This window comes from Strix aluco, chromosome 21, assembly GCF_031877795.1.
Source record: "Strix aluco isolate bStrAlu1 chromosome 21, bStrAlu1.hap1, whole genome shotgun sequence".
Lineage (NCBI taxonomy): Eukaryota > Metazoa > Chordata > Aves > Strigiformes > Strigidae > Strix > Strix aluco.
The window spans coordinates 11,871,057-11,998,299 of NC_133951.1; the positions used below are offsets into that span (position 1 = coordinate 11,871,057).

The 127,243-nt window shown below is 49.8% G+C and overlaps 5 protein-coding genes across 7 annotated transcripts; 2 read left to right on the plus strand and 3 right to left on the minus strand.

Moving 5' to 3' along the window:
* Positions 1-496: 496 nt before the first annotated feature.
* On the minus strand, positions 497-4,613 carry LOC141932999 (uncharacterized). Its single transcript, XM_074847246.1, has 4 exons — positions 4,418-4,613; positions 4,259-4,333; positions 3,629-4,112; positions 497-2,192 (listed from the first exon to the last, which is right to left on the minus strand). The coding sequence occupies exons 1-4, from the start codon at positions 4,611-4,613 to the stop codon at positions 2,036-2,038; spliced, it is 912 nt and encodes a 303-aa protein (XP_074703347.1). The 3' UTR covers positions 497-2,035.
* Positions 4,614-4,789: 176 nt separating this feature from the next.
* On the minus strand, positions 4,790-35,996 carry LOC141932787 (regulator of G-protein signaling 9-like). 2 transcript variants are annotated; one of them, XM_074846884.1, is made up of 17 exons: positions 35,844-35,996; positions 29,366-29,462; positions 26,673-26,723; positions 26,399-26,505; positions 25,593-25,644; positions 24,482-24,540; positions 24,012-24,088; positions 22,155-22,236; positions 21,684-21,746; positions 15,577-15,606; positions 14,855-14,916; positions 12,416-12,529; positions 11,301-11,416; positions 10,530-10,617; positions 9,877-10,015; positions 8,751-8,836; positions 4,790-7,353 (listed from the first exon to the last, which is right to left on the minus strand). In XM_074846884.1, exons 1-17 carry the CDS (start codon positions 35,904-35,906, stop codon positions 7,182-7,184), a joined length of 1,458 nt encoding a protein of 485 aa, XP_074702985.1. In that variant the 5' UTR covers positions 35,907-35,996; the 3' UTR covers positions 4,790-7,181. The 2 variants fall into 2 exon arrangements, with proteins under 2 accessions (XP_074702985.1, XP_074702984.1); XM_074846883.1 differs by having other exon boundaries at positions 21,675-21,746.
* Positions 35,997-42,491: 6,495 nt separating this feature from the next.
* GNA13 (G protein subunit alpha 13) lies at positions 42,492-72,132 on the plus strand. The gene is made up of 4 exons (XM_074847725.1): positions 42,492-42,860; positions 44,800-45,026; positions 62,461-62,511; positions 67,171-72,132. The coding sequence occupies exons 1-4, from the start codon at positions 42,578-42,580 to the stop codon at positions 67,741-67,743; spliced, it is 1,134 nt and encodes a 377-aa protein (XP_074703826.1). The 5' UTR covers positions 42,492-42,577; the 3' UTR covers positions 67,744-72,132.
* A 17,687-nt stretch (positions 72,133-89,819) lies between these two features.
* SLC16A6 (solute carrier family 16 member 6) lies at positions 89,820-99,107 on the minus strand. The gene is made up of 6 exons (XM_074847144.1): positions 98,737-99,107; positions 96,509-96,750; positions 95,750-95,893; positions 94,874-95,002; positions 93,052-93,873; positions 89,820-92,417 (listed from the first exon to the last, which is right to left on the minus strand). Exons 2-6 carry the CDS (start codon positions 96,741-96,743, stop codon positions 92,176-92,178), a joined length of 1,572 nt encoding a protein of 523 aa, XP_074703245.1. The 5' UTR covers positions 96,744-96,750; positions 98,737-99,107; the 3' UTR covers positions 89,820-92,175.
* ARSG (arylsulfatase G) lies at positions 97,613-125,710 on the plus strand. Of its 2 annotated transcripts, none has more exons than XM_074847142.1 (12): positions 97,613-97,910; positions 105,744-106,513; positions 106,807-106,994; positions 107,846-107,893; positions 107,973-108,084; positions 108,401-108,541; positions 112,186-112,382; positions 113,011-113,091; positions 116,442-116,550; positions 120,935-121,055; positions 124,947-125,037; positions 125,353-125,710. In XM_074847142.1, exons 2-12 carry the CDS (start codon positions 106,305-106,307, stop codon positions 125,682-125,684), a joined length of 1,629 nt encoding a protein of 542 aa, XP_074703243.1. In that variant the 5' UTR covers positions 97,613-97,910; positions 105,744-106,304; the 3' UTR covers positions 125,685-125,710. The 2 variants fall into 2 exon arrangements, with proteins under 2 accessions (XP_074703243.1, XP_074703244.1); XM_074847143.1 differs by having other exon boundaries at positions 108,404-108,541.
* Positions 125,711-127,243: the final 1,533 nt, after the last annotated feature.

Sequence of the window (127,243 nt, forward strand, 5' to 3'; positions counted from 1 at the left end):
CTTCTCTGTGGCCAGCGAACTGTACACCACTACAGAGAGGTTCTCATGGTAGCTGGGTATTACATAGCACCAGTTACGTTACTCTTGCTAAGCACGTAATAAAGAAGAGTAGTGCCCAAGTTCATCATGGAGATTGCACGTATTCATCAGCTTCTGAAACTGGGACAAGGCGTGCGTCATCTGGACAGCAGGAAAAAATGTGTCACAGAAAGAGTGGTGGGAGAGTGGAATAGGCTGCCCAGGGAGGGGGTGGAGTCCCCATCCCTGGATGTGTTTAAGGGTCGTTTAGATGAGATGTTGGGGATGTGGGGTGGGGGAGAACTTTGTAGAGTCGGGCTGATGGTTGGACTCGATGATCCCAAGGGGCTTTTCCAACCTGAATGAGTCTGTGATTCTGTGATCTGCGGCCGCTGTTTGCTTCTGGAGTGGAAGGCAAGGAGGTGCACAGGAGGAACCCCAAGCCAATGAGAGACATATTAAATGTAGAATAGCTCTTATAATATGTACATAATATTAAACATAATATTATTAACTCTTACACATCACAATGTCTTCCTGTTGTGTTTCCTGGATTGCACATTACCGGTGTCCCGTCAGGAGCCGCTCAGTAACAATATTAACAAAAACAATCGCAAAAGACACCACATTTGTCTCTCGTAAGTAATAGATGGCCATCGCTAGTGACTGTCACAGCAGAACCAGATCCTCCCGACAAAGCAAAGCCAGCAAGAGCAAACACGCACCGGTACAAGAGAAGCACCATGGGCAGCGTGGGGCAGCACCCTCCTGCTCGACCTTTGCTTTGGGCCACTGCATCTTTCTGCTCCCCTGGGAAAGAGCGTTTGGAAACAGAAACAGACTCTTGATTTTCCTAAACTGCCCTGTGATTAAAAGTGTCATCCCAGACCTGGAGGAAATGGGGACCACTGACCGTGTGTGAGGAGAGACTTTAAATCCCACAGTAGAAGTCAGCATCACGAACCACGTCAGCCACACAGGCAAAGCTCCATTTACAATTAGAAAGTACAGAACGGCAACATCAGAGGTCACAGGCCACATGGCCAAATTACAGAATAATGACTCACATGACACACGTCTAGGAAACCCCTCCACACTTGAACAAAAAAAAACATCTCCAAGCACTGACATGACATAAGGAGAGCAACGTTCTAACACTCTTGAGAACAACACAGTTAAAGACTGTGGCAATGCATCAACCTAAGTTTGGAGACACCCAGAACACCAACATGACTTTGTTTTGGGTCTTCCCAGGTGTTGTTGTTGTTCATGACACGGTTTCAAAACCCACCACAGCACTGAGAGGCCACAAAAGGGAAACTGGAGTTAATGCAGCAGCGCTCTGGAGCCTTTGCTCTTCTGCACTGCTTGCTCTTTGGGATCATTTTTGGTTTGGATTAAGGAATGATGCTATGCCATACAGTACACAGCTTCTCATGAGGGGTTTCGTTATTTCCCCTAGCAATCAGCTGTCTCTTAATGAACTTGCTTTAAAATTAATAATTGTTATTAATAGTAAGAGGTGGACCCAAGCTGGGGACACAAACATGCCCCAATCTTGGCACTGAAGTCTGAGTCCCACTCTGAAAATCGCCTGCAGGCTCTGCTCCAGCTGTGCTGTGTACAGTGTGCTGACACCTCATGGCCAAGCGAGTAATTCAGATAAGACACCATTTCCCAGGATATATATATATATATATATATACACACACACATAAATTCTCCATCTGCTATAAGGCAAGAAATGAGGCTCATTTATCAAGGAGTTTCTAATGATTAGATCTGAACATACCAAAAAAAGGAAAGAAAACCAGTCCAGAAATGCTTCAAATTCTTGAATTGCAAACAGAGGGGTACCCCAGGGTCCATTACTCATAGCTGGGTAGTCTGAGCTTCCTTGATGCTGCAGGATGGCTCTAATGCACCTCTTCAACAGCACGGCCCGAACACTGAACTACACGTGGCGAACCCTGGGGTCTCGGGCCTGGAAAGAGAGCGTCCGTGTCTGGGCTGTTCGTTACCCAGCTCGCCCCTCTTCCGTGGGCTTCTCCCAAGGACAGATCACCTCCTTCGCAGAGTCCTTACAAGCTTGGTGGCAGTTGTCCTCTCCCTCCTCAGAGTCTATAGGGTAGATTCGGCTCTCCAAAGGAGCATCCATTTTTATTTGGAAGAAGCTGTGTTGTGAAATAAAAACTCATCACGCACGCGGCACTTTTTGATGTGCTCTCTGAGACAGCAAACACGCAGTACGGAGTCTGGCTTTGAGTTTTCCACTGTTCAAACCCCAAATCCCAAAGCAAAACTCCGTGGCACAAGCCTGCAGAGATGGAAAACGAAGGAAATGTGCACTCCCACCCCTTTGAAGCAAAACTGCTGTGTGACACAGCTCCGACACAGCCAGAGAGCAGAGCCAGGTGGAGAAGGAGCCCTCAGACTTGTGCTCTTGAATTTATAATGCAGACTCATCCACTTGGTCAGCAGCAGAGGTGGATTAAAAGAGGTTGAGGACAGGTTGCTCTTAGTGAGGGACATGGCCAGGATTTGGTTTCAACAGTGACAGCCTCTCCAGGCAAAAAATCCCCAATCTTACACATCCTGCTCCGGAATAACGAACATTTCATAACTCTCCCTCAAGAATTCTCCTCCCTTGTTACCTCTGGGTCTCCTCTGACTTTCAAATCATTAAACCAAACTTGAACTAACGCTTGAGAACAAACACAAAGATACAAGCAGTTTTCCAAATTCAGGGATCAAAAGTAAAACCTGGGGGCCTTGTACCATGAACAGGAGGTGTAAGCGCAGCAGAGGGGAACCACCGGCACAGCCTCTTGCCCTTTTCTCATCAGAAAACACATCCAATACAGAAAACAAGTGCAAGGAGCCAAGGGGAAGGGGCGCTTTTATACCAGTGGTGGTTTTTAGATGCAATTGTAGGAAAGGCAGCCATCAGCCGGGCTCGCAGCATCGCCCAGCCTCGCAGGGAGAATTCTTGGGGGTATACAGGGTCCCTACCCCAGCATGGGAATGTCTCACCATCTTTGCTGGTGCAAAGGCCTCCAGCTTGTCTCCAAAGCCACCAAAATAACTGAATCGGACACACAACAACTGCTAAGATACACAGGGCCGCAGGGCTCCACGGCCCATGAAGCCGCTTGACGTGGGGGCAAACGCAAACGTATCTTCACGCTGAGCTGGGGCTGTCTCGTGCAAGGGGGCCGCCGCCTCCTCCGGCCTGCTCCAGCGCGTGGAGGCTCGGGGACATGGGGCAAAGGGTGACAGGGCTGCAGGGCACAGGCAGTGCCCGCTGTACCCAGGAGGGAGGAGAGCCCACATCCCCAGATGCTCCCTGGGGCCAGCGGGAAGGTGCAGCACCTCCATTTTCTTGCCCGACACCGGGGAGAAGCGGAGCCAGTGCCCGCTCCTGGCAGCCGCCATCACAGGCAGCCCCCAGCAGGGAGCCGTGGCGGGGACCCGGCGATGGCTGACTGGGATACAAAGCACAAGACCCGCTTTCATGGGCGCAGCTGATACTGTTCCAACCTCTGGCTGATCACAAACCGAAATGGTGCCGGGGGCGAGCCCCTCACGAGGGCGTCTGCGCGGTGCTTACCTGCTCACGGCCTTGGCGTCCGGCCGGAGCCGCCGCTCCCCCTCACCCAGCGGCTGCACCTTCCCGTGGGGCACGGCCGGGCGCTTGGGTGAGAGCGTGGCGAAGATGGGCGAGGTCCAGCAGCCCTTCTTCAGGAAGCGGCCCAAGGAGAGGGCGGCCGCCCGGGACCTCCCGCTGCTGGAGGGGAAGGGGCCAGGGCCAGCCCCCTCGCGCTCCCGCTCCCTCTTGGTGCTGTCTGGGGCCACGCTGGTGGGCGAGGGGCTGCGGGGCAGAGCCGGGGGGCCAGGGGCCAGGCTGCCAGGGCCAACGGGCAGCGATGGCGGGGTGCCGGTGCCAGCGTAGACACCCAGGCGAGGGGCCCGGCAGCATGGCTGTGGGGAGGAAAAGGAGAGAGGCTGGGTCAGGCCTGGGGAGAGGGCACACCGGTGGCTGGTCTCCCCAGCCTTGTTCTCCTTTGGAGGAGAAGGGCTGGGTGCTGCCGGTGCTGCCGGGAGAGGCAGAGCTCAGCTGGGAGGCAAGCCTGGGACTGTGCCCCCCTCTCCTGCAGCTCTGTCCCCTTCACTGCCCTCCCGCAGCGGGAGAGCGGAGGTGTCGCAATTTGCCCAAGGAAAGCAGCGGGGCCATCGCTACCAGCCTCAGCGGGTGCTGACAGCTCCGGCCCCACACCCGCTGCGGTGCTGTAGGAGACACCAGCTCGTCTCATTCCTTACAACGATTAGCTCCAGGCACGGAGCAGTCTGTTATCCCGAGAATGTGAGCTCGGTTATGAACGGCGTAACCATGTCACACCCAGAGCACCGATGTGCTGGCTGCTGCGGCGGCTGAGAAAGAGAAGAGTGAGCTCCAAACCCTGACGACTGGTAATACAAGAAGCCACATCTTGTGCTGAAGCCCCCAGTGTCCCTGGCTGGTGCTGTGAAGTCTCCAGCTCAGCTAATTCAGCCCTCAGGACAAGCCCAAGTACAGATTCATCAGCAGAGGACATGCTGCATGCTGGGGTCCGCCCCCCCGTTTCCCAAGGACTCACTCCCAGCAATGAAATGCAGCTTCAGTGTCCAAAGTGCTGAGAGCAGAGGCACAAACAGAAAACGCAGGCATGCACGGCAGAGAGATGACACGGTGAAGGATGAGCACACTGAGACAAGACAGAGAAGGATGAACTCGGTTCTTTTTTCATTTTCTACATTTATTTTTATTAGACAGATGAATGCATGGAAGCGATGGCCAAGAACTGAAACAGCATATGGCTCTGATTTCCAATGGAAACAAACAATTTCTTGGCTGGCACAAAGTGAAGTTCAGCTTGTACCGTGGTCACACTTTGTACCAAGCGACCTTCCTCTTCAGGGACCAAACAGCAGGGGCCGAGGAGCAGGGGCTGGGTCATGCCAGCTTATTCTGCCTATAAGCAGAACAGAGCCAGCTTCTGCCTGCAAGTGTAGGACTGGTGTTTCACAAGCACAGCGACTCCAGAGCATGCAGCTTTAACCCATGTCAGGGGGACAGCAATGCAAAGCTGAGATGATGAAAAATCAGAGAAAGGAATGGATAGAGAGAACATAAAAAGCAAAGCTGCAGACAGAATAGAAGTAGAATCAGAGGGACTGACTGGAACACACAGATTTGTTATTTATTATTTATACCCTGACTTGATCTTCCACATGTTACTACATACTGGCAATCCCAACATGCACCATGTTATACAAACTCTGAAGAGACGGTGGAGCTCATCATATCCAAGTAACTTCGGACCAACCCTGCCAAGTTCTTGAGCATCTGTCAGTGCTCTTATGTCAAGGTAGGTTGACAGTGCTCAGTACCTGACTTAAAGAACTTTGTGGTTTGAAGCAGAATTTAAAAAAAAATTACAGTTTGAGCCTGCTCACCCTTACAGCACTGCAAAATTTGCCATTGCTTCCACTGGGAGTAAGAGCAGAGACTTAGCAAGCAGACCCTGACATCAGAGCAAAGGGCTCACACAACTTGGTTTCAATTCCTCTAAGCAGGTTTATCACTGTTGGGTTAACGGAGGTCAGGAAAATCTCCCCAGCTCAGCTGCAAAGCGGCGGAGGCCAGTTCTGCAGAGATATCAGATCAGACTGTGTAGCCCCGATTCTGCCTCTGATAACACCCACAGGCAGGGCAAGAATCGCTCTTCAAAGCTGTTGGGGACCCAACTACCGCCTGACTATCACCCTGTTTGCACGGCGCTGGTCTGCCTGCACCCTGTACCCGAGGGCTCCCACTGACATCCAGCTTCCTCCATCTCCCATTTCCTGTAAAATCAGACCAGTAGTACAAATGGAACAACAATACAAACCGGAGTGAAGAAGCTTCCCGGAACTCAGCACTTCCCATGTGGTCCCTTCTGCCTCCCTTAAAAAACAGGGAAGCTTTTTCTGCCCTTCCAATTCCCTTTACTAGGCTTTCCAGGAATGTTCCCACTTCTGGTAATCATCAGCCTTGTCCAGACACGCTGGGGTTTCCCAGCAAAGCCTGGAATCTCCCTGAGCTCTTTAGCACTAAGGTAGTATTTTAGGTTGCCTCATTCTAAAGAGCAAAAGAAACAGAGCAAATGAAAAAAAAAAAAAAATCCACTACTTAAAGTTAAAACTAGCTCTTAACACCTCTACCCTGGTTCTTCCTTGCCTCTGGGCTACAAGCCAGTGACAACTGGAACTACCTCCTGTCCGTGGTTTTCTTTTTTTTAACGACAGAAAATAGAAGAGCAGGAAAAAGACAAGACAAGAGGTAGGAAGGATTTGATAAAAGAAACACAAAGCCATGGCTGCATCTCTCAAGCCCTCCTGCAGGCTCTGTACACCTGCACACCCAGCTCATCGTGTGGGGGAGTCTCAGGGGAGAGCAGAGCTCTCTGCTGAGCATCTCCAACGTGCCGGAGGGAATCGGGAGTGGCGTTAAAATTCAAACTAAACCTTTAGAAACACTCATCCTACCACCCTCACAAGAAGTGTACCCCGCTCTTCTGCCTGTGGCTCCGCTGCGCTGGCTAGGAGGTGCAGGATGCTCGAAGTGAGGGGTGTGCTCCTCCCAGGGGGTGCCCAGGATGCGCCCCTTGGGAGGGTGCACACCCCCCCAAGAGGACGAGCGCGCTCTGAGGGCCACCTCGCCCTGCTGCCTGCGGGGTCACCCACCTCTGCTCCGAGGAAGGCTGATTTGAACCCAAAGGACTGGGACTGCAGAGCTTTACTCTGCCTTGTGCCATCCCACCTCCTGGAGGAAGAGGCAGGGAGAGGCTGCCCAACCTCGGGAGGGGGCTCGGGGAAGCCAGAAGGCATTCCCCGGCTCCGGGGTGTGCAGGGAGGGAGGCGGGGCCCTGCACCCCGAGCCCGGCACAGCCAGCGGCCTGGCTCCAGCAGCACTCCCATGCCTGGGGAGTGACATCTGCTGCTGCAGCAGCCATGGCAACATGCAGGATGCGGGCTGCTGGCAGAGCCGGCCGGGGAAACCTAAAGCAGCACTGACATCTTCAGGAAGGGGAGACGAAGCTCAACGCAGCCTCGGCTTGTCTTTTCCCTGCGGGGCTCGGAGCCTATTTGGGAGGTTCTTTCTTGAGCTGGCTCCTGCGATCCAGCTTGCTCATGACCTGTGTGATGTCCACGGTCGCAGCGGCTTCTCTGGCTTTGGCCTCTTCCTCCTGCTGCCTCAGGATGATGGGGCTGGGGCTGGAGCGGAGCTGACGGCGGCCAAACAGGAAAGTGGAGCTGGGCAGAGAGTGAGAGGAAGAAGCAGGGCATTACTGAAACGTAGAAGGGCACCAAAAATTCCCCCCTGGTAAGCAAACTTACCAGGAGGGCAAGCTCAGACACAGAGATGGACATGCCACTGTCACCCGCACAACAAGAAGGAAGCACAAACACAGATGAGGTGGTTTAAAGCAGGACTCGATGACTCAGTGTCACACATCTCGAACTGCTAGAAGGGTAAAGTCAGCCCTGTTCCTGGTCCTTGTGAGGGACCCCAGAGCCAGGAGATGGCCAGGACATTGCTCCTTTTCTTGTAAGCATTTGCACGTAACTAACACTCAGTGTGAACCCAAACAACTGCCATCAGCGGAATGTTTTCTAGTGCCCTCAGTAAGATCGACAGGGACCAGCACGGGTGCTTCTAGTGTCTGTGATACCCCCAGAAAACACCTGCTACCTGCGTCAGCAAAGCCATGACCAGCAGCAGCGGAACCAAGTGTTAAGCCACCTCTGGATGAGGTACTAGCTCTCCAGTTTAAGCAGGATGCTGGGTATTGTGTCTCCAGAACGGGCACCGACAAACACGAAGGTAGTCACCAGGGGTCAACCAGCATCTGCCAGTGATCTTGTGATGTGTAGCTCAGGGAAAAACTAACCCAACACTAAGCAAGTCAGCAGGAGGGTTTTTTCCACTGACTTGAAAATAGGCTTTACATGAAACAATAGTGTGAAAGTCCATGATTCCTCTTTCTTGCTTGCTAGGTTGAGGAGTGGAAGAGGAACAGAGAAAGAAGCACCACCCAGTCTGGCTCTGACACCGCATGCTCAGCTTTAAGAAGCAACTGCAGTTCAAACGGCCTAAATTCACTACACAACCTTCATCTTGGCTGGGAAAAAGCCATTTCAGGAAAAAGCCTGCCTCTTCTAAGGCCACCAACCTCGTGCCAGCAGCCACCTGCAAGTAAGATGCTCTTTGTTCTGCTGCAGCTGCTGTCACCTTCACCTCGCAGGGGTTAAGTGGCTTTGTCTGGGCAGAGCTGAGCAGACCCCAGGGAGGACCCTGCAGTGGCAGCCAGTGTTTTGGAGGCGGGAGGTTTCCCCTGCCCAGTAGACTGTGCTCTCTCCTTCCAGGAAAGGAGCCATGATCAATTCAACAATCACAGCCTTTCCAAACAGACCCAACAGACGAGGCAGCCGAGCAATCATCAAGTCAATTCTGACTGCACACAAGCCACTTCCAAAAGGCTCATAAATAAACAGCATAATCAGTCTCAAAGCAAAGCATCTTTTTAGCGAAAAATTTTATTTAATTAAGTGAACATCTAAATCATAGTAATTTTGCTGCAACTCAAGCTTTTTCTACCCTTGCTACAACAAGAAAAACAAAACCCACAATTACATCCAGTTTCACTTGCCTTTTTTTGACAGTCTCTTGTGGCACAACAGCCTTGGCCAGCATTTCCTTGTATACTGGAGACTTTAAATAGCGGCCATAGGAGTCCTACTAGGAGAAAAAAAAGAGAAACTGGTAGTTATGGGCTGCAAACACCCTTATTAAAATCACCACCAAATACAGCTGCTCAGGAGCCACAGCGGCTGGGAACCAGATAATCTCCCCCAGCAGCCCAAGGGACTTTGCATCTTTCAGGCAAATGTAGCTATTTAAACCAATAGCCTTTCATCTTGGTGTAAAATTCCCAGGACTTCCATCTCACAGTCAAGCTTCCCAGGTAAGATGCAGACTAAAAGGTCTGAACTGAGCTTAGCCCAGGCCAGTGGTGTCTCACAGTCGTTGCAGGGTGAAGTGCTCATGTTTCAGGAGCCGAACTTTTCAACAACTGGCAAAAATCAGTATAGTTGTGCTGCTTTCAGTGTCAGTGTGCATTAGCTGCTGCTCTGTTCCACAATGCTCCTTCCTGCTAAGTGCATTTTGTACCGCTCACAAGGAGGAGTTACAGGTTATTTGTGGTCACCCTGATCTAATGAAAGCCATGACATACTGCATGCTGACATCAGCCTGCAGTCTGCTGCATCAGTCAGGCCTAAAAAAGGGTGCCCATCCACAAAACTGCAGAAAAATGTGTGAAAAAAGTCACTCAAACCTAAGACGGGCCATGTCTGGTTATGCTCTTGGTACAAAACTCACGCAGTTGTATCACAATTACTACTCCCTTTCCCATCCACTGCTGAAATCCAGCTGGATACAAGCATCCCACCACAGGGATACCTGATGTGGCACTGAGTGGTACTGAGTAAAGCTAAAAGATTTGTTCAAGCTCTGAATAAGCTGGTGACCAAGCTGGTATTAGAAAGTAGGACTTCCAGCAGACACTTGACTCCCACCTCCTTGGGGACATGGCTGCCTTAGAGGGAAGAAGAAGCAGCAAAATACAAAGACTTGAACCAGGGCTTGCTTAAGTCAGGAAATTTGAGGGATTTTCAAACAAAGGTCACTTGAAAGTGACAGCTGATAGCACACAAAAGCATGGAAAGGCCCAAAGAACTGGAATCCCCCTAAGGCTTTGGAAACAAATAACAAACCTTTTTCATCAGCATGTAAATGTGGGTCTGAGCAGCATCTAAAACATAACGATGAGGGTGCTGGAGGCCTTTGACCGTGATGCCCATTGTTGTGCCATCAATGTTAATCCAGCGCCTTGCTCCTGGAGCCAGGAAAAGCCTGCAAGGAGGAGGAATCAACAGTGCCATTAACAGCTGGAGAATTCCCAGAGATCCCTCTGTCTATGCATGAAAGGAAAAGTCCCTTCAGCTCCTCACTACAATTTGCTGTCCTGATCCTGGCCAGTCAATCTCCTCTTCAACAGCACAACATGCAGTCACTTCCTCTTGCACTGTTAGCACACGATATAAACCAAATTTTAGCCCACTGGAAGCAGAAAGGGTCTTTCCACTCTCCTTGTGGCAGCCCCAAGATCTTTACTATTCCACACCTCTATTTAAATTACATGCTAAGACTTAAATGTAATAGTGGAGAACAGAAAGGAAAAGTAACTATACAACAAAACAATACTTATGTTTTCATCTTCAAAAGCTCCTTTCCTACACGGGGACATAGGACAGCTACATTTGATGACAGTTACAAAGAAAAGGCTGGGGAATAAACCATTTCAAGAATGACAATTTGTGGAAGGTGATGTACAAAGAGTTTAAGAATGTAAAATTATCACACTCACTTGTAAATTTCTTCTGCTTTTTCTTTGACCTTGGACTGGTCTCCATACTTGAGATCCTCGCAGGCTTCCCAGAAACTCAGATTCTCTCCTGCGTAACAAGGACACAGTCAGCAGAGAGCAAGACTGAGGGATATGCAATCCCACTTATTAAATCCTAAACTGAATTTGTTTGACTCAATACACGTTGGCCCCAATTCAGTCTCTCCAATTCTTACAGCCACCTGGAAAATCTCTTTGAGGCTGAAGGAGGAAAACAGCCTTCCCCTGCTCTCTACTTGCTGACACCTGTAATATCTGCATATTACACCTGGCTATTAGGAAGTATTTCTGTCCAGAAGGGGTTGTTGGGCGTTGGAATGGGCTGCCCAGGGCAGGGGGGGAGTCCCCATCCCTGGAGGGGTTGAAGAGTCGGGTTGACCCAGCGCTGAGGGATCTTGTGGAGTTGGGAACGGTCAGTGTGAGGTTAATGGTTGGACTGGAGGAGCTTCAAGGTCTTTCCCAACCTTGATGATTCTGTAATTCTGTGAGCTTGTGAATCCAGCCAGCTTGTGAATCCAGCTTGCCTGGGAGCTGCCCCCCCCCGCACAGGGACTGCCCTGGCCTGTATTTTGTGTCCTGGGCCACTAGATGGTATTGCACGCTCTGGCTACACAGCCACTGCCTCCAGAGTCACTTCTACTGCTTTTACTTTGTGACTTTGTCATCCTCCCAGCTCCCAGCACCTGCTGTGCGGCCTAGGCAGGGACAAAGCCCGAGACACAGCAGACCCACCGCTGAACTCCTTCCTCAGGAAGAGCTGGAAGTTCTGCCGACCTTTCGGGTCCCGTATCAGCTCATTGAAATTGAAGGCCCATCGCTCCACACGCATTCTGGTGGGGACTTCCACCCTGCACAGGTTGAAAACAAACAGCACTGCCAGCTTCATGTGGCCCATCTAATTGGCAGATTAATTAAAACCAAAATGCCCTTTGCCGGAATGCCAAGAGACTTCTCAGCACTCTCCGTTTTCCAGAATGCTGTAATGAGCTCCTAAAGTCAGCCCACTAAGTAAGCCGTAATTAAACAACTTGGTACACAGTGGGATGAGGATTTATCTGGGATTTATACTGCTCTCACAGTGACAGCCCAGCTTTGCCGGAGGTTTGACTCAGCTCCGTTTTGGAGGAGGCACTGGTTGTTGCCCAGAGCTTTGCTTCTTATAAAAGCGTTCTCTGAAGGCATCCTTTGGGGCTGTCTAATGGGATATTATCACTCTAACAGGATTGCTGGTCTCAGATGAGAACCAGTAATATGTTGTATGCTTCAAGCCCAGAGATGTCACTGTATAATTAGCAAATACTATCTGAATGGAGAAGCAAGGGAAACCTCAGAGAAGAGATGGACTGACAGTTTGTGCCTTCAACCCAAACTCTCTCCTAAGAAAGCAGCCTGTGGTTTGTGCAAAGACCAAGGGCCAGTAGTTGAACCCTGAATTGTTACACCATTCGCAGCGCCTAATTTAGCGAAGTTAGCGCTAAACCAAGTGCTTTATCTGAGTGTAACTGGTCATATTCCATTCCTGTGCTGGTAAAAGTGGACTTCACTCATCCAAGGGGAAGACTGGGCCCGTTCAGCAGGGGTTGAGTGCATACTCCCATCATCAGTTTAGGAATTTCTGTAACGTTAAGGAAGGCTCTGCTTGAGGAAGATTATGCCGGAAGTTCAGCATGGAGTATTCCCAAGGGACAGTTTCTTTAGCATGGCCAAGCTGTGTCAGAAAGGGAACACTTCCCTGCTCATGATCAGAGACCAGCTATCATAACAAAATCAATGGTTCCCTTTTCTGATTTCTATCACCATAAACGTCAGTGTAAACCACAAGCTGGCAAGAGACTGTAAATACATACAGTTTTGCATTCAGATCCCAGAAGTCAGGGTCATCTGTTATCCAGGGGTTGCTGGGGAGACATCCAGACAGGATAGGATCGTTGGAGAGGAACTGCTCAGAGTACTTCACCAGCCTGCAAGTAAATCCAACAAGATCAAACTATTAATTTGCAGGCAGAATTGCAACCACTCCTATTACAATCAAATAAATGGTTGCACAGGCTATAGGTATCTTCAGAGGTGCAGCCCTACCAGCACAGGGACCTGGAACGTGGCCCTGCCTTACTAGAAAAATTGATTCATTAGCTCAGTTAATCTTTTCCATTTCCCAAGCAGTAATCTTCTGGTTGTCTTTCAAAGCAGCGATTTTGCCAGCTCAAGTGCTGGGAGATACCAGACCTTCTTCCATCACCTCCTTTTGCCTCTTCAAGGAAGTGGGACTAAGCCCCCAAATGTCTTCTGTCTCCTTCTCCAGCCAACTGGCAAAGGCCTGATCCTGCGCCGTTCTGTGCCACGCGCTACAGAGAGGGAAGTGCCAGAGAAGGGGAAAGCAAGCGCTGTGTTCACTCAGGGTGGGTTCTCCACAGCCTTCCCACAGGGTGTGGGAGAGCCCCGGGAGCTCCAGGAGAGGTGAGGGAATGCTGAGGGCACATCCCGGCTTCTCCTCTCCTCCGCTCACCTACCGCACGGCTCATGCCTCTGCAAATGGCTCTGAGGGCTTGGCACAAAGCAAAAATGTCTGGTTCCTGCTAGAATAGAGACAAACACTTCTCCTACCTTCTAAGTTGGCCAGACTTGTAATTACAACCGATTTCACTAATGTCCTGGAATTTTAGCTTTCTCCTCCCTTTTTCATTCTTGAAAAAAATCATCTGGTTTCTGCATTTAAAATTCCTTCCAGGCCAAACTGCTTTCATGTGCTCAAAGCTGGGAGTGCACTGTCCAAGGACCCATTGCTAACAGGCACCTTGGCATAGATCCTGCAATTATAGAATGCTACTGCACAAAGCATACCACAGGTTTGGCACAGAAGGGCTCGATCCTATCTTCTCACTGGAAATGCCAAGGCATTCCAGCACCTGCATAATTCACTCCAATCCATATATTCTAATCAAGCTACAAATCTAAACCTGTCAACTCAGGTAACGTTGCTCTGTCCTTTTAATGATTAGTGCTTTGCAGCTCCTCCTAAATCAATGCAATGCTCTGACGCATGCACACTATCTAGTTGCTGTTCATATACTCATCAATAATGATTTGATTTGGACCCAATTCTGCAGCTGAGATGGAGATCCAAATTTCCTGAGGATTTTTTGATCTAGGTGATAGGCATTATCCCATCAGAGGACTAGAACTGAGTGAAAAGCTCCACTGCCAATCACTTAAGCACCACAAAATACCTGGAAGGCAGCCAGGTGTCCCCAGGTCCAGCTCAGAGTTTGGAAAACTAAGGCAGGAGAGAGTTTTAAGTGACCTGGGAGTCAGTGACAGATGAAATGAGCAGAACTGCTGGTACCTTGCGAGTTCTGGTTCTCAGAAGACAGTACTGCTTCCCAGACTCCTCCTCCCATTTCATCCATCCACGACTGCCTTCTCCCAGGGAACAGGCCTGAGCACCTTGTTTATTTTAGACTTGATAGGAATCTCCGGGTGGCAATGACTATGTAAAACAGACTGGGGGTATGGACTGCACCTCCAGGCAACTGGCCAGCACATAAGGTTCCAGGTAAGAAACGCCTGTGGCAAACACACTAACGGCTAATGCTAGGACTAGGAGCTTTGCACGTAATTGGCTTCATCAAGAATCTGATCAGGAAACACTCCCACTGTGAAGTGGAATTGCTAATTGCTTGGACATTCATGGAGAGGGGCGTGTTCCTTCACAATACAGAATAATCAGAGACTTCCCCAGCCCTGCTGCCTTCTGGTGAGCATCACCATACGAGCACGAACACGTGCTGGGGCTGAATCCAGCCCAGCAGGCTGGGGACCAGGGGACAGGAGGGTCACTCTGTCTCCACTTGGTTATTGATCCCGCACAGGAACAGGCACAGGACAGACACGCTGCTGCATCCTCGCAAGGCAGCCTCCACACAGCTGCTTTTCCAGAGCTGTGCTGGGTCCCAAGTGCCATAATCCAGCCCTGATCAGTCTGAACATCTCTTGATTTCGGAGGGAATCTCAACCGGCAGGCTGGTGCTGCTCTGCAGACAGACAGCAAAGCTCTCCTTAGCTCCAGGGAACCCTCTTCTTCACGGCTGGGGCTCTGATCCCTCCTCTGCCTTGTGCCTCCTGGCCCAGGCAACACACAGCCCAATTAGCACAAACACTGCGTGTGGCCACCGCATCGATTCCCCTGACTGACTCACCAGCTGCCAGAACAGATAGCTTCATCATCTCATTAGGAGATAAGTGCTGAAGACTAATTAACGTGTGGACAGAAGGAAATCAGGACTTACCCTTCGAGAGAGACAGAAGATTTCACTCTGGTCTTCATGATGGCCTGCTGATAGTACATGATCTGAGAGGGATCAGACAAGTCCACGGTTAGGAGCATGGAGACGTGAAGACAAGGCCGTCTCTATCTGAACCTCAAACGTGCCCTCTGTCAGGTAGTGAGGCTAACTACAACACGGGCTGCTTCTTCCCTCATTACTGGATGTCCAAGGAATCAGAGAATCCCTGAACTGTCTTAGTAAAATGGCTGTTTTCACTGAGCTTATTGCAAACGTCAGAAGAGCATTTTGCAATGTGCAAGTAATTAAAAAGCACTCCCCATGCTATATAAAAATTGGATAACAGCCACCATTCTAGGCACCTACAAATGCTCTGGATGATTTAGCATGTAATTATCATTGATCCTTGGCTGTCTCTGCACTGGCGCCACTGGATGTATCTCCTATGATTTCCCCACCACTAATTTTGATCTATTTGATTTTAGCCCTGGTGTCTGTCCTTGCTTGAGCCTTCCCGTCACTGGGAGAGGAGCTGGCTGCCTGCAGTGGGAGGTGCAGAGGCAGGAAAGCTCCTGAAAGCTCCATGAGGCAGAGACTCTGCCAGCCAAACCCAGGCATTTTTAAAACTATTCATCCCCTGCAAAGGGGGCTTGGAGCCCCCATCAACACTGATGTAAGTGATACATACAGGATAAACACCTACAAGTGAGGGAAGGACCACTTACCTCTCTCCTGTAAACAGCTATAGTTTTTTTCTGTAAAATAAAAAAACAAAACACATTAAACCGGGGTGGGTGTTTCACTCATCTTTTTTTGAGACATGAAAACACCGTTGCAGGGCTGCCGTTGTGCAGTGCTCTCCAATTAATTCTCATTACAATTAAAATCAAACACAGCAGCTCAGCTAATCAGGGTATCATCAAAGCTAAGAGCATCCACACACCGTAAATCGTTCCATTAGCTGTATTTACTGTTTAGCATTGCTTCTTCCATCACAGGCTGCCTGTATGCCTTCAATTAAGGGGTTGTTCTAATGGAGCTAAAATAGATTCATTTACGAGACACAGATTAGATCATTCAATATTAGCTAAAGGAGACAGGAACCAACACATTGCAAAATATAAACACCACAATTAAAAGCCTCAGAAGCAGTATCTGCTGTGCAAAGGGTGCTTACGTTGTGATTTGAATAACTCAGTCTATGTTACATGTCATCCACAAATGAGCAAGCAATCGGAGGCAAGAACTTAACTGCAGGGTGTTTATTCACACAGCTTCCTTTGAAGCACAGTTAGTGTGAAATAAACTTGAGGGAGAAGGAAAGACAGGCCAAGCCAGGGATGCCCCCAGCAAGCCTTTAGAGGGTTTCAGTTCTGCACCTCCCATTTTAGCCAACAAAAGTCACACCACTAATCTGCAGCCCAGAATTATCCTATCGAACTAACCCCGTGGCAGACATGGGTCTGCAGAGCGCAGTTTGTGAGCGATGAGGGATGAAGCATCCCATACTGAATGCCACCTGCAGCCTGCTTCTCCCAGAAGAACCTGCACCCTGAGCTGCCACTACTTTGGGGAAGCCAAGACGCTCTCCCAGGGGACCATCGTGGGGACACTGGTGCAGATCTGGTTTTGCATTTTACCCACCATCACTAGGCCTGCTCAAGAGGGAGAAACTGTTCTCTGTATGGAAGAAAAATACGCATATTTTGGTGAAGCTTGGTTGGTTTTGTGAGGGCACACTCACCATTTCAGCAGCAGGAGCCAGATACGCAGCAGATCAGCCAATCTGTACAGCACTACCCCGAAGCCAGCCCATCTGATCCTAACACAAACCTCGCCTGGCCAGCATGGTACTGACAGAAACCCTCCCTGTGGCACTGCACGGGGAGAAAGCTTCTGCTGGAAATACCACGACCAGCTCTGAATGACTGCCGTGCATATCAGCTAGTGGGGACAAACAGGAAAGCAAACAGTAGCTGCACAGCAGCGATGCTCTGCTGGCCACACACAAGGAACTGCGTGCGAGGCAGGATGGGCTGACACATCAAGGGGGAGAAAAAGCTCTTGGACAACAGGATCATTGGGCACAGGGCTGTACAGCCTTCCTCGCTGATTGAAATCCTCCTGGGGCATCTTATAAATGATGGAGGACACATGGACTAAGGAACAGCTTTTCATCCTTCTCTGCTCTTAGCTGCACCCCTGATGCCAGGCCAGCTTCCATGCAGACACCAATTCTTCCATCTATTTCTACAGTGTCATCATTGTTTCAGATAGACTGTAGAAATGGAAGGGGAAAAAAAAAAAAATCAGCTGCTTGTGCAGAGAAATTCACTGCATTTACTGTCCTAGAAGTGTCCTCTTCAGGGAACTTTGTTTCTGTTTCAGGCCAGCTATTTCCTGCACAATAGGAGTTCACGATCTCCTTGGGGAACCCGAGATACAAACCAGGCCCCATCAGATTTACAAGTGCCAGCTGAACTGTTCCATTTGATGGAACTGAAGTGTGGCTAGGGCATTTACTTTAAGAAAATCAACACATTCAAATCATTAGATGGTTTTAAAAGGCCCCTCATTTCTTCCTCTGTTTTGACAAGTGGGTGCCTGGGACAGGTCTGGTGCAGTGGGACAAGGAGAGGTGGATGCTGGCAGAGCAGCTTGAAGGCAGCTCACGTGGTAGTAAAGTTGTGTTCTCTTCTACAGGGGTCTTAGAGGCAGACAGCACACCACACACACACGAGACAAACAGCTGGTGGGAAAGAGAAAAAGAACACAGGAAGTTAAACGTTACATAGAGCAAGAAAGGCATGAATTAAAATGCCATCACAACAGACAAATTATATGTGGGTGAGTAAAAATCAAAGCTAATGCCATGTCTGCAAACAAGGAAAGATTTTATTTTTTTCCAAGTGCATCCTACATGAAGGATCCCCTCCTGTCACAGTCTGAGTGTGTAGGTCAGCCCTCCGGACAGCTGGTCCTGGGAAAACCAGGGGGGCTGTAGGGTGGGAGGGGATTTGCCAAGGCTTGCACAGAGAAGAGGGCTATGGTATGAGAAGGGCTGAGCATCACTGCGTGGTGGCACACGCTGCCCTGCAGCAGAACCAAAGAGGAGCCCAGCACTGAACACCCTCCTGAGCGCTGCAGGTGCTGGCTGTGCTCAGCCCTTTCCAGTTCTCAAACCCACAGTAACTGGGAAGGATCTCAGCTATTTCACCCCAGAGCTGAACATCATTTTATTTCCCTTTCTCCCACAGTGCTCCCATGACCAGTTTCCAGCCTCGCTGCTGGAACAAGGGACCCTGAATACTCTCTGTGTCCTGTTGAGCGCTGGCAGTTGTCCCCACCATCTTACCCAGCCTTACCCCCTGCTACTGACAGCAGCAATGCCAAAGTGCCCTGTACCACTCACCCACCCTCCCTCGTTTGGAAGCAAATAATATTTGGAACAAGACAGTCATTTCTTATAATGAGATTAATTTTGCAATGCCCTTAACGAATGACTTATCGCAATTACTGCGGATAAGCTTCCCAGCCCTGCAGGCTTCAAATCAAAATGGCAATTAGTGAAAGACCTCAGTGTGTCTCAGGCCAGCGCTGTGTGCTGTTAAACATCCTCCTCCCCGAGACACACAGCAGCACTGGGACACCCTGCGCAGCCTCGTCACAGCCCACTGCCACCAGCCGAGCGCTCCCCATGCACACAGGCAGCGGCTGCAGAGCTCAGCTGGGAGCCAGCCGGGACCTGCTCAAGAGCCCTGTGTCTGGAGCCGATCCACACGGCTGAAGCCACGAGCTCCTGCAAGAGCTGGGCCGTCTAATTTCCAGCTAACCATTCGCACAGACCTCTGCTCTCAGTGTGAGTCTTCCTCACCACATAGTGGAGATAACGGTCATTATGTTTTCGCTCCTCTGGCCACCATTCAGTGGTCACAGAGGCCATAAACAGCTGGACAACAGCTTGTGTGTGTGTGCCCAGATGGAGTTTGAAGAACAAGCAGGGCCACTGTCATCCAGAGCTCATTTTGGGCCAGGGCACTGCAAATCACACCCGCACTCTGCCCCGAAAGCCGCAGTGCTCCCTGTCTGCTGCTCGACAAGCTGCGAGGACAACCCTGGGGATCCTGCTCAGAGCACCAGCCCTCGAGCACGGCGCGGTGCCAGCACAGCTCAGCCTCCCTCCAGAGCTCACCGTCCTGCAGCCAGAGCAAAACACCTGTGGGCACGGCCTCTCTGACATCGCAGTGGCAAACAGCACTCTGGCACGCACACAGCTCTGCTCCGCACACACCAACACCTCTTCTCGGGTGCAGACGTGAGCCTTTCCCTGCGCACAGCCAGCTGGAGCCCTGCACGCCAGAGGCAAACTCTGAGTCCAGCATAAGACCATCTCAGCATGCATCTCCACTGTTGGTGCTTCCAGCCCAGCATCTGGAAGCCAGATCTGTAACAGTCCATATGCCCAGTTTTGTTCAAATTGCCAGTTTTCCCCTATCTTATTTGCTTCTGACTCTGTTTCAAAAGATGTGACGGATGCAGCACAAGTTACGTGTTTATCAGGCAGCCAAACCGACAGAGACTTAAGAAATGAAAGGCCAGCAATGACTACGATGACCTGTGGCTGATTTGTTGTGTACAACAAGCCAGGGCATTTCATTCAGTAGCTCCTGAATCTAGCACGATGATTTCTGGCTAAGCTAAAGCATCTTTCAGAAAGACTCTCTGGTTACAGAAGGCGACAAAAGCTGAGTGTGTCCCTGCAGGTGAGTCAGCGGGCTCTGGCAGTTGCCTGGTAACTCTCTAAGCAGTGAGTCTCCATCACTAGCCTGAGACCTGGGTAACAAAAGGCTAAAGCATCCCTTAATTAGCTGTTCAATGGATGGCTACTTCTGCCTTACTCCTCCTGCCCAGCTACAGCTCCTAACTCATTATAACCGGGAGGGATGCCCATGGGTCAGTAATAAAAGTCCCCTTCAAAGGAGTTCGATGTTTGGCTGAGCAGCTGTTTATCCCCAGAGGACTCAGTTAAGGAGGGAACAGCCCACCAAAGGGTCTGGGGCAAGTGAGAGATGTTCATGCCAATATCAGCATCAAAGAAGTCATTCGGATGTCAGAAATTAATTGTCACCAGGAATACTTTCTTGCTCAGCTGTCAAGATAAAAGACAACCAATTGGCCAACAAAGTGAAGCTAGATTGAGCAGGAACAGAGACAAAAATCAAATAAATGGGCGCTGGATTCATGCGCTCATATTCTGCTCTCATCACTTCACCTATGTCAGAGCCAGAGGCTGGGACCACAGAAAACATCAATAAAACTCTGCACTGCCTTCAGCAGGGATGAGATACGGCCAACAAAACACAGCCCAGCTCAGCATTTACCAGCAGAGCTTGGGTCATCCCTTCTGCTCACCAAAGGCTGTTGAGCCACAGGTGTTTGTGAGAGCAGCCTGCAGAAATACAAAAAAAAAGCTGCTAGTCCAAACGTGGCTCTATGTGGGCTTTCGGCTGGCTCGTGTATTGTCAATCGCTCTTTCAAAAGCAAAAAGAGGAGCAAGAACCTTCCCTCCTAAGCTCAGCCTCCAGAGAGAAGGCACAGCTCAGAGACCAGCTTAAAGGACAAAGGCAGTGAAGTCACCCCAAAGCTGGTGTCCTTTGGCTCAGGCTCTCCTTGGAGTCTCCGCTGATGGAGGGAAACAACCACCTCTCTCACGTCCAGGGTGGGAACTGAACAGAGATCCCTCAGCTCGCTTCCTCTGCACTACCAAGCAGCTGGCAGCTGGCTATGGGCTTTCAGACCGTTTGCAAACCTAAAATCTCCTTCCATGTCAGCTGTAAAAATGTGGGCGACAAGTTGGCTTACTCCTCTTTTCCATCCCTCTCCCTTTCCACCACTCCTTTTTTCTTAAAAGGCTCTAAGCAGCTGCTACTGAGAGCAAGAAAAAATAAAATACACCCCAACCCTACATTTTGCTCATTTTCAGTCTCTATAGCAACAGAACACAGTTGGCCAAAGCAATTATCCTGCCTCTGGCTGTTGAGATGTTTAAAGGCTGTTACAAAAGTGAGAAGTTGTGGGAATACAGTGAGTCTGATCGCAGTAACATTTGCATGTAATTGCCGAGAGATGCTTTGACTTCAATTCCAAATGAACACCGTTAAGTGCACAAATACAGGATCACTTAAAAGTACTGAAGGAGAAAGAGAAGAGCAGCTCCAGCTCCTCATCCACTGACTGCATATGTCCTGTTGTGGACTCTGAACCAGTTCCCACCCGGTTACAGCCTCCACAGCCTCAGCATTAATTCCATTTCTTGATAGTCTAGCTATACAATATGCATTTTCAGGCAACATTTTGTGTTTCCTACCCACCACACAATGTTCTTGCCACACCTTACCCTTTTGGAGGTATTATGTAATTTTATTTTAAACCTGGATCTTTCCTCTGATCCTTTAGACCCCACACAGTTCCTTCAACACTAATAAAAAGGCAGCAACGAGCATCTGGAAATAGAGGATTCCTTAGTTCAGTTTCACCACCAAAGAAAACATGTCCTGTAGCTAAGCACTCACACTAACTGGTGTGGCAAGAAAGCTGACAAAGGATTGTCAAGCCAAAAGAAGCTGCCAAAGCCTATTTTGAGGGCCCCACCCCACTGGACAATGAGGCAGCTTCAACCTCTGGCCTGTTTGGCTTGTGACAGCTGAGCTGACTCGCTCAGCCTGCAGTGCCCAAAAATCAACAATCCCAGGGACACTGTCTGGGTCCTCCTAATAAAATTCAGTAGGTGTGGAAAAAAAAAACCAAACAAACCCTGTCTCACCTGATTTACCTTCTTTTCATTGGGATCTGTTACGCGGTTTAATCCATACTCGAGGACGTCTAGCATGCCGGGCTGTTATGAACAAGAAACAGCAATAGCTTTGTAAATCATTTGTTTTAAAGACTGTGGTTCACACAAATGCATGAGGAGGCCCTCGCGCCCCACAGGGCTCCACTGCCATCAGCTCCCCACCAGCAGTGCCCCAGGGGAGCTCTGCCCCCCAAATCTGGGAACGCTCCCCTCCGAGCACGGGGTGCTGCAGCCAGACCTCCCTCCCTTGCACCTTGGAGAGGAACCAAGGAGAAAGGTGTGGACTTGGGGCAGGCCTGGGCTGACCCCTTCCCTGACGAGAAGCAACAGGGTGCACAGCCTGAGGCCATGCCCTCAGCCATGCCCTTCACGTGCAGTAGTTTGCCCCAGGTGGCCGCAGGGAGGGCACCACCGAGGCACTAAAGCCACACACCGACACCCTCTACTTACAGGAGTCCGGTTCACAAGCCAGTAGGCTCTCTCCTGGCAGTCCAGGGCATACCTATCCGCCTTCTTCCGCTCCTTCCCTGCCCTGCAAAGCCAAGAACAGGATTTGACTCAACCAGGGGAATTCATGAATTTTGCTCTCCTGAAACCAGTGGGACAAGAAAGGGGACACACACCTCCAGCCTCCCCTGCCCCGGGGGTCCCTGCCTGACTGCACGATGCTCCTGACCACATCTTACCCCAGCTAATTCTGGACTGCAGATCATGCTGTTCACATGGCCACACATGACCGTAGCTTTTGAGAAATCATCATCTTCCTGAGCTCAGCTGGGAGCAGACACATCCTCTTTTGATTAGACAGACAGCCTTTTCGTAGTCTTACACTAACAACCCGCCACTTGCGGTCAGTCCTGCTGCCTCGTGTTTATCCGTCTCCGATGTCCCCGGGCAGTATCTGAGAACTGCCAGGCAGAGATACATCCCGGACACGTCTCGTCCCTGTCTCGCAGTAAAAGGGGGCATTTCTCACAGGAATGATTTGAAAATGGTACCAAGCACTGCTCCCAGGCACAAACCCCAAATCACCTCTACTATTAAATAGAAGAGGCACTAGCATGGTTTGGGCTTGGACCAACTAATTCTTTCCCAGACAAGTCCTGGGCACAATCTGGGACTTAGCAAGGGCAAGGGAGCATTCCCAAAAGGCTGTTTGCATGTGGCCACCCTGCTGTGGTTAACAGGGTGGATGCGAGTTGTTCTGCACCGATCTGCCCCAGCAGCACCATCAAACAGCCTCAGACGTGTTTAATCTACTAGTTCAGACACAGTCTCAGTATCTAACTTTAAAACTGCATTTGGCATCTCTTAGCCCAAGTCTGACCTCAATTTACAAGAACAACAGTCTCGTGTTTAATGAGACAGTTATCTGATGAGCTGTATTCTGACGACTTGGCTACCATCCCAGTGAAGACAGAAACGCTGCTGAACAGCAGAGGCAGTGCCTGCCGTGCTGGGAGGTAAAAAAGCTAAAAGGAATCCCCAGAGGTAGGAAAGATCCTATCTCCAAAGGAGTAATCCCATCTCACATTCACTGACTTTCCTGCGAATTTGAAGGATTCAGCTCCTAAAATCAAGTCATTTTGGCTGGGTGCCTAAGTATGCACTTCAGAGTTTTCTCCAGAAGTCCCTGCTGGTAACATTTACTGCTTCTTGATTCAGGCTGTTCAGTTCAGCTGTGAGACATGTGCAAGCAATAACTGAACCAGACCAATTACAGGTCCTAAGTCCAGTGGCCTGATCCACAAATGCTCATGGACAACCATGAGCTAAAAGCAGCTGTCTCTAACGAGGGCTTGCACGCTGCAGCATCAGACCCCGGCTTCCTCAGGGAGTCACATCAGGTGCAAAATCTGAACCTCCCCTTGCACACTTACGCATGTGCAAAAACCTTTTGCAAAGAGGCAGGCGTAGGTGTCGGCAGGAAAGGCACCCACCCCCACCTGTGCTCTCACAAACCACAGCGATTCCACGGCTTTGGCAGACAAACGCCAGGCAGGGAGAGAAACGCAGGCGCAGCGGGTGAGGGTGAGGCTTTGCAAGCAGGCGCCCAGTCATTGGAAAACCTCTGAAATCCTTCACTCAAAGTGCGAAGTGAACAAAGTGTCCTTGTTGAACTGAGGAACCCCAAGCTGATAGGAAAAGCAGGTTTGTTTCACAACCTTGGGGGGCACTTGCAAGTTATTTTAAAGCTGCAGCTTATGTTTTTACACTGTAATTTAACTGTGCACCAAAACAGTGAAGCTCTGCCTCTCCATACCCTCCCCAACGATGCAGCAAATAAGGGAACACAAGTCAACTCACTTATACTGCTCTTTGGCCTGCATAATAACAAAATCCCACTTGTAGTTTATTTTTTTATTGAGCATGTTGTAATGTTCCTGGAATAAAAATAAAAAAGCAGTTAGTGTGAAAATTCTGGACAAGGCGCTCCCATGCTAGGGTTTTCTTGACTCTCCATCGCTCAACTAGGCCAGGCTGGCAAGTGAGCCAAGAAATCTGGATTGTTCTGAACGTTATTACATGAATTGCAACAGTTCAAAAATACCATTGCAAGCAGAGCAATTATCCCCGCTAAAATTATCATTGACTTCAGAGTATTTTCCCGTACTGGCCACTTTTTCACTTCCAAAATTTCAGCTTTTGACACTGCTGGAGTGACACCTCGTGCAACTGAAGAGGTGATTGTTTGCTCCACTCCATTCATTAGCAACAAAGGGCTAAAGCTATAGCAAACGAGAGGCTTGCAGTGGACAAGTACAACATCTCCTTACCTTCTCATATTCTTCTAAAATCCCTTTCCTCTTAATGTTCTTCTTTGCAAGGTAAATTGCTGTGGAGGGAGAAGCAAATAAGCAGTCAGTTATACTTAGACCAACATGTCCAAAAATAATTAAAAATTCACCCACATGACAAACACAGGAATATTTGTCTGTCACAATATCTCCCCAGGCAGGAGCTCCAAGCTCACTAAAGAAAAATGAACTTGGTGCTTTCACTCTGTCGCTGATGCTCCAGGAGCCAGCGCCCAGGCTGGGAGCAGCCACACAGAACGGGCAGCGTGTGCCTTCTGCCAGCAGTCCCTCCTCCTGCGGGGACTCAGCCAGGGTTTCATGGCTCAAAGGACACTGGACCAAATCTTTAAGATGTTGAGGTTCTTCAGAGTTTGACCTCCAAGTTTTCCGAACACAGGCCAGTGTTTTGTTCCAAGTTCTATTAAAAACATTCCAATCTAAAATGGATTTTTTATTTCCCCAGAAGATCTACAGCATAATGTAGATAAAAGCCACAGAGGATGACCTTGGTATAAACAAATCAGTCTGTGAACTGCACAGTCCACAGGAGCAAACCAAGCTGATCAGCCCAAGCTTCATGACCAGCCCTATAATAAAAAGCATTATAAAGGCAACAAAAGATTGAGATGGAAGAGCCATCAGGAGACATTGGAAGCCACTGTCCATTATGTAAAGAAAGAACCATCTCCGAATGCAAGGCTTGATCCATATCTACAGGAAGACAGTCTTGGGCTCAGATCCAGGAACACACTTAACTACTCAGGGAAATCTAACCTTGTGTTTAAAGTCTTCCCTACCCAGCAGAGCATTTCAGATGTGTTCCAGTCTGACGGCTCTTAGTGCAATGTAAGAGGAGCTTAAGCACTTTCTCTCATCAAGGCCACCACAAGGTGGTCACATCCAGAGCACTCCCTCAGTTCAGCATTACTGAGAATTATTCATAAAATAGTATGAAAGAAAATGCAAGGGCTGGTCATCGCATGTGGACACACAGCACAAAAAGATGAACAGCAAACGTGGTGCAGGACTGCGTGCACGAACACATGGGCTTGCACTACACCTCCTAAACACGTACAGTGCTATCACTTACCATAGTCTGTGTCATCAGCAGGCCAGCTCTGCGCCGGCCAGAAATAGGGGGTCTGCAGGAAAGCAAGCCTTTGGTTAGCACAGACTAGTCCTGAACTCATGCCAAGAAGCACACACCACCCACACCGGAGGGCGAGGAAAGTTCTCTGCTATACTCAGAGCCTCAGCTCCCCCGCTGCGTGTCAGCTCGCAGGGTGGTGCGGGCCAGCTACAGCAGGAGAATGGAGGTCAGCAGACTGCCAACGCCAAATCCACTCCTGCTCTGCAATGGGTTAACAGGGGCAAACTCTCACTCCTGCCTGAGCATTCAGACTGATGCTGGAGCCTGATCTGGCACCATGTGGGAACCAGACTCCTGATTCAAAGTACCAACAAAGCTGCCCTAGTTTCCCATGGTAGTGGAAACGGTCCATGAACCTTGATAACATCCTGTTATTACTGTGTTTTTCCTATATTTGTTATTCAGTCTCCCCAGATCATTCTATTTTCAAGCAGCAATACCATTTGCTACTTTAAGACCTGGAAGGGGACATGCGTTTGGAAGAAAGCACAGCTATTTTGAAGTTGAACAAGTACGCTAATTTAGTTGAAGGAAGTATCACAGTTTCCCTGTAAACTAATCTGACACACAGAACTGGGGGAACTGGCCTGGGGTTTCTCTGTGGATCCCTTCCTCCTGCACACAGAACAACCAGCACAGCTACACAGCATGGCCTCACGACTACAGCTCCCAGGGAACTGTCCCAGCTGCCTGTTTTTAAAACTAGTGCTGAACTCGCTCACAATGGCTTTAAAGATGGGACTCACTTGAAACCTGTACAGGCTGCCATCTGTCTTAAGGGTGAGATTCTTTGGCTCCAGAAGAGGGTAGATGTATCCATATTTGACAAACAGGTCCCCCAGGTGGAGTGCCTCTGAAAATGGAGAAGGCAGACATTCTGATTGCACAGAAACACTGCGCTGAAATTTAAAAGTTAACTGCTACTCGGGAGAGAATTCATCTAAGAGGTTTTGTCTATGGAGACCTTAAAGTTTTACAACTTGAAGTTGAAAAAGCCTCAATTTTTACATTTCTACCCACCTTCCTCAGTGATCTGCAAGCGTTGGAGAATCCACTGGAATATATCATTACCTGTAAAGCAAAGAAAATGTCAGGTGCTTGAAACTGGGAGCGTGCCAAAATCCATGGGTGAAAACGAGACCTCTCCAGTCCTCAGCCCTCACTGTGATCTGGATCCCACCGAGTGCACAGACCCCTTCTTGCAAACGTGTTTTCCAATGCACCACACAAGAGAAGCGGAGATAAAAACCACTGTGGGTCTCTCACTGGCCATGCTGTCATTCAGGCTTTCTCCTGACCAAGCAGACACCAGTCCCTGGGAGAGGGAGCCCAAGCCTGGCAGTGACCTCAGGATGGCACAGTGTGGTCTGAGCATACTTAAACCCTCATCACTGGCTTAGAAAGGATTTAAGCAATGCCAACAGCTTCCATGCCCAGGGAAGGTGAAGTGTGCCCCTTATTTTGCACCATCTTGTCCTGAAAGATCCACTGCAAAGTGTCTCCAGGTTCATAGAGCATGGTCCTGTCTCGGTTTTAGTAAGAGACCAGTGACTGGTCCTCTCGAGTCCTTCAAGACATGACTTTCAGTGCAGAAGGGATGTCTGAGTCTCAGATCCAAGTTGTAGTGGTAACAGGACAGATCAAAGGGAAGCAAGATTTCTGCATTCATAAACACTTCATCTCTCCCAGTTCTTCTGCTGGAGTGTGACGAGTCATGGCCATAGTCAGCATAAACCTCCAGCAGTTTTATGTTCTGGGGGCAAATTTCATGAACCTCCTTCCATTTAAACAGGGCAAAAACGCCCTCATTCCCTGAGCAGTTATTGGTCTTTTCCTCCGAATGTCCCCTAGGATTGCAGATGGAGGTGTTGACCTTTCTTGACATTGCAGTGATGACTTAACTTTCTAATAGGGGCTCAGAGCTCTTATCCTACCGCCTGCTTCCTGAAATAGATGAAATTAAAGGATTATCTCATCACTCATTTCTAGACAGCTCTCTCTGTAAGCATTTTCCCCAAAGGTGTGCATTTAACGTGGAGGTTTATTTGCCTTTTCTGTTGTAAGCCATTTTACTGACACTGAATTTAACTAGTTAGCTTCCTGCATGTGAAGAGCCAAGCTCTCTTCAGTGGATCTGTGTCCACTGCTCTAATGTCTTCACCATTCCCTCACTAAACACGAATCAGTCTCTTCTGCAACACCCAGAAGCCAATCAGTATATATGCAACTTGCACAGCACTAAAAATATCAGTTTATAGAGTGATGACTACCACACAAGGAAACTGGAACTCACTTGCCTATCAGAAGTTGACTAGAATTTATGACTTAACAAGAGGGAACTTGTAGCAATCCTGGTTAAGGAACCAGAATAAGGCAGACAGCACGCAAAGAGGATGAGCATCAACGGGCATCTTCCCTCCACATCATCTAACCATGGAATTTTAGGAAGTGGTATTTTACATTGGTCAGACATTAAGAGAAGTACTTGTTCCCCCTGTACTTAATCTAGGTGGCACGTCATCTTCAGTACAGGGGAATCTTTTCTGCAGCACTGCCTTAATTATTCCCTAACAGCTAAGGGAGGCAAGGCCAGCTCCTCTGCTGATGCAGAGCACTCCACCAAATTCAGCTGCGTAACAGCAATGTAAGCCAGGGCATGGTTTGTACTGCATGGAGGGTGCTGCTCAGAACAAGCTTCAGATGTTGTCCAAGTTCTCCTTTACTCTTTCACTGACTGACTGTACCCATGGGCAAGTGACTTCATCTCAGTCCCTCTGCTTCCTCATTTTAAAAAAAATTGGGGCAAACAACACCCAGGGCCTACTGGGCTTTGCAAATACAGTGGGGAAAAATTAATCTGTTTGGCTAAGCTGTCTCCTGAGTTGCCTGGAGCAAGCTCACTGGTTTCAGTGGGATTTTTTGTTCTAAATTTCAAAGTGCTGCAGAAAGACCAAAGCAGGAAGAGGAAACTTTGGTACAGTACGCGTGAATATTTATAGTGGGGGATCCCTCCCAAGAGCTTTTGCAGAGGCTTGGAGAACAGGGAAGCAGAGGTACTGAGAGTGCCCTGTGAAAGGAGCTAGCAGGCACAAAGGAGACGGCAAGAAGAGCTGCCTGTAATGCCATCTGTGACACAGCACAGCACAGCTCCCGTCTGTTTCTTCTTCAGCCTGCTTGAAGGAGGAAAAGCTGTCATGTAGAGGCAGAGAAGTGGGTTGAATATTTTGTTCCTTTCCTGCATACGGAAGAAAAATTATTATTAGCAGAAAACACTAAAAAGGGGAGACTAATTGTTTATTGCTCATTTCTGAAGTATCATCTTTCCGTCTGACTCCAGGCTGCCTATTTTAATCGGATTTTGATATTTATCTTTATTTGTGATCCAGTGTTACTGGGAATATGACAGGTCTGGAGGCCGAAGCACCTACTCACCAAGAGGAAACAAAGTCCCTTGAGTTAAACTCACATGAGACAGCTAAAAGAGTGTTATTATCAATCTTTTTGTGTCTCTGATTCAAACAGCTGGGAGTGAGATGAGTGAGGAGATAAAGGGAGCAGGTACGTCTCAAAGGATGTACAGAAAATATTTATTGGGAACACAGGCTCCAGTATGCAGCCAGGCAGTGGTAACCCTGGGGTGGCCACGGGGTCCACACACAGCTCTTCTCTGAGGAACTTCCTGGCCCAGTCCCTTCCCCCAGCGAAGCTCCTACCTGCCACAGCATGTGGGATGTTCGTGATCAGCACCCTCTGCGTCTGCGTCTTGATGCCTGTGTCTGGATTCTGCATCTCCATCATAAGCGCTTCGATCTGCAATGGGATGGGATGTGTCACAGAAGCAGACAGGAGGGAGCTCCAGGACACCACAGCTCTGCGCAGCATCCCGGACCGGTGCACAGGGGCATGCCACAGAAAGGGATGCAGTGGCCACAGTCCTCTGCGAACTTCCCCTTGCCACTAGAGATGCCACCTCCAAACCATGTCAGCTCTCACACTGACTCACAGCGTCACTCCCTCCTACAGAAGACACACGCATGGCCAGCGTTAGCAGACAAGGGACAGGATGTAACCACTCCATGGGAGTTAAGCTAAAAAGAAAAAATATTTTTTAAAAACAATCACTACTATCCATAAATGCTCTTCTCTGGCTTAGCGAGCTATTTGCTGGGGCAATAAGAAAGAAAAAAGGGGAGGAAATAAAATCTGTGCTTCTATTGCACAAATAACCCAGCTGCACACGGACTTGTAGATATTGCACCGAGAAAATAAGCAATATTCTGGCTGGAGACCAAACAGCACAGGTTCTGTTTCTGGTCTGTAGATAACAACCAGACAGGACTTCAGAAGAACAACAGGAAAAGCACACTGCTTTGCTCCGGGGCTGAGCAAGAAGCTCAAACCCAGGGGAGATGAGAACGGCCTGTCCTTTGAGAAAGCACAGCCACCGTTCGAGCCAAGGCTTTGAAAAGCTGGCCAAGGACCGATTACAGTGGGGACCAGAATTTACATGTGGGAAAGCAGACTGCAAACACAGAAATAGAGCCCAGCCCGTAGGAAGGGAGGGGTACAAGGGACTCTCCGGCCGTTCCTGTGGCCAGCTGCACCCACCCACCCTGGGTCTTAGCCCCGTCTGTGGGCAGCAAAGCTCAGTCCCTCAGGGGACGGGCACAGACACCATCGGAGCAACTCGCCCTCCTATCTGGCAGCATCTCCCGCCTTCGATTCCTGAGGGATGCTGCTGATGACTCGCTTTTAACAGATCCTGTTATGAAGGATGAGTCTCACCCTCAGGGCCAGAATTCTTTTATTTCTGGTTCCCAATTATGGTTTTTTTTTTTTAAAGATGAAGATTTTTAAAGGTATTTTTCTCCTCTTATATTTGACTTCCTACTAGCACCATCCCAAAAGCACAAGAGCCTCCTGCTTGCCCTTGGGAACTTCCACTCAGTTGGGGCACGCTCCTCATCTCCTCATTTTAGATTATCTGGCTTTGTGGAAGATGCTCTTTTTGTCTTCTGCTTCCAGAGATACTAAATCAAAACTGGTCCAACAGGACCAATTTGGTCTCTCCGCACATTCATTTTGGGCGAGGCTGTAGCTTTTTAATTAGGATTAGAGGATTTAACAAGCACGACTTGATGACACTCACGCATAATGAAGAACATTGTCTTCACAGGCACCACAGTGACTTTGGTCCTAAACCTTGCCAAGTGCAGTGAGGATTTAAGCCTGTAGTGACAGGACACACTCTGGGTTTGACAGTAAAAATGGATTTTCAACTGTTTTTAAAGCCAGCATCAAATTAATACTAAAACAGAGAAGCCTGGTAATATTTCACACAAATATTTGTATAAATATAGAAAATATTTTAGAATAGCAAAACTGGACCCAAAGCCATGGAATATGAAGATTTTTTTTTTTTTAGACCTTTTAACTGAACCCACAATTTTGGCCTCAGCAAGTTCGAGGTTGAGCATGGAGAGATGCCCGTGTAGCTGTGTGAGATGAGGTGAGGCAGGACAGTCCAGCAGGCAGGGCAGTAATTTAGGAAACTCAGATTCAGTTCCCTCTAAGCAAAGACGGGTATCCCGGGGAAGACGCTCGCCCCGTAAGAGACGCCCGCTCCGCAGACAGCACTTCTTCAGCGCTCGGGGATACTGGGGGTAGACGTAGCACTGCTCCTCACCACCGTACCGCCATGCTGTGACCACCAGGCAGGTCCCACCAGACTCAGGCAGGATTTGTTCCCTGCAAGTGGCACAGCACGCCCTGCCCCAGCACGGGGCTGCCGTTCGCTCCCCGGTGGGTTCCAGAGACGGATCTTTACCAGCCGAGAGCGAGGAATTGGCTCCCACACAGCCTCCCAGCACAGCGTGTTCCCTTTCTTCAATCAGCAAAAAGCTCCAGACTCCTGTCGCGTTCATACCCCACCGGGCTCCCTCTTGTCATTGGAGAAATAATATATATTAAAAAGAAACAAGTGAGATGAGCCAGTGAGCTGCTGTTGGGGGGTGCCTGCTGCTCTGGCTGCAAACCACGCACTTTGCTGATCAAAACTCAGCCTGTCTCCTCCTCCTCTCCTAAGGGAACACTGCTGATTAGGGGTTGCTGGAGATTAGGAGTTGCTACCGGCACCAGCCTGCCGGTGAGAGGCTGGGAGGGCTGGTTAAAATACAGTGGAAACGCTTGCTTTGCTAACAGCTCTAGCCCATTTTGTCACGCTTTCGGCCAGGGAAGCGCTGTCTGGTTTCAATTTTGTAGAGCCAGAAGCCACTTCCTGATGCTGGTTGATGGGTGGAAATGCATGCAGAGGTAAATATCAGCAGGAGAACTGCTAAAGGAGCCAGGCTCTGGGGTGAGCTCACCTCAAGCCACCATAAGGCACGAGCCTCACTGAGGTCGCCCTTCACATCAACCAGAATCTCTATGTGGAGATGGCCTCACCCAAAAGCCACAGAGGAGACAACAGGAAAACTGTCTGCCCTCCCATCTGCTTGCAAAAAGTCACCTGGTTCACCGAGTGCAAAGCCAAACTCGAACTCATAAATGATAAGAAAAAGCATCGCTGCATTTCCAGAGCACGTGGGAAGCCCTGGGGAGGGTCCTCTCTGCAAATGCTCAGCGACTGATGGGGTGCCCATGGTTCTGGAGGAGGAGGATGGATCCAGCACGGCTGCTCTCCCATAGGAGGGAGCAGTGGGCGCAGATGACCACTGATGGAGTGCTTGGGTGAATTACCCCGGGTGCGTTTCCCATCCTTCTGTCTCTGAGCTTTACCCTCTTGGCACCCGCCAGCTCCCAAAGGTCAGGGCATCTGCACCGCCGAAGTGTTGGGCTCCGGGTACTGAGACTCTGACATGCAACAGCAAAACACTTCCAAGGTGAGGAGTTCAGCCCCTCACAGCATCAACCCAGACAGAGGTATCTTTGCTTCAGATGTAAGAAAGGCAAATTTTCCCAGCAGGCTCCAGCTCACAGCCAAGTGCCCACTCCTGGTGCTATAATTAAACATCTGCTGCTTTCTCCATCGTATTTGCCCAGTTCTAGCCCCTCTCTGTACTGCCTGCAAAGATCATCCCTCCCTGCTCTGATTTCCAAGGTAGCAGTACAGTCCTTCATCACAACTCCAGCCTCAGAAAGCTAATCCAATTGTTTTCTAGGTCTGCAACTAACAATCCTGCTTTGCACATTCACGGATGTTGGAATAAAGAAAAAAAAAAATGTTAATCACCTAAAACTTTCTGCTTTTTCTTAATTAAAGCTGAAAGGAGGACGCCTGTTCTCACCCAGTGCACAGTGATCCCACATCCAAAGGAAGTAAATCTGTAAGTGGGGAAGGCAGGGCTGTAGCTGGCTCTCTCCACACACTCCTTCTTCCCTCCCTGTGCTGCCACCACTTTGGCCAAGCCTCCCACTGAAACCCACGTGGCAACAAAACCAAACAGAATCATGGTCCCACCAGGCCAAGCACATCACCTCTCAGCAGGGCTGCTCGGAGCACGGCATGCTCGGTGCGATGCTCCGCAGAAATGCGAAGCACCGGCATCCCCCCGCCTGGGACGGGGAAAGGGAGGATGGCATGAGGCTAAGCTTGGCCTAAGGCTCAGCTTCAGCCATGTCCAGGACCTCACTTAAACAGAGAGCAGGAGTCCGATGGATAGCTCCTTCCAGCAAAACCAGCAACCACTCAGGTGCTCACACACCTCAGGAGATGCCCAGGTAGATGAGGGCCAGCAGCTGCAGGAGAGCTGAAGCCCAGAAAATCAAAGGCAGGCTGGAGAAGCCCCCAGCCACGCTGCAGACCCCAGGCTGGTCCCTCCCCAGTTGCAGTGCTGCCTTGGGAGGAGCCATCGGGGACCAGAATAAGGAGGAGGCAGAGGAAAAAGGCAAGCGGCATCCATCAGCCCTACCCACGAGGTATGAGTCACAATGCAGCTCATGTAGCACAGCAAGGAAAAATACACAGCCCAGCAGCCACTGGAGAGCACAGCCCTGCCCGGCGCTGCCTCCTGCTTTGCCAGCTGATGCCAACGGAGGCCAGACCCTGGCTGCTGGGGCAGGCACAGGCACAAAGAGCTTGGGCTGATTCAAGCTCTCCCAACATCTGGCCAAGCGCATACAGCCAAAATGCACTTCAGAGGCTTCCTCCCTGTCCCGACAGACTTTTGTGCCAATATTCTTCCTACCAAGATAGTTTAGGAGGGGAAAAAAAAAATAGAATAAAACCACCCGAGCGTTAGTCATGAGTATTTCATGGCCTAGCAGACATTGCAGGGCCTTGGAGGGGGCTCTATGATTCCGCCATGGTCTGGCCATGAAGACCAAGCTCTACATCCAGCCCGAGTCGTGCAGAGCACCCTCACAGCAAGTACACGGCACTGCCCTCTGTCCTCAAAGCAGCCCCTTTCCTCTGCCCCTGCCCGATGGCAGGATTGCTGCCTGCTGGAGAACCAGCGCACGGAGACGCATCACAGCTGCAAAGGCACACCAGGGCCAGCAGCCTGACAGCATGGCCGGAATCCCTCCATGCAGCTGGAGTAAACCCATGGTTACAGCCCATGTGCCAGCTGGTGGCAAAGCCTGAGCACAGGCTTAAGCAATTAAGAAAGCTTCTCTCTAGGATCTTAGCTCCTTGCAGCTCGAAGCCTGCAAGGTGCTCGCTGGATGCGTGCTGAGCATACTCAGCTCCCACCACAGGCAACCAGTGAAGGTGCTGGGTATTTCAGGGCAGCTCTGAGGACACAGCCATCCCACACTGTCATGTAACAGCCGAGGCTCCAAACACAGCTTCCCCGAGGTCTGGAAAGAACAGAGGAGGAAGGAAAGCAGAGACGAGAGCCAAAGCCTTTATGTGGGAGCTTCCTTTCCTAGTGCTAACAGGTCTTAGACTTGCAAAGCACTAGAACTACTCAAACCCTCTCACTGCTCACGGTGTGAGTGGCACATGCTTTGTGGCAGCGGTTCACTGTATTTTAACAAATCTTCCCACCTGAGGAACCGGGAGCACTTTGCAAAGACTGCCGTGCTCCTACCGAGCCGCTAAAGCACAGCTGCTGGAAGTTGTTTTCTCAAAGCACACAGTCTCTCCTCTGCACCCCCGCACACAACTCCACGGAGTATTACTCAGTGCAGAATTTGGCCCAGCGTTATTTCCTTTGGCAGGCTCCCCAGACACATTTACCTTGAAAGACACAGCACCAAAGAATACACCTTCTTTACTTCCTCTAGCATAAGTAGTACAGTGCTTGTATTGCCAGGCTCATACCTTAGCACTGAACAGCCCCAGATTTCCCCCCTTTCCCCTCCAGAATCCTCCTCAGGTCGTGGGCGTTGCAGGAGAGCTAACTACGACTTGAACGGCAACTGGCTGGCTGTACTTGTCACTGGAAATTCAGTTAATTCCACGCAACACGATAAGCCACAGGCAGGAGAAGTGGGTGTGAGAAAAGCTAGCTTAACACTCTGATACTCAGATACCAGCTATACTAAAACTGGCTACACTTCTGAATGAATGCTACAGAAAAAAAACCACCAAATGCTTTACAAAACTACGCATCACATCCAGGAGCGTAGGCATACATCTTCCCACTCTTTCAAGTGTTTCTGGTCACAAATACGCTTGTTTCTGAAAAAGTGGAAAGAGGCAGAGAGCAGGCAGTTGGCCATGACACATCCTCTGAAAGCGGGCATCAGCTGGAAGCGCTGGGACTGCAGACACTGGCCCGACTGTGGCCCAGAGCTGAACTGAGTGGCCGGGCGCCGCAGGTGATGGGTTTTCCCCTGGGAAATTACACTGTTTTGAGGGCCTTTGGGGAAAAAGATGGGAGAAGGGGAAAATGTGTCAGGAGAATAATTCAGCTGAGGTTAAGCTACAAAAATAAACAAAATTACAGTTTTATTTCCTCTGTGACTTCAGCACACGTTGCCCCTCAGTCTGAACCCCACAGCCGGGTGGGATCCACGGGGCTTCACAACAGCCATGGCCCCAAACCCCCGGGGCTGGGGCTGTCACACCTCGGACCCCACACACCCAGAGGGGCCCCGGGGAGCCGTGAGCGGGCAGGATGCTATGAACACAGATCCCCCCGCCCGGAGCACCGGTCAGCGCTGCCCCGGGCACCGCACCGCCGTGCCCACCGGTACTGATGCCCATAACGGGGTGGTTGTCCCCCGGCGCTGTTTAACCCTCACCTTTTTCAGGAAGGCCATCCGCGGCCGGTGGCGCTGCCCCTGGTCGAGCCGTGTGACGGTCATGGTGCCGGGCCGGGCGGAGCGGAGCGGAGGTGAACGGAGCGGCCCGGACCGGGCGCACCTGGCTGCAGCCGCCCGCCGCCCGCCGCCCGCCGCCGCCTCCTCTCCCGGCCGGGGGCGGCGCCAGCGCTGCGCGTCGCAGCCAATCAGCAACCGCCGCTCCGCGCTCATTTACATGTCGGAACTAGAACCCGCCGCCGCGGGGCGCTAGTGGGAGCCCGCCCGGCCCGCGGCGGGGGCGGGGCAGGGGGCGGGGACTGGGCGGGCGTGGGAGGGGCGAGCCGGGGCTGGGAGAGGGTCGGTGGGGGTGTGGGATCATTCTGGAAGGTGCTGGGCGCCCGCGTGAGCCGGGCTGGGCAGTGACGCTGGAAGCGGTCCTTTACAAAAGGAGGGTGTTTGCACAGAGCAGGTGGCGTTAGGGAGGGGGAGGCAGGAGCTGGCAAAGCCCCCACGAGCGGCTGGTTCCTCCGGCGAGGGGAGAATCTCTCCCCAAAACGCCTCGTGTGGAGCCGCGGTAAAACAAGGGCCCCTAAGCCCAGGCGGCTGTGACGGAGCGTCATGCGTGTGCAGGTGCTTCAGGCTTCAGCTGCTCCCTGAATGCCACCAGCCTGGGGCAGCGCAGCCAGCTGGGTGCCGGGTGGTTTTTGGGGGGTCAGTGGCTTGGCCACGTGAGGAAATTGTGAGTAACGGTCACCGGAGGAAGACCACGGGGTTACAGGGTGCTTCCTCACCATGGAGCTGTCTTGTGCCAGTGGGTGAGGGGAACAGTAACCAACTGGCAGCACTGGAAACCAAGAGCTGAGTATTTCTGGTTTCTTCAGAAAACGGTGGAATTTCCTCCTGCGGGCCTCCTCACTCACGCGGAATCTCAATGTGCTTGGACTCCTATGAGGCTTTTCCAGGAATTCCTGCCAGCCACGCTGCACGCCTCCCCGTGCACCACCCGGAGAACACGCTCACATCTCGGTACCAAGCAGGCGCTCACACCACGCTCTCCCTGAGCGGGTCCCCCCTAGTGCTGCCGGCGTGCTCCCACGCGTCCCAGGGATACAGGCACGTTTGTACCTCATCCATAGCTGTTTCTCGGGGCAGCACCTTCCCTGCCACGGCGTTTGTTACTGTCTGTGGTTCGCACACTTGAGGAAAACACTTTGGCTCTGAACTTGGAGCAGAGTGCTTTTGCCATTCACAATAATACTCTGAAGGCACCGGCTGCTTCCCCAGTGGCTTTGCTGCCCTCATAGAAGCATTTTATCTTTATCTCTGCTCTTTCACAGTATCTGTGCAAGCCAGTGCTTTGGAATGCCTTTCTCCTGTGCCTGCTCAGAGTCATTTCCATGTGAAATCCCCCCATGAGTCACAGCAGCCGCTGGATCAGTCAGTCCTTATTTTCCAGAAGGCTTTTCCACCCTTCTCTGCTCTGTGCTGCTAGGTGATTTAACGACTATGAGTAACCTCTGTCATTCCACATGCTAGTATCAAAGTTATCATACCTCATGCTTCAAGGCATCAGCTGACGGCCAAAAGGAGCAGGAGGAGAGTTCCTCACACATTTGCAGTGTCTCATAATTCAGGTGTTGAGGTTCTTCGAAACCAAGCTCAGATCTCGGTGGCCCTTTGAAACAGCAAAGGTGACAGAAACTCCAGTAGCGCGGACTGTCCTGGAGGCAGACAGCAGGAAAGAGGGAATTCAGAGTGGAGACAGAGGAAGCAAGGGAAGGACAGCGAAGGCATGCAGGTATTTTGACAATGCTAGCTAATAAAAGTGGATCCATCTCTGAGAGAGACAGAACTGGCAAGAGAATGGGATCTCTATACATGTAAATAATTCTTTTGGACATAATATCAGAGTAAATAGCACATAAAAAGATGTAGCTCAGTTTCTTGGTTTGGTAGGCAAACTGGGAAAACTTGTTATAAACTACAAATGATTCTGCTGAACAGCTCTTTTCCTTCCCCCTCCTGGGTGGTGGAAGGACTCAGAAGTGAGATGCAAACACTGGCCTAAGTAAAGGATCAGTCACCACCAACTGCATGTGCCCCACATTCTTAGAGGAATAAAAATGGTCATTTCATCCCAAAATACTGACTTTAAGAGTTCCACTGAGGAAAACAGGTGTCTTCTTCATCAGAAATATTTGAAAACTGCGTCTACAAATGAATTCAGAAAGAACAAAATTTCCTTGCAGGACATCCAGGAGAAATAACTCTTAAGAGCTCAAGCTGAGGCGTGAGCTCTTCAACCTTGACGAGCACCAAAGCTCCCAGCAATTTTAAATCCTGCTGATCCACCACAGACACCCCTTTGTAGATCAGGTGTGGATTTTTTTCATTTCTAGTCTCTCTGACAAGCTAAAATAAAGCCTATGGATATTTGTCTCTCCATTACAAAGCTACTTTGTGTCTTTGCTACAAAAGATGTCCAATGTAAATTCAGCTTTCTTAACATCTGTAAATGACCCAAACCACCAAACACAAGATCGGAGATGAACCACATTTCACTCAGGTGAACTACCCCAGCAGTTAATGCACTGCAGCAGATCTGTCACGTGAAGCACGAGGCATTGAAATCAGATTATACAAGCTTGTAAAGGGCAGACACTCCTGGGCCTCTAATCACAAAACCTGCACTTGTGGAGGGCAAACAATTCTACAGTCCCTGGCACAGCCTGGCCATTTTATGTGTGAATTTGTTGGTCAAGAAAGCTTGAACAGCAGGGGAGAGCGGCAGAGAGCACCAGCAGCAGCTGTGCAGCCTCCCTGCTGATTTCTGGCTCCACAAGTTAGTCCAGGCCTTTTTGCACCCCCAGATAATGAAGAAAGACGTTTCCTGGGGAGTCCGCTTTACCTCCCAGTGCCTGCTTTCTACAGTAAATCCAGTGCTATTTATGTAACCGCAAGTTTACATGGATGTTCATACCCCGCCGGGGAGGTACACTATCGTGAAAATACGCTCGTGGTCAACACATCACAGGGCAACAGTGCACGCCCGCGTGCTCTCCAGAGCCCACACATCCCTCTCAGCCTGCACCCGAGGCCACAGAGTGTGTCCTGGCCAGGGAAAGGTCTGGTGAGAGTTGAATTTTGTCCCTCTGTTCTCCTCGTGAAGCCCCCGTAAACCGTGATCATTCTCAACAGACCCGCTCACAATTCTCAGCAGTTTCTCTTGTGGAAAGCACTGCAGAGGGAATCCCCCCTTTTTTTAAAGATCACATTTCCTACGTGGTTGCCCCTTCTTCACACATCAGAAGTTGAATCATGCAACACAAAAGGCATGTGGTGAGTAAACTACCTTTCTATCTAAGGAAACCGGGGACGGCCCTGAGGGGAAGGAAGGGGTAACGTAAGTGAAGCAATGAGAATGGTACTGTGAGTGTGGCAAGCGGAGGCTGAATTTCAGTACGCAGTTCCTTCCAGGAAGATTTCAAAGCAGTTTACAAAAAAACCCAAAAAAACCAGCAAACTGTGGCACAGAGAGAGACATGACTTAATCTCAGGTTTCCCAGCAAGGCACTAGTTAAAGCACTATCTCCAGAGCCCATTGTCCTGTCTGGTAGGACACCAGCACTCAAAAAGAGAATCTTCCTTAGGAGCCACATGGGAAAAGCTGTGAGCACGAATGGGCAGCATTTGCTTCCCGTCACTCCTGGACTTTCCAGGGACAGGAAAGCTAAGGAAAGAAGTGGCAAAGAGGAAGGAAAAAAGCAAAAGAGAGAAAGACCTGACACACCCTGCCTTAGAGCCTGGCTGCTGGGGCGAGAGGATGCAGCTGGGTTAACACCTGACCCAGGACTGAGCTATTTGGCTTCCCCTGCTGAGCTGGATGACGCTGAGCCCACTTCAGTGTCCTCTCCAGGGAACACCGTCATCCCCAGTGCAGGAACAGCCCTTCCCGCTCTGCAGCACGCTGAGAGCCATGCTCCTGTGCCAGGAGATTGGGAATGGTACACCTAGGAGGTTTTGGAGGGCTTGCCAGCTGCTGGGAATGTGAAGGGTAGAGGAGGTAGGGCAGCACTGGGAGGAGGCCAGGAACTACCCAAGATTTAGATGACTTGGGAAGCTGGATATGTGGAATGACAGTATTTGAGAAGGAGGTGACAAATTTGAGAGAGCGGGGTGGCAGCAGGCAGGAGTGGCAGGGACCTGTGCCGAGAGGGACAGCAGGAAGGAGACGCCTGGAGCAGGGCAGCTGGAGGGAGAGGCCAGAGCAGAGGGAGGCTTTAGCAAAGTCACCGGGTAGGTGAGTTCTTGGGGGAAAGCGAAGTGAAAGAAGGAAAAGGGCAAAACTGAGGCTACCAGGGAGGATCAACAAGAGATAGAAGCTGCCTTGAAAAGAAGCCCAGGTAGCCCCTAAGAGACACCTGCTTGTCCTGAAGCAGTTCTGGCCTCTAGTGAGGGATGTCCCAGGTTAGGAAGGTGATACTGCTGCTGGCAGACACCAGAAAACACCTTTTACTCTTCATTCATTCATTCACTCATTCATTCATTCTTTCATCTTTGTGGTTGCAGCCCAGGTTTTAGGCGCATCTTGCCGCTGGCCTGGAAGGCAAGAACTCATTATGCCACCCTTGCGCAGGCTTGGCTGTTGGTTATCGTCTCTGCTGCACGATTATGATTTTCTTAATCTGCTTCTACTGCTTACAGCATTATCTTTTTTTCGGTTATGCTTCACTGGTAGGTGTTAATTAACTTCTCAAAAGGTAGGCAACTAATATTGTTTCTATGTTTTGTTCTTGGTGTCCTTGTTTTTAACTTTCTCCTTTCACTAAGAGGCATTTTCCCTTAGCAAGAAAGAATATTGAACTCTTTGAAGGAAAGCACAAGTGCTGTTACCAGTTTCACTTTGCAGACAAGAACCACAAAAGCAGAAACTTTGGTAGGATTTTCATTCACTGAAAACTACTTAACTCCAAGAGGAATTATAGAAACTCAGGAGTCCTCTCCATTTCTGAAGGTGCGATGAGAGCTGTGTCAAGCCAGCAAAGATCACTTAGTTTTCAAACTTGGACTAGAGCTCAGGAATGACTGGCTTCCACATCTGTACCAAGACCACCAGGATGTGCTTCTTGGATGACTATATTATTTTTATACCACATCCTGCTCTCCTATGAGAAATGCTTTTTTTTGGGGGGGGTAAGGCCATATAGAATAATTCATGTGGAATTTATCTCCATGTGGGGCCATCCTCTGTCTAAGGTGTGAACACTGATACTCATCACAGGTTTTGAAGAAGGTCCTTCCAGTTGAGGCAAAGTGACATTTCCTTGTGCTAAACTCATCTCAGTTTCCTCAGTCATTTTTTCCTTTTTCTGACTTAAGATTATTGTTAGAAAAAAAGGAGAAAAACATTGAGAGAAAAAGTCAGTGGTTATCAAAGTTAAGGAGATGTAAGGAGAAACAAATATTTAATATAATCTTTGCATATGTAATTGCATGTATGTGATTTCCGCACTTAACTAGCCATGTCAGGAAAGTGTGACATGGACACACATGCTTGCAGCTGAGCTACACCCCACGTACACGTGTGCCTGCTTTTCAGTCATCTGTGCTTTATCTCTGTCCTTACGCCTACAGAACATAACCAGTGTGTCAGTGAGCAGGTACGCGAGACCACAGACTTACTGATCTGACCGACACCTTGTACATAAAACTTCTCTGAGTAGTTTTGAAAAGTTGTATCAATAACCAAAGTAATACAGAAGGTTACTCAATCTTTTTGCCTTTCATCTAATGGACCACACCTTCAGGCAATGTATTTCTGTGTAGGCAGCAGAGTTTTATCACCTTTATCATTAGTGTAATAGTACTAAAGTGAATTTTTTGCACAAATGACAGAACACTTGTGCTCAGGGATGGGTCACACCAACAGTAGGATTTTTAGTCCTTGCATGTCTCTCAGCCTATTATTTGCTCCGCCCATCACATGAAGGGTTGCTAAATTTTAGGAAAATTTTACTATTAAGCACTTGAAAATACTGCCTTTGTTTCTTTTAATTTAGTAACGGGTAAAAAGTTCCACTCGCTTTTTATCACCCTGACTGCATACAGCCCCCGCGTGAGGCCCAGGACCGGTGTGTTTGTTCAGCCTGGTGCCGTATCCCAGCAGTACTGCAAAGCTCTTCTCAGAGGAGCAGAGAGGAAGTACGTGCCAAGTTGTTCAAAGCGCTTTAACGAAACTATTTTCTCTTTGTACCGAGAACAAAAACTGCTTAGCTGGCAAGCTCCATCCTGCCCCCCTGACCGAGGGCTGACCTCCCCCGGCCGCTCGCCTGTCAGCTTCCCTCCAGCGGCTGCGGGGCCGCGGCAGAGGTGCCGCCTCTGCCGGGGCAGGCTGAGCCTGGGCCTCATTTTCCCTCACGCGAGCGCACGCTTCGCTTCGGTTACGGCTGTGAGCGCGGCCCCGCCGGTAACGGAGGCAAAAGCAGCCGCCGCCCCCTCCCGCCATTTCCTGTGAGGCGCCGCTCGTGGGCGGGCGCGAGCCGCTGTCACGTGACGCTCCCCCGCCCTCCGGAGCGGGAGGGGGCAAACGGCCGCGGTCACGTGAGCGGGCGTGTGCGGACGGAGGCGGTGCCCGGCGGGGCGGGGCGGGGCGCGGGCGCGCATGCGCGGGCAGAGAGCGGGCTGGTGCGGGCCGGGCCGGGCGGCCGCTCCCCTCGCTGGCAGTGCTCGCTAAGATGGCGGACTTCCTGCCGTCGCGCTCCGTGCTGTCGGGCTGCTTCCCCGGCTGCCTGCTCACCAGCGGCGAGGCCGAGCAGCAGCGCAAGTCCAAGGAGATCGACAAGTGCCTCAACCGCGAGAAGACGTACGTGAAGCGCCTCGTCAAGATCCTGCTGCTGGGTGCGGGCGAGAGCGGCAAGTCCACCTTCCTCAAGCAGATGCGGATCATCCACGGGCAGGACTGGGACCGGGCGGCCCGCGAGGAGTTCCGCGCCACCATCTACAGCAACGTGATCAAGGGTGGGTGAGCGGCGGCAGCGGGGCCGGCCCGCCCCGTGAGGCACCGGGCCGGCGGCCTGCGGGGGCCCGGCCCGGCCCGGCCGGGGAGGGGGGGGCGGGGGAGTGGCGGCCTCAGGGCGGGGACGGGGGGGGTCCCTCGGGCCGGTGAGAGCCGCGGGGTCGCTGCCTCCTCCCGCACTGTCGGCGGTTTCGTTTCGGGCGTCTCATCCTTCCTCCCGCCGAGGACTATCGGCCCCGCGTTGCCGGCGTCGGGGAGCAGCCCCCCCGCTCCGGGCCCGCGGGGTGTCGCCCCCGCCGTGACGGGGCGTCCCCCGCGGTGGGCGCTGGCCCGGGTGCGGCCCGCCGTGCTGCGGAGGGCGGCTGCGGCTCTTGCCGTGGGAGCAGCGGTTTCAGTTCGTAAGGTCCCCGGCTTTGCCATTTCCTGGTAGCGCGATCGCAGTAATGAGCGGTAATGGATGGGGGAAGATGCACCTGAAAGGGCGTGAGGATGAGACGTGTCCCGTGTCCGGGGAGGAAGCGCTCTCCGCGCTTCGCTTCACTGGAAGAAACGTTGCCATCGTGTTGGAAACTGGTCTGACACATCAATCAACAGAAACCCGCACGCAGAGCCGCTGTTCATAGACGCGTTGCCAAAACCTCCACACATGGTTTAGGAGCGGGCTCTTGGTTTGACTCCTGTCATCCTTACTTCTTTTCTCTCTCTTATTTAAACCGCTCGTCGCATTTTCGGTTTGGACTGTGTAATAGTTGGACAGAGGTTTAACTAAGTTTCTCAAAACGGCAAAACGTTGTCAGACGTCAGCCTGGCTCTCGAAGGAGACTGAGGTCCAGGGATTTTTAAAAAGAATTGTTTTACAAAACTGTTTATGAATCAAGCCTGGAAAAGCTATAAATAGCAAGGCAGTAGAAATCACGAGCATGTGGGTTGACCAGGTGATAGTTTATTAATAAAGTAAGGTACTTCCTACTCTGTGAAAGTATCACATAGGAACTGCAGATCTTTTTTGGAGGCTGCTTTCCTGCAGTCATAGCTTTTGACAGATAGAAACATTATGCAGAGAATGAAGCTTGAAAAAATACTTTGGCATTGGACAAGTATGGTGTTATTTTCATTTGTTACTATATCTTCATTTCCTTATACCTCTCCCCATGCCTTTCCAAATGTTTATTTCTGGAATTTTCTTTTTTCTTTTTATTTTTCATCGGTAAATTTAGTCCTAGAATTCATTTTCCTGCATTTCCTTATCAGTATGAGTACAATGTGGTTTTTTTTAAAGTCCTTTATAAGAGAAGTTTAAAATACTCTCTTTCTCCTAGAGATTGTTTACCAAAACAACAACAAAAAAATTGCGGAGAAGTCTTTAGGTGATACAACAGCACTTTGGCAGTAAAAACATACTTTTTGGAAAGTGCTATGGTTTTAGTAAATACTGTCTTCATATCTCTGAAAATGGTAAAGGCAGTGACAGCTCTCTACAATTTGATATAACTAAATGCCAAGTTCATAAGAATACAAAAACTAGAGAACCTTATAAAGAAGCCATCAGATGGTTTGACGATATTCTGAAATAAGCTTTTAAACAGACTTCGTTTGTCTTGTATTCGTGCCAGGTAAAAGAGTTTGCTTGGTAGCACAGATTGGGGATTTAGCAATTAAAAATAGCACTTTTTCAATAGTTAAACTTGTACTATGGACGTTATACTGTTGAGCATGGCCATGTTTTTCTGATAGCAAATATCTGAGTTTTGATATTACCTGAAAATGTAGTGCTTTGAGTAAATTTTTCAGAAACTTTCTGATTTGCTGCTGGGTGGATAGTCCTATTGAGCTTTGACTGTACAGAGTAAGTGCATTGTTTGAATCCTTACAGATTTGTAGGCTAGTGAAACAGTAGATGCTGAGAAACTCTAATTGCAATGCCCTTTCATGTTGTTAAAGGTGTGAGAGTCCTCGTAGATGCCAGAGAGAAACTTCATATCCCTTGGGGAGATCCTGCTAACCAGAGCAATGGAGATACGATGATGGCGTTTGATACTCGGTCAGTCACGGTGGTGCAAGGCATGGTGGAGACGGCAGTTTTTTTACAGTACCTTCCAGCCATAAGAGCTCTATGGGCGGATAGTGGTATCCAGCACGCGTACGACAGGCGCAGAGAGTTCCAGCTGGTAAGATTTGTGTTTCAGTGTTTTTAATTGAGCGCGTATGATTCTTGTTTCTGTGTTGCTTTTCCATAAAACACTGATCAAGCGACCTCCTTATGGAGCTTAAGCGTTTTTGGATGGTAGACTGCTACACTGTGGTATTGCAAACAGATGCATTTTGCTCCTTCCTCCCCCCCGCCTTTTTTTAAAAACAAGAATAATAAAGAGCTTCTGACGTAATTGTCCTCATTTCATATGTGAGAAAGCTGAGGTATAGAGGGCTTTTATGTTTTGTAACAAAGCTAGTACCTGTGTAGTGTTTTTACCATATAATTATTTCCACCTTTTGTTAAGTGCATCGACTTAAAAAAACAAACCAAAACAAAAAAGCAGTTTGCAGTAAAGGAAGACTTAATAATGTGATTTTTAAAAAGAGATATGCATGGGTTAATGAGAAGAATTTAAAAACCACTCCCTTCTCTATTCCAATTTGAGCAATCTAGCAAACATTCCCTTTGTATACTTCCTGTTTAATTTTGAATGTCTGTGTTAATACTCATGTAATGAGATTTGTTATATTGGAGTTCTCAGCTGAAGATGGAGTATACAATTTAATAGTGGTGTTGAGATGGAGTATGCAATTCAATAGTGGGGTTGGAAAGGAAAAAGAAACATGTCTTGATTCTTGAGCTGGACCTTTAACTGTGACAGCTGAAGTCCCTTCATTCTGTTTCCATGCAAATGCTGCAAAAGGAAACAAAGAATTTAAGTTAAATTTGCTGTTTATTAGTTCATAGACTTGTGTAGTAAATGCCAGTGGCATGGGGTTTTGTGGGGGTCGAGAACCTTAAAATAGATTAAATCTGGTTTTGTAGGTCTCTTAAACCTAAATGGCTTTGTGTTTTTATGTCTTAAAAATAACCTTTGTGTTAGTGTGAATCTGAACAATAGCTGATGATGTCTCCTGTTGAGCTATTATGAATAGTTGTGTAATCATGCTCTGTCTTAAATAGGTTGTGTAAATATAAATATGTATTGCCCTGATCATGGAATGTCTTGAGATTGCAGGATGGGCAGGTGCTGGAGTAGCCTATCACCTGCCCAGCCTAGTTCTGAGCTATGTAAATAAGTTCCTAATGAGACCTGTTGCTCCTTGTATTTTGCCTTCAGAGTGCTCATAAAAGGGTAATTGCTCTGCTATAGCCAAGGTCCTCTTCTGGTGCAGATGTGACTTCTAGTGACGTAATTGCTGTGCTGGAGTGATCTGTTTCAGAATCAGTTAAATAAAATTGTTTCATCTTTGATTAAGCATGTTTAGTGACTTCAGGCTAAGTAGCAAAGGCGAAGAGAGCTATTATTATTCTGTCGTCTTGAGTCTCTGAGAAGTAGGTTCTTTCCATAACTGAAGCATGTGCGGAGTTTCACTTTGAGTAGGATTTGAAGAATGTGTTCTTCTGAATCTGACGGGACAAAAAAAGCTATTTCTTTCTTTAGGAAATCCTTAAATCTGTGTAAGGTTCTCTGCAAAAATATATACGGATCATGTTGTGTTTTAGGCAGAACTCGAGAATATTTTTTTAAGTGCTCTTAATAGTTGAGTACTGTCCTAATACTAATTTCTGAAAGTAAGGTAACTGCTCAGTTTATACTTACATTGTTTTATTTCCCAAATCCTTTCAAAATCTCAGCCCGAGATATTTATGCCAAGTTCTAAACATTAAAAAAAAAAAAAGGCTGAATGATGTCACTATATTGAGTGCAAGCAGTGTGATCAGTGCTGACCAAGCGTGAAGTCTCTGTTTTACCCCGATAAGCTTCCAGCTTAAGTTATGACAGAGCTCCATGTGGGCAGCAGAATGGTGGAAAACTCCTGAAAGCAGTACCCATTTCTGTCATACCTGCTGACAAGCTTTGCAGAAGAGTGTTCAGAGAGTTTAGGTACGTGCCGTAATATGGAAGGAAGACACAAATGGTTAAGGAGGGAGTGACAGGCGTACCTGTGTCAGGAGGTAGTGCCAGGGGAAGTTGGAAGAGACGCAGACGGTTCAGTTGTGTCAAGTACTGACTCCTGAAGTAAAGGTTCAAGACTAAAAATTGTTAGTGTTGTAGAGTGGGGAATAAGGGAAAAATACTGTTCTACTTCCAGTTCGACTACTTGTGGCCAAAAATGTAATGAAAGGAGAGATACCAGCAATGATTAGAGGAGTAAGAGAGGGAAAAAGTGGCATTAAAAAAAAGTGTAAAATGCAGGGACTGAGTATGGTAGAAGAGTATTATTTGCTGGTGTATACTCTAACTTCTTTTCAAACTGTTGAGGGAATTTAACTTTTTTCACTGGATCGGGTTTGACACTGCACTGAAAAACATGGTTCATATTAAGAGAGCGCAGGCAGGAATGCTGGGAAAGCATTGTTTGTCATGGGAATGGGACACTTTGGGGCAAAGGTAGAAGAGAGCAAATGAAGAACAGAGCAGTGATGGATAAGGAGTGAAAAATGTCAGAATTTACATAGAAATTCTGGAGGAAAGGAAGCAAGAGTGTGTAGTTCTAGAAGCCATTTGTAACTTGGACAGATAGGAAGTACAGAGAAAGAGGGTTTAAGATTAAAGTTTCTGCATGTATGTGGTTAAAACTTAGGTATATATACATTTGTGAGAGATCAGTGAGCTGTTCCTGCTTTTTTCGTTTTTTCTCCATCATCTTTCACAATTCCAGAGATGATACTAGGAGCCTAAAGAAACAATTTGGTCTTTTTATAGCAGCATGAGAGGGCAAAAACCAGAACTTGGTTGTATTTTAATGGAATTAGAAATCAGCATTTCCATGCCTAGTTCACCGGAGTGTCCTTCCTCATTTTGTTAACTTAAGTGGTCATGGGGATAGTCAATATGATTTATTTTCCTTGGTATAAAAATAGGTGCCTTCTGGCCACTAACAAAAGTATTTATGAAAATTCATTAGTTCACGCTTGTGTAGTGCTTTAAAACTGGAAAGAGGTAATTACAGCTTAGTGCAATGTATGCCACTTCAATACTTCTCAGGTGGTTAATATTGTAAGCCCTCAAGTTTTATTACAAACTGAAGTCAACCGTGTTAGTGGAACTATCACCCAAATGACTGAAGACTATTTAGGATCTGTAGCTTAGTCGGTTCCTGCAGTTTACGCTTAAGATTCTGGTCATCCTCAAGCTTTCCCTCCCTCATCTACCGAGTTTGTTTCTCCTACGGCCTCCAGTCAGATGGCTGACATGGATTAATTAGAGTTAGGCTGAATCAGCCATACGCTTTCTGTCATCTAATTTACATTTCAGATTTCTCATTGCAAGTTGATTTCCGGTGAAAATCTCCTGAAATGACTTGGAGAAACATACCCATTATCTTAATTTTACACCATGCAAACTGATTTAATTAGCCATTTCCTAGTCTTTATACTTGTGAGCTATTCAATTATGTGGTTGTAAAGGTTTGCTGTTCTCACTGAAATTTGCTTTGAGGCACTGGCAGCTGAGGAGTGTCTAGTGCTGGTGCTGCGTGTCTGGTAACACCAAGGAAAGTGCTTCTGAGTAAGAGTACCGTTGTATGCTGCCTCTCGCTTCGGTGCGTTTGCTGTGAACTTGCCTTTCTTGAATTTGCTGTGAGAGTCGTTAACAGAGAAGCCTTCTGAAGTAGACTCCAGGAGTCTTCTAATTCTCTGAGAATGGAAAAGTGGGATGAGAGCCGAGTTGCTCAGATGCGTGATAAGCTTTGAACGTGTTAAAGGTTTGTTCTTGTTAAAGATAGCTTTTGGGTGGGTTTGGATGTTTGCTACCAGCCAGTGTTGATCTTCAGATAAGTACTTTTTGCCCTACTTGCAAATTACACCCAACGTTGGAGGGTTGTTTTTTTTTTATGCAATGCGCAGGGGCAGCGATGACACTTTATTCTGTCCTCATTTGCGTAGAACTGCAGACACAGATGATACAGTAAGGATGATAGCATGTGCATTTACCTCTGGATCCTGTTTACTTCTGTGACATGTCTGCAAGTGCTAGATCAGATTATAGAAGACAGGAAAAGGCGTGTTCAGCTTGAAGTTCAGCTGCTAGTTTAGCTGCAGCTTCTCTTTAGCATTTTTGTGTTGCAGAGTAGTGTTTTTGGAGAGTGTTGTTCAGTTTACTGGAGGATTGTACTTTTATCTTGCTCTAGTTGGGCTTTTCTGGGTTCTGTCTCTCAATATCAGTGGGGCTGTTGTACATGTGAGAACATTCAATTAGATCTACTGGAAATAATGAGTCTTCAAATGACCACTGCAAAGTGTTAGCAAAGTTTACCATTCTTTCAGGTGCAGAGCAGCACGTCCTTGGTATGTGCTTGATTATAGAGTTAGATCCTGTGGAGGTCAGTTATGTTTGAAGCCAGACTAGGTTGCCAGATGTTGAGGTCTTCCTCCTTCTCAGGTGTGGATGCCCATCTTATGAAACAATTCTGAGGTCAGTGCTTCAGCATCTCTCTGAAGTCACAAGCGTAGAACCTGGAAAAAGATTATTTTCTCTGTTCTGCAACCTCCTCACGCCCTTAAGTTGGGGGTTAGAGATGTCTTTCCCCCCTCCCTTTCCCAGATCTCTCTCTGGTTCTGGGATTGCGTGTTCAGTTGTCCCGCTCTCTTTCCGCTTGAAGCGTGTAGGTGGTGCTCCTCTTAGGACATGCTTGAGTGCATAAACTGTTGGTAGAAGGTTTCTCAGGCTGATAGAAGAATCTTCTTCGCAGATAATGTGATTCAATCACCCAGCATTTCTGTAAACACGTGCATTGAGTATTTGGGCACTTAATCATATAATTCAGAATTACTTTATTTAAATACATTTCTGTAGTTACACTGAATATTGCTTAATTTTTTTGTGGGGAAAAACGAAAAGCTGCTGCTTTGTATGTGTTGAGTTATGAACTATTTTTCCCCTCTTTCCCTGATCAATAGGTCTGCCAAACATCAAATCACAGGATGGCATGTGTGCAGTGAGCATGATTCCTTGAAGCCCTTGAAAAGATTAGAGCCATCTTCGGTCTTGATGTGAAAAGGATTTATCAAAGATTGTTGCTATAACTATGGAAACAAAAGTGCTTTACAGATTTACACTTAAAAATGAGTCATTCGCATCCTCAGAAAAGAATTGGAGTTCTTGAGGATTTGCTGTTTTTCCTGCCCAAATGACAAGATAATGCTGGCTTTGAGTTTGTATTAGTAAGGCTCCATGTAGGGATTAACACAGAGTCAAACAATAAGAAGGCTTGAGTTCCCTTATTCTTGGTTTGTGGCCAGAAACCCTTCAATATGTATGCCAGTGCTTTGGTAATGGGGATTGACCGTAATATTTTAGTTGAGCTGAATGATCTCCAGGTGAACTTTCATACTAATGTAACACAAAGTGCCATTTTTTTAAATAGTTTTCCAAATTGGGATTAGGATTTCACACTCAGCCTCTGTGAGTTACTGTGCCTTGAAAGGCTGTTTCTGGGACTGCCTTGCTCCCTTTCCACTATTCTTCCTTTCCTGACTTTTCTCGCTGGCAGTAAAATACTGAAGTCTTTGGAGAGGAGTGGTCTTGTATTGACCAATTGATGTTGTAGTGCAAGCTGGTCTGGTTTTACTGAAGAACATCTTTGCCATAGTTTTTTCTGAATGTTACTATTTTTTTATATATTTTTTTGTGACTGTTATTTTTAAGCACAGATGTGGCTCTGAATTGAGAGGTCTTTCAGTGGGAGCTGTCTTGATGTGGACATGTTATCCCAGCACACACGTGCCAGACAGAAACATGACGAGTTGTCTTCCAACCGAGAATGCGAGCAACTTTTTGGGAGTCTTGTGTGCTACACTTAGCTTGTTCCAGCATATCTTTTCTGTGTGGTTTCAGTGCAGCCTCTGAGGATGGAATTCTTAATTCAGACTCTCCAGATACCTGTTTATGGGGAACTACTGCTTTTAAAATGCAGACTTTCACAATACAGTGTGGGAGCAGAGTGATGTGTTCTTACACATACTCTGTCTTGAACAAGCTGTGTCATGTTGATAATCGTGTGCCTTGGTTTCCTAAACATTTTGTTGTAGAAGACTAAAGGATGACTAGCTTTCTGCAAAAATTTGGATTTCTATAACTGAGCCTTGATTAAATAAAGGTAAAATGTAAGTGCTCTTCTGAATATGCTGTGCATGCCAACAACCTCTTAAGACTTCAGAGGAGGAGACTTTCTCAGCCTTTCACACGTCTTGAATGTGTGAACCTGTTCTCAGCAGATTCTTCTAAATTGGTGCAAATGTGTTAGATCAGCTTTTGCTGCTTTCATTCAGAGCCCATTTCCTTGCTGGCTACTAATCTGCAAGATAGTGCATGTTAGTACCTGTAGAACACTCTCACTACATTATTTCTCAGAATTTAAATATAGCAGTGGCTATGCTGTTCTCAGTAATTTCTAAATGGACATACTAAATAGAAGCCTGATCTACACAACAAGAGTCCCAGTATTCATAGCTGTCAGCAAATCTCCATGCTGGCAAAACATGTGGTATGAATGCACTGTGATCTTCCATCTATACAGGTGAAATTAATTTTGCACCTGAGGCAAAGAATATGGAGTGATCTTTTTCATATGTAAATCAGGGATCCTTTAGGATTAAGGTGCGATGCCAGGGGCAGTGTTGATTTGTGCTGCTGTTCGCTAGTTTGAGATTACTGTAACAAGACTTCAACCTTAGAAGCTACTTAAGTCTGTTCTCACTGGACACATATTACACTTACATTTGGATGACTGTTCTGGTGGTCTTTATTGACCTAAACTTCAGTTAATGATAAATGCTATTTATATGTTCTGAGTTCATGCTGTACTTCTTACGCAGAACTAGCAGAGTGGTAGGGAAACTTGGGCTTGTGGTAGCTGAGGAAGTTGTTCTAGAAAATGTGAGAAAACGCAAGCGCAGCTGACCTTACTACGTAAGAAAGGCAAGAGGATAACTATGCTAGTGTCTCACATAGAAAGCAAGGTAGTCTACATACCAGTGTTGTGTCCACTGGCGCTTTTTTTTTTGGTAAGTATCTAAATTTCCCACAGATCAGTTGAGAAATTTGGAAGGTGCAGAGCCTGCCCTCTTGCAGAACAGCGAGCTGTCTCACTGATGGTGCTGATGGAGTCTGGCTGACACCAAGTCGTGTCTTGCATTGCTCTGGAATATGAAGCCTTTGTATCTTAAAGGTGAATAAATGAATCATAGAACATAGTATTAGTTAACTCGACAGCCTCAAACACTAAATATATTTAATCCAAATAAAAATCTCTGAATAATCCTGGAGACTAACTCTTATACTCTACAACCCTTATACTCTACAACCAAAGTAGTTTGACAGGTAGAATTTAAATGGTGAATAAAGGAGGTATTTAAGACTGTGTCAGCAGCTAAAGAAGGTACTAAATTATTTCCAATATCTTCTCCACTTGCATGTCTACATTAGCAATAAACATCAGGTAATACAGCTGAGAAAGTTGAGCAATTTTAAGTACGGAAGACACCCTGAATTCTTCATCATTGCAATAACTGACAACTTCAGCTATTTCAGAGAAGAAAACTTTTGGACTATAATAAGCAGTGAGCTGCCTTTTTCAGCACTTAATTCACTGTACCATGCTGCACGCTTCTCCATCATGGTCATTCGTGCCTTAGATGTTTTCCCAGGACTTCAGAGTCTCCTCAGTTAAAATAAGTGGAATATCATGCTCCTTCCTCTGCAGTGACTTAACCAAGGAACTGAGAAGACCCCAAATTCTTTGTATGGATGAGAGGTACAGGAACGTGTAATCACACATAAGTTTCTGTATCTTTTTCCTTTGTTTAATGATGCCAGAGAAATAATTTTAAACAAACCGACGGGAATCTCGGCAGGCTGCCTGGGAGCGCTTCTCACGGAGCACATGATGGTATTTGATCACCTGCTGGTGACCAAATAAAGAGGATGCAGAATTTCCAGGCAAGAAAACACAGTGCATTGACACCATCTGTAATTCAAAATATCTACACAAAATAGTGTGTAAAAAAAAAACCTCAGCGCAGGGTGATCTGAAATTTTACAGGTGGGTGGTATTGGGACCTTTAACTGTTTTCACTAGCAAACAGTTACATAGTTGCTGTAGTAAGTAATTTCTAGTTTTTCTATTTTTACTTCATTTCTAGTATGAAATTCTACAAATTATGTGAAATGTTTGCAGTCTCTTGGATGTTGCTGCTGTTTAGGGAGTCTTGTGTACGTTACTGTTGCTTTGAGTGCTTTAGACACAGCTTTTACTAATTTTTAAAAACACTAACATTCATCTAATGATCCTTGTAGATCTTTCATAAGACCTAGTAAATTATCACTGAATCTTGTCAGAGCTTGTAACAAGAACTGATACATTAGTATGTCACCGTTTGCAAACAGAAATACCAGAACTTAATTGAAATGGATTCTGCTAATTGAGGCAGAGGAAGGAACTAAAAAGCATTTGGTCATCTGGATTTCTCATGAGGCTGAAATAGGAACCAAATGTACTTTAAAACTGAATCCTAGGGATGCATCAGTGCACGCACTGGTATCTAGTTTAAAGTTCTGCTTTTGAAATGTTGTGATTTAGTTTACAGTGTATGCAATAATGGGCTTTTCGAGCATCTTAAAGTTCAATATGGCCAGTTTTAGCGCTGATATGTTTTCACATGCCAAATATTTGTCATGTTTTTGGGAGCCTTTGCTGGTCTTGTACAACTTGGAAGCAAGTAACGCTCTAAATGATGGATGGCAGATTTGCAGACTCACTGCTGCTTCAGTGTTAAATTAAATGCAGTTTGAGTTGCAAACACATGAAGTCATGGAGCCCGTGGGTCAGTGCACTGAAAGAAGAGCGGTGTTTACAGTCTGGTTCCAGTCTGTTTTGTGTGCAAAACATCTGAAGTTTATATAGATGCTTTCCAGAGTGTAAATAGTAATTGGGAGGTGGTTGTTTCGTCTTGATCAGTGCATGTGTTCATATTACTTCTAGGTCTGAGTGTGTGCCGTGACTTGGACGATTTCTTTCGTCAATGAAATTTGAAAATATTTTGCAAAGTATCGGTGTCTTTTCTAAAGTAAACTTTCTGGAAGAGGAGTTTAGATTGTAAATACCTACTGAGGGAGAGAGTAAAAACATCTTTGAAGAAAGAAAGTGCACCTGATCTGTGCACAGCATATCCTAATTTGCTTTCATGGATTAATCTCTGTTCAGGTTATGGCAAACAGAAGCATCTTCGTTAGGTGCTCTGGTTCTGCATGTGTAGTGTCCCATATGCCATTTATTGCATTTTTTGACCTGGCTCTGATCTCTACAAGGGGCTGTAGTAGATTTGAGTTTGCTTTTGTGTGGTGCTGAGTTTGCACCTTCATGGTGCTCAGTTGCCTTCTGGTCTTAAACCACGACAGCTTCCTATTTGGAAGCATTGGTGATCCTGAGGGGAATGACATGCCAGGGTAAATGCTGTGTATTCCTAGGGTTTTTAACTGTGGGAAAGAGTCTCAGCAGAGTTTTGGGTTTTGTTCTGGAGTTGTACAAACTCTTCATGCAAGTCAGAGCTATGCAGTTTCTTAAAATTCTCAGCTGTTTATACAATATGGCACATAGTGGCTTCCAAGTAGTCTTTCAGAATTAGTTAGAAATATGATAACAGAGTGCCTTGCGTGGAAAAAGTTGTAGTTCTGTAGGCTTTAATGGAATGCTGTTTCATGCCTAAAAGCTGTAGTGAATTTTCATATTTTTAGGCAAGTTTTGTTAAGAATCTGGCAGTTACTTCAGGAGAGGGGAGGAATACCTAGCTAAGAAAAATGAAAATGGATTTCTTCCCTCTTAGGAAAGTAATTCAAAACTGCAGCAGTTTGCTCTGTGGTATACTGGTATGCAGATTATGCTTGATCATGTCTTCATGTGGTTAATTGGGATAGCATGTTCTATCTGAAACCGTGGAGATGCCGTACTGATGGGAGAAAATCTGAGTCTGAATTGTGGAAGTGAATGAGGCACTTGGAAGGGTAGTGCAAAACTGAGGTGAGCGCAGGAAGGAGAAACAGCTGATACTGGAGCCTTATTTGGAATATTTAGTTCGAGACTGACTTGCTTGGCTTGGCTTACCTCCTCTCTTTCACTCCAACTGTTTGGTAGGGCAGCTGCAGCAGATGCTCCTGGGTACCCAGCAGCTTGCAGATGCTGGCTAGTAGCGGAATGCAGGAGCTGAGGTTGGCATGCTCTGTCTGCCTCCACTTGTTATCCCCATTTTGAGAATTACGGATTAATTGGATTACACAGTAAAGAGGGGATAATAGATTAAAGGGATATTATTGGGTTAAAACCTTTCTTAAGCCCCTTCACCTTTCTTTGTTAATGCCATTATGCAAGATAAAAATGTCAGTCATGAAATAAACAGTGTAACTCCTCCCTTTCTTGGTGCTTTTGTAGCTTGGTGCTTTTGAGCACCCTCCACCCAATGTGATCCGGCTGTTCTGAATATAAATTCCACTCTGCTACCAAAAGGTTTTACAAAAGAACACTTCTATGAGTCAGGACTTCAACCCTTCCTTTTTTTAGGACAGATACTCAGTTTGTGTGGCCAAATGCAAGTCAGGTGTCACTTCTACACCGCATGATACAGTTCTGATTGCTTTGAAAAAAGGCAGATAGAACTCGAGCTGCACTGAGGAAGTGCTGAAAAGAGGAAGTAGGGTAGAGCTCTCAGAGGTAGGTGACGCATTTGTGACGTTCTGGTGGAGAACAGGATTATTTTATACTCCTGTGTAAGCAAATGTAGCCTGTGTCTGAAACTCTCTAGTCTTACAAAGAAGCGGCAATTAATCTCAATGTACTTAAAATTGATCTTTGAAAATGGGCAGATCAGATTTAAATGACTATTTGAATGGTTGAGCTGGAGATAAAGAAGCTCGGAGATCCTGAAATGTCTGATCTTGACGTATGGTATCTGTGCTTTAGCCCTTTTAAGGCTGGTCCATTAATGCTTCCCCTGGCAGCAGTGCCATTTTAAAGCAGTTTGCCTCCCTTCTTAGGGAGGGGGGGGATTATTTTAACAGGGAGCAGTTGGCTGGTCTGCATGTGGCTGCAGTAATGCTTGTGTGGGCATAAATGGGGACTGCTTTGTTTTGGCAGGAGTGCCAGTTTATGCTGGTTTTAACATAACTTTGGCCATAATTAACACTTAGAGAAAGGAAACATACTTCTCTCCAGGAAATGTGTTTTGTGTTAGCACACTCTCAAATATTTTGACCCAGACTTGCAGTTTGGTGAGTAAATATACTGTTGCCTACCTTGACACTTTTCCCTAAATACCTTTAGCACCCTTATTAAAAATTAGTTATTGTATATGCTTATTGGAAACTCCCAAAACACTGCTAATAAACTTGCTGCTTAAACAGAGAGCACTGTGTCAAGCACAGGAGTGGCAATTGGGAAACAAATTGTTTCCCCTCACCTTAGGAGATACCAAGCAAGTTGCTGAATTGTTGCTATAAAATAGGGAAAGTATCTGGTTTTTAAACTTAGTTCATTGAATAAAGAAGTTATAGGTATGAATGTGTAGCAGTTTTGTCCTATTCTGTTGACTGGGGCATGTTGGAAAGAGGAATCCTCATTAGAAAGCACTGGGAGGAGTGACTGGTGAGAGAATTTAATTTGTAGAAACCTGAAAACTGTGAAGGAACCAAGATTATTTTATTTACCTCCAAGTCTGAGGCCGGTAAAAGAAACCAAACCAATTCAATGTTTCAACATAAGACTTGGTTCAACTTCCACTGGTCTAACAATAAAGACAATTGTGGATTTGAGCTCAATAATATAATCAGTGCTCGGTGCATTGACGGCATAAATGTATCATCTGGATCATCTGCCTCTTTTGTGTAACGTTGTGGACATCCCTTGTTTGGGTGCAGGGAGAGGAGGTTGTAGTGCTCTCTACTGCCTCTCCAACTAGGAAATCTGCATTCATTTGACTAAAACATATCTCCATTAGTTATCTCGCTGTTTATTACTGAAATTTCAGAAGATATCTGGTGAAACGTCAGTAGCAGCAGTATTGATTTGCAGTCAGTCATCTTTTGAATCAGCTGGGGTGGGGTGTTCTGTGAAATTCTGTGAAATAAAGGTTAGAGATTATTAATCTCTGGATTCTGTGTCAAAATCCTCAGCTATGGATTTATCTGGATTAAACCTCTAACAGAAAAGAACTGTACATAATGAAGTGTATACTATAAGGATTATTAGGGTGATGTAAGATGCAGAATTTTAAGGCTCTGGTTATTCCTCCATCATCTTTCTTTGTTCAAGCTGCTTTTCCCATGTTATGGATGGTTTGGTTTGTGTCAATTTAGTCATGTACATGCCAACCTAAAAACATTGTAGTTACCTATTCTTACTATAAACTAGGCTTTTGAAAACAACTTCTTTTGTCATTGGTTTTGTTTGCTTGGTTTTTTTTACTTGGGTTTTTGCTTGGGTTTTTTATTTTAAAAAATAGGAAAATTTTGTTTATCTTTTCTCAGAAATTCAAGTACAGTCAGGAAGAGAAAATGTTTGGTGGTTTCTATAATTCTAATCTAGAGTTACTAAATTATGTCTCCTATTTTCTTTAAATATCTGATTTATTATTTCAGATACTTAATAAGTCTTGTCAGTTCAGTATGTTCCACTGAACTTGCAGCCAAACATAGATGGTTTGATAAATTGTACGTTTATTTCTTTCAACCTTGTGATGACTAAATTTGATGAATTTTCTCTTTCTTTTTTTTTTTTTTTAAGTGATTGCTATTGGAAAAAATGTAGTGTCTGTGTTGCCCTAGAACAGCTAAAAAGCCATTTGGCTATGCTGAGGTTTCAACAAATCATATTTAGGTTGCTGACATTGTTTTCATGGAAACCAAATAAATTGGTGCCACTTCCTGGGTTTAAAAGATGTGTTCATCTGTTGTGTATTTCATGTAGTCTCTTTTTTTTTTCCTCCTCAAAATATTTTTGTGGTTACTTTGGTTTAGGCACTAACTAGCAACATTTTAGACAGTAATCTTCCTCTGTGCCATGTTTTGTTTATAAAAGATAACTGCTCTGGTTTACTTCAGAAGACCACACGAGCAGCTACAATACACTATTGTCTTATAGGTACATGACCAATATGTGCTGTAATCCTGCCTTTGCAGAAAGGGTGCCTTACGTAAAACTTGAGATATTTCATTGTCCAGGCCTGATCAAGACTAGTTAAAATAAATGCAAAGTTGTAAGGGAAGCTGTTGTAACATGGAATACCTTGATAAGAATACGATTTAGTTGTGTTTTCTTGTAAATCACTTGTTATGTTCATGACGCAGTGACTTGGTTTGGTTTTCTTCAGTAAGGATCGTAAGACTCCAGGAGGCACACAAGCTGTTTTGAATCAAACCTTTCTGAAAATGGAATACTTGACAGTTATGAATAAAGTTATTTAACAGGCAACTTCCTGTGGTTTACATGCATTTCTGAATCAGGAGGAGGCTGAAGGGCTGCAGCTGAGATGCGTATACTCCATCTGAACAAAAAAGAGCATCTTCTACAAGCAAAGGGATTGCTTAAAATCTGATATTCTGATTTATTTTAATACTGCATTAAAAGGGCAAAAGCGCAGTCACCAAACACTGGAAGATCTTTGAAGCTAATGTGTAGGCCGTTCATTCTGTTGTATTGGTGTGTGTTTAACAAGTTTGCTTTATTGCAGTATGTCAACATGCATATGAGAAATGTGTTCAAGCCTGTCTTTGACTCTGTCACTTCTATTGGGGTCTTTGGGCCTGTGCTTTAAGTTGAGCAGAAGGAAGCGGGCAGTGGATGAGCAAGGCTCGGTATGGTTCCTGCAGCTTAACAGCTCCTTGGTAACCTTCAACCACACTTCAGAAGTTTGTAGTTCAGAACTGCTCAACTGTAAAAATGACTTTAAAGGGTTTGCCTGCATTTAAAAGGAAAAAAACAACACAAAAGTTTACCTGTGACTAATTTAAGACCTTCGTGTCGCTTTATCTTTTTAACTAGATCTTTAATTTTAAATTTCCATTGTATGTGCTCACAGAACATGGGTGAGAAGACAACTGGCATGCAGTGGAGAACTATAGAGATTTTTAACGGGGGCAGATCCTCCAGTTTCTCAGTCACCTCTTCGTTTTGCTCTTGGCGTGGCTCCTTTGTGGCATGGTGGCAGCAGCCTGACTGCTGCAGCAGCCACGTGGCAGGGGCTGGCCGCGGTGAGCCACACTGGAGTTAGTCAGGCAGAGCGGGGAAACCCGGTTTCTTTTTGCTAGTCATCTCAGGTAAACCAGAGTTTACAGTTTGTCTAAAGGGAAATTTTAGAATGCGACCACTGTCTGTTGAATACAGCCGTTTAAATATAGCCACTGTCATTGATTTACAGTGAGATCTAGTTCTGTATCTAATACCAAGAAAAAGCAGCTGAACCGTTGTGAAGAAGTTGTTTTCTCAGTTTTAACAATTGCTGGCATTAAGGCTTTCCTTGGTGGTTGTGTGGTGGGTCTTTCAGTGGGTTTCTCTTCATTATTGCATAAAATACGTAGGTTCACCCCTTTGGAAAACGATCAGAAATCTTGCTTGGTTGCATTGTAATGCCGCCTTTTTGAAGCTTGTTTAAAATGGGTCAAAACTCTTTAGTTCTGCAGTCATGCGTTCTGATAACAATCTGTTAGTCGTGGTAGTTGGCTGTTCAAGAGTATCTGTAGTTAGAGCTTAGCCTGCTCACATGAAAATGTCCAGGTCAGATGGAAAATTACCACTAGTCAAGGCACTGACTTGTAGCTGTGGGATATAGAGGGGTGTATGGAATGTGATGGAAGAACAGACGATGAGTTTGAAGCTATTACTAAGTTCTTGATGCCATATAAATTGGTAAAAGCCAATGATTGAACAACTTTCATCCTTAAATACAGAGTTGAGTCATGTTGACGGCACTCACTTGGTGTGTCAGTTGTCTGAATAAGGGAAGAACCCAGTGACTGAGCCAGAGATTTGGAGGAGGGAAAACGATATGTCACTGCTTTATTAACTGTATTATGCTTGTAACTGATTGCTTTTATAGTTTAATGTCCTGAGTTTCAGAATGGCCACCTTGATATTTGTCTGCCATTGTCTTTGATACGTGACAGCCTCAAAAGCTAAGCAGTCTTCTGGTGTGCTTTCTGGCAGTTACTTTACTGTTGGATGTGTGGCTCTAGAGCACGCATCTAGTTTGTTGCTGCAGGCCGATGTATTTCACATTCGTGTTTTCAGGAAATCCCCTCTTTTGGGAAGCTGCCTCTGGGGGTGTTTTGTGACCTTTACAGGCTGTGGCTTACTTGTCTGCTCCAACTGCTCAATCCATTGCAGTAGCAGTAAGCCCTGGGACTTAAAGGAGAGGTAGTAACTCATGCATTCCAGTACTGGGGAGTTAATGCTGCTTTAGGGAGTAGGCATTGCTGTAAGTAGTATAAAAAAGAGCTCAGATTAAAATACATGCATGCACACACACATGCATACTTACAGCCTCTGAGACCTGGGTATGCTAGAATAAATACCTCCACTTAACGAGTCTGAAATCTGGCTGATTTGTACATAGTCCTGTGAGGGAGGGAGGGTTGCCAGCTCCTACTAGGACCTAAAAAAGTCTGACCTTAAACTTTATTTTGTCTTAATATTCAGCTACAGACAGTGGTCTTAGTACTTGGAAGTCCTGAGTTCTGATCCTGTCACTCCTGCTTGGGAAGCTTGGTGGATTTGTGCATCAAGCTTGTGCGTTTTTATTTTCTGTAAAATAAGAATGCTCTTCCCCATACTTCCCTTACAGGATTGAGGCTAGAAGGGATTTCTGAAGTGCTGAAAAAGATGTAGGTGTAAAATACTGCTGTCGTTGCAAGCAGTCGCTGGTGTGTGCCGCCAGGCTTTAAAATGGTTAGTGTTACAGCTGCGGTTTGTCACCCTAGAGAAAATCGGCAACGTTAAGCCAAATAGAAGGTAAAATAAGGTAGTAGAACTGTGTCGGACTCCTTCCCTGCGGGTGTGTCGAGCACAAGGCATGTTTCAACCGGAATCCCTGTCTTCACCAATTAGATGTTGATGTTCAAATTGCACACTTAAAGGTGCAGTATCTACTCGTGTTATGTAACTTTTCTTAGTACCTGAAAAACTTGCAGAGGTGCCTGGCTCATGTGGCTGCCAGAAACCTTTTTGGACTGTTATCTACCCTACCCTACTTTGTTGCTGCTTAGATGACACAGTTTAATACTGAGGTTTGATATTCTTCCTAGATAAGTGTGCAGAGTTCAAATTTAAGTGAGGGGAAGTCATAATCAGGGTGTAACTCCTGTCCTAATTCACCTATCTGGCTTAGATGTAGTCACCCCAGCCTTGGATGCTTCCTGAATTTCTCATCAAGAAAATTCAGTCAGAATTCTTGCTCTTCCATCCTCAGAGTGAAAACACAGATGGTTTCTTTTCTATATTTACTATAAAGTAAATAAGTTACAGCTTGGTAATCAAGAGCTTTCAAAAGGAAGCATGTTTCTGCTTCTGAGATGATGCCGAGAATCTTAAAAAGGTACTACTTTCCTTTTCAATAAATTCAATCAGTACATTACCTATTGCAAGTGAACTCAGGTTCAGCAGCATCCTTGTAAGAGTTTTCCCTTAATCCTAGCACCCTAATGGAGTTCTGGAGAGTTGGCTGTAGTTCAGGCTTACAATAAAAAAAATCTTTAGTTCTGCATTATTTGGAGGGATTAAAAACTGTAGTTACTGTTTGCAAGGACAGTGGTGGCTTGAGCCCGTAAGCAACCTGTGATATCATGCAGTGTGTCAGTGTGGAGCTCTGTTCCTTACTCCCAGAGTAAGAAGTTCTTCTCCGACTTCGTCTCTGATAGGAAACTTGAGTAAAATGCTTCATCTGTTGTGGTTTCTCATCCTCTATTCTGCTAGTCATTTGCCGTGCTCAGGGTTTGAATGGGATTGTATGGCAATGCAGTTATAAATTAACTTATCTCCAGTGATTAATCCCAGTACCTGAATGCCTGTATGTGCAGGCTCTTCAAAGGGTTAGAAGAAATAAATCTATGTTTTCATCATGAAGGTGTGGTTGCTTAGTTGGTACTTCCTGTGGATAACACTGTAGGATTTATTTAGCAATTCTAAACTTGGAAAGAATTTAACTGTTACAAATGTGCCTTACCTATGCTTTTAAGCTTAAATATTAACTGGCCTAAAAATAAAACATCAGTTCTGTTCTTAAGATAGCCGCTTTAAAAAATAGTAGTGGTTAAAGCTTGCAACGCTTAAATGTAGATTCTGGTAAATTCACTGGACTTCAGAATGTAAACTATTGGGATCAAGTGTGCTGCCTATTTAAATAACCATTTGCTTTGTTTTTAGGGGGAATCTGTAAAGTATTTCTTGGACAACTTGGATAAACTTGGAGAACAAGTAAGTTCTTTTTTCAGTCTTGAGTTTTAAGTAGTCTTTGTGATCTCTGGGTTTTAAACAGATGAAATGTAATTAGTGTCTACTCAAATAACTTTATCTTTAGTTAACTTTGTCCCATTATCTCAGCAGTTCATCACTGACATGTCAAAAACACAGGGCAATGCAAGGGCCAAGAGACTTTCTGGAAATAGAACTTCTGTAGAAATCGAACAAAAAACAAGTTGCAAATGCTTGTCCAGTTGGAAGACGGTTAAAGTAGTACTTCAACATTAATTGATACACAAAAATGACTGCTTTTGGTTTTACATACTCAGTTAGGAACAGTAAGTTAAATCAGTGCACAAGTCAGTGGTACCTTTCTGCAGTAGCAACTTTAAAATAAACAGACTTGACAGAGAATAAAATCTGTTTTCTCTGGGGAAAAAACTGAAACTTCTGTGGAATACTTTTTGATAGAAATGTTGGTTACTGCTTGAATAATGAAGTTGTGTGCCGATACTCGTTAGTTGTGTATTGCAGAAATGGCATGTGGAAAAAAAAATGGAATGCTAGCTTGAACTCCATGGGGAGATGGTTTCTCCACGGTCACTTCCAGCTGGTGGCTAACGAATGATGAAGGAATCCAAACCACTTCAATTGAGTCCTGTTACATCATGCTTAATTTCATTTTTCTTTTTCTTTAACAGATAAAAGTTTAATTTTAAGCCAGACTATTTTTGTGCTTTGAACTGTCATTTTTCTTACTAGAGCGCTGGTGATCATCTTGCAGAATACATACGCTTCCCAGATACCTTGCTTGAGAACTCCAGCACTCACTCTCTGGATTTTGATTTGATCTTGAGTTATAAGGCAGTACCAGAACTGCACTCACTTTAATGAACTGCTAAACCTTCTGCTAATGGTGGATTTCTCATGGTCTTTGAATCCAATGCCACTTTAGTTTTGAAGGTCCTTGGTTATATTTTTTTTTTCCCACACACCATTTACGCATATTTGGGTAAAGATTTTTTGCAACTTCTTTTCAAAGTTCTTTACTTAGAAACCTTCTAAACCTTGGTCCATTCTTTGATTAAAGCGTCAAACTTGAAGTCACTAGTGGTTTTATATTTTTATATACGCACACACTCTTATTGTAGGTCTGATGTTGCTGTGGGAACGCTGAGCTCTGAATTACAGCTTTTCCAGTTTAAAGTTAGACCAAATGGTGTTGAGATACAGAGGGACTCTTCAAGATCTGCTGTCACGGAAAATTCTAGGTCTTTGTGGGATAAGTGCTAAGTTTTGTTACTGAGTAAAAGATTTGATAGGTTCTTCTGGTTTATTCTTATCTATATGCAAGATTTGTCTAATGATTATTTCCCCAAACTGTATTATATAAGTATTTTACTGTTCTTATCTGTTATCTGATACAACTGGGCTGGCCTGCAACTAAATTGCTTGTAAACAGATAGACCTGAGATTCATGTGTCTCTTGCCAAAAGGAAGCTAATGATAACAGCGTGTAGGGAAAAGAACTTAATGTTCAGATTTAATCAGATCAGCAAAATAAGAGTAGCTGGCTGGCAGTGTGGGATCTGCCAGATTCCTTGCAACTGTTTGTTGTTATTTCAACTGCCAGTGCAGACTATATGTATTCAAAATATCTCATAGAGAGACATTGCTTTTCATGTTGTGATTGGATCTTGTTCATGCCTTAAATTCTAATTTTAACTAAGCAAACAGTGATGTGATAGCCAAAAGGAGCTACCTGATAACCAAAAGAAGTCCTGTAGAAAGAAAACAGATTAGTGAATTTGAGGAAGGAGATAATTCAGGAAGAAAGCACATGTTCCAAGTCAGTATCAATATGTATCCTTGGGAAGAGCTGCACAGAAAATAAAACAAAAAACCAACAGACCTCCCCCCTTCCAAAAACAAAACCCCAAAATGGAAGAAGGTGAGAAAGGAAACAATCAGCATGGAAGTCTTGGGTAAGGTGTAGAAGAGGAGTGTGCTTGGGGATGCTTGCAGGAAAAGTACCGATTGATGATGGTGAAACATTAAAAGGACTTAAATAACAGTGCTGTCCAAGGAAAATACTCACCTAATTCTGGAGTCTTCAGATACAGAGAATGGGATCAACAGTGAGGACGGGGCTTGTTCAGAGCTGCTGCAGAGGCAAGCTGCTAGTATCCCAAGGATCAGGGCATGGGGGAGAAAAACCTAATCATCCTTCAAAAAGATAACTGAAATACTGGGAGATTTCTTAGGAGTTGTTGTATCTGGTTTCCTGTAGCCAAACGATGGCTGTATCCCAAGCACTTGACTTCCAGCACACTCATTTGCAGACTGTTACATCAGAGTAGCCATTATTTGGTATAAAACATGGTAGGTCTTCTGTGCGTGTAGAACTTGAAAGCACTTTATTTGTGGTTGCAAGCGTGGAAGGAATTTTAAATGAGTAATACTCGAGAGGGAATTTGTCAGGAATTCTAGGGATAAGCTCCTTGTTCTTGAAAGCTTTACTGAATAAACATTACAGGCCAACTCCCAGAAGAGTTTGCTTTGTGCTCTTTTCAATATTGAAGTTATATATGGCTTTGCCTATTATATTAATTGATTTTATTTATTTACTACTTTTAACTTCAGTCACTCCTGAGCTTTCCTAAGACTATCTGGTTTAGTTCTGAGAACTTGAGACTAACTTTTTAAATAACAGAAGTTTATGCGTTCCTGTTTGAGAGATGGAATAAGTGTTGAACCTGCAACATTCTCTTGCCTGAATGTTAACAGCCAGCTTTACTCAAAATCCCTTCACATATGTCCAGTGACATTTGATAGAGTCATTGCTCTATTCCTCTGACTGTTCTCCCTCTCTAACAGTTTCTGGTAGAAAAGACCCAAGATAAATTTAACCAATAAAGAGAAAAATCTTACTACCCTTTAAAGTTGCTTCTTTTAATCAGACAAGGGGGTGACAGCACGTGTCTGTCACTCATTTTGGAGAGAACATAGTGCTGCCCTAGCAGTTCAACTTTCCTGCAGATTTAGGTGGTGCAGGTTTTGGATGTGTAATAGTACTACAGCAAAAAGTGCAGGGTGGGGAGCCTGTGCTTCAGAGAGCTGCTTTGTAATTTGTGCCACGATAAAAATCAGTACCTTAGTCATCGGCTGCTCGAATAAAGAAACCCGGGAGTTCAAATGAAACAGTGTTTCTCTAGCTGGTTTCACTTTTGAGCTTACATAGTAAAGCAAAGTGATCTGTGAGTTTTTGGAACATTACACTCGCTTCATGATTTTTAAAATTGCTTTCTGTGGAGCATACTTGCCCAGCAGCCTTAAACTTGGAATACTAGTATTTAAATAGCCATGCAGTTGTGTATTTGTTCCCTCCACCCCAGCTTACTAGTTGAATCAGACTTTCTGGACTGTGGTCTTTAGACATCTTTATAAAAGCTCCAAGCCTGGTAACTGGCACTGTCAAAGGAAGATCATAGATCCTTCACTAAGAGGAGACTAAAATTCCAGCTCTGAAGCCTCAATCACGCTCTTTGAAGTTGTGAGAAATGCTGGAAAATGTAAGGAAGAGTTTCCATAACAAGTGAACAACAAAGCTTTAAACTTCAGCCTCAGCCAGCTGCTCTTATGGATGCAGTTTTTAAATAGCAGAAAGACTTGGACCATATGTGAAAGGGTAATTCTACAAATGAAGAAATCCCCAATACGAGTCTTGAATTTCATGCTGTTGAAAGCTGACTAATAAGAATTCCTCTTCCTGTTAGCATCTGCATCCGTTGATGATGACTGTTCATGTAACAGTCAAAAAAACAGTAAAAAACCACTTACCCTGCGTATTTCATTCTGGGAATAAAGGCAGGCTAGGGAGAACTGGGTACAGCTGTCTTGGGTGCCCTCCTGGGCTGTGCTGCTGCGAAGGGGCTGCTGTCCTCAGCTGCCTGTTTCTTCTCTTTACCAATTGCACAGAACGTTTTGGACCAGATGGGGCTGTGTGAGCTCACAGGTGTGGCACACAGCTAACAGAAGTGACTTCTTGGACCGATAGAGCTGGATGCAAAAGATCCATGGCACAAACACAGGAAGTTGCTTAGGTTTTGCTTTTCTGGCATAATTGATTGCCTTAAGTACTTAGAGGAGCAGCTCATTTTTCTAGAAGCGGTTGTGCAGTATCCACGAGAACATGGGAGGAACTGAGTGCCCCGAGTCAGAATGAGATACTACCATGGTTACTGATTCGAGAAACCTGTTTTAGACGCTATTTGCTGCATTGCAGCATTGGCAGCCAACATGTTTCTCAGCTTTGTGGGAAGAGGATGAATAAAGCATAAAGTCACCCAGAATGAGGGAAACTGGCATGTGAGGAATTGATGGTACACCTCTCGGGTTGGTTATGGATCCTTGCATGTGGCAAATAAAAAGCTTCTGTTCTCTGGGGTACATGTTTTGATTTCATATTGTGTGTGTTTCCTGATTTGGACTCTAGATCTTTCCAAAATGCTTCGGTGTTAGCATATAAATATGCATACATGTGTACGTTTATTCAAAACTTCGTGCTGTTCCTCTGCAAGTTTTCTCTCGATTGCAAGTTGGCTGTGATCACCATGCCTGTGACTTGTATCCTAATCGGCAAATTCTCCTTTTTTTTTTTTTTTTTTTTTTTAGGATTATCTTCCTTCACAGCAAGATATACTGCTGGCACGAAGACCCACAAAAGGGATTCATGAGTACGACTTTGAAATAAAAAATGTTCCTTTCAAAATGGTTGATGTAGGTGGCCAAAGGTCAGAACGGAAACGTTGGTTCGAATGTTTCGACAGTGTCACATCAATACTCTTCCTTGTTTCCTCGAGTGAATTTGACCAAGTGCTTATGGAGGATCGGCAAACAAATCGCCTTACGGAATCCCTGAACATTTTCGAAACAATAGTCAATAACCGGGTTTTCAGCAACGTCTCAATCATTCTCTTCTTAAATAAGACGGACTTGCTTGAGGAAAAAGTACAAAAAGTGAGCATCAAAGACTATTTTCCAGAGTTTGAAGGGGATCCCCACTGCTTAACAGATGTCCAAAAATTCCTGGTGGATTGTTTTCGTACTAAACGCCGGGACCAGCAGCAGAAGCCCCTGTACCACCACTTCACCACTGCTATTAACACAGAAAACATCCGGCTAGTTTTCCGTGATGTTAAGGATACCATCCTTCACGACAACCTCAAGCAGCTTATGTTACAGTGATGTGCAAAAAGACATTTTTATTTGAGTAACTTTCGTGTGTTGTTTTTTTTTTTTAATTAGAAGTTTACAGCAGGAATAGAGAAATCCAGATCCTGTCAGACTTCTTGATATGTGGCTAAAAGCTGCTGCTGAACACGTTATTGCCAATTTCTGCAGAAATTCAGGCTTAATCTCATCCAGTGTAGGTTCAAGTTGTCTCAAGTTGTAATTTTATAGCAGACCTATGTCTAAGTTACCTGTAAAGTGATAAATTTGACCTTTTACAAACATGTATATTATCCTAGAAAATGACTTCCACCTTCAGAATTCTAAGTCCAAACTTCAGTGAAATTGTTGCAATTGTTAGATGGTGGCAGTAATTTGGGGGGGAGGAAAGAACTTTTCACACCTAACTTCATTATGAAGACTGTGATACCATAGCTGACTTAACGATTTCTCAGGTCTGTTGTTGGTTAGAAATTCCACAAATCCCTTGCTGGAATCATCTGTTTGAAGCTCGGATTCCTGTGTGTAATGTACTTCCTGTTTGAGTATAAATCTTTGCATGGGGTTTGACTAGAAGGTGGTTTAAAAATACTTAGATTGGGAGCTTCAGCCATAGCTGGCAGGAAGTACTAACGCAGGCAGAAGTCTAGTGACGAGGAATTAGCGACTGGCACAGTACATGGTTTCACTCCGTTGCATCGTACGTACATCCTAGAGCCATGGCAAAGCACAGAGCACTATGATATGGTCCTCTTGAAATTCTGATGTGGGAAGGAGGAAGCTAAACTTGTATTTCTTATCTTCACTAACCAGATGTTACATTACCTCTTCTTGAAGCGCTTTAATATAGCACTGGTTTATTTTTACTTTCTTCATGACTTCTTACAGTGTGCCTCATCTTAATCAGTAAGCATTTGGTGACGGATAGAAGTACTTGCAAACCTAAGTGCCTCCTTGTGTTCTGTCCTACGGTATTCTCAGTGGCCTTATGTGAGCATATGTGTTCCCAGCAGAGGCCTTGTGTAGCTGACACCGTGAAGATGAATGTTTTCTGCTGAAAAAAGAAATGTCACAGCAGAATGTGCTTCAGCTGATGAGGTTCTTTCTGAGACTTTCCAACTGGGTCTAGCAGTCCTAAGTGTACTTGAGCCAAATATGTTGCACAGCATCCTCCAGAGTGCTGCTTGTGACTAAAAGAATATTTTACCAAAAGCTCCATTGCGGTTTCTTTTTTTTTTTTAAGGGGAGTTGTTACTGTTGCCATGTGATTAAAAAATAATAAAAAATACTTCTTGCCCAGAAATCCTCACACACCACACAGCGTATTACAAAATGAGAATAAGCTTGGGAGCTTGTGTTTTGAAGTTGTGCCGCTACCAAGTTTCCCTCAGCCTGTAGCGTCATGTAGGCAGTTCAGCTTGCCACTTTACCCCATGGAACCGGCCAATTCCTGTGGATCATGATGCTGGCCAATACTTAATCGAATTTTTATTAACATACAGCACATGTGGCAAGCGGTGTGACGTAATATTCTCACTGCTTGGAGCAGTGTCCCTGCTAGAACATAGGAAAGCTGCCTGTCTCTGAACTTAGCCTTTTACTTACTGTGAGTGTAAGTTGTATTAACATCTCTGTACCTCGTTCTCCTGCCAGTAGAAGGAGAATAGTGTATTTTTATTTAGTTAGGTGCTTTGAAAGACCTCTATTTTTTTATATCATCCAATGAGTAGTCATAGATTAGTCTGCAATTTCTGCAATAAGGCACTGTTTTGAGAGGAAAGAATTCTGAAAAGAGCTTGGGAGAAGTCACAGTGCATAATCTAAGCATGAACAGAAAGTCTGGGTGCAACACTGATGTCAGGAGGATTAATATAATCTTTAGATGGGGATATTTAATGTAGGTTTTGCCTCCTTACTGGACATAGATCTCATTACTTGTGGTTTGATGTGTTCAGGTCATATGTGAGCAATTCAAGAAGGATGATGAACTAGAGACCTCAGAAAAGGCTAGTGAGGCTATTTAAAGGACTGGATGACATGCCTGTCATGGGAGTCCAGAAGTTCTCCATTTCGCTCTTTGGAGAAGGCTGACAGGTTGATGTGGTTGAGCTATAAATGTTGCATGAGCAGACAACAAACCTCTGCCTAGTAGCCTCAAAGTCCAGTGTTGGAAAGCAGAAATTCATGTCCTTGTTAGTCAACGAGAGGAATAGTAGGATTGGATTTTTTTCCTTTACTGACAGCAGTCTGAAAAAGTTTCTTTTTTGAGAAGAGATTTATCTCTGATTAAAACAATTTGGAGAGGGTCCGTAGTATGTGTTTTGCAGGATGTCAGACTAGATGATTGCAGAAAAGACTAAAGACTGGATAGTGGATGATATGAAGATTACCAGGAATTTGTCTATAAACAAATTTGTTTATGTAAAATGCTGATGAATTTTGTGTCAAAGGACCTGTTAATTACTAAAGATCCTCAAAACTGATGTCAGTCTAAGGACATAGTATCACCAAGGCACTGGGCACTTCTGATGTTAGCTAAAGTGAGAAGAATATTCAGCAGGCTTCTCCCCTGAACCCACCAAAACCCCCTGGTTTTAGTCCTTTCAGATCACTTTCCCTGTGAGCACCAGGACCTGTAAGATAGCGAGGTGGACCCCGCAATGCTGGGTCACTTCTGACAACGTAGGCCCTGGTAGATAAGCACTATATAAATCTCAGGCAGAAATGAATTATTTTAGTGAAATGACTGAGTCAAATCACTCACATTTCCCACTTCCACTTCTTTAGCGGGGGTGAGGCAACTAACCTTGATGTAACTGTTTACATGGTTCCTATGTTAACGTACTGCCTAAACAAACCGAATCAACGTTTGGCTTTTCCATCTTCAAACTTACTCTTCATTAGCTACCTGAAAAGGAGCACAGCATGTACTGTCGTATTTCTTTTTAGATTTGTTTCTAAATATTATTTCTTTATAGCAGGATATAATTTTGGTACAAGAGCGGAAGGATTGATGTTTTGAACAGACTGATTTTTATCCTGAAGCAAACAAAGAGTCACAGTTGGCTAGTAAGAGTGAAGCTTGTTCACGTAAACCAGTCTGTGGTGCAAGGTCAGGACATATTTCTAGTGAAGGTGGGAAAGCAGGTAGAAAATCAAGTTTCCCAAAACTTTCTTCGTTCTCTTTGATGGAGTGAGCTCTGTTAAAAAGATCTCTGATCACTGACCGTATGGAGATATACCACTGTCTTGTACAGCCTTCCTGTACTTGAAGGTGAAATTGGTGTTTTAGGAACTGTTCCCTGCTGCAATGTGTTAAACTGAGTTGATTGATACCTGAGAACTGTGGCTGTTCATCAGGGCTTTAAAAATGTTACTTTTTTTTATATATTGTATGTGGGAGTGTAAGCCATCAGTTTGTGTAAAACTTAAGCTTTCTTCTAGAATATGTACTCTCAAAAAAAAGTCAGGTGGGCTCATTGATCTCAAAGGCTGTATATTGGACTCATTTGTCTAGTAAGTAGCTTTAAATTTTGCCCATCAGAATTATTCTAGCAAATTGCTCAGATCGGGTGGGTGTTTCAAGCTTCATGTCACTTGGCTAGTAATAGCATTTACGATCAGTCCCAGGTTGCTTGGTCAAACTGCATCTGCTCACCCTGTTTGGGAGCAACTCACTGCTTAAAGACTGTGCGTGTTCAACGTGTCCATCGCCATCGGGAGACTTCTCTGGTTATTCCTCTTTAAGGATGGTTGCAGAAGGTTAATTTTCCAAGAATAACACTTCCTGTTTCAAAATGATCAGAAGTTTCATGCCATACCAGGATGTTCACAAGTTAACTTTACAGGTCTTGTCTATTTGATGGTACCATTAACATAGTTTTTTTTAATTACACAGCATTGCAATACAGTGCCATTTTGCAATTTCTTTGCATTGTACTTGAAACTAAGTTGAATTGCAGACTATTTAAAACCGCTTTCCTGCGCTTTCGGTAGCAGTGAGAGCTTATCTTACGTGAAGCCTTTATGTAAAAATATATTTTGTAACAACCTCATAGATCTTTAACAAAACCAAGATTTGTATTAGCTTTGTATAAATGTTTGTGGCTTACAATTTTATATGTTTAACTTTTTATAAACTTTCCAGGGACTACTTTTTATTGTAAATTTTTTTTTCTCCTTACTTTAGTTTAAGATTGGCAATAAATTATTTCTAAGGGAGGTCTTAGAAGAAAAAGCATCACTTCCTTTTTATAAAACGGTTAAATTGATTAATAGTTTAAAACCTCTTACACTTGCTTGTACATTGCTCTGTACATACTCTCCAGAAGTGTTGCCTTTCAGCTATTAATATTTGCCTTGTGTACAAAAATTACTGACGATGAATAAACATATACAGCCTCATGTTGGTATTACGAAATTATTTTTTCAAATTAATGATGTGTGGAGGCAGCCAAGTGACTTTTTTTGTTGGTTGGCTAAGGCCAGCTGTTTCGCTTCTGCCACATCTTGTGTTTCAAATACAATATGTAATTAGAGTTAGTCTCTGGTCTCTAGCAAGCTCTTTGCTGAAAGGGCCGGTCCAGATCCTTGTTCAGCCTGATTGCTGTCTCTCCAGGAGAGAGGCAAAAGGAAATCGCTGACTTGCATTTGACAACCAGTTTGGTACTCGATATTTAAAATATTGATGGCGCTCATGTGTGTTCTGGCATAAGTGGCAAGTCTCTGTATAAATTATGTATCTCAGTATTGCAGAGTTAGATTATTTTTTTAAAGCTGTTTTCTGAGTAAGCCAGCCTCTGCCTCTTCTAGAAAAGGATCACTGGCTGTTCTGCAGTCAGCTGCCATATGAAGCAATGTTTTTGTAGCAAAACATTGATTTCTCCTTGTCAGTTTTTATAGGCCTGAGATGCTTCATTTTCCACAACAGCCTTTGGATTTGGCTGGCATGCTGTGGACACTAAATCTCTGAAAATACTCAGACCAAGTCATGCTTGTTTATAAAGTGAGTGCTCAACATTAGCCTTTGCCTTGGTAATCGGAATACATAAACCGTAAAAATCCTCAGTGTATGTGAACGTGGCTGTGGATCGGTGGGAACCTGCACACTCCCCCCAGGCTCTGTGTTGTGGGGAGCAGTTCCCTGTGGGGAGGAGCCGCCTCCAAGCGCTGGCGTTTGGAGTTAAAAACCTGCCAGGTGCCCTGAAACTTCACCCAGCTCCGCAGTGCAGTTTTGATTCCAGGTCCTGCCTGTTCCTACCGGGGCTGTTTCTGAGGAATCGCCACCTCACCTCATGACTTTTTTGCACTGAAAGAGTTACATCAAGTGAACAGCGTTTGTAATGTTACTCTGACTTTGAAAACCAATCTCTTTAGGTTTTTTTGAAAGCTTTTTTTCTTTTTGCATCTTATTTCCTGAGATGGAGTCAGACACTTGAGGAGTAAAACATCTGGAACTCAACAGATTATCTTTGAGGGTTTTTTAAGCCCAATATTACAAGTGTAATTGCATTAAGGTTCACCTGGGCGTCTAGTTAAGCTCTTGCTGACTACAGCTCTCCTTAGAACTAGGTTAGTGGTGGTGTTCCTGCAGCAGCAACTTGCTGACTCCGATAACCTCACGGTGCTGATGGGCCCGCCGGTGACAGCGCTGGGGAGGGCCGAGGGAGGGGCAGGGAAGGAGCATGTTACAGGATTTATGTGAGCAAGTGGAAGTTCCTTCACTTTTCACAAAGCTCTTGATTTAACAAAACACCTCATTGCATGTACTACCGAATGTAGGTTGGGTTTTCGAGCCTCTTCCTTCCTGTTCAAGTAACTCAGCGATTACACAAGAACTGAAATAAGGGAATGAAAATGGAGTGGAGCTCTGCCAAAAGAGCTGCCCCGGCTGCCCCACCGGCAGCAGGAGCTGGTTCCAGAGCTGAGCTCCCAAGTCCATTCCTGCGGAGGAGCTGACCCAGTGATGAAGCTGTACAGCAGCTGAGGGGCAAAGAGCCGGAGGAGCGGCTGCGGAGGAGCAGGGCCCTTCGGGGAGCACGGCTGGAAACGGGACAAAAGTCTGTGTAGGCGCAGACCCCGCTGGTTTTTTCTCTAAAACAACAAAAAAAAGGTAATAGCATCAAGTTACCTCTGGCCAGCCCACCTAATGGTGTTTTCCACAAAAGCTGAAATGTTTTCACTGTGTGTGAAATACAAATTCCTAGATTAAATTAAGAAGAAGGGTCCAGATAGACCAAGTCCCACAAGGTTCTGTGATAGTGTTCTATTTGTGCCTAACTTTAGATAGTATTAGATTGCTTTTCTCTGCTTGCTTCCCTTGTGTTTCTATGCATGATTAAAAACAAGGGGCAAGATTTTTGTTCCTGCTGGAGTGCAACTTCCACCATCAGTGGCTTTGTGGGCTCTGGGATTCTGGCTCACTATTGCTCCTAAGAGAAGCTCCTGCAAAATGACAGTGAGCCCCGCTCCAGCCCGTGAAACGTGCCGTGGCAGAGCCAGTCCCTGCACCCCAGGTCAGTAAACAAGCTGCAGATGACTCGAAGATAAGGAATCAAAACATCCAGCAGAACCGAGATGTGCACTGAGACGGGAGCCGCGGTCCCGCCCATGCGTGCAGCCAAGCTGCTGCCTCTGCTCGGCTCTGCGGGGGAAGCCAAGAGTTTGATTAATTGCTGAGCACTAGATCTGACAAACCTGGATTGGGGGTAGGCTGTTGTAAGCAGAGGTCCGCTTCAGTGCTTGCGACTCCATACGAAGGTTGATATTTAAAGCCTGTGTCCTCCCAGCCACCGGCTGTTAGCAGCAGGTTGTGCGTTTGCTGTTCCTCGGGCAATGCGGGCTGAGAGGCGCTGGAGGATAAGGTAGGAACGTGTTTGTCAGCAGATGCAGTAAGTAAATAAATCTAATTTCTCTGCCTGGATGGTTTGAAACGTGGTGACCCAATAAGATGATACTGATCAGTACAGACTGTTTTTTATTAATTTAGGACTTCCAGAGCAGGAGCAAGCACAAGACCCTGTGCATCCAGTGGCATCAGAAGAGACCTTTCCCCGCTCCCTATTCCAATATTCAGTAATAGTGGATCTTGGATCTTGCCTGTGTAGAAGATGCTCACTCCATTCCCAGGCTTCTTCCCACGGACAGGCAGCAATGCTTAGAGCCAAAATCCCTGCCTGACTTCCAATTCTCTCTCCTATCCAGCACCAGGCCAAACCTTGGATGGCTTTTAGCTGTGTTGCAGGCTCTGTCCTGTGTTCTCTCTCTCAAGTTGCCTGCAGCCTGGAAGACAGGCAACTTCTCTCATGTAGAAGAAAGCCACCCCTTTATCAGATTCAAAGGGGAAGCACTAGTGGGGAAAAAAAAAAAAAAAAAAAAAAAGGCATGTATTTTAAGGTTAACACTCCCCCAGATGGTCTTCTGCGCTGATTGGGAGACTGAATGACTGTTTCCATGTTGGCCATATACCACGCAAATGATGTTTGTGGGATGACACCAACCGTGAATAATTTACCTCCAGCAGCTCACCACATCAGGCTGTAGGGCAGTAAGTGCTTCCACAAGTAGTAGGTGTGATCACCAGCCCTGACGTGAGGTTCAAATCTGAGTGCTCTGCGTGCCCACAGTCTTTGCCTGGGAGTTGTTCTTGGTTTTCAGCTTTTATCGAAAGAAAAGGCAGTATCTATAAATGATACAGATCTTTATGTGATTGCCTAAGCATAATATTTTGCACTTTTTCCCTATCAGCTGGATTCTCTTATATTAATCAAAAGTCTAATGGTGGGAGCGGCTGTAAGTTGCTGACGGTTTCCTGCTGTAGCCTCCATTTTCCCTGAAGAAAAAGGAAGCAAACAAAAAAACTTCAGGGAAACCAGCATTTTCAAAGAGTTAACACCGGGATTTGCAGGGGAGCAAGTTGAGCAAGGCTTCAGCAGCAACCGCCTTCTTACATCATGTCTGGCATTTGCTAAAAATTGCCTAGAATTAAGGGGAAAACTTCCTCTTTTATTCATGCAGATGACCCAGGCAGACTCTCCCTCCCCCTCCCTCCCATCCCCACTTACAAAACTTCAGGAGAAAAGGGGATGTGATGTGGCCCAGGCGCAGCCAGATGTGGTGCGGGGCAGGCTGCGGGCGCTGCGGTGCCCCTGGAGTGTGCAGGGCTGCTACCAACCGCTCCGGGAATTCCTGCTTCATGGAAACCCGTGATGCCCTTTATAAAACCACGACCAAACCAACCTCCAAGTTTCCTGTTTTATCGTCTGCTGTGCTCCACAAGCCTGGCTGCTGCCCGGGAAGGTCCACAGCCAGAGCCACGCCACCTCTCCTTCCTCCTCTGCTCCCGATGTCTCTCCCCACCGATGGCATTACATCTCTGCCCACAGCAGGAAACCTTTCTGCTGTTCCTTCTCTCACCTCTGCAGTACTCAGGGAGAAATCACAGAACCGTCTAGGTTGGAAAAGACCTTGAAGATCATCCAGTCCAACCATTAACCTAAGATTGACAGTTCCCAAATATTACTAAATACTTTTTTCCACCATGTAGCAAATCCTGAATCCTCCTCCTGTTTCCAGTGAAATGATGCCTTTCATTGCACTTGTAATAAAGCAGTGCATGGTCATCTCTACTATCTTTTATCCGGGGATGCCACTGGGGTTAAGGGAACATTTTTACATGTACAGACAGCAGCAGCAAGTCACCATGGCTGTTTCCTTGTTGTGCCAAAGCACTGATTGACACTGTTGCAAGATTTCTTCCTTTAGAAAGGCAACCCCATCTGCCTGAACCGGTAGGTTAGATACATGGAGAGTATTTAGACGTTTCATATTCAAATTAATTCCCAAAAGTAGCTCCTCTCTAAGAGGCTAGCAAGGTAAAGTGTTTTGGTTCTCCCTCTTCACAGAAGCAGGGATCGAATATGAAAGCATCTGGAAGGCGGCCAGCCGTTTCGCTGGAGCCAGGCTTTCCACTCCGTGTCTCCGTACCCCGTCTCATTTGCTTGCAGCAAGACAAATGTCTGTGATGATACCAAAGTAAGGAGAGCAGAGGAGGAAAACAGTCTGGCACCTTCACTTACCGCCGTGGCTCTCCTGGGAGATTAAGGCCAGTGATTCCCTGGGCAGGTGGGGAGCCTGCTGGTCCTTGGGTGAGAGTCGCTGCCCACATTTAGGGAATGTTTCTCAGAGCCAGGAGCTTCAAGGGCCTTCTGTAATCAGCAGGGAGAAAAAAGCACCTCCAGAGAGCAATTCTCAGCCTGAAACAGTGTCCCGGGTAGGTCAGGTCAGTCACTCCCCAGCAGTGCCAGAAGTGACCAGCCCAGACTTAGTCGTGGGACTTTCAGATGCTTCCAGTGAAATGAAACCACCTCTGCCCCAGCACCTTTGTCCTGTATTTCCCTGATAAAGAAAGGCAGTACAGTGTGAGCATGTTAGTGTAGAGTGCTCTTGAGATCCTTGGAGGAAAGGTCTAGACTATCTTCTTGCTGAGGATTGTTCTCAGTGCAGGGTCCTTCAGTACCTCTTTGTGGCAGGATTTCACTCGTCCCATCTCCACGTTCACTTTTGTAACAGTCACAAGCCATTGCAAATAAATAGTTCCAGATCTTGGCAATGATGTAGGAAATAACCCCACATATTTTACAGTTCCTTAAAAGTAAAAGAGTAACTAAATCCTCATTTAAATTCCCATTTCCATAGCTGGAGCTCTTTGGATCACACCTTTCTCTAGCATAGGCTGATTTGTTCCTCCATCATCCGGTCAGGCAGGATTTCTGTTTGTGCAGACACGAGTGTCACCCCATCTTTATGTCCCACCCACTGTGGGTAAGCCCAGACTGCCTGGGAAGAGCTCCTAACACGATGCTTATGAAAAATACTTCAGAGCTGAACATACTAGTAAGAGAAACAGCAGATCTGCAATGCACAGCTAGTTTGTTTGACTGAAGTGGCAAGATTATTCACTGCACACAGTTCTGTTGGAGCCCTGGACCATTCTGAAGCGAGCACACCGCCTGATGCCAGCCTTACACCGTGCGTGTGCCCTGGACAGGGTCGGAAATATCGGAGCTGTCTCTGCTCGCTTCAGACCACATCATCACGGAGGAGCCGTGCGGCAGAAGGACAACTGCCATGATCTGAGCACAGAACTGGATTCCAGGAACATCTGAGCACTAAATATAGCAGCCGTGCTCACTCAGCGGCTGCAGGTCCAGCAGATAACATCCTGCTTCGGGACAAGGCTACGGCAGGAGTCACACCGCCCTGAAGGGAGCTGTGAAATTCAGTCTCTTATCACCACATCGGCAACGCTTTCCAGGAATCCCAGGATCCCTGTCTTTTCACTGGTTTATGTCTCTTTGAAATAGTTGAGAGGATAATGAAATTGTCAGGGTAAAAAATAGAACGTTAACGTACTTATGTTGGAACCACGGGCTAAACTCTGTCTCAACATAGTATCTTCCAGCAAGCCTCACTGATGTTTGTAAAAGCTTCTGAACACAAAAAGCATCACATGAGCATAAAATATTAGAGCTTTTGTTTGTTTGTTTGTTTTATAAAAACACCACAGAACTATTAGGTACGTTGGGGAAATGCTGCTTCTGGCAGGGGAATAGAGAGGACACACCTGTACAAACCAGTAAGCCCAGGAATAACTCCTGTTACAATGTTTCATAGAAAAAATGTCTCCTAGTTGCACGCATGGAGGGAGGTGATCCCCTGACGGGTTTCAGCTCTGGGATGAGAGCGTGGTCACCGTGCCTCATCACTCACGGCGCTTTTTTCCTCCATTTTTGCAAAGTCTACACAAATTCTCCTCCAGAAAGGGCGATGCTCCTTGCAAAGATCACGAAGATCTCCTTTGCTTGCTGCTGCTTTCATGCAGGTCTTTAAAAACTTTTAAATTGGCAACTTTTAAATGACCTGTATTAATAAAATACACTCCGTCTCTCTCATGCACATGTTTTAAATTAATAATTGCAATCCTGTTGTAAATACATGTAAATACATGAAAAAAAGCAGATCAGCATGCCAAGTCCTGGCACACGTATTTGCCTCGCATTTGATGGGCTGTTTTGGGGACGCAGTGCTCCTTTCTGAACTGAAAGCTGAATTACAGCTCAATGTCCCACGCTGATGGTTTTTTCGGCGCTGCTGGTTGCAGGTAACACAGTGTTTGTGTGTTTTTAGCCTCATGTGTTGCCTTGCTTGGGTGTGATGGCAGTAAGCAAAGCCCTTACTCCGTGGCAATAGAAGCTAGCTAGCATTGCAGTAATTATTGCAAACATCTGTAGTGCTGTTACGCAGTATCTTGGACTGCTGCTGCGTAGTTCTGTTTTCCTTTATTTATTGGTTAAGTTGGCAAATATCAGTGCAACAAATTCGTGGAATTATAAGGAGTTGCAAAAGGTTATGTGTATAGCGGGGGCATGTTATAAATGCCATTTCGCAGCGAATACATGTATTTCTCTCCTGAGAAATGAATAGAAATTTGAAATTCATTAAACACCAAAATAAGGGGGAATATTACAGCTCTGAGGAAGGGCTGTGAAGTGAATTGTTTAACCTAACAGAGGGGACTTTAGGCTCTTTGTCACTTGTCCCAGTGCTTTGTGCTGCAGAGAAGGGCTGTGAGCGTGGTTTAACGCTCCCTGTCTCGCCAGCCCCCATCCCAGCTCCCGCAGCTGTTGGATTCTGTAATTTTTATTCACATAAGTCCTTCTGTTGCAGCCGGCAGGATAATCCAAGAGCTGTGGGCTCCTGCTTCAGGAGCTGGTTGAATCACTGTTGTAGCTGTGAAGTCTGAGCTCTGCCAGCCGTCGAGGCTGAGGCATAAACTCCCCACGTTGATGCAGTGGTCAGCTGGAGGTTTTGCCTTTTGTTGAGCATAATTACATAGAATTTAGGTTCTAGCTTCAACAGTAAAGATCAAACTCTTGTCAAGCCTGTTTAAGACAAATTTTCTTTGGGTATTGTAATAAAATCTACTGTTTGGCCATTCTTAATGGTGATTTTTTATCTGATGTGGTCTGATAGGAATTTTGCTGAGCCCACATAGTGTCCATAGGGCTAGAAAGATTCTTCCCGCTAGCAGTCAACAACAGATTCAAGCATCTAAGTTTCTTACTCGTATTTCTGCTTTTGTAAAGTAATATTTCAATCATCTGTGAACCAGAAAAAAAACCATCTGGGCTGGTTTGTCCTGAGGCCCAAGTCTGCAAAGAGAGCTTGGCCTTGAAAGTCTCTCTTTGGAATACGATTGTGTCTGAATGCTCAGGCTTTCCAGATCAGCAGTGTGCATTTACGTATGTAAAACAATCCTGCGTGTTCACAGCTTTTCTGCATATTGCTGCTTGTTTCCTGAAAATAGCTTTCTCACTGGTGCTTTTTTTTTTTTTTTTTTCAGGGAACCTCTTGAAATATCTAAAGGAGAAAAAGCCCAGAGATGCTTTTGGTATTGTGGGAATAACCCAGATGAGTCTCGGAATTTCATCATTGGACAAGCTTCCTTGACAAAAGAAGCACAGCTTTTAAGTGTCAGAAACTAAAATGACTTTCAAAATATGAACAATCATCTCAATAATAGGAAAAATGCCAAATCATGCTTGCTGTTGAAGTGTGGTGGAAGGCGAGCAGGGATGCTCAGTGCCTAGCAGTTTCCTTTATGCCGTTTTTAGAAGACCAGTGAATTTCCAACTCATTAAGTTCTAGATCATTTGGAAAAGGCAGGACACGGGTAGTACTGAATCACTGCGCTGCTCAGGCACCTTTTCCTTTGCCAAGTTTCCCAAGCAGATAACATGGAGGGGAATTCCTAACAAATGCCGGCAGCCCTGTTGCTTGCAAGTGAACTTTTCCATTGTAGGGGGAAAAAAATGTACTTGATGATTGTTTTTACATACTGAAAATCATCATTACATGTGAATGACTGGATACAAGATATTATTTTGCTATAAACTGGAGGCAAAGAGTGTGAAAAGATGGGGAAAGAGAACCAGACCTCAGGTTGCCTCCCGATCGCAGCAGGATTCTCCAATGCCCAAACCTTACTAGCCATAAATACACTTTTTGGTCCTTCCATCACAAAACAACGGCTGTGTTCCTTAAAGCTGTCATGTATTAGACTTCCCTAAAGACATCATGCTTAAAAAATCAGATTCGTACAGCGGCAGGGTGAGCGTGCAGGCTCCGCGGGGAGGCTACGTGGGCATGGACGGTATCAACCCCACAGCGAGTTTAGTGAGAAATAAAGCTTTAAAAAACTGAAAAGCAAGGATGGGAGTGGAGGTTGGAGTTCGCGCTGCCTGCGTGAGCTTTAGCGTGACAGCCACAGCCTGTCCTGGAGCTCATCTGTCCCATCCCGCGGCGGATGTGTGGGTCATTCGGCACGGTCAGGGTAGCCCACGCTGGCTTCCTCGGCTCTTACAGGCAGTTGGCCTCTGCCAGGAGCCGCCTGCGGGTTCCACGGGTGGGACACTCTCGTCCCCGCGTGCTCTCGCTGCTGCGAGCGGCGCGGGGCTCAGGGAAGGCCGGGCTTGGTTAGGCTCGGCAGCGCCGGGTCACGGGGGAGAGCCTGTCCCGAGTGGCGGCGGCCGCCAAGGGGCGCTCGAGGGCCGCGCAGCCGGGGCGGAGCGGGGGGGACCCACGGGTGGGACACACGGACACACACGGACACACACGGACACACAGACACGGACACACACAGAGACACAGACACACACACACACAGACACACAGACACACACGGACACACACACACGGACACACACACACGGACACACACAGAGGCACACAGACACACAGACACACACACACAGACACACACACAGAGAGACACACACACAGACACACACACACACACACAGAGACACACACAGAGACACACACACACGCACAGATGCGCACACACACATGCACAGGCACACACAGACACACAAACACACAGACACACACACACAGACACACACACACACACAGACACACACACAGACACACAGACACACAGATGCACACACACACAGACACACACACTGACACACACACAGACACACACACAGACACACAGATGCGCACACACACAGACACACACACTCACACACACACACACACACAGACGCGCACACACACAGACACACACACTGACACACACACAGATGCGCACACACACAGACACACACACTGACACACACACAGACACACACACACAGACACACAGATGCGCACACACACACACACACACAGACACACACACTCACACACACACACACAGACGCGCACACACACAGACACACACTGACACACACACACAGATGCACACACACAGACACACACACACACAGACACACAGACACACACACACACAGATGCACACACACACTGACACACACACTGACACACACACACACACACACACACTGACACACACACAGACACACAGACACACAGACACACACACAGATGCACACACACACTGACACACACACTGACACACACACACACACAGACACACACACACACCCCCCCACACCCCCAGGTGAGAGCCGGGAGCCCGCGGCCGGGGTGCGGGAGCGGAGGGAGAGGCGGAGGCAGCGGTAGGAGCCGTTGGCCCCGCACAGGCCGTTTGTCAGCCCCTGGCCCGTGAAATTGGGCCCGGTTTTGGTCTCCCGTGGCTGCAGGGGGTCACGCAGGGCTCCAGCCACCCGGAGCACCGGGGACACGTCCCCTGGGCCTCTGCCCAGTTTCTCTGCGCAGGGTGCCGCAGGCTCGGGGGGGTGCGGAGCCTGGGCGACACGCAAGCGGGCACCCACTCTTTTCTCTCCTCCCTTTCCAGCACCCGCCGCTGAGCCCTCCCGCTGCTCGTCCCTCGCAGGGCACCGCTGCCCACCCCTCCTGGCAGGGCAGACCCCAGCAGAGGTGGTTCTGGTGACACGGGAGAGCTGGAGGCGCCCAGACCACCAGCCAGCTGCTTCCCAGTAAGGTCACCCACTGCCCCGCAGAAACCAGTGCTCCCAGGTGTAGTAGCCCATCCTCAGCGCTACAGCATCACCCGAGGCCTCCTGGAGACAAGGGTGTCCAGCAGCAGCCTGTTCCCATCCCAACGCTCTGGGCTGATTTCTGGGAGCCGTGTCCCTGTCCCGGGATGGGACGGACCCGCTGGGCCCGGGAGCGGGTACCGGGGTGCCTCTGCCTGGGGCCGTCACCTCCCGCTCGAGGTTGGGTTACAACATCAGTGGTGGGCATCAGGCAGCCTCGGTTTTTAACTTCCTTGCAGGATGAATTTCACAACCCCTACGTTAGTTTGTGTTTCAGCTGTTGCTGTAGATACTGTAGCTTCTGTCTGTGCGTGTTTTCTTGTTTTTCTCATCTTTCTACAGTCTTACAGACGTAAAAACTGAAGCAGCACATAAGTTCAGGGTTTCCAAAGGAAACTGTGGTCTGAGACATGCAAAGAAATGTCAGTGGTAGAGAGTTATACTTGTGGTTAGTAACTGTTTATTTGTTTTGCTAAGTAGAAGCAGGTGTTACAGAAGAGTCAGGGTATTTGGGGGAAGAGGCAGAAGGGTTGCGTTGCTCACACGGGTTGGGGGTTGAAAACCTAGCCAGTGTTAACCATATTGTTTTTAAATGCAAGCAGCAGAATGCAGTGGAGAGAGAGAATGATTTTGCTTTAGTCTTTCAATATTAAGATTAAAATCTTTCAACTTTCTTATTTCATTTCCATTCCATGTGTTACTTCTTGAAGACCTTCCTATCAAGGAATGAAGATGAAGCGAAACAGTGGCAGGAACCCAAATGTGTTCACCAAAACCCCTACAAGCGTTCAAGAGAGCCACAAGTGGTTCTTAAAATGCCTTGATGTGCTTCAGGACTAAAGCGTGTGAGCAGTGTATAGTATATGCAGAAGGACTCATGTATTTGAAGGGTTACTTTCTGTCATTTACTATGGACTATTTTAAAACTTGCTGTCTGACAAGAAACTACCAGTGCACTAAAAATTCTTCACTGAAAAGCTCATGTTTGTATCATCTCTTGGCTGACACTGGTTGCTAACGTGATGCTACAGTATTTGGTCTCTGCTGATGCCCTGTGTATCCAGGGATGTTTGTCCTCATCACTCTTTTCTAAATAGGGTCTGGGGTGTGCTGCATCCCACACAGCCGCAGGAGACTTGTGCGGTTTAGTTCTCTGGATTTTATAAGACTAATAAAAAAATTACAGGAATGGGCGTCCCTAAGTAGTAGTAAAAGGGTATTTGCAGGTGAGAGGGGCAACTATGAATGAACAGCCGGGTTTTGGGGCACTGGCACTATGTGGGGAGGGGCAGCCTGGGAGCACCCGGCGTGTGCTGTCCTGAAAAAGGGTCCCCAAGTACCACGATCTGTCCACAGCGCGGGTCGCAAGGGGAGGAGCGAAGTCCGGTTGCATCTAAGAGTTTGCATGAAGATCAAGAGAAGATGCCTTGAACTTTAATCCAGGTTATTTACATAGTTTCTCTTTTTTTTTTTTTTTTTTTTAATCGGGTTCACAGATTTAATTGGCGCTTTGTGCGAGAGGTTTAATTTCCTGTGTCAGGATGTTATTTTTAATTACTGTGACCAGGATTTGGTTAGGCTTCCGTTTTTCTTTACATCACCCAGGTAGGACGCTTCCTCCTCTGTGCTGGTAAATTGACTCCCTCGTACCAGGGCCCCAAATCCGGCTGATGGGGGAGAGTTCCCACTGGGCACAATTTTCGGGATTAATTTTTGCTCCCTGCTTCACAAGTCTACTTTTGTGCTCCTTTCCTGGTCTTACACACTGTGAGCAATTAATTTCTCTAAAGTGTGTGAATTATCTGCTATTAAAAGTACACACCAGAGTGCATCTATATATATTTTAAAAATTACTCTTTTGAAATAGAATCACTTGTGCATTTTGATATTTATTGCTGTTGCTTGCTTATTAAAATTGAATTTGACATACAGAGTTTATGTCCAGTTATCACTTTACACGCTATTAGCTGACCAGTTTGGCCCCTGTGCCGTGCTGAAGGCGCTTCTTAGGAAGGAGAAATCCAACATATAGGTCAGGCTGCAAGATCAGCGTCTAGTCCTTGAAGACAAACACTGAAGTTGAAATTCCTGTCTTATCCAAAGCTTTGCAAAGGAGATTGAATAAAAATCTTTGAGATGTGAAGATACCAGTGTAGATCTAGGAAGGATAGGAGTCGTCCTCATGAAAACATTTTATGAACTAAAGCTTGAACGTGGCTTTGTATTTAAATATTCAGGTGATTTGTTTGCATCAGGATTTGCTCTAACAGCTGTGGAGGGAGCGGGTTTCCACCTTTTCTCTTCTAAGTGCTCTTGATTGAGATATTGGAAAAAGCTGTGAAGGGCTCTGAGTCCTCACCAGGGGAGGGGGAGAAGAGCCAGCAAAAGGGAGAAGAAGCAGAAAAACTGCCTTTATGCCCGCAGACTCCTTTCCAGGTACAGTTTATTTAATGTATTTTACTTCTGGTAGAGCATGGGGAATTGTAGGAATTAGTGAAGGAGTGAAAGTCTGGCAAGGCCGGCGGGGTCTCTGTGCGGGTGAGGGTGGACACGAGCGTGGTTGAAGCTGCGGTTCGGGGTTTCCAGGCTGCGGTGGTGTGAGGGCAGGGACAAACCCCCCGCTGGATTCTGTGCGGCTGCCGTGCGGTCAGGAAAGGGCCGCGTTGGGCGAGCAGCGAGGGCGCGACTGCGTGTCTGTGGTGCGAGGGCCGGCTGGAGGTCAGGGAGCAGATTCCTCCGGAGGTACTGAGCAGATGGGGCTGGGGTGTGTCCCCTCTCGTGCCCGCTCTCGCCCGGGAGGGACCACTGGGGACCCTTTGCTGCAGGGCCGTGGTGTGGCTGCCTCGCCTCGACTCCCCAGCCCGCGCTCCTCCCCTCGGTGTGGACGGGGACGGGGAGGAGCGGGGCTCCCGTCGTCACGCCGCGGCGGGGAGGACTAAAACATGGCGGGCAGCTCTGCGCCGTGAGTGCACGGGCTTTCGCTTCGGGCTTTTCTGACTACAGCCAGGGGGGACCCGGCTTCGCGCTGGCTTTCCCTGGCGGTGCCAAACTGCCTGCTGGCCTTCGCCTGCTGGGACCAGTTGGCCGGAGCCCATTGTGGTGGTGCGGGAGGCCTGCAGCACCCGATAGCGCCTGGGGGTGCCCCGCAGTGGGGTGTGGGGGCGAGGCCTGTGCCTGCCTGATGCTGATAACCCATTGTAGCGGCAGCCCGCGGGGTGTGAGGGGGGAAGATACAGGCACACGGGGTGTTTGGTGGCTGTTATTTGGTACAGTGAGGGCGAACTCGGAGCGTGCGCCGGAGGGAGGCCTGGGGCTGCAGCAGGAGGAGGGGAAGGGAGTGATTTCACGGTGGGCAGGGAGCCCTGCAGGGTGTGGGAAGGAGCTGGCTTTTTGGGGGGTTCAAGCCCAAGCAGGGCACAGGCTGTTGCTCCAGGCATGTTTTTCAATTTCAAATTTCCCGGCGTGTGTGTTGCAGTTTTTGGCAAAGGCTGGCTCGTCCCCTTTCGGAGGAGCAGCAGAGGCGCATCCTGTCCTGCATCCGCAGGGATACATCCCGTCCCGCGGTGAGGCTGGCGTCTGGTGCCGGAATACGGAGGGGTCCCTCCTCCCCGTGCAAACCAGAGCCTGTTTCTCAGCGGGTACGAGCTCTCTAGGAGAATGCAATGTGGGAATGCTGAGGTGTACTCAGCGCTGTGCCAGCTCCTGCCTGCGGATGCTGCATCTTGAGTAGAAGTGGCCGTGCGTGTCGAGGTGTCCTCAAGTCACCGCTGCGCTCCGGCTGCCAGGGCCAGCCCCGGCCGGGGACACGCAGCCGCTGCCTGGTCACCGCCAGCAGAGAGAAGCAGGGATGCAGAGCTGTGAGGGGAAGGGTTTGCGTAACTTTGGTCAAATGCTGTGCCTGGGAGCGGATAAAAGGCTTCAGCAGCAGGTTTGGCCGAGTGGCAGTGCCAGAATCAGACCTTGCCACATGTCTTCCTGCCCTCCAGGCGATCTGTGCATCCATCACTGCGTTATTTAGTCATTAATTTACAGTTGGTTTATGCCCACTGAAGGAAACCTTCCCCTACCGTCACACACAGCGTGGGGGCCACGTGTATGGGCTGCTGAGCTGGGGGTTGGAGCACTGAGAGGGGAGGTGACCCTGTTCGCTCGGTCCCCAGGACGGTGCTTAGGGGGATGCTCAGCAGGGGTTAGGACATTGCTTGGCTTAGGCAGGAGCATCACCCTGTTACTGGGCAGCAGTGGGAATGGAAAGCCTCGCTAGCAATGTTGGTGCTGGCTGCCCAGGGCCCCCCATGCCTGTCCCCTGCCGTCCTCGAAGCCCAGGTATAACTTCCCAAATGGCCTTTGCTCTCCACTGATGTTTTTGGGTCTTTGTCTCATTTTGCAACATCAAAAAAAAACCCAACCAAAACCAGCCACATCAACAGCAAAATGCAAAAGCCTTGATGCGCTTGAAATACTTAAAAAGGCGAATTTTGCTAACTTCCCATAGCACAAGCGCAAACTGGTGGAGATGAAAGCGAATTAGCGGAGCAGAGAGGCAGGAGGGGGGTACCAGCATCGCTGGGGAGAGCAGGTCGCTGAAGCAGGAGCACAGGGTGATGCTCAGCACCCCAGTTTGCCGTCGCCTGACTTGGTCTCGCTGCTGCTCAGGCTCTTTGGGGCTGGTTTGGGCCGTTTCTCTGCCAGGCTGACTGTGGCAAGCAGCCGGCAGCGGATAAAGTAGAAAAAGACGTTCACAACATTAATGAAAGCTTTGACAAAAAGGAAGCGGGGGAAACTATTGTCTCCTCGGCCTTATTCTCATAATGTCTGCGTGTAATAAGTCTTTTGGTTATGCTTGTGGCTTCTGTGACAAAGCAGTGATTTAGGGGGCTGTCTTTACAGAGGCAGAGCTGCTCACACGGGCCAAAGTGCTGGTGAGTAATATTTTACCACAAATTGTTGTAACTGGAGCTTGACAGCTGCAGTAGGAAGGAGGGTGGGGGATTGCATTTGATTTATTAGATGACTTACTGCAATTTGCAAGAGCAAGCTTTATGCAAGCGCAGCCATGAATTTGCAAATCCTGCAAGTAAAAGTCCATGTGAGTGAAACCGGGGAGAGGAAAGCTCTGTGTTTTGCTGCCAGGATCCCCAGAGGCGTCCTGGACCGGGGCAGGCACACACACATGGCGGCTGCAAACCGCCTTCTCGAACTGACGGCGCCCTGGGATGCCTGGGAGCCTTTCCCACGCGTTGCCGCTGCGGTGTGCTGGGGGGAACCAGGGCTCCTGTCTTTTGGTGTGGACATCAAGTATAAAATAATTCCTCTGGGCAGCAGTGCTTTCTCTCTCAGCCTTCAAACCAAGCCAGAAGTTAAAGGGATGTTTTTCCAAACCCAACCTGTGAAGCACCTTTAAGATGAGCTTTGAAGAGGAGGGAGGAAGGCTGCTGCTTGGGCTTGCGTCACCGTCAAAATTCAGGTCATGTTTACTACGGGCAGCTGGAAAATTATGATCTCAGATGCTAACAAGTAACATCTGAAGGGAAGCATTAAAACATTCGAGCTGTTTTGTAAGCACCTACTTTACTTTTTTCCAAAACCAGTTTAGCTATTTTTAAAGATTCATTTGTCCCCTTAAGTACCTGATGTCGGCTTATCTAAAATAAGAAGAACAGGAGGTTGCCCTTCCTTTTAATTTCAAATGGAAAAAATGGTTTTGTCTCTTTTTAGAAGACCCCAAAACAACAAACCAACCTACTGTACAGCTTCCTTTCTGCTTCGGAAAGGATAGATACCTACGGTCTGAGGGCTTTCTGTCCTTCTGCAAGCTGACCTTGTGTAATTTCCTTTATTTACATTTGACTGGCACTGGCCTCATTGACTACAAGAGTTTATACAACCACTTTTGAGAGGAATACCAAGGCTTGCAGAAGCGAGTTCTGCCCTGCGTTGCCCTCTTATTTACTGGTACAAAGTAGATATACAGTGCTTCTGAATAAAAATAAGTATTCTTATCCTATTTTGTTCTGGCCTTAATGCCTTTGTAGCAGGAGAACAGAGGAGGTTGTGGGCAATTAATTTAAACCAGGTGGGAAAAATTACCCCAAATTGTTTCTGCGCAGGGAGACATCTGATAGTGTTACAGTTTTACGTGCTTTTATTTATGTGAACAGTGTGCAGCCTTTGTAATCCTTTTTTTTCTGTTTTTTGGGGAGGTTGTTTTTGAGGAAGCTGTTGCAAATAATGTTTGTTCACTGCTGTAATTGAGCCAGAGTCAAATTTGGAGACAGATTATCTTCCTGGGACTTTGGTATTTGTGTTAAGTCTGCGCCGCTTGCGTGCGTGATCACCTCTGTTCTAGGACTTTTGCAACCATAATGAAAACAAATTGCACTTAATACGTATCAGTGGCATGATGATTCCTTCAACAAGTAGTTCTTTTGCAAGTCTAATACATGCATTGACATTTGGAATTAAGCAGCACGGCAGTGTTACCCCTTGTAGGGTTTGATGATGCTAGGAGTTATGGGCTAAGCAGGGAAGGGTGTGAAAAGAAATAAGGTTTGAGGGAGAGAAAATTGCCCTTTAGTGCAACTATCCTGCTATTTAGTAGCTTGATTTCTGATACATGAGCCGCCTAGTCTGGCATGAAGAAAGTATTCTGCAATTCAGAGATGATAAAATAATTACATGATTGCGTGCTTCTTGAAGACACGAGGATAATGTTCCTAAGTGCCACCAATTCAGTTACCAATCAGCAGAAGAAAAGGCTCCTTCTAATCAGGCCTCCCCGGGTAAGGGTTTACAAGAGTACCCTTGAGGTCAGCACTCATCTACCAGCTTCCAAGCAACCCCTTTAGAAGAGCGTAGGATTGCCCAATTCGCAGAGCAAACATGCTGCTTCAGGCTGAGGAAGTGGCATGTGATGGCCACGCTGCCGCCAGCCCTTCGGGCAGGGGAAACGGCGGCCAGACCCTGCATCAACCCGCCCCAGCCTCACCCTCGGGATGGAGAAGAGGGAGAGGAGGAAAGTTTCTTTCATTTTCTTTATTAAAAAAAGAAAGACAAAAAAAGGAGAAAAAAAAAGAAAAAGTTTATTGCAAAACTCAGTGTTTTAGAGTATTTCCAGAGTCCACTAGGTACGTTACAAACAAGTCAGAAAATCCTGCTTTGAACGCATTAAAGCCTGGCTTCTGGGTCTTCTGCGCCCGCACACACACATACTCACTCGCTCCCCTGCTCGTGCCGCGACACAGACAGGAACAGAAACGTACTGTGAGGTCAGTGACAAACATATTATTTGATCTGTATTGGAAATTGTTGTAAAAAAAAAAATTAAGTTACAGTAGAACCTCGCAAATCTGCAGAACAGGGAGCTTACACACACACGCAAAACCTGGAGGCCTTGTTCCACTTCCAAGCAGAGTTGTAATAGCAAAGTGCTGTAGTGAGGTCTCGTATCACAAAGACTTCAATAATCTTACAATTATAGTCTACAGAACATTTACCAAAATGCTTGAAGTATCATAAATTAACAATAAATAAAAAGCACATCTTAATGCAACATCGTTATTCGTTCTTTACTCACTGATTCACAAAACTTTAGTTCTCAGTAAGGGGTCTTCCAGTCCTGGGTGCAACACAGCGAGGTTCTGCTGGCCGTGATAAAGTGCTGAGGCAGAGGAAGGACGCGAGACCGCAGGTCTCGGGCAGTGAGGATGAATTGCTCTAGCCACTTGGTTGCAAGAGTGCCTGTTTCTTTTCTTTTTTTCTTTTTTTTTTTTTTGGACATTTAAGACAGAAAAAACAAATCAAGCACCTTCCCAAAAAGAGGTTGGTTTTTGTTGTTGGTTTTTTTTTTTTTAAACAGATTGTCCCACATTTCTATGGCTGGTAAAATACAGACAGGTCAGCATAGCAGTTAATGTATGATACCACTTCCACTTAAATACACAGAAATGTTGGTTTGGTTTTTTCCAAACCAAAACAGACTTGTTTTATTTGTCCCCCTGAGTTGCCTAGAGGCGTTAAGATGCATATAGGTGGGGTAAGCAAGCTTGTGTCACCGTGAGTAGGAATCTCTCCCATTAAGACTAAATGAACAACTAGCACGTTGTCTTTTATCCTAACCTTCATGCCTTCAATGTGCACAGGCTCTGGTTCATTTCTCACTGAAGTCAGCAGCAAAAAAAAAAAAAAAAGCCTCTTGCTGACTTTGGGGGAGCAGAGAGAGCTGGGGAAGGGGGTACAGCTCAGAGCAGCCACCCCATGCCCACACAGTTGGCAGATGCGGGGAGCAGGCTGCGAGGGGCCGGGTATCGTGGGGGTTTCCACATTCATGCGGTGATACGGCCAAGATTTCCTTGTGCACCTGTAAGCGAAGGTTTCGGGTACATTAAGACATACTGGGCCAAATCCTCCCTGTGGAGTGGGCTAGTTATGGCAGCAGAGCTGGGTCCAGTGACACCAGCTGAGGCCTTATGGAAAGAGATGCTGGATCTGTAGTTTATTATTTGGTTTTTTTTCCTTTTTAAATCACAACTGGGTTACCTAAGACCTACCTATTAAAAACAGCTACACTCTATGCTGTAAGAGTAAGTTTCCCAACAATTTCACAAGCTAGCAATACAAGATAGGTATTGAAGAGATTGATGTAAGGACAGCTTTCCGTTATGCAAAAGATGATTTTTCCTCTCCAGTTATTTAAGATAACCTCCTTTAACAATCTTAGAATAAATTAATAAATACTAGTTAAATTAGAAACAGTACATCAGATCTGACTATCAATAGAAAACAGTCCTAAGGATACCAATCAGGAGAAGAAAAATGATCTTATGAAATATGTGCAGTAATAACTGGCCATAAAGACATACGGAGCCTCCTATTTCCCAGCATTTGTGACGTTCAAGTTGATTAGAAGAACACTAGCAATGGTTTAAGTCAGCTATCTAGCCTAGCCTCCTCCTCAAATCTAAAACATGAGTCCATATTCTTCCAGAAGAAGATTCAGTTGGCTACTGGTGGCGTATGAAATGCTCGTCTCCAGTTTGTATCATCGGTTTCTTGTCTGCATGGAATTTGTGATAGGAGATGGGTAAGGGCAGTCAGAGGCTGAGCTGCTTCTGCTGCGGCTGTTCTCAGTTTTTCTGGGATCAGTTGAACCTTTACCTATGCTTGTTATCAAGAACGCAGGAGTGTGCATCACATCTTCATGCTAGACAGAAGTTATGTGGCTATCTGTATTTTCTATGGAGCTTTCCATTGTTGGTTAAAAAAAGTTCTTTCTAATAAAAAAAAAAAAGTCGGTAGCAACTGTTCACATTTAAAATTTCACATTCCCTTCAGAATGTAGTTTTAAAACGTGGAGCAGAGCTGACGTTTCCCCCAGTCTTACGCCGAGTACATTAGATGGAGAAGGAACCGGTTTTGTTTATGCCATACTATCACAGCCTTTTCCTGAATTTTCTGCTTTTCCAATATCCATTTCAATAAAGTCATCTGGTAATTCCGGTACGACCTCCGCCGCGCTCTCCTCTGCGCGCTGCTGCTGGCGGTGGCACAGCCCAGCCTTGCACGGTCTCACCAGGGACAGAAACACAGCACCCAGGACCATGCCAGCAGCACAAGAGTAAAAGGCTGAGCTGTAGTTCTGTGTCGTATCCACTAAGACACCTGCAGAAAACACATTCACAGCAGTTAGCCACAACCAACTCTCTCTCTCTCCCTTGCCCATCCATCCCTCCTACAGGATTTTTAATCTGGGTACCACTGCATCATTTTATTTGCAATCAAAAGATGCTCAATGACAAACAGATGCTCCCTTAAAACAAACAAGTCAAAACACTGCGTTCAGGGGTACGTAGTGTCATCTCAGGCAAGTCAGAAGCCTCTGGGCACTGCAGGGATGCAAAGCCCGAGACGCATCAGGCATCTATTTGTTATGATAGAGACTTCACCTTTCTGCAGCGTATGGCACAAACACACGCACAGTGAGAGCAACTCCGTTCTGCTCTTCACTAGAGCCTGAAGTGATGCCAGGTTTAGGTTTCTAAGAGGAGCAGGGTAGCACTGCAGTATTTTCCCTCACTCCGAGGTTCCTCAGTGGAGGCTGCCTCATCTGTGGGACTCTGCAGAGCTGCATTGCAGCAGCCTTCTGGCTCTGAGAGTCTCCTAATACTAGTTGCAGGGCTTTTAGGATAGTACTGAGATTAGCACTGCCAGAACACTCTCTAGACAGAGATCAGCACCAATAGCTGTCAAACATACCAAAAAAAAAAACCAACCAAGATGAAACTTTTAGACTTACCTGCAAGGGGTGGTCCAGCCAACCCAGCTAAGCTTTGTATGAAGACGTAGACTCCAGCCGCAGAAGACATCTTTGCGATGCCAACCACGTCGTCTTCCGCCAGGAGGGGAATATGTGTGCCTGCTACCGTTCCGAGCATGAACCCAAAAAATATGCTACATGTCATCAAGCCCCAGAACTCAGAGGCAAAAGGGAAGGCAAACAACGCTACAGACAGCAGAACAACGCAGATGAGTTCGATGTAGATCTTGCGGATAGGCTTTTTGTTGAGAACCCAGCCAGCTGAAATTCTTCCAAAGACCTCTGCGATCGCCATGGCAGACAGTATGTATGCAGAGTGGTCTTTGCTGATGCCAAGGCTGAGACTCAGGGGAATGATGTAGAGGGAGGGAGCAAAGAAGCCCAGGGTAGCAAACAGGCCAAAGAATGCATAACAGATAAAGCTATAGTCTCTCATCACAGAAAAGTCCAGTAGTTTGGTTTTTGGTTCTGGAGGGGTGCTGTTATTTTCAATAAGTATCTGCACATTTTCCTTTGGTTCTTCACTTTTCGGCTCTGCTTTGGTGTTTCCAGGCACATTGCTGGGTGAGGTAGTTATTTCTACTCCTGAGTCTATGGACTCTATTGAGGTGCGTGTTTGCTCATTTTCAAGCATGTACTTTGTCTCCGTGGGCTCTTCCGGAGGCTGTGCTTTCACTTCTTCTTGCTCTTTGATGATAATGGGTCGCAGCAGTGATCCACAGATGACAATGCTTAGCTGTAGCACCCCAACAGACAGGAGGCTGTATCTCCAGCCAATCTGCTCCTTCAGAGCAGTAATTGCTGAGGGAAGAGGGCAGAAGAGGAAGAAAGTGTAACTAAAAAAAGCCTGTAGTTACACACCAAGGAGCTATTTGAATTTACAGCTACTGAAGTAACTGGAGCTTTCTCACTGGAGGGTCCCAAGCACCTCAGCTCTTGCAGAGGCTGAGCAGGGGTCCCTCCTGGTCCATCCTGCCCAGGGCCACCCGGGGGTCCGGCACCCACATTCCTCCCATCAGCTGCAGTGAAGAGCTAGGAGTTGCATTTAACATCTGGCTAGCAGAAGCTACCCTCTAGGTAGCCACTTCTGAGGTCCCAGTGAGTTTGGGGTGCACGAGGATGAAGGTGGTGTTATTTTTAGTGAATGAGAGCAAACTCAACATTCGAGTTTCCTCTCTCAGCTGACCCCACCCTGAAACCAGCTACTAGAGGAAGTCTCTTAGCTCTACTCAAAGGTGCATGTCACTGCTTAATTACAAGCCTTCATTTGCACTCAAAGCAGCTTTGCAACGGGTATTAGCTGAAAGCAAGCGTGCACAGCAGAGCACCTGAACTGCAGGGGACAGCCGGTGACAGGGCAGCGACAGGGACGTGCTGCCCCGGGGACAGGTCCCCAAAAGGCTGGAGCAGTTCGGCAGCCCGTGCTAAGCACAAGCCCACTAACCTTTAGGAGCAGTTACGTGCACTGCGTGTTTTAAATAGCTGGGAGTTTCTCAGTCTTTATTTTTAGCCTGCTAGATCTATATAGGGAACCCGACGGGCTGCGTATCAGTGAGACACATCCTGCGCTGGCAGGCGATGCCAGGGAGGGCTCAGGCATCGTTGGACCAGTCTCTAGGATTGCTTGTAACTCTGCCCCTGGGTTACGTGAGCAACCACCTGTGGGCTTCAGCAGCTCACGGGGAGGTCACGAGCACCCTGGTATCAATGGTCTTTGGCTCCCATTTGCTTGGGAAAAGGCCTGGAGCAGCGCTGTGCTTTGGGCACGCACGTATGAACCCACAACGTTCGGGCACTGTACCTGGTGCAAAGGAGAAAACAGCAAAACATTCCCCTGTAGATGCCACTGCTGTGACCAGCGAACGTCTTTTGTCAAAATACTGTGATAAAATGGTGACAGTCGGGAGGAAAGAGAGGCAGTATCCAAGGCCTGTGAATAAATGCCAAAAATTGCCATAACAACAAGTAAGGGAGGGGGAAACACCGATGCAAGAACACGTTAAGTCAGCTTTCCCAGTGGCGAGATTACAGTATCATTTCGGCCAACTCAGCAAGTCATCCTGGAAGAAAATCATTGGGGAAACCAGAATGTTATTTTTTTAAATTGGAGGGGGAAAAAGAAAAAAAAAGAAGAAAGAAAAAACAAAATCAAGAGACCCAACCTCCCAAATCTGCTAGATAATGCCTTCTGTTCCCCAACAGCCAGTGGGGTCCACTTCAAGGACCTCATCTGCTTTAAAGAGTTCGAGCCTGTAGCAATTGCTCCCTGAAGCGAGGCAAGCTCCTGGCCACGGACACGAGGCCAGATTGGAGAGGGGGAAAAGTATCAGAAAAAAGGCAAAGAGATACAGGGAGAGGTTAGAGGATTTGACCCCGTGAACAGTTTTCATCTCCCCAGCGATCCCAATGAGAAGCGATGGGTGCAGCCGCGCTAGCGCAGCGGTCTGCGGGACCGAGTCCCTGTGTGGTCCCCAGGGTAAGCCAGGGCAGAAAGCCAAGCCTTGAGCCCAGCTCAGCACCTCTGCCAGGAGGGCGAGCTCAGCTCAGAAGGGGCAGCAGCATTTCTCAAGCACTCCCTGTGTCATGGGGAGTCAGACCCCCCCGGCCAGCGCCACGCTTGCAGGAAGCTGCGGGAGAGCAGGAAGCGTTTGGCGGGTACGGGAACAGGACGACTCACCAGAGATGACACCAATGGTGACATACATGTCCACAACAGTGCGGGCAAAGGAGGCGGTGACCATGCCGGTGCTGATCAGCACCCCTCCAGCCATCACCACAAAGCGGTGACCGAAGCGATTGCTGAGGACCGTTGACAGAGGAGCTGGATGGGCAGGAGAGCAGGAGAGCCGTGGTCAACACCCAAGTCAGCAACTTCACCAGCTCCCATCTCCTCTCTTCTCATACCCCTACCCTGGTCCCTGTGACATGCCACCTCCCCTGGCCTCACACAGCAGAGCATCACCCTGGAGCCATCCCTGGAGCACTGCACAGCTCACAGCATTCAGGATGTGCCAAAAAAAAAAAAAATCCTAAGAGACTATGACGGGTGCGTGGCAGCTTGGGACTAACCTGCAGCAACATCCACAGACACCAGTGGATTTCGGTGAGGCTCAAGTTACTTTTAATTCTTTTCACTAGAGTTAGGGTTCAAAACTCTTGTTTTCAGCCCTTGCTGGTGAGAGCTGAGCGGCTGGGCCAGGGTCAGCGACACGGCCCTGCACCACACAGCAGGACACGAGATGGGGCTCAGCGGGACTGCCGGGCTGAGACAGCCGTTAATTGGTATTTCAGGAGCATGCAGCCTCTGGGCTTTATGGCTTTTACTTAGAATGGAGCCATTAGAGGCGCAAAAAGTCACAGGTACCGGGTCCACATATGCTGAGTCAGCAGTACAACAGCCCCCTTGCACTCGCGCCCGAACGCCCGTTACTCTTACCTGTGAAGGTCTGTACAAACACACATATGGATATTATCCAGGATATCCTGCTGTTGGTTTCATCAAAGCTTTCCATCAGGTCGTTAAAGAAGACACCAAATGATTTTATAATGCCATACGTTAGAGCTTCCACAAAGAAGAAAGCAAAAGCGATTGTCCAACCCCATCCTCCGTCAGGCACTTTAGTATAAACATTTGGAGTGGTGCACGGCATGTTTACAGCTTTGACAGTCATTTTTGATCTGGAAGAGAGGGGAGAAAGAGCCAGGCATCAGTTTAAGATGATTTTTGCTGAAGGAGGCACGGCCTAGAAGCTGTAACATCCCTAAGGCACCGCTAAGCCGGTCCCTGTGCTGCCGAGGGATTAAAGGCAGGAGTTGGGCTGAACTTTCTGCCTTTGTCACCCCACGGGGCTCGTTTCTGCTGGTGCCCTTTGAGCCCAGGACCAGAAACCCTCCGCTCAGCACCCGGCCGAGCTGTTCCCATCAGCAAAACCCAGCGCCTGGGAGCCGTCATCTGTATTTCAGCGTGTGGGGGTGGATGGATGCAGTTGGGGAAAGATCCGCTGCGGGACCCAGCACGGGCTGGGGGAGCCACAGGAACACCCCAGGAGCACCCATCCACCCCCCGCCTGGCCTGGGGTGCCCGCTGACACCTCAGTACCCCCCCCCCAGTTGCTGCGGGGTCGGTCAACGACACAACCCACCACCATCGCAGCCTGCGGTGCCCTAAACCCACCTGGCAGCCGCTGGCACTGGGGGTGCCAGGAGCCTGCCTGCCCCCCACAATGGTTGCTCCAGGGCACAACACAGTAGCCTGGCAACAGTCGCTGGGGGTAACCCCCACTTCCCCCAGCTCCCCGTGCTGTCCCCTGCAGCCCTCGGGGTCACCGCCACCCCCAGGGCAGAGGGAGGCTGAAGCAGGGGGGCTGGAGGGGATCACCCCGTACAGCACAGGGGGGGTCTCTTGGCCCTGCCCGTGTCACCCGTGTCCCGTGGATGCGCTGGGGCAGTTTCTGTCCTGCGGGGGCGGGGGGGGGGGGGGTGTGCTCCTTGCTGAACCCGAGCACCGTCACACCTGCGCGGGGGGGACGGGGACGGTCCCGGGGTCAAGCCCTGGCTCCCAGCGGCCACGCCGGGAGGGGACCGCGAGGTGACCGTGGGCTGTCGCCCCGTGGGCTGTCGCCGGCCCCACGCCCGCCGCGTCCCGGGCACAGCGTGAACCTGCGGCTCTTGCGGGCGGCGCGTTTCCTCCCCACGCCGCCGGCCCCGGCAGCCACCAGGCATTTCCCTCCTCCATTTTCTACCGCCGATCATCAGCACGACTTTGGCAGCAGAGGAAGCCAGAGCGGCTCCGGCAGCGCTTCCCCATCCCACCGGGGAACTTCTCACGGCGGACCGAGGCGAGTGCGTGCGCGTTCCCGGGGACACCGGCACCAGCACCCACCGGGGACCCGCGAGCGGCCCCACGGGAGCCTGCCGGGGGTGGGGGATGCAGGGGCCCACCCCCCCCAAGGGTCCCCTGAGCGGAGGGGGAGGTGTGTGTCATCACCCCGCTGACCCCTCTGCGGTGCTGCGTGGTGGGTGAAGGCTGGTGCCCGGCTCCCGTGGGGGCTTTTCTGCCGAGGGACGGAGCCAGGCGTGGGCTCCAGCATCCCCCGGTGCTGCCCGCGCCGCGGCTCTGCTGCAGCCCGGGCAGGGCGGGGGGCACAGCAGGACCACCCCGTGTGCCCCGGCGGGAGCTAAACTTTGTGGGAAGTGCCTGGATCCCCACCCCCCGCGAGAGAAACAACGGGGCTGCAGCGAATCCCTGTGTCACCGCATAAGGAATGGGGGGAGATTGGATCAGAAGGAAGCACGCTATTTAGAAAGAGAGAAAAAAAAAAAAAAAAGAAAAAACCCAAACCACAAACCTTTGGCGTACATTGTGTACGTTTAAAAATTAAATGACGTTGGGGGAAAAACAAAAAAATTAAAAATTAAAATGCCTGAGCTCAGGGGCCCGGCGTGGCCCCCCCTTCCCTGCATCACTTTCCGAACATTTCAGACCTGATTTCTGCATCGCCACCGCCGCACCGGCTCCTCGGCCGGGGCCGCCAGCTAAAAATAAAGAGATGCGGAAAAAGGGGAGGGGAAGCGAAAAGGCAGGAAAAAAATTAAAAATAATAATAATTTTTTTTTAAAAAAAAGAGCCAAACAAAGCCACACACACACACAGTCTCCACTCACCGGGCGGCGCTGGGTGCTGCGGCGGGGCTAAGGGCTGCCCATGGCCGGGGCAGGGCGGGCGGGCGACCCTCGGTGAGGAGGAGGAAGGCGATGAGAAGGAGGATGAAGAGGAGGAGGCGGCCCCGGTGCCCGCCGGCCGCTGCTGCTCCCGCTGCCCGCGGCGGCGGCGGTGGCTCTGCGCTGCTCCCAGCCCTTTATATACCGGCTGCAGCCGGTCTCCGCCGGCGGCTCCGCAGCGCCATGTGCGCGCTGGGCCCGGCTCGCCCCGGCGCCGGCTCCGCGTGTGCGGCGGGGAGGGGCGGTGCTGCCGCGGGGACCCCCCCCCCCCCCCCGCTCCGCTCCCCGCCCCGCGACGGCCCCTCTGCCACCCCCCAAACCCACCCCCCCACGGGCCGGCACCTGCCGGAGCGCTGCGGGTTCGGAAGGGGGGGGGTGGGGGAGCCCCCACCGCACTGCCGGGGAGCGGCACCGGGAGCGGGTTTGGGGGTCCCGGTGGGGGTTCTGGGGACGGTTTGGTGGCGAAGTTTTGAGGTTTTGGGTTGTAGAAATGGCCTCGATTTCCTGATGGGAAAGGGAGGAGAGGGTGCGAGTTGGGGCGCGGGGAAAGGGGAGCCCCGCGTGCTTTAGGCCCTTTGGGCAGCCCGGCTGGGGGGCGGCTGTCTGCTTCCCCCCTCCCTTGTCCCACCGCAGTGGGACGTGGTGCTGGGAGCAACCCGGGTCTGAGGTCACAGAGGGATTCGGTGTCAGGAGCATCCCAGGTTTGGGCTTGCGGCAGGTTGCGGTGCCGGGGGCATCCTGGGTTTGAGGCTCACAGAGGGATTTGGTGCTGGGAGCATCCCGGGGGATTGGGCCCACAGCAGGACATGGTGCTGGGGAGCACCCTGGGTTTAGTCTCACAGCTGGGATTCTGTGCCAGGAGCATCCCAGGTTTGGGCTCACAGTAGGATTCAGTGCTGGGAGCATCCTGAGTTTGGGCCCACAGCGGGACACGGTGCCAGGAGCATCCCGGGTTTGGGCTCGCAGCGGAGCAGGCAGCCGCCGTCCCGTGTGCCGGGCGAGGTGCTGGGGACGGGACAGGAGCCGCTGGGACAGGGCTGAGCACACGCTGAAGCCCTGTGCGCCGTGCGCTTGACCCCTCGGTGCTCCATCCTTGTGGGCAGCACACGTTGCAGTTTTAGGGGAGAACATCTCCTTTATGTAGGGAACTTAAAAAGTAGCAATTTTTGAGTCAAACTGGAAGCAGGCGAGACCGACTCACGGATGGGGGAGGAAGGCAGCGGTGGGGTCAGACATCTGGCATGGAGAGCACGGGGCTCAGCAGCACTCAGCAAAGGGGGATGGAGCTGAAGTGATGGATACTTTAGGGTTTCCCCTAAATTTCCCTAAAATTGGTACAACAGAGGAAAAAACTGACAGCGCTGCGTCTCCCGGCTCGCTGTGCCACAGCCACCGCTACCACCCGGTGCTGGCTTCGATGCGCCGGGCGCGGACGGACGCTGCGGGGGAGGTTTTGGAGCCTCACACCCTTCCTCGGGGCTCATGGGCGAGTGACTTTTGCCCACAGGTAGTAGCAGAGGGCTCCGTGTGAGGCAGTGGCCAGGCCATTCCTCGCCCACCCTCCCGCACTGGCCCAGGACCCCACTGAAATTTGCTGGGTTAAAGTGGAATCTGGTGATTCTGGTTTGTACCCCTGGAAAAGCTGCCCGGGTTAAAGTGTTCCTTCAGTGCCTCACCCGTCAGCAAGGGCTGCTGTGTTTGATTTGGCAGGAGTCCTTTCTCTTGGCTTTTTTTTTTTTTTTTTTTTTTTTTTACAATGGGCAGTGCAGGTGAGGGTAGTGGGCAGCGGAGGCAAAATTCTGCAAACTTCTGACAAATCAGGCAAATTAGCTATTGCTTTCGCTCGGTCACTTCAAGAAAGCTGCTGCTGGTTTCTCACGGCAATGCTGCTCCAACGGCTGCCGCCTCCAGCAAGCTGCTGGTGCTCTTGTCCTCGCAGGGAGGTTTTGGCAGCTTCCCCCCTCGCAGCCCCATCCTAAACAAGCTCAAATGCAGGCGCTGGGGCCATGGGGAGCCATGTGTGACACAAGGATGTGTCCTTGGGGAGCCTCGTATCGTCCCGTCCTGCAGGAAACCCCCTCCTCCGCTGGGTTATGCCCTTCAGGGGTACAGGTAGAGGCCAACCACCTCATCTGGCCTCGAAGAGCCGATATCCCGTTACACAAGCTTTTCCTTGGGAATGGGTCACCCTCCCCGAGCTGTAATTCTTCCTGGCAGCGACAGTGCAAGTGGTTATGGGACAACAAAAGAGGTTTGTGCCTCCAGGGGAGAAATAAGAATGCAAATATCTTTGGCATGAAAAAACAAAGGCGATTTACTCCTTGGTATTTCTTGTCAGTACTTTGCATCTGTCTCTGCTTCACCTTCTCATTCCTTCGGGCTTTCCAAGTGCAATAAGGCTTTGGGGAGCGATGGGGGCTGGAGGGGCCCCGTGGGAGGGACAGGGCTGGTGGCTGCAGCCTCACCAGCTTCCCAGCTCCGCTGTAAAATCCTTTTCCCCCCCATATTGTTTGCCCACTTTGGGGGGATTTTCCCCTGCTGCAGCCCGGCCTCAGAGAGGACTTGGCCGTGTCCTTGCCGGGACGCTTTGCCTCGGCACATCCTGGGTGGGTCTGGCCTGTGCCAGGCAGCCGCTTGCACCAGGACCTGCTTCTCCATCTTCCCGGGTGCTTCTGCACCGCTCCCAGCCCGGGTGCGCGGGGGGGTGTTTGGGGGTTCTATCAACCATAGCAGAGGAAAGCAAGCGTCCCGTCAGCGGGCATAAATCAGCCAGGAGCTGGAAAACAGGGCGGGCTGCAAACAGAGAGGGAGCGCGGGCCCCTGCTTTCTGCCGCCGGATGGTCAGGGACTTCCAGTTCATTTATTCTGCTGGGGTTCGCCCAGCCCTGCTCGGCATGTGTAATGTTTTCTCTGAAAGACTTAGCAGTTAGATGGGTGAAAAACATTCTCCTGTCTCAGGAGCTGGCAGAAATCCTAGTAAATCTGCAGAACTATGTTTTTGTCGGTGCTGCTTATTCTGTTAGGGGAACTAGTATAAACTATTCCAGTAGAAAACCTTTTCCTGGAATAAAGTCTTGACTCTGTTCAGAGCATTGTCAGGACTTTATACCGGGAACAGAGCTTTGCTGGTAAACATGCCGGGACTAAGGAGGCCTAACAGGGCAGACACAGAGCTCGGGCAGCCTCTGCCCCATGGATAAACCCCTCACAAGGCACCTGCTGCCCTTTGCTGTGCTCGTATCAAAAAAAAAAAATATCCGTGCGTGGTTAATTTGCAAACAAAACATGGATTTATTTTTTCTCTCCTCTGAAAGCCCGGCTGTCTCTACTGGGATGTGCCACTGTTCATCCCCTCCAGGCTGCGGCCGGGCATCCCCCGGTGGGGTTGGGGTCAGCGCCACGAGCCACGCCGTGGGGACATGTCCCCATCCTGTGTCACTCAGCAGCTGCGGGATCCACACACAGCTCGAGCGCTTGCTTCTCTGTGGCTGCCTCAGTTTCCCCAACTCAGCCTGGCTGATGCGAGGGGTGATGCTGGGAGCCCTCAGGGCGGCCCTGGGATAACAGCAGGTGCCCACTCCAGTTTGAATTTCTCATCCCCTGCTGTGTCCTTATCTCCCCGCTCCTCACAGCCGGACGGGGATGTCTGGAGGGCTTTTGGCAGAAGAGCAGGCCTGCCGGCGCGGGTCTGGGCCGGAGATCAGAGCTGTGATGCCCCGGGTGGGGTGTGAGCCCCGGGTGCTGGCAGGGGACAGCTCGGCACAGCCGGGTGTGCTTCAAAGGGCAGCAGGTTTTTCCGGGCTCCGGCTGCTGTTTTGCTCTCCAGGCAGGCGTGAAAATGTGAAAGAATGTGAAAAATGTGAAAATGATCGTGCTGGCCCCAAGATTTGTAAACTTCTGGTTAATGTGTAATAAATACATGACAGATACTCCCAGCACTGGGCGGGTGACCACGGCCGCTCAGTGGTGGCACAGCCGGCGGTGGCATCCCCCAGCGGAGGAGGCATCTCCCCTGCCCTGCCCTGGGGCCAGCCCCAGGGTGTCCTGAGCAGCAGTTGGAGAGGTTTTGGGGCTTTTCTAAACTGGTTTATCTGGTCTCCACTTATCCCTTTCTCTCTTTCTGTGAACCGCCTTGTCTGGCTTGCAGACATGCACTTTTTTATTCGTTTAATTCTTCCCTGGTACAAGGTGGGTGCGGTGAAGCCCATGACCACAGTGTCCGGCCCGAGCGATGCCGGCAAGGAGCACGGTGCCGGTGCCGGTTATCTGGAGGCCTCAATCCTTGGCTGTGATTCTGCCCAGGCAGCTCATCGAGCTGTAACCACCGACGCAACATGTCCTGCTTGGCACCAAGTGAGGTGCTGCAACAACCGTGCTCCCACCATAGTCAGCCCGGGGGAATCTCTTCCGCGTCGCTTAATTTTTTTTGCAAAAATAGCTGAAAGATGGTCCTTCAGCTCTGCATGTTGTAGCAAAGCTATAGGGGAACAGAGTTGCTGCTGAACCGTGGGTCCTGGCGTGGGGGAAACGGGGCTCGTCCCAGGGAGGCTCCCCACAACTGCCCTGGTGCTGCCGCAGGACGTGCGCAGCGCAGAGCCGGCTCACCCGGGAATCCGAGATCAAAAGGGTTGGAGAGGTGCCTCTACCAAGGAGCTGGGAGCAGAGCGTGCTGGAGTCGACTCCAGAGGACGGCCTGGTGCTGTGCTGGGGCTGGGACCTGCTGTGGAGGATGGGGACGGCTCTGCAGGAGGCTGGCGAGAGCTGGGCCGGCACATCCCACCTTCCACAGGCTGTGATCCACCTCTCCTTCAAATGGCCTCTGAGCACCAGAGATCAAGAAGTTTTGTCTGACTCTAATGCATAAACTTCAGCCCTGGATGACTTTCCCCTGTAATTTAGAAAGAAGAGAGTGTCTTTTGAAAATGGTTTTGATTGTTTTTGTTAGCCGTGTCGTCCTGGCGTCGCTCCCCAAAGTAAATGGAAAGGACAGAGGTTTGTGGGTGAACACAGGTTTGGCTCCCTTGGGTTTTTCTCAGTTTTTCTGGGTGGCTGCAGGTGCCAACTGGGGGTCCCCGGTGCACGTTGCGTGGTGCAGGGCCACCCCCCGGGGACAGGATGGGTGGAGGATGCTCGGAGGGGCTGGGGCTCGGTGCAGGGACCGTGCTCAGCCTGGCAAAGGGGCCCAGGAGCTGCTGGATGCTGGTGAAGGTGCCGGAGGGTGGGATTACGTGGTGTGGCTTCCTGGAAAGCCTCAACATCACCCGCCTTGGGCACGGCTCAGCTGGGATGGTTATGTGGGGCTCAGCTGAACTTTGTCGCTTTATTTTTTCCCCAAAACCGATTCCAGTGCTGGGTGATCTGCTCCATCCCCCTGCGGAGAGCCCTGCCAGAGGGCTGAGGTGGGGCTGAGATCACCCCAGGCCATGCCCGAGTTAATCCACGTTGTTCCTGTGTAACTGGTGGCTCAAGTCCAACCGGGCTCAGCCCCTGCATGGGGGTGTTGGACTGAAGCAGGGCTGCTCCTTTCAAGCACCCATCCCCCAAAGAAACCCCAAGGGCTTTCCAAAGAAACTGCAAAGGGATTTTTTTTATGGGAAAATAAAGGCGACTTAGCCACCATCAAACATGTCCTAACCTTGATTCTTCTTGCTCTTTGGCAGTTCAGGGCATGAGGGACGAGCTGTGGGTTTGCAGTTAGGGTGCAGAACGGGAGCTGGGCTCGTGCACTTCGTTTGGGCAGGGCCATGCAGCCTCTCCCACAGCTCAGCCCCCACCCGCGGCTCAAGTCACCGACCCACCGCATCCCACCCCCCTGAATTCATGTACCGAGAGCTTCAAGGCCCTCGGATGGAAGTTTCTAAATTGATGCTCTGAGCTATGAATTATAAATGGAATCACACCCCTGATCACTGCAGTCCTGAAACTGCTGATCTGAGCGACAGCCCAAGGCTTTTAAAGATGTGAACAGCGAAACCTGGGAGTAATTTGCTTTGCCAGCTACAGACCTCTTGGCCTACAGATGGGGCTCATCGTATTCCCTCTCCTGCCTCCTCCTGTCCCCTTCTCTTTTGTTTTCCAGCATCAGCTTCTCTCCTCGCCCTCCCAGTTTGAATTCATGGATGTTGTCCTGCTTGGCTGTGTGACAATTCCGTGGCATGTTCCTCCTCCAAGGTTGCTGGTACCAGCTGGGGACATCTGCTGCAGTGGTGGTCCCAGCTGGGTCCCACTGGCCCCCAGCTGTCCCCATCTGGTCCCCACACCATCCCCATGGCCGGTGCAGAGCTCCTCACACAGGGCTCGGCAGGTTTTTGGCAAATCTCTGCCTCTTCATCTCCCTTTGGCCATAACTTTGTGCTCAAGACGTGGTATTTCACGGCTCCATCTCTGCCATCGGTCTTTGGGGTGTTTGTCCTTGAATTTCTCCACCCCTGGAGGCCAAATCCTGCCCTAAGCAACCGTATGTGCTTAATCCTGTAAACCCAGGTATTTCTGGGATTTATTGACTTCTGGGTTTGCCTGGATTTCTGCATTCTTGCCTCCAGGAGCAGGTCCCTCCCGGTGCCCCAAGGCGGCTGCGCTGCCTGCTCTGACCCGCCGACAGCAGTGGGGCATCGTGAGCAGAACTAAATTTAAAAAATGAGCTCTAGAAACTTCTCATTTGTTACAAATGAAGGCAAGGCCCTGCACATTGCCCCCCACGGTGCTGGGAGGGAGCAGCGCTGCTCCCTGGGGATGACAGCACCATGGGAAACCATCCCAGCCCGAGCGATGGATGCGGGAAAGGGGCACTCGTTTTTTCCAGTCCTTTCCAGTTGAGTCATCATGAGCCAGGCAGCAAAAAATACAATTTCAAAGGCAAAGTCTTGGTGCCTGGATACAGCATTCTGCCCTAGGCTGGGATGCAGGAGGGCTCCGGCAGGTCCTGACTGTGTCTTGTTTCTCTTGCACAGGGGATGCTGCAGCTGTGCAAGGTGAAGGACGGACCAACAGTCACAGGCAGAGCCACGACAGTTATTTATCCTCCTGAAGCAAGGGAGGGCAGCGCTTCGGGGAGCCGAGGAGCGTGGTCTGCAGGGAAAGAGCCATTTGTTGGATGCGAATATCCCTGCGGCTGCGGTGAGGGGAGAGGAGCTGCTGCCACAGATCGAGCACACTTCTGGAGGGAAAAATACCACTTTGGTTTGGTGTCTAATTAGATATTTACCAGGAAGGAAGGAAAGTTAAAAATAGAGTGACAGTGACTTCAAAGGGTGTTTTTGTCTTCTAAGAATAACACCTTTGCTGGCACCGACTTCAGGAATATCAGCTGTGCCTGGGTGCGAAACATGGAGGAGATGTTGCAGCTCGGTTGGTAGCTAAGGGAGCAAACCTGGACCACCTGGACCCAGCCCTGCAGGAGCAGCTAAAGAGGGGACATTTGCTTCGCTGCGAGGGCCCGTGGAGAGCTCAGCTGCATCCCCAGGGTCGCAGCAGAGGGAGTCTGGGGAAGACGAAGCTGCTGGTGCCCCAGCATGGGTGGCACCATGGGGACCCCCTCCCCGCGGGTGGTGCTGGTGCTCGCCGCGGTGCTGGTGGGGCTCTCGGCTCCCTGGGCAGCGTACGGGCGGCCCAACTTCATCGTCATCCTGGCAGATGACATGGGCTGGGGGGACCTTGGGGCCAACTGGGCAGAGACAAAGGAGACCCCGCATTTGGATGAGTTGGCGGCCGAAGGGATGAGGTAACATCTGTCCCCCCTCCCCAGCCCCCTCCGAGCATCCCTGGTTACTCTGTCCCACAGCAAAGGGGGTTTTCCTGGCAGGCGAAGGGGGTTTTGGGTGCACGGGGAGGGTGGCTAGTGCCCAGCACCTTGGGGTGCAGGTCCATCCATCCCTGCTGCGACCTGTGAGCTTCATCCTCCACTCCAGACCCTCATCCTGGGGCAGAAGGGGACACGTGCAGGGGAGCAGAGAGGGAGGGAGCAGCGTTGGACCACGCAGGGGCTTGTGACCGAAAGGTCCTTTCATTTTCTAGGTTCGTGGATTTCCACTCGGCTGCATCCACTTGCTCCCCGTCCCGTGCCTCTCTGCTCACGGGGCGCCTCGGGGCACGCAACGGGGTGACCCACAACTTCGCCGTCACGTCGGTGGGCGGCCTTCCCCTGAACGAGACCACCCTGGCCGAGGTGCTGCGGGAGGCTGGGTACAGCACGGGGGCTATAGGTAACGCCTGCCGTGCCGAGGCTGCGTCCGGGGTGGGGGGCGATGGCGGGGGGCGGTCGAATGTGCCCGTGTCCATCCGCAGGTATTTAGGTGAAACACTGGCAAATAAAGGAAAGTCTAAAGGATCACGTGGGAGAGATTTTGCACCTCCCCCTTGGATTTTGCAATCCCAAGCTTAAAATCTTCATTTTCAAACATACGATATTACCTGAAATCCAGTCCCTCCCCAGCTCTCCATTTAAGCTCTAATTGCTTCAACTCGCAGGGAACGCACCGGATTTTCGTGCCCGTGCACAGCAGCTCTGTCATCCCACATCCCACACCGGGGTGATGCCACTGGTGCTGGCCCCGTGGCTTTGGGCACCCTCCTGTCACCGTGGGTCCCCCCGGCCCGCGCGAGCCCCAGCTGGTAGCGAGCCCTTTGCACCCGCAGGTCCTGTTGCTTGTGCACATTGCGCTGGCAGAAAAGCCCTTGGTTTCTCCTTTCCCCCACAGTTTTTGCAGTTCTCCCTCTTGGATCGGCACATTCAGTGGGAGCAGGCGCTTGGCAGAGGTCAGAGGATGAAGCTGGTTGTTTGGGAGGGGTTAGAAAGTTGTCTCCTTTGAACACAAATGCATGAAAGAGCCTTTTAAGGCTGGGAGCAGCCGATTTGCACAGGCACGAGATACCTTATACATTTTTTCTGAATTTTGGAAAAAAAAAAGACGTTCTGGAAATGTGGCCAGCACAAAAGTAGCCTTTCTGGTTGCTAGATTAAAGCCCTCAGAGCTTTGGGCACCTCGTGGGTGATGACTGGTGGTGGCTGTAGTTCTCTTAACCTCTGAAATGATGTTCTGTGGCTTCCACGCAGGCAAGTGGCACCTGGGACACCACGGCCGCCATCACCCCAGCTTCCGCGGTAAGGACTGTGCCAGCGGGGACGAGCCGAGCATCCCGTGGTCGCCTTGTCCCCGCCGACACCCTTGCTTGCCCCTCAGGCTTTGACTACTACTTCGGGATCCCCTACAGCCACGACATGGGCTGCACGGACACCCCTGGCTACAACCTGCCGCCCTGCCCACCCTGCCCACGTCTCGGCGCGGCTGCCAGGTACGGGGGCACGTGGGGGTTTCGAGTGCTGGCGCGAGGAGGTGGGTATTTGCACCGGTGTCCCCAGTCCTGAGAGCTGCCCTTTGCTGCAGTCACCTCCCCTTATGCTCCATGCACCCAGTGTCCCCTGTGTGCACCCCGCAGCAGGGCGCAGGTCAGGGAGGGGTGTCTGTCCCTGTGCCATGGGGATATCGGCATCGTCCCCTTTCTCCTCCCCTCCTCGTCTTTCTGCAAAGTCAGGAGAGCAGTTGGGCTCCACGCCTGCTGCCACGCTGGTCCCCGCTCCGGTGACAAGTGTGGGGTGGCCTCTTCCCAGCAGGATCAGGGGGAAGGACTGTTACACGGAGGTGGCCCTTCCTCTCTTCGAGAATGTCACCATCGTCCAACAGCCCGTCAACCTCAGCAGCCTGACGACACGCTACGCGGAGGAGGCGGCGCGGTTCATCCGCCGGGCGAGGTGAGAGGCCGCCCCACCCACTCGGGGGTCGCTGCAAAGAGTCTTGCGCATCACGTCGATGCGGTGCTGGGAGGGGGGGACGGGTTGTTGCCTGTTGGTTCTTGGGGAGCAGATATGGGCTCTCCATGGCTTGGATTCCCAACCCGCTGGAGAACGGACAGGCCACCGAGGCTGTCACCGGCGTCCTGCAGGACTCGCCCTGGAAGCCTTTCGGTGCGTCCCCTCTAACCACTGTTGGGACTGTTTAGTGTGAGGAGGAGAAGGCTGAGGGGAGACCTCATCACTCTCTACAACTACCTGAAAGGACATTGTAGAGAGGTTGGTGCTGGTCTCTTCTCACAGCTAATTAGTGAGGGAACGGCTTTAAACACCAACGGGGAGGTTCAGACTGGACATTAGGAAAAAATTTTCACAGAAAGAGTGGTCAGAGAGTGGAATAGGCTGCCCAGGGAGGGGGTGGAGTCCCCAGCCCTGGGTGTGTTTAAGGGCCGTTTGGATGAGCTGTTGGGGGATGTGGGGTAGGGGAGAACTTTGTAGAGTCGGGCTGAGGGTTGGACTCGATGATCCCAAGGGGCTTTTCCAACCTGAATGATTCTGTGATTCTCTGATTTACAAGGAAGGTCAAAGCCTCAGAGCTGGGCTGTGCTCTGTGGGGCGACTGCAGCGAGATCCCAGCTAGTGTGGGTGGGAGGGAGGGAGGAAGAGAGGGAGGGAGGAAGAGAATGAACAGGAGCCTGCAGTGTGCCTGGGTGGCCAAGAAGGCCAATGGTATCCTGGCTTGTATCAGCAATAACATGGCCAGCAGGGACAGGGAAGGGATCTTACCCTTGTGCTCGGCACTGGTGAGTGGGTTCAGTTTTGGGCCCCTCACTCCAAAAAGGCCATTGAATGACTCGAGTGTGTCCAGAGAAGGGCAACGGAGCTGGTGCAGGGTCTGGAGCACAGGTCTGATGGGGAGCGGCTGAGGGAACTGGGGGGGTTTAGTCTGGAGAAGAGGAGGCTGAGGGGAGACCTCATGGCCCTCTGCAACTCCCTGAAAGGAGGGTGCAGAGAGGGGGGATGAGTCTCCTGAGCCAAGGAACCAGTGCCAGGACAAGAGGGAATGGCCTCAAGCTGCGCCAGGGCAGGGTCAGACTGGCTCTTAGGAAGGATTTCTTTGCAGAAGGGGTTGTTGGGCGTTGGAATGGGCTGCCCAGGGCAGGGGGGAGTCCCCATCCCTGGAGGGGTTGAAGAGTCGGGTTGACCCAGCGCTGAGGGATCTGGTGGAGTTGGGAACGGTCAGGGTGAGGTTCATGGTTGGACTGGAGGATCTTCAAGGTCTTTTCCAACCTCAATGATTCTGTGATTCTGTGAATCACTGCCACCCATCTGTCCCCCGTCCCTCTCTCCATCTCCACGGTGGCATGGGGCGAGGCGGCAGTGGGGTGGGCAGTAGGGGTGCCTCTGTGGGTGGGGGGTGCTGGTGGGGGTGTGGAAGTGGGTGCTGCGTGGCTGCCGATGGCAGCTCCAGCACTGGGACCGGAGCAGCACCCAGAGGTGCTTAAACTCACCCCGTACGTGGGGTTTGAACCGTTTTGGGGATAAAGTGCTCTGGGATCCGTGGGATCAGGGTCAGTCTTCCCCAGGCGTGCGGGGGCTCCTCTTCCCCGAGGAGCAAAGCAGCTCCTCCGAGACGACGACCCTGAAGCCCTGCTGACGGGTTGTGTAATTTTAATCCCTATTATTGGCAGATTATGAGCTGTGACTTTGCAAAACGCCTCCCTGCAGCGCGAGGAGGGGAAGCGCTGCCGGGCAGCCGTGCCCGAGCCCGTCCCGCGCCTGCACCCAGGGATAACACAGACCCAGGGAAGGGCCACGGCGGGGGGGGGCCTGTGGGTGAGCTGGGGAAAAGGTTTGGGTAATGGGGGCAAACAAAGGGCTGGGCAGGGAGCAGCCTGTGGGGAAATGGCTCTTTATAAGCCTGGGTACTGTTTTGTGCGCACAATACCTATAATTCATCCCCTTTGGGTACTAAGAATCGGCCGCAGCGTGGCCCGGCCGCTGCACCAGGGCTGCGGGGCAGCAACGGTCCCTCCTCCCCTGCAAACCCCCAGCCCTCCGGGCTGCGAGGATGCTCTTTGGCTGTGAAACCAAGCAGGTGAGCTCTGGGTTAATAGGAAAAACCTTTAAACTCCAAATAGTATTTTGGGGTTATCTGCATTCATGGAGAACAGGATTAAGCAGGTGCCTGCCTTTTCTCTCCTCTTTGATGGCTTATTCTAGTTTTCCTCTGCCTGACTCATTCATTACGGGGCAACAAAAGAACACTGGATTTGTCATCTCGGTGTTTTTTTAACCAGTCGTGTCAAGGTTGAGCAATTCATGGCAGTGAAACTTGGCTCTGTCTGGGACACTTAGGGCGCAGCAAACATGGGAGCACAAGTCAGGGGCGTTTGTCTTAAGTTATTGATTAAATGTTTGCTCAATTTTCGGGAGAATTCTGAAATGTTGATGCGAAAAACAAGCGGGATGTTCAGCTGAACGCCGTGGTCATGAGTCTGTCTGGATGATGGAGCCCACCCGGTGCTCTCAGGAGGGATGTGAGCTGGGGAAGCAGCTTTCCCCTCTCCAGGGTCTCTGGCATCCCGAGGGGAGAGGTGCCGCGTAGCCTTTCGCAGCGGCGATTTGCGAGGGATGCATCAGCACCCCATCAGCGTTTTGCAGGGGCTGGGCAGGGAGCCGGGGGGACACAACCCTTCGCAGGGCTCCAGTGCCATTGGGGAAGGATGCGGCAGCTCCGGCCAGGATGGGATTTACTCATTTTCCATCCCCAGGTGGGTGACGGGTAAAGGAAGGAAGTGCTGAAACACACGTCGGAGGGGCCCCGAAAGCTTTCTGGAGGCAGCGATGGGGTGGCCGGAGCTGGGCGCGTGCGCGGGCCGGGGCACGTCCCCGGGATCCGGCCCCTCCCCGCCGCTCGCCATCCCACCCTTCCCCTCGGAGGTCCCTGAGGAAGAGCAGGCCTCGTTGGAGGAGATAAATATAGCCGTAAACAAGAAAACAGGACATGTCCTCTGATGATTTAAAAGCAAACAGGCAGCGGGGCAGCGCGCGGCGAGCGAACGTGCTGTGCTCCTTGTCCAGGGCTGCTCGGCAGCGCCGAGGCCGCACTCAGGGTCGGTGGGGGTGTCCTTCTGCTGCTCGGCCTCTGCTAAAATCACCGGCTAGGGCTGAGTGCGTGCTGGGGAGGGGGAGGAAGGGCCAGAACGGGCCCTGTGAGAGAGGGGAAGAAGGCAGGTGGGTGCCAGGGGTGCACCGACGGCGGGTGTTTGGCTGGCGGCTGGCATGCCGCTGGCTGTGGGACATCGGGAGATGGAGGAAGGGACAAGCCCATCCCAAACGGAAGGACAGTGGACAATGCGGGGAGGTTTAAGCAGGAGCCGTGGAGAAGCAGCTCACACTGCACCAAGCATCCCCCCTGCAAGGGGAGCGGGTGCCTGGCGGGTTTGCAGCCTCTGGTGCACACAGGGAGGTTTTTCCCCTCAAGCTGTGGCAGAGGCAGGGGTGGCACCAGGACTGTGTCCCTAGGCTCAGCAGTGCCACCACCCTGGTGACCTCCTGCTTCCCCAGCCCGGCTGAACGCTCTTCCCCTCTTCTCTGCACAGCGACAGCGGCCGCCCCTTCTTCCTCTACCTGGCGCTGGCCCATATGCACGTCCCGCTGGGGGTCCCCCCGCTGCCCCCCCCTGCCTCGGGCAGGGGCATCTACGGAGCCTCCCTGAGCGAGATGGATGCCCTGGTAGGACGGATAAAGCGGGTCGCCGACAGCCACGGGAAGGGCAACACGCTCCTGTGGTTCACAGGTACAGCAGGAAAACCAACCGGCTGCGGTGGCACGATGCCGGGGGACGACCCGTGTTTGTCCCCTGCCCTGCGTGCTCCCAGCTGCTCCACGGACTGGGGGGACACCAGCAGCCACAGCCAAGCTGCCTGGGGCCATCACATCGTGGGGATGGGGGTCCTGGGGGGCTGCGGCCGCTCAGCCGGGTGCCCACCTCGCCACCCCCCCTTCGGCCACAAGGCTAAACCGGCAGGGCCGTGCCTAATTAAACTGCAAATCCTCATTCATTAAGAAGCCCAAATCCGCTCTCGCTGAGCAGCCTCCCTAATGAGGATGTCTTGCTCCTGACGACAGGAACTGCTCCGCTGCTCATTAACGCCCAAAGCTGGTGGCAACTGCCTGCCCCCCCCGAACCCCAGCTCTGCTCCAGCCCCTCACCCGGGACTTGGGCAGCCCTAGCCCTTGAAAATAAACTTTTAGAAATAAAAATAAATCAACCCACTGCTCTTGCTAATGTGGGAATGCATCATAGGGATGGGAAGGAGGGATGGAGAGGCCACTTGTCCTTGCCTACCCCCCCGTTGCGGAGGTGTCCCCTCCCAGCCCCCTGGTCCCGGTGTCTCTCATGGGGACATTTCTTTCTCTTGCAGGTGACAACGGGCCCTGGGCACAGAAGTGTGAGCTGGCAGGACGCCTGGGTCCGTTCATGGGGGCCTGGCAGAGGCAGCAAGGTAACCTGGCAGCATGGGGGGGGGGGGTGTCCCTGTCCCCAGGGGTGCAGGGGAGCTGCTCCACAAAGCCCTTCATCGCCCACCGAGGGAGACATGGGGAACACTTCACTCCCCAACCTTTCTGCTGGCTGGGGTGCATTGCCTTGAAGACACCCCAGAATAATTTTATTCTTTCAAACAGTCAAGTTTTCCCCTAAAACTGCTGCTGGGGGGGGGATGGGCCCCCCCCGCTCCCTGTTACCTGGAGTTTGAGGTGAGTGGCTGCTGGTTTTGGGGATGGGATGCCCTCACCACCCCAGGCTCCGGCAGGGTCTCACAGCCCCCAGCCCCATCCCGCCCAGAGGAGAGTGCCCGGCAGCCCTCTCAGCACCTCGGAACTTTGCTTTTCTTTCTCTCCATCATTTGTTTTTTATTTCTTTTTCCTGCCTTTCCTCCTTTTCCGGCCAAGCCATCTGCTTGGTGGGTTTATTTCAGTCGGAGCGGCCAGAAGCATGCATGAGTCAGGCGTTTCCCACTTCTGCTTGTATTACGCAGTGTAAACGCACGCCGGGCTCGGTTCCCCTCTTTGCTCGGGGTCAGCGGGGAGGGAGCGGCGGCCGAGGGGCCGCGGGCGGCAGCGCCTCTTTCCTCCTCCGCTTCCTGACACCCCGGCGATGCAACCGTGGCCACTTCCCTGGGCAAACGCTGCCGCCGGGCTGGCTCGCTTTCCCGTTCCCAGAGCCCTTCCTTCGGCTGGCCCGGGGATGAAATCGTAACCTTAATTATTTCTTTTTTTTTTTTTTCTTAGTAAACAAACCCTGCTGACGACCTGGGTTGCTCTTGAGCAACCAACGGTCACAAGTCGAAGCAGATGGTACAGGCAGTCCAGCGTTTGGGAACAAAGCTGGGAAAACACGGCCCCTTTCCAGCCTCTCGCTGCCCTGCGAAAACACCCCGAGCCGTGGCTATCGCGGGAGGCTGGGGAGGAGGTCGGGCTGGCAGGGCTCTCGGAGCTGGCTGTAAATACTGCCTGGGAAGGATGACTTCTGAAATCCCTCGGCTGGTGGTTGCATGGATGTTTTGAAAGCCAGCCCAGTGTTACTGTCTGCTGCCGGCTGGTCTAACGCTGCAAACACCCGCTGGCGTGGGGGGTGGGATGCTTGGCCATCCCACCCCAGGGGCATTGTGTGTCCCCCCCTTCCCTGGCCGGGAAAAGCCCTTTGAGGAGCAGGAGGGCAGGGGACAAGGGGCTGCTCGGCACTCTATACGTTTCACATAGCTTGGCGTTTCCTTTTAGGGTCCAACCCAAATTCCAGGGATGTTTTCCATTGATTTCGGGTGGTCACTGGAGTTGGTCCTCGCACGGAGAGAGCAGCACTTCTGTGTGTGCTGACCCCTTCTCCTGTTGGGGAGCTTCCCGCAGCCTCCAGCCCGCCCCAAAAACCCATCTCCCACCTCAGGGCCAAGCGCCCAACAAGGGGGGTGCTGGGGTGGAGGTGCACGTTTTGGGGATGTGATGCTGAGCATGTTTTGAGGCAGGTTTGGGAGGCTCCAGACTCAGTGTCCCTGTGCCGGGGACCTGCTGTGTGTGGCAGGAGGGGGACCAGGGGTTTCATCCCAGCATGGGAACGCTCAGTTCAGCTTTCCTGGAAAACCACGGCCTCCACGGTCCCCACAGCAGCAGGGCTGCATCATCCCTGCTCTGGAGAAAAATCCCTGGTTGGGTTTGGGGTGTTTCAGCCCCGTTTACTGCCTGAAGTGTTAATGTGAGTTCATTCACAGGCAGCTCCAGCGTCCTGCCCAGCCACAGGGACTCGGGTGGCTGGAGGGAAATACCCACCCATGTCCTCCTGGAGACCCCTCGACCAGGCATGGAAAAGCCCTTGAAATGCAGCTGCCTTACCAGGGGGGATGAGTTATTTAGTCTAAATGCAGCAAAGAGAATTGTTATTTATTGCTATAATTGCTATAATTTCCTCAGGTGTCTGAAGGCAGGCGAGGCACCTTGCTTAAGCCATATGTGACGCGTGTTGAACGCGCTGTGACATTTCCAGTAGCCACAAGAGACCCCAGTACCGGCTGTGCCCCACCACTTCAGGCCCCAAAGAGATGTTCATCAGCGGGAAATGCCAAAAGTTTGGGTGGGGAGTGGTAGAGCTTGAGGACATGCTTGCTCCGTGCTGGCAGGATGGGCAGCAGGGTCAGAAACCTTTTCCCTGGACTATTCCTCGTGCCGCCGGCACCGCGGCATCCGTGTCACACGTGTCCTTCTCCGCTCAGGCTCCGTACGGCGGCGGCGCTTGGGGGCGCAGGATCAGCCCCGATGCCCGGAGCATCAGGTGGTGGCTCCCGATGAGGCCGGGCTGGGCTGGGGAGCGGCGTGGGGCTGCGGAGGAGCGCGGAGGAGCGCGGGGTGGCCGTGCCACAGCGGGGACGTCGCCTCGCTCTTGGCTCGGCCCGGAGGAAATGGCTTTGGGTGAGCGCCGTTGCCATGTGCACGCTGAAAGGCGGGCGGACAAAGGCTGTGCCTGGGAAGTTTGCTCGGTGAATCGGGTCGGGATTTTCTGTTTGCCCCATTCCCAGCCCCTTCCCCCCGCAGCTGCCTGGGGCCCTTTGGGCTACAGCCAAAGCAGAGGCTCTCGTAACACCCTTCCGCCCGTTTCGATGCTCACTACTCTCATTTCATTGCCCTGCACCCCTGTTTTGCTGCTCAGCACCCCCATCTGGTTGCTCAGCACCCCTGTTTTGTTGCTCAGCACCCCCATTTCAGTGCTCAGCATCCCAGGTGGAGGAAGGGGCCAGGCAGCTTCCCTGAGCGGTGCATCTCAAACCCAAGGGCAGAGCAGGGGTGTTTTGGGTGATGTCAGGGAAACAACTGAACATGTTAATTAGCCAGCAGGAGGGTTATCAGCAGGACAGTATTTTTAACGAAGCAGGTTTCCAGCAGGCTGGGGGGGGCTGTTGGTGCTTTACCACACAGAGGGCCGCAGCCCGTCTGCATGGGCAGCCCCTGGCATAAAATCCTCTATTTTTTACCTGCTCTGTATTCTCACCCGATATCAAAAATGGATGGAACTGTGGTGGCTCTGGCAGTGGCTGCATTTCTCATCTCTTGCTGGGGCAGAGGAGAAACACAAGGCACTGCTGAACTGAGCCCCCTTTCTTTCCCCTTTCCCTATTTCTTTAAAACCCCCCTGTAACTCTCCTCCCTCCCCTGATTCCACTGAAATCATCCTCCTTTGGGGTCATTTACTCCATCTCTGCCTCTGAGTAGCTCCTTTCCCAGGGAAACTCTCGGGTCAGGAGGTTTTTCCCCTCAACACAGAGCTCCTGGGCAGCGGGATGCTGAGTGCTGCCCTTTTTTCTTGCAGGTGGGAGCTCAGCGAAGCGAACGACCTGGGAAGGAGGGCACCGGGTGCCGGCGCTGGCGTACTGGCCTGGCCACATCCCTGCCAAGCAGACAAGCCACGCTCTGCTCAGGTAAGAGCCCGGCTGGATCGTGTCGGGGAGCAGGGCAGCCCCCCTTTTTGGAAGCACACACCATCCCCGTGCTGGGACCCAGGTGATGATCTGGATCTTGGCAGCAGCAGCTGCCCCGCGCTGGTTATTGCCTGCCTTGTGCCAGACTCTGTACTTTTGTCCTCTCCCAAGCCCGTAAGACTTAATGCTTCAGCAAAGAGGAGCTGAAAGGGCTTTTTGTGAGGCTGGAGGGTTGGCGTTAGCAGCCACTGGGCTCCGTGTGCCTCCTGGTCGCGGTGGCTGAGTGCCTCCCGATAATTAAAAGATGACGATGTTCTCTCTCTCCACCAAGAAGCAGGCTTAGGCTTTGTGGTCTGTGAATGGCTTTATGTGGAGGAGGGTGCGGTTGTGGGAAAGGCTGGCCGGAGAGATGGTGCTTGCAATCAGCGCAGGATGCGGCCGGGCTGGGAGGTAGCGAGTGACTTCTGTCGTTTCCGGAGAGAGCGGAGGGAAAGGGCTGCTGCCTCCCCCTCCTCGCCTCGCTGGGGAGCGCTGCCCCACGGAGGGTGGCGTGGAGGGGTCCTTACTGCAGCAATATCGCACCTCTGCATGCAGCAAGTGCACCGCTCCATGCAGCAATTGCACCTCTCTGTGCGGCTCTTGCAGCGATTGCACCCCTCTTTACAGCCCTCCTTTGCAGCAGACGCAGCAGGGGGGGCACAGCCTGGGCTGGGGGCAGCGCAGTGGGATGCCCCGTCCCCTTTCATCCTTTGAAGCCCATGGTGGAGGTCAGGGTGGTGGGGCTGGGGGGTTGCTGGGCGTTGGGAATGTGTCCCAGCTGCTGGAAGCCGGTCTGGACTGGTGGGCCCCGGGGAGGTGTTGGGTGTTTCTAAGGTCCAGGAGATAAGCTGGAGCTGTTTACTCCTCACGTGGCCTGAGGGCAGCTCTGGGAGCTGGATGTTTGCAAGTGGGGGAAGGTTCAAGGCGTGAGCTGGGGCACTGAGGTGGCAGAGGGGATGGGGTGCCCACAGCACCCCTTGGGTTTTACCTCCAAACACTTCCCCTCCATGGCTGGGGGATGGACTGACTGCTGGGACATGGGCAGAGCTGCCAACCCGTGCAGGATCAGTGCCCGTCCCCATCCCCTGTCCCACCGGCCTCCTCCCAGGCATTCCCTTTATCTCCTCGAAGACCTTATCTCCTGCATTCCCCAGCTCTGGTCCAGCAGGTCAGACAGCTGGAAATCTAGAAAGCCATCAGCAGCACGGGCTGTGCTGCACACTGGGTGCTCGGGAAGCAGCTCTGTAGCTCCCCAGGAGTCACAGCGCACCTGGCATCCTCCACAGCACAGCCCAGCATTGCCACGGGGCTGTGCCTGGTGGTGTGGGGCCATGTCCTGGCATCAGGAAGGGGCAACCCCCTGTTTGGGAGGCAGCAGGGAGCCAGCCTGGGGTACATGAGCAATGGCTTGTGCTCAGAAAGGTGTCACCACTGCGGTCCCAGCCACGGCCTGAGCTCTTGAGAGGGGGACGTGGAGGGACGTGGAGGGATGTGGAGAGCAGGGGCTGCTCAGTGCTCGCACTGTGTCAGGGCAGGTGGCTTTTCTCTGCACCTAGAGTCACCCTTGGGGACATCTCCCAAAGGACAAGCGTGTGAAACAGGGTGGTTGAAGACTTGTCCCCCCAGCTGATGGGGAAGACCAAGACGCTGGGGAGGGGATGACATCTGCATGCAGGTGTGGCTGGGAGACCTCCGCAGGGCAGGGCTGGGTAAGGGCAGGCATTAGCTGCCTGCGTGAGCCTCCCTCTGCCCCTGAGGTTATGAAAATACTGACAGCCTTTGCCACCCGGCTTGGGAGAAAATCCTGTGCCTTGCCTCTCCCCAGCATCGCTCGGCTTCGCATCCTCCCCGGTGCAGAGAGCGGAGCGGTGAGCAAGGGTGAGTGTGCCCAGGGGCCAGGGAAGCAGAAAAATGCTGATGCGTCGTCGTGGACTTGCACCTGCACGCTGGTTTCTGCAGAAAACTGCCTTGTCGGCTTTTCTTAATTATATTTAATTGTCGGAGCTACCTGCTGTACTTCTGCCCTTCCCTGCCCGAACCCAAAGTAGGGCACGGAAGAAATAGGTCAGTGGGGTGGTGAAGAAGCAGAATTGCACCACCCCGGCTGTGCCGGCAGCGTGGGGCTGGGCAGGTTGGGCAAGCTGGCTGGGGTGTGGGGAGAGCTGGTTCAGCTGCCTGCAGCTGCCTGCAGCTGCCTGCACCACGTCATCGCCGGGGCAGGGCAGGGCAGCACTCCCTGCTGCCATCCTGCTCGGGATGCTCAGCGCCCGCACAGCACCCGCGCAGCTCTGCCTCTCAGGCCCTTTTTCCTCCGCGTTCGGGACAGCAGCAGGACGCTGGAGTGACTTTATTTATTAAACCTCTCTTGGCCAGGGCAGGGGGGTGGCAGCGTGGCTTCCCCTTTCCCTGCAAGCGTGGCTTCCCCAGCTTGGCTCCCAGGATGTGCCTGCTGGTGAGGCCTTTGCTTTGATGCCAACTTTGACCAAAATCCTGTTTTTTCATGCGTTTTTCCATGGGTTACATCTGCCTGTGGCTGGGAGGGACCTTCAGCCACCTCTGCCCGCAATCCCATTGTCCTCCCACCTCGGTGACTGTTTCCAGCAGTCCCAACCATGCACCACGCTGGGGGCCTGATCCTGAGGGTGCTGAGCACCCATGGGTCTGCCCTGGGCTCCCTTTTGGGTGGACCTGGGCTGACCTCAGCGAGGTGCTGCAGGGTTGTGCTCTGCCTCGGGCGCAGCGGGGAGCCAGAATTTTTCTGGGCGCCTCCCGGCTCGCCTGGTGGCTGGGGCCGTCTCAGCGAGCGTGTACCGGGGCTGCCTCTCAGCAGTGTTTGTTCTTATTTGTTCTCGCCGTCTCTTAGCAGCTAAATTAAAACTTGTTGAATGGCAGAACTGGGGGCCCTTAAGCCCTGGGCTCTTTTCTCTCTCTGTTCACGCAGCCGTGGCGGGAGAAGGGCAATGGAGGGGACGGGGGTGGCAGGACCGTGGCAGCACCCTGTGTACCCCGCGGTGTTTTCTCCTCCCGCAGCGATTTCCTTGCCTCAGCTGAGCCCCCGGAGTTTCCATCCCCCAAGAGGGTTTTGCAGCCGGAGGGGTGTGGGGTGGGTCCCTGTCGGCCACTCAGCACCGGTGGCTCCCGGCTCATCAGCTCCCATGCCACAGCCTTGTCCCTGGGGAGGGCAGTGCTGGGATGTGACACTTGGCCACACCGCCATCCTGCTGTCCCCCGGGGCCGTGGGACACCCCCAGTTCAGGCGGCTCCTTTTAGAGGTGTGGGGTCACCCCGTGACCACATCTGCGAGAGGGAAGGATGCTCTTTGTCGTGGGGGGGGACACAGATGCTTGTGCCTTGCAGGAGCAGGATGTGGGGGGCAAAGTCAGACGTGGGGGCTACTCCTGGGCTGTCCCTGTCCCGCTGGAGTCGAGGTGGCTGGTGGAGGTGGAAGCCCTTGCCCAGGCTGTGCGAGGGGCTGGCAGCAGGGCCAGGTGATCCCCGTCCCACCCCAGCAATGACTTTGCTCGACCCGTGGTCCCTCCGCACCGCGGGGACGAGCCGGTGGGTGGGGAATTGCCGTGGCCGAGCTCCGGCCACGGGGCCACAGGTAGCAGGTGGGAAAGCAGAGACTGTCCCTCTGCATCCCCACGGAGCCCGAGGGACAGCGGGTCACCCATTCCTTCCCTGCATCCCTCCGCACCGGGAAGTGACCAAGGGCGAGCCCTGAGCACTCTTTTGTGGCTGAGGCCCCTGAAAAACCCCGAGAGGTTTACGGTGGAAATGCTGACGGGCGTTTTGGTGGGAGTGCACAAAATAGCACTGCTCTCATTTTCCATTCTGGCTGCAACGGCTCGTGCTGCGCCATGCAAAAGCGAGACCACATTTTCCTGGGGCCACTGGATCTGCTGTCATTGGCGTAAAAAGTCCCTGTGCTAGCACTTTCTCTGGAGGGTGACCTGCTGCCTTCCCCTATGTCCCCGGGCGGAGGGACGGCGGCTGCCCCGCTCCCCGCCGTGCCCGTGCAGGATTTGCCGGGCGCAGGAGCGGCCGATCCTGGCTGAACCCGCCGTGCTGGCGAGCTGCCGGCGCCGGGGGTGGGAGGTGTGTGAGGCGAGGGCTTGCTGGGGCCCAGCCGCTGCTTGAAGCTGGTTTTAACCTTTTCTGCAGAGCTCAGCTGTTGGGATGGGTGCTGGGAAGCAGCCGGCCCCCCCCACCCCACCAAGGTGCTCCCCTGCCATCAGCACACCCAGTGCCCCCCAGGCAAGGGGCTGCGGGGTGCAGGTGGGGTTGGGGGGACCCTCCGGGGTGCTTCGCCCCTTGCCCTGATGAAAGCCACCTCTTTCCCCAGCACCTTGGACATCTTCCCTACACTGGTGGCCCTGGCTGGGGCGGCGCTTCCCCCGAACAGGCGCTTCGACGGCTTGGACGTGTCCCCGGTTCTCTTTGGGTGGTCGGATGTGGGTCACAAGGTAAGGCAGAGCCACCCCCCTGGTGACACCCCCCTCCTGACAGCAGGTCCCACCGCCTCTGAGTTAAAACAGGTAAGTGGGGAGAAAAGCTCCGGGCTGGCAACATGCGGCCCCACGGGAGCATCATCCCCTGGCCCGGAGGAGGAGGAGGAGAGCCAAGGCTGGGCTCAGGGTACCGGGGTTAAAGGGCTTTGGGATTAATGAAGAGTTGGTTTACGCTTTGTTCATAAATCTGGGATTAGAGGTGAAAATGCCTATGCACGCAGCTCGGCGTGCCTTCCTGTGAGCTGGGCCCGCTGCCCCAGGGGTGCCCACACAGCAGCCCCACGGTGCCCGGCACGGCGTGTCTCCTTCCCAGTCGCAAAAGATACATCAGTGTGGGAAAGAAAAGACCCCAGGGGCTCGGACCTAGTTGCATCCGCTTTATTTATCTTGCCAGATCGAGCCATAATGAAGCCCTCCTCCCCCCAGTCCTTGGCCGGGGAACGTGCCCGTTGCTGATGTTCGAGCGGGGCAGCTCGCCCCGTACCCTGCAGCTCTCTACCCATACAATAGGAGCTGCTGACAGCTTCTTTAAGCCTAAAAAACACAGTTACAGAACAAGCAGTATGGCGATGCATTTTTCTCAGAGTTGCACAAGATTTTTGCAGAACCCAAAGGGAAAAAAAAAAAAAAAAAGTGGCTTTAATAGCAGTCCTGCAGATAAAGCCCGATTTTGCTTTTAAAGTCCACCCTCCTGCGAGCACCACGAGCCAGCTCCCAGTGGGGATCTTGGATTTGCTTTCTGCGTCCATCAGGGTTTTGGTATTTGCTTCGTATTTATGGAACCCTCTGCTGAACCGTGAGATAAAGCGGGGAAGCGGATGGGATGTGGCCAGCGTGCTCCGCCGTGCTCCTCGCGATTAACCCTCTTCTCCCGCGTGTGTGGTACTGGGAGCGGGGACTGGTGGTCTGCTGGAAGCGATGGTTTGCTGGGAATTAGGGTTTGTTGGGAGCAATGGTTTGCTGGGAGTGATGGTTTTCTTGGAGCGGTGGTTTGCTGGGAGCAATGGTTTGCTGGGAATTATGGTTTGCTGGGAATGATGGTTTGCTGGGACCAATGGTTTGCTGGGAATTATGGTTTGCTGGGAGCGGTGGTTTGTTGGGAGCAATGGTTTGCTGGGAGTGATGGTTTTCTGGGAATGATGGTTTGCTGGGAGCGATGTTTTGCTGGGAGCGATGGTTTTCTGGGAGCAATGGTTTTATGGGAGTGATGGTTTTCTGGGAGTGGTGGTTTGCTGGGAGCGGTGGTTTGCTGGGAGCAATGATTTGCTGGGAATTATGGTTTGCTGGGAGCAATGGTTTTCTGGGATGGATGGTTTTCTGGGAGCAGTGGTTTGTTGGGAGCGATGGTTTTCTGGGAGTGATGGTTTTCTGGAAATGGTTTACTGGGAGCGATGGTTGGTCGGGTGTCAGGGTGCAGTGGAGGGGCACACGCCAGCCGTTCCTGCGTGTTTCAGACTGAGGAATAAAGTCCTGAGCTGTGATGCACCACCAGCTCCTGGGGCTTCCCCAGCATCACCCCAGCCCAGCGCTTTTTTTGGGGGGGGGTTGTTGTGCTGCAGTCAGGGGGGAATTAACGCCTGTGGGGCTGGCAGCCGGGGGTCACAGCCGGGTTGTCCCTGCCCATCCCAGCAGCGTGAGCATCCCCGGGGGGTGTGATCCAGCTGCCACAGGACGGGGTGACCTTGGGGGGACACACAGCCCCGCGGGGTGACCAGGAGCAAGCGCGTGTCCCCGCTCCGTCCCTTCTTGGCTCTCTGCCTTTCACCTCCCGCTTGTGAGCGGCTGATAGCAGCCCCCCCTTTGATGCTGCAGGGTTTTCCTTGACACAAATCCTCCTGAAAGCGGTTCCTTTGCTGGCCCCGCCGCCCGGTTTCCGCACAGCCGCTTTCCTAACAGGGTCCCTGGGGCAGCTGAGGCTCCCCGGCGCGAGCGGCCCGGGGTAACCTCGCTCCACGTCCCAGCCCGCGCGCTCGGCACCGGCACAACCTGTGACGGGGCTGGGGCGATGCCAAGGTCCTGTTTTGAGCGAAGGCTATTTACAGTAAAAATAAACACATCCTACAAGATGTATCAAGGGTACAAGTGTCAGACAAATAAGCTCTTTCCATGAGCTTTAATGGCAGAGGGGTGTGCGCCTGCTCCCCACGCGCTTGCTCGCTTGTGCAAACATCCTGGAACGCTGAGTTCAGACGACAGGTTTTCTGGGGAGAAAAGGCTTCCCCCCCCCCCCCTTTTTTTTTTTTTTTGTTAAAATAACGAAGTCACAGGTCAGTAGAAGGGTTGCAGACCTGGGAATGTTTCTTGGAAGGGCTCAATCGAAACAAGCTCCTTAATTATTCAGTAAATTATAATAGATTTTCTTAGCGTGGGGTTTTATGAGGCAGGTTTAGGAATGTGCTTGCTGGTAGCAAGGGAGATTTAAGTCCCTTTACACTGAGATGGCAGCATCCCAGCTGCGCTGCTAAAGGTGTAGGCAAAGCTTTAAGGCTGGAAGCAGATGAATTGGTTCAGTTGCTGGTACCTTGGCTTCACAGGCCCTTGAATATTTGCTGATTTCTGCTTTGGAGCTGTTTTACTCAGACTGAGGAGTGTCAGCATAAGGGGAGTCTGTAGCAGGGGTTTCCTTCTTGCAGCACCTCCTCTTCCACTTTACACCCTTAATTTTTTTTCCCTAATATATGATTTTTAAACCAAGCTCCAGAAGATTTTTTTTTTTTTTAAATTTACCTTGCAACAGAGGGCAATACAGGAAATCACCCCCCACCCTGAATCCTGGCATTTCTTGGGTGAGTTACCAACCAGCCCCCCTCAGACGGCGGCTGCACCCGGAGCAGGCAGCGTGGGACCGACATCTCGGGGTGCCCGAGCGGGGTGCCCGGCGGTGCTGCGTGCCGGGGCAGGGCTCTGTGCCGGGCACCTGTTAAGGCATTACCGCTCCGGTCAGCTGCAAACGCTGTTACTAAACTTGGCACCGCAGCTGCCTACAACTTCGGCAGATGTTTCTGATTTTTAGCACAGTGGAAATTTCTTGAATCACTTTTAAACTCAATTCCCAGGGAGGAAACCTCGAGTGACTCACCCCTCAGTGAAGCCATTGGCTCCGCAGCAGATATTATCTGACAGATGAGCCCGCTGAAGCGTCCAGCTCACTTGTCTTCTCCCTCCCGTGTGCCAAAGCAGTCGTCCTGCGCGGATCAAGTGTCCTAAATACCGAAAGGGAAAGATTCGACCCGCCCTTCCCTTCCTCCCTTCCTCCTCACCCCCATTCCCTGTGCCGGGACAGCTGTTGTTAGGGAAGGGAGCGCTCGCACAGCGGGGTGAGTCAGCGGTGGAGACGGACCGGGGGTGATGTTCCAGCACCTCACCTACCCGTGCAGCCTCCGCTTCGCATGAGCTCACCCTCAGCTTGTGCCTCGCTGCTGGCCCCAGGCAACGATTCGGCTCCCTGAGCTGTCCCTGCCAGCAGCCGAGCTGTGTGAGACGGGTGTCTCGTCTGCATGGGGCAGTGGTGGGTGACACAGAGCACCCGAGACCGGCCCGGCTCTGAAATGTTCTGCCCTGCTCTGCTGAAAGCCCCCGCGCCTTCCTGATCACTAGAACTGGTCTGGGGAGGTAAATTCCTGGCATGCAGGGTCAGGAAGGCACAAGAGAGATGCTGCTGTTTCCCGGTGCCCTCTTGCTGTCACCCCACCCTTCGGCAAGCAAAACTCGGTTGGTTGCTCAGAGCCCAGGTGTCTCTAAAAGTGTGCACGGGTGGGACGTGGTCTCATCTGGGGAGGGAGTGGGTCTCACAGAGCAGGTTTTCTCTGGAACAGGCTGCCAGGCGCTTTTCTGTTCTTCCTTCAGGTTCTGCTCCACCCCAACAGCGGAGCAGCTGGGAAGGACGGCGAGATAGAGGCGCTACGGCTGGCTCAGTACAAGGCGTTTTATACCACAGGTACTGCGTCCCTTTTAGAGAGCGTAAAGTCTGGGAAAAAAACTTCTGGAATTCTTGGTTCCTTTCAGATACAGGTAAAAACCAACTCAGGTTAATTCAGACCCAGCGAGCAGCACGTACGTGCCCCGCTGTGTCTGTGTGGTGGCTCTGCCGCCCGGGGTCGTTGGCCTCTCAAGCTCTCTCGGACTAGCAGCAGGACCCAGGCTCCCAAAGCTGGGACACGGTGGGACTGAGCTGTCCCAGACGGGTGAGGAGTAGAGAGGTGATCCCTGGGCAGCCAGGAACTCTGGTGATTTTCTCTTTTTTCCTCCCCAGGAGGGGCGATGGCTTGCGATGGGAGCATTGGGCCAGCTGAGCATCACCAGCCACCCCTCATTTTCAACCTGGACCGTGATATTCAGGAGCAGGAGCCTTTAGATGTGGCATCCGGAGAGTATCAGGCAGTGCTACCTGCAATCAGCAGGGCTTACGCCCAGGCTCTGGAGGACATTGCAGCCGACAACGTCTCCGTTGCGGATTACTCCCAAGACCCGGCTGCGACGCCCTGCTGCGACGCGCAGCACGTGGCCTGCCGATGCCGAGCGCCCGGGTCTCCCGCACCCGTGCTGGCCCATCACACGGAAAGAAGAGTGAAACTTTGTCTTTAAGCAAATAATTGCTCAGGCTGCTCCTTTCCCGAGTCTGGTTCCTGCGAACGGGCGTGTTGTGCGCGTGGCTCCAGGCTGGAGGTTGGCCGCGGAGGAGAGGGATGGAGCCTGCGGTCCCCTTTGCTCTGTGCTGTGGAGCAGGGAGGTGAGTTAGTTGTGGGTCTGTGTGAGCACACGGAGCGTCCCCTTTGCTGCAGAGCGGGACTGTCCCCCTGGCAGGACTGTCCCTGCGGCCCAAGGAGCAGGGCACTGCAGTACCTGGTGGCTTTGGGCATGTGGAAGGAGACAGGCTTGTTGTAGGGCTCTTTAGCTGAGACAGAGACAGGTCTTGGGTTAAAGCAAATTACTCGAATTACTTGAATGACTCGAGTGTGTCCAGAGAAGGGCAACGGAGCTGGTGCAGGGTCTGGAGCACAGGTCTGATGGGGAGCAGCTGAGGGAACTGGGGGGGTTTAGTCTGGAGAAGAGGAGGCTGAGGGGAGACCTCATGGCCCTCTGCAACTCCCTGAAAGGAGGGTGCAGAGAGGGGGGATGAGTCTCCTGAGCCAAGGAACCAGTGCCAGGACAAGAGGGAATGGCCTCAAGCTGCGCCAGGGCAGGGTCAGACTGGCTCTTAGGAAGGATTTCTTTGCAGAAGGGGTTGTTGGGCGTTGGAATGGGCTGCCCAGGGCAGGGGGGGAGTCCCCATCCCTGGAGGGGTTGAAGAGTCGGGTTGAGCCAGCGCTGAGGGATCTGGTGGAGTTGGGAATGGTAAGGGTGAGGTTCATAGTTGGACTGGAGGGTCTTCAAGGTCTTTTCCAACCTCGATGATTCTGTGATTCTGCGAAAGCAATCTTCTGTGAGAGCTGGCTTTGGGAGAGAATTCCTCTGGGAAAGTCGCTTGGCTTTCCTCTAAAATGGACCTTGCAGGGGTGGCTGGTGGGAGCACAAGACAGGGGAGGACGGGGCCGCAGCCGCCGGGGTGCATCGCTTCTGGTGCTGAGAGCCTGGAAGTCTGTGGCTGCAGAGAGAAAATTCCTGGCTGGCAGGAGGTGAGCACTCTGGGGAGCAGAGCAGCTGCCCTGCCAGCTGCCCGCTGAGGTTCATTAATGGGGTTATGCTAAAGACCCAACTGTCTGTAAAGGAAAGAGGGTGCTGGGCTCTCCCTGAGTGCTGCCCTCCTCGGCTTGTCCCGCAGCTGCTTGGTGCTGCCACAGCGGAGGCCAGGGATGGCACTGAGACAAGCACCCCAGTCCCAGCATTCAGAAAAGGCTTTTTTTGGGAGGGTGTGGGGGAAGAGGTTTGCAGTGCAGTGCTGGGGTAGCTGCTTCTCACCAACTCTGCATGGAAAGAGCAATGGTGTAACTGCATTTTTTTTTTTTTTTTAAGGGAGTTCAGGGAGAGGTCCCTGCCCCGAGGTCTCCCAGATCAGGGCTCCAGGCAGAGAAGCTGCTCCTGGCGATCCCAGTGCGATGCCAGGGGCGCAGATGGGGCGAAACAGCTCTTACAGGGCCATTTCTGGGCAGATGCAAAGGCCTGGGGTGCTGCAAAGGCAAAATCAAAGTTGCAACTGAAACTTA

What these genes read in the sequence shown, in the direction of transcription:
- ARSG (XM_074847142.1), top strand. Translation starts at nt 106,305, where the DNA reads ATGGGTGGCACCATGGGGACCCCCTCCCCGCGGGTGGTGCTGGTGCTC. An exon ending in GGTCGGATGTGGGTCACAAG is followed by an intron (nt 121,056 to 124,946) that starts GTAAGGCAGAGC and finishes TTCTTCCTTCAG; the next exon opens with GTTCTGCTCCACCCCAACAG. An exon ending in CAAGGCGTTTTATACCACAG is followed by an intron (nt 125,038 to 125,352) that starts GTACTGCGTCCC and finishes TTTCCTCCCCAG; the next exon opens with GAGGGGCGATGGCTTGCGAT.
- LOC141932787 (XM_074846883.1), bottom strand. Translation starts at nt 35,906, where the DNA reads ATGACCGTCACACGGCTCGACCAGGGGCAGCGCCACCGGCCGCGGATG. An exon ending in CTTGCAGATCACTGAGGAAG is followed by an intron (nt 26,506 to 26,672) that starts GTGGGTAGAAAT and finishes CTCCATTTTCAG; the next exon opens with AGGCACTCCACCTGGGGGAC. An exon ending in TTTACATGCTGATGAAAAAG is followed by an intron (nt 8,837 to 9,876) that starts GTTTGTTATTTG and finishes TTCTCCTAGTAG; the next exon opens with GACTCCTATGGCCGCTATTT.
- LOC141932999 (XM_074847246.1), bottom strand. Translation starts at nt 4,613, where the DNA reads ATGTCCTCTGCTGATGAATCTGTACTTGGGCTTGTCCTGAGGGCTGAA. An exon ending in GTCAGCACCCGCTGAGGCTG is followed by an intron (nt 4,113 to 4,258) that starts GTAGCGATGGCC and finishes CTCTCCCGGCAG; the next exon opens with CACCGGCAGCACCCAGCCCT. An exon ending in GACGCCAAGGCCGTGAGCAG is followed by an intron (nt 2,193 to 3,628) that starts GTAAGCACCGCG and finishes TTCACAACACAG; the next exon opens with CTTCTTCCAAATAAAAATGG.
- SLC16A6 (XM_074847144.1), bottom strand. Translation starts at nt 96,743, where the DNA reads ATGACTGTCAAAGCTGTAAACATGCCGTGCACCACTCCAAATGTTTAT. An exon ending in CACCATTGGTGTCATCTCTG is followed by an intron (nt 95,003 to 95,749) that starts GTGAGTCGTCCT and finishes ATTTATTCACAG; the next exon opens with GCCTTGGATACTGCCTCTCT. An exon ending in TGTTTTCTCCTTTGCACCAG is followed by an intron (nt 93,874 to 94,873) that starts GTACAGTGCCCG and finishes CTCTTCCCTCAG; the next exon opens with CAATTACTGCTCTGAAGGAG.
- GNA13 (XM_074847725.1), top strand. Translation starts at nt 42,578, where the DNA reads ATGGCGGACTTCCTGCCGTCGCGCTCCGTGCTGTCGGGCTGCTTCCCC. An exon ending in CTACAGCAACGTGATCAAGG is followed by an intron (nt 42,861 to 44,799) that starts GTGGGTGAGCGG and finishes ATGTTGTTAAAG; the next exon opens with GTGTGAGAGTCCTCGTAGAT. An exon ending in TGGATAAACTTGGAGAACAA is followed by an intron (nt 62,512 to 67,170) that starts GTAAGTTCTTTT and finishes TTTTTTTTTTAG; the next exon opens with GATTATCTTCCTTCACAGCA.